We start from the raw sequence: 144,179 nt of genomic DNA, 5'->3' as shown, positions 1-144,179 counted from the left end.
TGGCAAGGCGCAAATATAAAACACAAGTGTTTCTGTGCAACCCCCATGGACCGCGCTGCGCTGCTGCCAGCACATTAACTTATTCCTTTTTGAAACCGTCTGACGTATGAGGAGCGAGCCAAGTCTGGAGCTGGCGTCCGACCAGCACATTGTTTACCAGCATCCTATTTAATTACACACAGTATATGAAATCATGCTAAAAATACCCAGAGTGCAGCAGGCTTAAAGGAAGCGAGCGGAGGAGTGGGCAGAGCTCTTCTTTAACCGGGTGAAAGGCCAAGTGTTTGATGAGGCGATGGCGAGGGTAGAATTACCTGCTCGCTCCTGTATCATCATCCTGCCCTAAATACACGCCACTGTCTTCCTCTGGGACGACTGTGTCATTAAGGTAAAACTGCAGCTGCTATTTACGACCACAGAGCAACACAAGCGGCTTTGTTCTGCTGTCAGACACAAAGACGTACGACTCAGAGGAGGGAACGACATCTAATCTTAACTGTCATGATCGTCCTGTAGTGAAGACACCGGCCTGGAGCCTCGCCACTCCTCCACCTCCACAACACCTCCCTCATTGGCTCTGTCAAAGCACCACAGTTTATCTTCAACATCGCTCTGGGTTAATGGGGTCTCTCTACAAACTGTGTCAAGATAATTTACACTATTTAAGAAGGTACATTTTGATCCACCCACTAACGATGTAAAACCCCGTCTGGATAAACACACAAATCCCTTCACATAAAACTCAAGGCAGTAACTTTAAAGGCTTCAGTAAGGGTGGGCGAGACAGTCCTGAAATATCATCAGGATATTTTAGGGTATTTTTGCAAAAACGATATGACAAATAAATAAAATATATTTCACTTTTAATTTAGGAACAAAATCAGTGATGTATTTTTACAGTTTGCTTCAAATATTCAGTAAAAAGAAAAAATGATGATGTAATTTCTTTAGTTTGTGAACAACAACAGTAACTCAGAGTGAGATTCAGATTCTGTCACAATATTAATAATTCAACTAAATCACATTTAAACAAATGTCCCCTGAGATCTATATAAATATAAATCATCTCTGATCATCAGGCTGTAACCTCTGACAGGCTGTTAGGAGACAGAATCACTGTGCTGCTGCCAGAGGAGCCGCTGAATGAGTTCCCTCTGAGCGCTACGAGAAGTAAAACATTCAGGACGCCCAGGCCTAAAGTGTTCATACCAAACACAATGCAGATTTTTGCGATGCCTTACTTGCGCAAGTTTGAACTCTAGAATATTTTGTGTTGACTCATGTCGTACTCGTGCTGAATCGATGAATGAACTTCCGCTGGTACGTCCTGGGCGTTACACTTCCCTGGAAGATCTCAATGCTGATTGATTATCGCATCTTTCTCAAATAAGAGTATGACGCAAAATCACGCTACTCACATCATTCGTGCCACTTAATTCCCGTGTTTGGCGTCACATCTAATCACATGTGTACTTTGACATCACATGTAATTCACGGTGTGAACACAACATAACAACGCCACACTTTATTCCACACTACTGAAGCTCCTCCTCTTTTTGGAACCACCGCAGAGTCCATCATCATTTCGCTTTCAGACATGCTTGTTGTTGCCATATGGCGTCAATATGTCAACAAGTTGAAATATCATCAGTATCACCATATTAATTTTTCATATCATGTTAAAAATGATACCAGTATTATGAACATTGTTCAATGTTGTTAAATGTCGATACGCCCCGCAGGTTGAGCCTGTTACAATTCAAAGACAACAGCTGCAGCACGACGTCAAATACAAACCAAGAGATTAAACGCATTTCTTTTTGAGCCTCATTAAAATCACTGTGAAACATTTTTCACTGTATTGTCATCTTATATGTACAAAACAAATCAGTTTAAATCAACCAGCAAACGTACTGAATACGCCAGTTTAAGTTGTTAAGATTCCTCTTACATGGATGGATGAATGAATGAATGAATGAAGGAATGAATATTCAGCAGGACACTTAGAGCATGTGAGTGATCGAACCAGAGTCCCAACTCAACGTCTTTTCACTGAATGTTTGTGTTCACGAGTGGAGCTAATGCAATTAATCCGCACCCAATACCTTTAACGTTCTGACTGAAGTAACTCAGCATGAAGTCGCATCAGAACAGACTTTGATCCTGTTTGTTTCCAGATCCAGAAAAAAATGACTATACGCACTTTTCTGCTCTCAGCCAATCACAGCAAGCATTCTTTGATTTGATGTGACGTGTAACACAAACAAAACCGAGTGTTTCCAGGAATGATGGCTATAAAACGAAATGCTTTGTTGGTGCCAGTATCACAGATTCCTCAAATGACCCTGAGCTCTGTAAGTCACCACCTCAGAGTGCCAACTCTCCCTCAAACACTGACGCTTGTTCTGTTCACATCTCGTCACGTCTGCATAAACCCTGACAAATATTTAGATCACTGACAAATACGTCTGAGTGAGAACCTTTAACTGATGAGTCCAGCAGCGTTACATCCTGCATGTCTGAAGAAGAGAAGAGAGTCTACAGAAAGTGAATAAATTCCTCAGGTTATCTGACCCATCCCTGCAGTTTGTTTGACAGTGATGAAAGGTCCTAATGAGGACAATGTGACCGTAATCCTCTGGCTCACAGTAACGTGCACATCAACTCCCTGTTTCTAATGAAGTGTTATACAGTCATTTAGCTCACAGCAGAGCCACACTCTCATTTCAAAGCCTCTGATTCACTCAGCAGGAACACCGCGGTGTCTGATGGCCAGCAACGCTCGCCAGATTTACTTTTCTGATCCACTATCAGCGCAGCGCTGGGCGAGGGCTGCGTCCTTTCAGCATGCGATGCCTCCGTGACAGTGGATGACTCACCGCAGCAGAATGTGATGGAGCAGGAAACATCGCTCGCAATTACACTGTTAACTTCACGGGGATAACTATAGTAAACATGCTATTTTCGAAACACGTTTATGGGCCACTGGAGGGACATCCATCTGCTGAACTGGAGGAGACAACGTGGAATAAATAATGTCTCTACATTCACTCTGCCTGTTGTTGCCTTAGTACAAAAATACTGAGGATAAACAGCTGGAGACACCAACACGTCCTCGCCCTCATCCGCCGAGTGGACATGTGTGTGTACATGTGTGTACAGTACATGTGCATACATGTGTGTACAGCACATGTATGATCAATATGGTCGAGGAATGTATTCGTATCATGACCACATGGGAACAGCAGCTGTAAACAGGCTGTTAGAAGGTTAGATTAACATTAATGGTAAAAACGTTTCCAGTTAAAATCTCCACACCAGTAGGAATAAAGCGGAGTGATTAAACACCACCTACTGTTAATGTGCATCCGAACATGTGAAGCTGCTCAGTGGGCACCATCAGGTCACTGGTAGTACTGGGCAGCTGACAGGTGAGACCCTATTAAACTGGGAGGATGTGAAGCATGTTGTCGCTGGAGAACAGGAAACACACTTGACTTCTCGTGAATCAGATGCCAGATGATTTTCATGTAATTAGGAATTTGAAGCCGATGTGTCACGTCAGCATCTTTTAGCCCGTCACAGTTTGTTAGCGTGACTCACACAGAGGTGTTTTGAAACCCAGTTGAAGCCCTACGCCCACACTGAGCACGGACGGCAGCAGGAGACTTCTATAAATATTTAAAGGAGTAAGAGGTAAGATATTTACTGGCCAACACAAGAAAATGAACAATATATCTGTGGACCCTTGACAGTGTTGTTGATCAATATCGATGACTCCTCTGCCAGGTGCTGAGATTTCTGGCTCCCAAAGTCCATTTTCCATCCTGCACCCCACCCACTGGAATTTCAGGACGCTCCAAATCGATCCCTGACGTATTTGCACTTTCACCACAACAATGAAAGACAAGTGAGAAACCAATATCAGCCGACACGACAGCTATAAACCCAAATATGTGTCAGCCACAGGTCAAACAGCACATTTGGCCCATTCATATTTAATATGTATGACCCTCCTCTTGTTCTGCTCAAGTCATTGTCGAGGTCACTTCTCTCTCTTATGAACGTGACTGTGTTATCAGGCTGTCCGATACCCTGATCCAACCTGACAGGAAACACCACGACATCATCAGTCAGAGGGGTCACTACCTGTGACAGAGGACATTACACAGAACATATAACTTCACTGTCTGCGCTCTTTCAGCAGGGACTTTAAAGGAACAGTTCACCCCAAAATCAAAAATACATGTTCCTCCTGTTTATCGGTCCAGATAGTTTCAGTGTGAGCTGCTGAGTGTTGGAGATATCAGCTGCAGAGGCGTCTGTCTTCTCTCTGATATAATGGAACTAGATCCATTTAAAAAATCAGCATCACTGTCTCTTTACAGAAATCACAACCCTGTGACTCAAGATAATCCAAAGACTTGGCTGTGAGCAGTTTCATGTAGGAACTACTTTCTTTCTACCAAAGAACACCCACCAAGCGTATCACTGTGCAGCAGGGCTGCACAATTGAATATTAATCACAATCACAATTTTGGCTCTGATACTGCCGTCTGTATCACAACTGTGACAGTGACGTATAAAAGGCTCAGCTCATAGAAAACTCTGCTGGACATTTAAAACAAGCACTTCCTAAACTAACATCCAGACTCCACTGCTGAAGAGATGTCATGCCACAGAGTGTGCATTCTGCAGCAGCAGCCTGTGAAAAACAAAAATTATCCGTTCATCTAACATCATCATCATCATCATCATCTGCTCTTCAGACACAGGAGAGAACCAATCATATACAGAGAGTGTCTGTGACGTGTGTCTGTGCCACAAAGCAACACAACTAACCTGTTAAACCAGCTGGACAAACACCACAATCCACAATCTGCAGAACGATGAACACATGAAGCCAAGAAGAATAAAGTCACAAACATTACAGTGCTGTCACCATTAATCCCCGTCCTTATCCAGCATCAACTCAGACATTCACAATAACTACACTGCAGCGAATCACATCACTGTGACCGCTGTAAACAATATGTGCAGTGGAAACAAACAGCTGGAGTGAATCCTGGCGAAGAAGAATCTTTTTTGAGTCAAGTTATTTTGGTGCAGATTGTTTATTAGCAGGACTGAAGGTGAAAGTGAGGGCGCTGCTCTGTTCATTCAATTCTATGGAAAAGGTTTTGGTACTATTCTATGACAGATAAACTGAATAAGGAGACATATTCAGGTCTTTTTTTTTTTTTTTTAAAGAGCATTTTTGCCTTTAATGGTCAGGATGGGTGAGTTTTGGGGGGTGACATGCAGCAAAGGGCCACAGGCTGGACTCGAACCCAGGCCGCTGCGGCAACAGCCTTGTACATGGGGCGTCTTCTCTACCCACTACAACACCGATGGCCCCCATCTTCAGGTCTTTTCACGCTGAGAAGTTTTTTCAGTTTGTCATCTGAAAAAGCTTTTACACACAGAAACTTTGCACACAGAGTCTGATCAGTTTTATTGTTCTATTTGATGCGAAAATTTGCAGGACGAGACAAAATGAAAAAGACACATTTCCTCCTTTGTGTCCCTTCACTGGAGTTACCTCTCTGACTGACATCACTTCCTCCCTGTCCTTCATGTGGCATCACAGCTGCATGAAGGGCGGAGCTGTGTGTGGTCACCATCCTCCTCCTCCTCTGAATATTACTATCTGACCTGTTGACACTGTCTCTGTTTTACCTGCTGCCACACATTTTTCACTGATTCTCGGTCAAACGTCTCTAAAGGCGTTGAAGGAGGTGAAAAATGCACTAAAACCTGTTCTTAAAATTTTAATGACTGACAAAGGTTTTGGATTCAGTGTGCAAACATGACAAACGTGACACAACAATCTTGGACAAAAGGAACAGACTCAGGGCCAAATTCACAAAAGGATTGCGTGGCTTTTGTGGCCGCTAAACCGGTAAAAATGGAGCAAACAGATACCGTCTAATTCACAAAGCACACGCAGAGGGTGAAATGCTCCACTAACTGCGCGACCAAGCAGACTGTGTCTTGGTGCTCCGGTGTTATTTGCACGTATTTAAATGAGGTACTATGCATATATTTGGTGCAAAAATTGCCCCTTTCTATGCAAATGAGCCTCATTGATAAACAACGTCTAATTCACTAACACCAGCGCTAATAGCCACACGCAGTTTGAGTGAAGTAAATAACGTCTTTAGAAAGCTAGTGCAAACTGGGCGCTCCTCTGTGGAAGCCTCTCGCCAAGACTTTCCAGTGATCGTGGCAGCAGTAATCGTCTGTTAAATCAGTCTGTAAATAATATTTTGACATTATTATTATAATCATTATTACTTTAATGGCATCCAAAGATACTGATGCGTTGAACAGGTGACAGTCTGCGGTCATTCTCAAAACACACTTCTGTCACGCACTTCAAAAGCAACTTTCAATAATTTATTTTACGAAACGGGGGAAACAAACGTGAACAAAAACGGTTCCATAATTCATATTAAATTCAAAAGATAACAAAAAACAGCTACAAGTGAGAGGGAATAGTGGTAAAGTGGTCAAACTTGGTCAAATCCACAGCCTCAACCCATCCGACACTGTTAGACTGACTCACCAGCAGACATCACTACATGAGGGGATACAGTATTCAGTACTTTGCCAAACAAAGTCTGCCATTGTTCTGCCACGGTGTTCTTGGCGCAAAGCCAGCATTTATACTTTGCCGTGTGTGGCTTATTGCAATCGGGGGAAATCAGGGGCAAACTGCACTCAGCTGCCAAACTTTGTGGGCGTGTTTGCGCTGGTATATCATTAGCGCAATATCCTTTGTGAATAGGACATAAAGACGGAGCAAACTGCGGGTGCAAGTGAAGTGCAATTCAAGGTGCTCTCAGCGGCCGCAGTTCATTCTTTGTGAATTCGGCCCTCAGTGTGCAAAGGCCTTCAAAGATTAGCACATTAGCAGGGATGTAGCACAACATGGAGGTGAAAGCAGCGCTCTGTAATAAAAACATTTTGTCTCTAAACTCATTGATTAATCCTGTAAAATAATCCTGATCTCAATATTGATCAAAATAATCATGATTATCATTTTGGCTATAGTCGTTCAGCCACACTGCACAGAAGGAAGCAAGCATCTACTGATGGACGAGAGCCTCGTGCTGGTGACAGCATGAGATATAAACATTAACAGCGTCCTCCTCAGCTGAGCTGTAATGTTAGCTCAGTGGTGCTGGGTGAGCTAGCGGTAGATGTACGCTCTCTTCTGGGTGTGGATACTGTTGGCAGGGGTAGTTTGTTGTAGTTATTCACACTGTGACACAGATCTGACTGAAAATCAGCCAAGTTTTCCTTCGAGTTTGTTCCTGAATAATCTCTTAAAAATACCTGGAAACATTCAATGCTCAGAGACTCGTTAAAAACAACGATAACAGTAAAACTTTGACTTTAAGAAGAAATGTTTCACTGATTTGTAAAATGTCTGAAGGGACCTGAACATCTGGAGCATGATACAGTGAAATGGTATGACAGTGTGGGTACAGTAGAGACCACTGAATCATGACCATCGATCATCGGTGTAAGTCATGAAAGACGCCACTCTGAGGAAACACTGACAGCTCTTTAAAGACAGACATGTTGTTATAAACTGGTCAGAGTATCAGATCAGCTCACATCTGTGGCTCCACACTCTCTTCAGATTTCTGGCTTTACAAAGTTACTATCTGGTTTGTTTTGGAACAAAAATGTCGCCCCCACCCCCGCTGATGTTCTGACACGCTACTCACATTTTTAACTGCCTGATAATGGAAAACCGAGCTACGATGGAGCTGCTACTAAATCATTTTAGCCTTGACTGATGTTACTGCTCAAACATCCAACACTGTCAGCTCTCACGCAGAATCACAACGTGCACACTGTGTGTCATCTAGAGAAGATTCACCCACGATGAGAGGCTGCCAGAGGAACACCAGATGGTACCACAGGATGAAGACACTCGGCAGGAAGAGGCCAAAGGCAGAGACGCCGAGAGGTGACGGATCAGAAACTGTTAACACAACTGTTCAAAATTCAAACATCTTCACTAGGACAGTTCAGAAATAGAAGTAACAACCTACATTGGTGAAGACATAAAGTGTGGAGCATACACAATGACAGATATTGTAGACGACACTAAAGTCCAGTTCAGACCAAAGATTGGAGACGAGTTGAAACAAACACCTACTGTCAACGCTACGTTCTATAAAGTTATAAAAAACCTGCCGGTTCACAGGAAGTGACCACGATGAGACGGTGTATCATCTCTAGTCAACAACTCTCTGTACTTCTGATCTGTAACGTTGACAGGAAGTGACCACCATGAGACGGTGTATCATCTCTAGTCAACAGCTCTCTGTACTTCTGATCTGTAACGTTGACAGGAAGTGACCACCATGAGACGGTGTATCATCTCTAGTCAACAGCTCTCTGTACTTCTGATCTGTAACATTGACAGGAAGTGACCACCATGAGACGGCGTATCATCTCTGGTCAAAAGCTCTCTGTACTTCTGATCTGTAACATTGACAGGAAGTGACCACCATGAGACGGTATATCATCTCTAGTCAACAGCTCTCTGTACTTCTGATCTGTAACATTGACAGGAAGTGACCACCATGAGACGGCGTATCATCTCTGGTCAACAACTCTCTGTACTTCGGATCTGTAACGTTGACAGGAAGTGACCACGATGAGATGGTGTATCATCTCTAGTCAACAACTCTCTGTACTTCTGATCTGTAACGTTGACAGGAAGTGACCACGATGAGATGGTGTATCATCTCTAGTCAACAACTCCAGCGAACATGCTGTCTGTGGTCATTTTGACCAGCCTGATTTCCTGGTTCTTTTGCAGCCATCAGCTGGCGCAGCAGAAGACCCGACTGGAGCAGCTGAGTCTGGAGCGGTAGGAGTGGAATCTCTGTGGGATCGCAGCTTGCAGCTTGTGACACTGAGAGAGGGAGGCCTGATGCTGGGATAATGTCTTGGTCTTGAAGCTGTGACAGCAGGAGTTCTGACTCATCTGATGGAGAACTGCAGCACTGACCAAGGCGAGTGCTCCTGTGCCGACCACTCGAGGGATTAACCGCGATCCCTGGCAGCATATTGGTGTTGGGATCAAAGTCCTCCGGGGACTCTGGGTTTAAGGTGAGTCAGAGGATACAACACAAGATAAGAAAAGCATGAGCCATCTGCAACAGCTCTGCCTAAAATGTCGGTTGACAGCGGCAGAGGAGGGAGCAGATTTAAAATTTGCAGTAGCGTCCTGATTGGCTGATGGACATCGTGGTGAAGTTTGATTGGATAACTAGAGGAGTAAACACCCACAGTCAGCTGACTGGAGGAAGCAGTTGGAGGGACAAAATCTGTCACTTCTGGGAAGTTTCAAAAAGCCCTAACAGCCGATGAAGGTAGAGGCAGAGGGTCACACTATACACATTTAATAAATAATAATATGAACACAAGGAAACATGGGTATTTCCTGTCATTGGGGGGGCGGGGTCATGAATGGAACAATCCAGAGTTTGATGTCTGTGCCAAAGTGAAGTCTTTCCCTGAACTGGTTTCCCATCCTCACATCTATCACTGAGTTTATCCTCTGACTGAAGCTTCTGCCCTGCCTCGACCCGACTACTCTCTAAGGGCAGCGTGGACGCTGCTGGAGGACTTTACGTGCTGGTATTCCCACGGCAAATTTCTCCGGACTCTCAGCTCCCACAAGGTGTAAATCTGAGCGTCTAAGTCCTCAGCTGAGCCCTCAGCGGGCAGGAAGAGCCATGTTTAGAGGAGATGTTAAGCACATGTGAGGATCAGCTGTCGGGACTGTAAATCTTTGCGATTCAATTCAGAATCGATTCTCCATCAAAAACTAGAGAGGAGGCAGCACATGTCAGCTCGTACTCCAGTACACTTCATTAGTGTTCGTACAAAGATATTTTTCCTTCTGCATGAGACTGACGTCTTTACATCCTCTGAATTTTCTGTCCTTAAAGAAAAGTGTCTGAGAGCAGAGAAACTTCAGATTGATAATGATGATTCAACACTTGATTTGTGCCAATGGGCCACCGTATCCATTATAAACAATTGACAATACGAGTCATTGCTGACATCTGTAGATTTTAACATTATTTATTTGTTCAATGGATGACAGGGGAACATGTATTTATGAATTGTAGCTGTTGTGTTAAACCAAAATATGTGTTTTACATTTACAACTAAAAGAGAACAAGAAACATTTTAAACTTTGCTTCCTCCAGTGAACTGTCTTTATGATGAACATCCTCCAGCAGCAGCTGTCACTCAGCCACAATGACTCACTGATGTTACTGACTGCTCTGAGAGGGAGGAGACAAACTAGAAAAAGTCATTAAAAAGTCTATGTAATGTTAATCAACACACACCACTCTGCTTCCTCATTAATTTTAGTCTGAATTAAAGCTGGGGGAGGCATTTTAACTTTGGTGTCAATGGGCAAACATCCCATAATAAACTCTGATCACTGTAAATGAAGTGGACTGCTAACAGGAGCTAACAGGAGCTAACAGGGGCTAACAGGAGCTAACAGGAGCTAACAGGAGCCGACGCCTCACAGCTTCAGCTTCAGGTTCATGTTTATGTAGCTAACGTTAGCTATAGCCTCCAATCACAGCGTGTCCTTGGCCTCAGTCCCTGCCCCTACAGACCACCTCACGAGGAGGAGGGCTGTCAGCAGCTGCAGAGACTGGCCCCTGGTCAGTCGACCCCAGCTCAGAGGAACTGGACAGCCCCAACTCCCCAGCGAAGAAAACTTTCTGTTGCTGCTGTTACACAGGTTAGACCACCCACTGTGACACCCACCGCTGAAGGGCCAAATCTGAGCAGCTACAGCTGCCGACTGAAAGTCCATCTCCAGAGCTGCTGCCTGCTCTCCTCCTGCAGAGGAAGTCTACAGCAGCTGGAGCAAGGCGAAGGGAGCGCAAGGTGGCTGCAGGTAATTCTGGTCTCATTTGTCGTCAGGTAATCAGAGACAGAGCCGGGTGAGGAGGGGCTGAGTCCATGTGCTGCTCACAACTCTACAATGACAGAAGATTGAATATATCAGCATTGAGTTACTGTATGACACGTGTGCATCAGGCCCCCAGGAAGTGAGCCGAGTCCATCACGTGATGCTCTGCAGAAGAAAAGACAGGGTTTGGATTTACACTCTTATGGGAAGCAAACATTGGCATCCTGGGTGACAGTCATTGGTTGTGACCCATCCATCCCTGCAGCTCACCCTAGTGAGATTTTAGCCACCTTAACTTTAGTTGTTGTCCTGCTGTGTTTCCCCCTGATACTGCTGCACGCTGTTAAACAATGACAGCGACTGGCTATCGCATCATGCCAACGTGAGAGGACAGCTTTTTGGTCGGTGTGTGAACCGTAAGTCACTGACCAGAGACCAGGTTGAAAGAGGAGCATCTGTATTTTTTAAGGAATTGAAAATCAACCCTCTGGATTTCTAAATGCCCCAACATACTGTAAAACCTGGATACGACCCAAACCGTCTTGTCGCTCCTCCTCATCCTCACTCTGTGAGATGTTGATGTTTTATTTTCATATTAGAGGCTGAAATTTAATCCTATTAAGGCTGCAGTCATCTGCAGGCCTGTCATACATGTGTAAATAATAATAAACTATATTTGTATCTCACCCTTCACACACTGAACACAGCTCGGACAACTTTACATCAGTGTGTGTGTGTGTGTGTGTGTGTGTGTGTGTGTGTGTGAATCTATAAATAAACAGCTACAGTTCAGGCCGCTCTGTTGTTCCTGTCCAGTCATGAATTCGTGGAACGTTGTCGTCCCCTTGGGTAAATTGATGTTTTCCACCTGTGAGTGGTAAATATCTGATCCTGGATTTTTCCACACAAAACAACACCAACTGTGATTTTCCGTTGTTTGGAGAGGAAGTTAAAGGAATGTTTGGGCCTCACATTCAGACAAGTGCATATCGCTCAGTGGATTTCCAGGGAGGATTCTCTTTCAGAGCGCCGTTACATACCAGAGCAGCAGAGTTCAGTCCTGACTCGATCTCTGTACTATTAAAACCCTGAATCAAGCCTGCAGCTATAAATAGACCCTGAATATCTAATAATATCACATGATGGGAAGCTGCCAACGTTGAGCTCACATCGTGCTCCACTGACCCCCGACTGTGGAAATCAACCTCATCCGTCCTCCAACCAAACACCACACTGTCTTCATTTCATGTAACGTTAAAGCTTTTCTTCTTACAGCAACATTTCAGGATGGAAAACATATATCGGCCTATAAATATGGACACACAGACGCACTAATCAAAGATCACAGTGACCACCTGCGGCTGGACGGACGGACACATTCATGAGTTCATTGTGTTTTGTAATTATGAAATTCTGCAGTACAAGGGCTCTAATTTAAGAACGGGAAGGTTCGTGTTAAAACACAGATCACTGAATCATCTTTTTGGCCCGGGCAGTGTGCTGTGTCGTTGCCATGACGCCACTGTGTTTATCTATTCAAAGCATCCAGATGCATTACTCACAGGTTTCTATAGAGACATCAAACCTCTCTGTGCCACTGTGTTCTGTAGAGTCCAATCAAAACACACCTGACGTTGGCACAATGCTTATAGAAACGCAGCCTGAGGACATGATGAGGATGATGATGATTGCAGGGGCTGGTTGTGGATGTCATGTGGGCTGGGATTGCATCAGCTCTGTGCAGGTCAACACAAGTTGGAGGCAAAAGATTTATTACTAACTGGGAAGGACTTCCAGTACTTTGAATCTGTCAGCTGTCACTTCAGTTCATCGAAGGATGATTATCTAACTGTACGAAGGTCGTACTTCATCTCAGGGCGCCGTCACAGCTGATCTGTTGCTGCCGCTCAACATAGTGCCAACAGTGAGCCATTAATCTCACATCGACGCTGTAACGGCTCAATTCTGTGGTTAAACCTGTTAATAACTGTTGGGTAACGTTAGCCGTGTGATGCTAACAGTTAGCTCCGTCACTGTGTGACTCTGTCCCAGCCTCAGAGCTGTGGTCCTGCAGCAGCCTCATGATAAACACAGACAGAGACTCAGCGCAGCTCTACAATGAAATCAGATCTGATCCGCCTTAAACAGTCACATTCGCAGTAAAGTTGCGGTGATTGGAATGAATTTTAAGGTCACACAGACTTCACAGGGATTGGCTGAAGTTGCGTTAACTGTTGTGATCGAAACGTCGCAGCATCCTGGAGGGACAGTTTAACAAACGAAACAAGAGCTGTGAACACTGAGCCGTACAGACCGACAGGAAGCTCAGTGACTGGACAGTTGTGGTGGTTGTCGTCCTGCATCAGTGAGTGATGCAGCACTTAAATGTTTCTCAGGTGTATATTTATGTTCTCTGGTGTCACAAGCTTTATCGATCTTATCAGACTGCTGACATGTTATGAATGAAGACAATCAGAGGAGCGACATCACAGCAGGTGTTTCTGTCAGATCGCTCCATTTCCTGAACTGAGCCGTGTATTTCAAATGACACACCCTGGTTACACCGCAGACGCTTTCATCAACAGTTTATACAGAATCAAGATTTTAATCAGTTATTAAAACTCATTATAATCACAGATAGATGAAATGTGTCGTCGCAGGGTTTTGGGTGTGACATCAGACATTTCCTCCAATACTTCACCAGATGTTCTGGGCTGATCTCAGGTTGATTATTAGTCGTATAGCTCTGGGTATTCAGCAACCACTACCACCATTTTCTCCTCCTTTGTTTACCAACTGTAAACTTGTTGTCATGACCACCACAGAAGGCCCACCTCTCAAATCATCCCACTGGACAAAGGGTAAAAAGCAGAGATGATGTGGGCCGTTTTTCTGATCTGAGTTTTATCAACTCGAAGAGTTCAGAGCGCTCCGGCAAAAAAGGCATACGTGTAGAGCTGGACATGCCTCAGTACCTCTACCACCTCGTCTGAGTCGACGTAAACTGAGTCTTGAGATGAACTTTGAGGCCAACTGATGAATAGATTTTTAAAATAAAATATATTTTATAAATCATGGCCGGTGAGTTTTCAGGGTTGATACTGAAACTCTACATCAGATCTAATCTTCATTGAAAACATTTCTGAACTACAGACTGTTTTGTTCTTTTGATTGCCTCTCAATTTCTCATATCTGTGAAAAACAAGGACGACCTAATTAATGCTGTTAATCTTTTACACATGCAGAACACACTGTTCTTGTTTATAATGCTTGGACACAACTACCGGTGCCCTTAAGTAGCACTCAGGATGATTGAAGTGGTCATCTGGAAGTGCACGAGTTCAGTAAAAAGCACATGTTCCGTCCTTAAAGTTTCACAGTGCATGAGGTTACCACAACAACACAGTGCTAATTTAAATGTACTTAACCTTTTGTAACGATTGAAAATCACAGATGGCTGAGTCACACTGAACCTCAGCCGTCCAAAAACACATCTCCTTTAGAATAAATTCAGCGATTAACAACAAGCACACCCAACTTAACTGCCTTACAGCATGCAGGGCCAGTGAACGCACCCTCAGGACCCCCAACACGACCATTATTCAAGACAAATATTTAAAGAAGAGACAAAAGAAGAAGAAGACAGAGCACAACATGAGTCTTTAAGAGAGGAAAACATTTTAGGTCAACTTACAAAAGACAGAAATGTACAAAACCAAAGACTGAAAACTTTACTAGTTGATTTAAATCAGAATTATGATTCATACAAAGTGATAACCATCAGTCAGGCCGTTTTAGGGACTGCTGACTCAATTCTAATCTCTGCATGTTTGTGGTTTGCCTGTCTACATGTGGGGTGGACGGGGTTGACATGAACTGTCCCACAGTCCCTCCCACTGGGTCTGGCATTCAGGTACAGCTCCCTCCCTCCTTCTATAAAGCCTCTCATGTTAGCAGTGTAAACGTCAGACTTCCACTCATGGTAAACTCTTTACAACACTCACAGTACACAACGCATGTGCATCACAACTTCTCCACATTAACTACAGCCTGAGGTAAGTGACTTTTTCTGCATTTATAAATAAAGATTTGTTTTTAGGAGACCATCCAGAAGTCTTCAGGTATTTCAGGAGGATAACTGATATCATGTGAAATTTGTGATTTGAGTTTAAAGGACTCAGAGCTGAGAAAAGATTTTGATTTTTGTATTCAGTGATTTTGGGAGTACTAACAGCTGGATGTGTCTTTAATAACCTGGCTCATATTGATCTGTAATTAACAAACTGTTCTCAGTGTTGTCTTAAACTGATCCATCACCAGCTGAGAGTTAACCTCCTGCTGTTTCATTTTCTGTATCTGACCCTCTGGCAGCTCGCAGTCAGAATGAGATTAGCCGTGCACACCGTCATCTGCTGCTGCGTTTTCACCACCGTCCTGCCACTGGTGAAAGGTGCCACAGGGGAGCTCAACACCAGCCTGAAAAAAAGGTGAGCTGCCTGATCAACGAGCACGGCAAGAACATTGTGTTCATTCACCAGAGAAAGCCTCGTCTTTCTGCCCTCTAACATTTAAATCAGGAGCTGGTCCTTCATGACACCACAGATGTTTTAATCAAGTTAGTAAACGACAACAAGTGAATAAAATATAATGGTAAAGGTTTCAGTTTGGTTACAGCTCCACAGATACTGGACCTTTTGAAGCGGACACTGAGATGAGTCAGAACACATGTTTAATGTGGATATTTATGTGACAGAATGGACATTAAAATATGTTGTGAAAGGTTTTTTACAACTGCAAAATAAACTGTTCTCCAGTGGACAAACTGTGTGACAGAGACAGTGTCTCTGATGATCTCAACATGTCCTCTTCACCACATGTCTTGTCCCTCATTAGACAGATATTCTGATAATGATAATCTGTGATCTGATTTTTCATTTTGGCAGATTTGTCGGTCCATGTTTGCCTCTTGAGCTCTACTAACATCTTATATTTCAGATGTGTGATGAAGCTGTGTTGCACTGATATTATTAGGGATGCACGATAATATCTGCACGTCATTGTATTCACACACACACATATATAAATATATATATACATACACACACACACACACACACACATATATATATATATATATATATTTTTTTTTTTTTTTTTTTTTTTTTAAAGAGAGATGAGTGGTTGCTCTGTATAAATAAATATACATTAAAACTTTGTGTCAGGTGCTCATGGAGAACAGGAAACCACAAGATACAAAGGAAGGCGATCCGGGCGCGTCAAATATATAGACAACTAGAAGAAAGCATTAAAAAGCCTTTATAGTAGCAGGTAAATCATTAAAAGAGCCGACATGTTTGGACCACTGCAGATCTTTCAAGTCGAGTTTTTACACCCGTTTTACACATTTCTTAAACCAACACAAAGTTAAAAACCCTGAGAAAACAAAAGGCTGTGAATTATTATTTTCCTCAGGGCTTTCACATTTTAAAGGAAACTTTCTTCGTAAATCACACAATGAAACAAACAGTACTACACACTGCAAACACTACTACATGATCCTAAATCCAGGTGTTACATATGCAGGCCTATATAATGAAAAAGCATATAAAAATAAAGATAAACCAGGTTCAAGCAAACAGAAAAACCAGGTGTATTCAGTCAGAGGATTTGGGGAATAGAGTTGTATAATTTTCCATGATTTATGGATATATCGATATCAGTATCTGTTATCGGCCATGTGAGTTGTTATATGTCGGTGTATCAGATATTGGCAAAAGATCCAGTATGGTGCATCCCTAGATATGATCACTTTATATATCTGTCTGTGTACATCAGTGTCACCTTCGTCTGTCACCTCCTCCTCTGTTCTCTGCGGCAGGTTCAGAGTTTGGCTGCACAGTCGTATGAAGCGAGAGCTGTGCTTAGACAGCTCAGAGATCGCTGACGAGCAGCACCTCCACCTCCACGCTGGACAACAACAGGACGAGAATGTGAAAACTGACCCATCTCTGTCCAGGTGAGCTGCACTGTGAGGGTACTCTACCTTTATCTGACAGGTGACGGTGTGGAGACGGAGAGGAAACGTGGGGAGGGAAACGAGCCGAGATCAAACCAAAGGCATCGTGATAATATCATTAGGCTCCAAAGACCCCCAAGGCTCTGCAATTATTAACGTCCTTCTCCAGACTTTATTTAAAAGTACAACCTTTTCCACCAAAACTAGCACTAACCAGGAGTATATGGGTTTTGTAAACACAGGAAAACTGGATAAAAATAGATGACAGACCAGTTTGTCTTTCTGTTCTTTGTTCTGGTGCGTTACATTAGACGTCACAGACAGGCTGAAAACAGGTCAGTAAACAGCAGAGAGCAGCACGGAGGCCAGTGAAGATGTTACCATGGTTATTTTGATGTCTGAGTGCTGCTTGGTCAGGGACAAAGCTCAATACACTATCATGATATTTTTGTGTGCTAATATCGTATCATCACACAGCACCAAGTATTGATCTTTTTATTATATAAATTATTAATATGACAAATACTAACTTTAGGTAGCCGACTAGAATAATACAATCAGTTGCTTTTTCAGTTTGGTGCAAAACAAAATGTCTGAAGTGATGAACAGACAGATAAAACAGATGTTGACAAAGTTTTTCTTCAGGGACATAATTTACAGCTGTAAAAAGGTAAAAAATCACAATATATTTTATCCCAGTAAAATTGTATTGTGACGTAAGTATTGTGGTAATATCTTATGGACCCAGTGGTGATTCCCACCTCCACTGTGAGGGCAGAGACAGACAGTATTTTGTGGTGGTGCGTCACTGCATCCCGCTGGTAAAGGGGCTGAAATTAGGGCATTCACCTGGGTGTTGTATTTCCATCACTGCTGATCAGAGCCAATCAAAGCTGATAAATACCTGTGACTGCTGTGCGTGTCATCGACACATGGCGATGCACAGCAGCAGTCAAAAGATGGCAGACTGCACTGATATCACAGAGATATTCTGAGTGGAGGACTTTAAGTGTTTTAGATGCTGTCTGATATTACAGGAGTCAGAAATCCAAATGAAATGTCCATCATGTGAGAAAAGACAGACACAGTAACTGAGACCTGTGGACGATCCGTCCTGTATTGCTCTGATAAACTGACATGAATTCAGATAAACCCTGATTTCTAGTTTGATTTAAACTGTCAACATGCTGAAAACTGTCTGAAAACAGAACCTGAATATTTCCTGTCCTATCCCAGCTCTGAGCTGAACATCAGACGGAGGAGGTCGACATCAGCCAAATCATCCGGCTGCTTCCTCGTCACATGTGCATACCACGACCTGCTCCACCGACTGCACCAGATCACCAACAAGGACAGAGAGCCCAATGCTCCAGAGAAGAAGATGGGCTCGTCAGGCTACGGTCGCCGCCGTCGCTCACTCCTGGATGTCACTCAGCTCGCCCTCCAGACAGGAAGACAAAGACGGAGCACTGAAGCCGGTCAGCGAGCCCGCAGACACAAAAGCACACGCACAGTGGCCTAAAGACAGGCATAGGGAGGCAAAGCCTTGTTGGGGTTATTTGCTCTCAGCAGATCAATTTAAGTTTCCTCAGAGGTTTGATTCCACAGATTTAAGCTTCATCAGAGGAAGATCTGCTCAGGTCACTCTGGACCAAAACCACATCCCACTAATAGATTTGTGTGCATGCTTTAGGTGCAGCTTCAGATTGTGATTTATGGATGAATTCAAGTCAAACCTGCGCGACTTGACAAGAATGTCCGTCTCTTCTTCAGCTTCCAAAGAGATCTCTGCAGCTGAGACAACATGCCTGAAGATCTTCTCTGAATTACCCACGAGCTGAAGAGGAAGTGAGGCCGTGGCCCGGAGGAGTTTTCTGACTTTACTGGAGCCCAGACTGCCAGAAACCCACTTGCAGGAACCCTTTACTAGAGAAGAACTGGACGTGTTGGACTGTGTGTGAAGTGCAATTTAAACTAAATGTACTATGATATTAAAATATATAATTATCAGCTTGTATATAAGGACTTATAAAGCTACCTTATATTTAACCCTCTGAGACCCACCGGGCCGGCACTCCTGTCTTTCTATAGAGGGCTGAGTGAAACTAGAGGACCTAATGAATCCAGTGGTACCAACCATGCTCTGCTATCTTCTCACAGAGGGGGCTAAATAATGCTCCAAATTAGACTAAATTTTGGCGAGGGACAAACGACATGGGTCCTGTAGGTCACCATGAGTCTCCCTGTTACAGACATGAACGTTTTATGCTCTGCAGCGTGGAGCACAAACTGTGCACTTCTTATCGTGCAGTATAAATGTGCTATTTGTGCCTTTTATATTTGAATATTTCTGCACGCTGAGGTCCATAAACAGTCTCAGAATTACATGAATTGGGTCTGTCTGTAAAGCTGAGACTCTGGTGGATTTAATGAGCATAGTTTTATTCATGTGTGATGGTGTTAGTCCCCACAGCAGCTATTTCATTCATCTCATTTCTTTAAACTGAACCTCACTGTTTAAAATGACCTAAAGTGACCTCTGGGATAATCACAGCCTCATGAAACTTCACAGACACAAACTAGAAACCTCGAGCATTCAGATGTTTGGCTTTCATAGTCAGTCATCCATACTGACAATAAGAGGGGGTTTCTGACAGAAGTGTTCGCCATCCAATTGCTGACAAAAGCCAATTCTTACAGAAAACTCCAAATGTCAAAAGTTTTTGAATCCAAATCACAACACTGATTTTTCTGTGTTGTTTGTTACAGTCTTGGTATCTTAATGTGGGATTCTGGGGGGATTTTTGACCATTTTTGTCAATTCTCGAGAGATAAAACATGCTTACATTTAGCACCCAAACTGTGGAACAAATTGCTGCATCAACTTATGAGACATAAACGAGAGAATGTTCGTCATATATTTCCATCACAATGATCTGAGCCCTTCTACACTCTACACCTTTAAAATCTGAACAGGCGTCAAACAGAAACACAACGTTTATTACAGATTTATGACAGCTACCACTTCTGTGATAACTCCCCTAAAGATCCCCGTCCCCCCTGAAAAGGACAAAGCTGGGTCTGTGTGGGTCTCAGAGGGTTCAACATACATGTAACTATATTTTTTATACCGCCAAAACTCATATTAAACATGTCACTTTTTATATTTGTTAACTTCAGTGAAGTCTGTATCTTAACTGTGTAAATAATTGTGTACTCGTCATGATATCACTGAGTTATATTTTTGTACCATTACTGTGATGATTCTACGTTATTGGAACTTAATCAAGATGTTTTCAAGATGTTAGTTTGATGGTGAAAGTCTTAAAAACAGTGTCATCATGTAGTTTGTGGACTCTGGATGCCACAGAGAGACGGAGAGCCTGAAGGAGAACAGACCGACGAGCCGACTGAAGTGCTGTGCTGCCATCTAGCTTCACCGTCTGATACAACTCAGCACTGACTGTGTGTCTGCTTCATGTTTCATCTTTAAAAACTTTTAGTTTGACATGTATCTGCTTCTTTATTTGAATGTAATAAATCCTAATTTAGTCCTGATTCAGCTGCAGTGAGCTGACGTGGTGTTAGGTAACGTGATTGATGCCTTGTTGTGGTGAAACTGTAATAGTTTTCATCTGGCTGCGACGTCCTCGTCTCTGAAATAAATGAACTAATGCAACAATGAAAAGAATCATCTTTGATGTTATTTGGTGGCCTGGTATCAAATATTCTGCCTGTGCACATGTGTGCTGTGGTTTTATGATGGCATGTGTAGTAAAACATGATTACATTTAAGAAGTCCACGCTGGGGTACATTCCTTTCTAAAAATAATATTTATCAGCTGCACTCTCTCACAGAAACACACGCACTCAGACTAAATTTATCTCGGGTCAACGTGTTCCTAAAATTGTGTAATCAAAGCATTTCAGAGAAATTAATTAGCTTTCAGTGAAGAATTTAAGTGTTGATGAAGAAAGAGGAACAGAGTGCTCCTCTTCAGATCAGGAACACTCAAATGAGAACTATTAATCACAGAGGAATGTGACCTCCTCTAACGGCGTGCAACAGCGTGGTCACACTGTCCTCAAATTACAAACTATTTCACCATAAATCTGCTCATTTTCATCCAAACATCCCTCTGTGGAGTCAGCAGATTATTATACATAATTAACAGTTAAAGGTCCCGTGTGTTGAGTTTAGAGGGATATATCTGTAATATTTATAACTGTGTTTTCTTTAGTGTTTAATCACCTGAAAATTAGATCTGTTGTGTTTATGTAACTTTATACTGAGCTGTTTATATGGTCACAGGGAGCCGGGCCTTCTCTGGACGTCATTAATCCTGCACACTGGGACCCTCATTTATGAAACGAGCAAACAAGAGAGAACTGGGTGTGCGGATGTTTCCATACAAAGCTCAGCATTTATAAACATGAACATGAGCGGAGGCCACGATCAAATCTCATGTTCAGTCTCATCTCGTGTGTCTAACTTCAGGTGCAGCCGTAAATCTGACTGAGCTGTGGAATTATTATCTGAACATGTTCGGACTTAGATGTTTGTGTGTATAATCATCATGTGTGGGTGTCCTGACTCTGTGGGACTGACTCCAGGTGACTCAAGGATGAACACTGCTGATTTCCTGTTATCTTATTTTTAGGCCTCACACTGATGAGCACAGTCATTTATTATTAACTCCTTACCCTCCATTGACGAGATTTCCAGCAATTTGTGTTTTCACAGTTATAAGATAGGGGGCGCTGTTACACATCTTGTGAAACAGAACAGCACTGCTGTGTCCAAACACAAAGATGAAGATCTGCTGGAAACTGGAGGAAGATGATGTTTACAGAAATGTAGCAGCTTATAAACGGCACAAAAATGCCGGCGCCGATGGAAAAGTTTACCGATACGCAAGCCGTGGAGAAGTTGATGGACTCAGACTCTGTCACTTCCACTTTTGACCTACATTCTGAATCTGACTGGATGAAAAAGCAAACGGGTTTGGTGGGACGAAACAGGATCTCCATGACAGTGACAGTGACATGCAGATGAGACGACCACAGAGGAGACGGAGACAACAGAACACTGAACGATCACTCAACGATCAACGTGTTCAGCTGCTGCACCTCACAGAGAATATTATTATTATTTCTACAATTCAGACTGATGTAAAGGAACGAGAAAAAACTAAACATGTGAATGTGAAATTGATTTTTACTCTTGAAAATGACTGACAAAATTAAATTTTTCTTATCTTTTTGTCTGAAATGATTTTTTTTTTAATGAAAATACACAAATTCAAGTGTTGATAAAAAAAGAAATGTAATAAGAGAAGAACAAAATAAAAAACAGAAGGTTTCTTCTTCAGTTTGATGTTTAAACTTTTTACATATTCATAGAAGAAATTATTCTGTGGGTCTATAAAGATCAGTGAATATGATCAGAAATGCTGACGGTGGCTGGAAACTGACTGGAAAAAATAATACTCTGGCGGTGAAAGTGTTTAAACATTATTAAACCTTGCAGTAGATTTTATCAATGCCCAATCATTCCTAGTTGAGAACATTTAATAAATCTCAGGCTAAAATCTTGGTGAAATATCCATTCACCTTTTGCTCAGCCGTTGCTTCATTAACAGCTCGGTTGGGACATAAACTAAACAAGTTTCACTTGTACGCTTTAATCAAAAGCCGACACTTCGTCTCATCTTGACTCCATCTGTGAGTGTCTAAAATATCCAGAAGCTTTGTTGCTCGTACAGTTACACGTGTGTTCGCTGTGGTCACAATGTGTCCCTGACCTCCTGTGCAGGTGCATTTACATGATCATCCAAAATGCATTTTAACACGAGGTGTAAAGGTGGTAAGGTATCATCTTACTTCAGATATATCAGTAAAAGTGTATCTCTCAGCAGATAAACAACAAGAAACTGCAGAACAGAAACACCAGACGAGGTCTGAGGTGGTTTAGAAACTGTCTACATTATAATGTCTGTTCACCAGAGAGAACATTCAATCACACAAGTTACATTGACTCAAAAAAAAAAAAAAAAACCCACCTCACAACGCAAATAAACAATCCTGACATGGATCCCTTAGAGTTATTGAGACAATACGAGCCTCCAACCAGACATAGTGTTGTGGTCCAGTAGTGCCAAGACTGTGCTCCTCCTTGAGCTGACTGTCCCTCGTGGGGAGGAAATGGAGTTATACCTCAGAGAGGAAGAGGCTGAGATACTCACTGCAGTGCGTGATGACCCTACTGTCCCTGTACCCGGCTGACGACCCTACTGTCCCTGCACCCAGCTGACGACCCTGCTTTCCCTGTACCCGGCTGACGACCCTACTGTCCCTGTACCCGGCTGACGACCCTGCTTTCCCTGTACCCGGCTGACGACCCTACTGTCCCTGTACCCGGCTGATGACCCTACTGTCCCTGTACCCAGCTGACAACCCTGCCATACCTGTACCCGGCTGACGACCCTACTGTCCCTGTACCTGGCTGACGACCCTACTGTCCCTGTACCCGGCTGACGACCTTGCAGGAGACGTGACAGGCTGTAATCTCACAGCAGGCTGCAGCAACACCTGCCTGTATGATCAATGTAAAATCAACCATATCTTTCCCTGACGACCCCTCAGGTGTAATGTCATCATGTTCAAACAAAAATTCTCTCTGTGCCTTTATTGCAAAGTCAGTAGACAGGAACAGGAAACACTGTGGCTCCACACTGATGTTACTGTTTTTGTCCTGATTAAAATATGATGTAAAATACTGTAATTATTATTTAAGAGATACTGTAATGAAGAAGAAGTGAACACACACACACACACACACACACAATAAATTTTGATCCATGAGAGGAACATGACTGATGGAAGATTTTCCTTCAGTGTCCAGGTGGTGGTGTTGTAAACTTTACTCCACCACTCTGAAACCATCCACACTGAGCAAAGACACTGGAGCTCGTCCACAGACTGATGTGAACCACTGATGTTTTTAAACATTCATGACACTGACTGAAACTTTACTAAAACATATTTCTGGAAATCTATTCTAAGGATCTTTTTTCTCCCCATTGATCTATTTTCTCTCCTGTGCCTCTCTACATGAGACACACCAGTATAACCAGTATCATCTGTACTGTGACTGGAGGAGAAGTTAAATGAGACAGAGGTGAAACATTCCTTCTCAACACTAGTTTTTTTATTTGATAGGGACAATGCAGTTCAATATATTTCCAGTACAGAGACTGATGTGTGTCACACAGAGTTTATAGTTACTGCTAATTTTCAATCTTGTCCGTAGTTGGACTTTTACATGTAGACCTACAGTGTTATTAAAAATGTACAGTTTTAAACATCATAAAACTACAATACACTATAAACATGGAAGGCACAATAAAATACGTCTACAACAATACATCACTACACTTAAACGACCACCTCTCAGAGGTCTGAGGGCAATTAATCACCAGTTGTTGATCACCAGCGATGTAAGTGGGGATTAGAGCTGGGACGTTTGGCTTATTAATAATATTTCGCCCCCTGCTGCCAGGGAAACCAATGCCCCCACCTCACCTACACGTAACTCAACTACAGAGTAGCCGGGCCTCAAAGTCCATGACCAAACATGGACATGTGGCGAGGTCGCAGTGAGGATGTGTTGGAGGGTGACAAGTCTTCTGCAGGTAAAAACAGCCTGCTGTTAATGCATACAGGTTTCTAAAATGCCCCCCAAAAATCTAGATAGGTGACATGTCACCTGCCATATGACATGTAAAATGGTATTTGAATATATGGGATATAAGTGACACATTGCTCTCTTCTACGAGGCATCACTGGGTGTTTTGGGTCTTTCATTATCAGACGCTCTGACCCAGGTGACCCCCTCAGGGTGAGTCAGACCCTGACCCATGTCACCACAGCACAAACGGTCAAGACAAATTGCCCTGAATTTAACTTCCTTCTGTTTTTAGGTGTAGAGAAAACTCTGACCATTAAAAACACTCTCAGCATTAAACTGAAATAAAAGCATGTCTGTACCTGTAATGTGACACAGGTCCTTTGTGCACATACATCCTGAACACACACACAGAGGTGTGGTCAATAAATAGTTACCTTGCTCTTGATAAAGTGGTAGAGTGGCTGCAAAGACGCGCTTCCTCTTCCTCTACTACAGCAAGCAACACTGATGCAAATCACTTCCTGAAACTTATTTTTAGCCCTGGGACTTGATGTGTTTAAACTATGCAGCCGTTACACTTCTTCAGACTGGCAGTGAAAGGGTTAACCAGCTCTGCGTGTGCATGCTACAAGAGGCTGCTGTGACCAGACTTGTCTTCTGTCCCGTGAAGCCTGATAAGAGTCCCCACAGCTCCACAGTCCCCAGACGTGCCAACAATGGACACAGCCCTGCAAAAAGTAAGTTCACCGCTCGCCGTCACAGCCATGATTCTTCACACCTGAGTCTTTACTCTTCTCTCGTCTTTAAATCTTTAATCTGAGGTCACTTCCATCACCCCTGCATTCTTCTGCAGCCCTTCCCTTCTCTGTATGCTGGTATCTGCTGACAGAAATACCTCAGCTGTACTTTGTCTTATTAACACACACCTAACCTGACTATCACACATTCACATGTTAAAATCATTTTAAAGACGTGACCTGAACTTGTCTGAGCTGATGATTGTTACAGAGGATCCAGAAAACAGCACTATTGGTTAATGCGACTCCTAGGGCTGAGCAATATGCCCCTATCATCATATCAGGATATTACACGGTATTACTGGGATAACAATATTCTTAACGATATGACAAATAAGATAAAAAAATATATATATTATTAATTAATGAAGATAGAATTGACCTATGGCTAAGTCACGCCCCCCTCCACTCACTCGAATAAACTATCAACATTCAGTGACCGGCGCTATGGCAGGTGTCACAGTACACGGCATTTCACAGGAGGCAATTGATGTTTTTTGGGGACATAACGATCACATGTCATTGAGAAGTAACCAAAAGGGCCTAAACTACGCATTGGAGGGATATATTCATCATTTTATTGTTGAGAAGGTCGATGAAAAGCTTAAATTACAAGCCAAAATTTACAGGTCACAGTGTACGCTTGTGAACCGCATCTCGTTGCCGTCGCCATCAAAGACAACAAGTTAAAGTGCCACTGAAGTTAAGGTTTTTGGCTCAGAATATGAGAAAAGGATAACGGCCTTTTTACCATCTTTACCAAGAGTGTCTCTCCGTTAGTTTGGTGCTACAGTATTTACACTGAATCATTCAGCATAACGTTTGCCAACCTTTGTTATCTCTGCCATTACAGATAAGTTAATGAAGTTAAGCTCCAGAAGTTAACGTTAGCTTAACTAGAGCCCTTTGGACAACAGCTAACAATGATGTACGATCACCAAAGTACAAAACTAGAACAAAATAGGCTAATGAACTCCCAGCAAACAAGGTGACATGATGAACAACGCAGCTAGGAGCTAACGTTAGGCTAACTTTAGCTAACGTTAGCTAGAGATGTTAAAGATAACTTTATATTTCTTTCCAGCAAAGTGACAATATGTTGCCTCAAACAAAATACCCTACTTACCTTAGAACAGATGTAGACATCATTGTTAATCTTATTCACGTTGAGTTGATGTTGTGGTCTAACGTTACCGCACAACTTTATCCAAAGGAGACACTTTTCTTGGTTGAGATGTGGTTTAAAGTGTAAAAAATACACCTGGTCGCCCAGCCTCTCAGGATACCTTGTGTCAGAGTTGCATGTACCCCATGCACACCGTTTGAACATTTTTAAACTTCAAATCTCAGAAAAAGCTCATAAAAACAAACAAAACAGACTTTCTGTAATGCATTTCAATGGACGTCCAGGCAGAGAATGTCCGAGTGTATGGGAATGGCTATACGCACTGTGATTGGCTCATCGCGTTTGAGGGCGGGACTTAGCCATAGGTCAATTGAAACAAAATCAGTGATGTAGTTTTACAGTTTGCTTCAAATCTAGAGTAAAAACTAAAGAAAAATGATGTAATTTCTTTAGTTCAGAGTCAGATTCTGTTACAATAATCAATACTTCAACTAAATCAAATCTAACACTAATTACACATTTAAACAAATGTCCCCTGCGATCTCTGTATATAAATCATCTCTGATCATCAGGCTGTAACCTGTGACAGGCTGTTTGGAGACACAATCACTGTGCTGCTGCCAGAGGAGCCGCTGAATGAGTTCCCTCTGAGCAGACACCACACTTTATTACACACTACTGAAGCTCCTCCTCTTTTTGGAACCACCGCAGGGTCCATCATCATTTCGCTTTCAGACATGCTTGTTGTTGCCATGGGTATCGTGGTATGAATTTTTGGTATCATACCAAAAATTACACCGGTATTGTCGTGAACACCTCTACATCTAAGTGATGATGTCAAATAGCCATAAAGACTGTCTAAGCAGCGTGAATAAAACGGTCGTTGATGAGAAATACAGGAGGCGTCACAGGAGGCCTCAGAGCCCCCCTGAGAGAAAGAGGCCTGATAACAGCCCTGTTGAATCACAAACACAAAACGAGCAAAACACAGAAGCAGCAGAAGAACCTCACGAAAAGAAAGAACCCCAACAAGCCCATTCCTCCACTGGCGGTCCAGAAGATGAAGAGAAGGAGAAAGAACCAGAGCTGATTATCCCATTATACCCATAAGTGACCTTTCACCATCACAGGCAGAGTCAGGACCCAGTGGAGAAGAGGAACCACCACAGGAGATCAGCAGTAAGAGGAGATGGAGGTTAGATCGGAAAAGAGATTTAAAATGCTTTGTGTATACACTTGGTAAAATGAAGAAATGATATAATATGATGTGTGATGTGTATCATAGTTCATCTGTTCATCAGTATCTACGAGTAGAAATCTGTGTGATTTATATGATTGTTTTGTGATAATGAAATTAACATATTTAATCAAGTTAAGTCTGATAACTATTGAACTTTTAATGATTGTATACAGAAAGGTTAAAGAGTGAATTTATGTAACACGACCTAATGACACTGTGTAATGGATAAATAGGGAAATGAATGGATGTCAAGTAAATTACAGACGGCTGGAGAAAATGGGAAGTACCTGAATCAAAATAGATGGTTAGCAACGCTCAGCAAAAACATCGGTTCATGACCAGGGCTGCTGGGGGTATGAACTATTGGGTGAACTTTTAGGAAAAGACACCAAGGTTCAGTCACTGAGCACTTGTTTATCATAGCAAAGGTGATCACGCCATCTGTGACTCTCCTCGTGCTAGCCTTGTGCCATTCTCGGAACCCAATGGCTGTTTTCGGCGTCTGACTTCCGGCAGATGGCGATACAGTCTCTGGGGGCAGACCCCCGATTTTTTTGGCATTCTGGTTGGGCTGAGGAGGCGAATTTCTGTTTCCGACTTCCGTTTATATTTAAGTAAATGCTGAACCATTGTGATGGAGTCAGAGTTTGCAGTGACGCCAATTATGTTCCGCCTTGTTAGTTCACCGCACGGACCGTTTAACCTGGCAACAACTGCAGCCGGCTCAAACGTGATTGGTCAATATCACGTGGACTACAAACAGCCTACAACCGGAAACCAGGGCTCTTCAGCTCTTCTTCCGGAGGCAAGATCTCCGGGGTTTGCCTACAGACTCTACATTCACTGAATGTAGAGTCTGTATATAGAGACTAGCCTCATGCTAACTGATGATCTAATGTAGGATATCCATTTAGGAGCAGTAAAGGAGGAGATCTGGCGAAGGATGTCCATGTAGGGACGGAGAACAAGGTATAAAAACTCAAGGTTTTAGAGAAGTGGAGATTCCTAATCAATTGCTGGGGGACACTTTGTCACTCTGACCTAAGTTTCTCACTCTGAAAAATTTCAACTGAGCAGAAAAACTGCACACTGCCATTCACATCATGTTACACTTCAACGGAGGAGTAATGCCAACATGTCTTCCTTGTCGTAAGGCCCAGACACACCAAACTGACTTCACAGAATTAGCTTGACGAAGGACCCCTGCTGCATCACCATGTCTCTGAACATCTGTAGGTGGCTGCTTGCACTGAGCCTCCCAGACCGCCGTGCTTTGGTACCAATACACAAACACTGACAGCAGTATTTACTGTCCCTTCACCAAGAGGAGAACCATCCATCAACACATCTACTCTCTGACTGAAACACTCACTTTGTTTTATCACTATTACAGACGACAGTTTTTACTGAACAGCTGTTTGTTTTCATCCTTTTGTTGAAATAAAAACTTTTGGTCTTTTTGAGTTTGACGGACACAAATTTTATTTTCAAAGAACAACACATAATGACAGACTCTCTGTTTCAAATAGGAAAAATTCATCAGTGTTTAACTTGTACAAGAATATTATATTTATGTTTCCTGGCATTTTGTATTCATCTTTCATTACATTCCTTTCCCATGCACGGCTCTTATTTCACACCCAGTCAATCAGTTATGGTACAGTCTCCCCTGAAATAACCTCTCCTGACATGCCAGTTTTTCTTTTTTTAACGTGGGCAGCTCGTGGTCATCTTTCTGAAAAGCGTGGGCTGGGTCAGAAACTCTTTGTGTCGTGACCTGAAAATCTCTCTGAGGTAACAAGAGCGACTCAGACAAACCTGTCCTGACACGGCACTCCTCACATGTTTGAACCTTTCACAGGTTCACAGGACTCTTTAAGGGTCATCTGAAACTTCCCCTGACTGACTTGGTGTAAAAATGTCCTCAGAGTGTTTGTACGATCGTTTAAAACTGTTCACTGTGATACAGAGACAATAAAACACTGAAAGAGGAAGACTGATATCTGAGTCTAATGCACCTCTGTTTGTTTAAGCTCATTCTGCTGAACAAACAGCAGACAGTGGCTGAGACAGTGACTGTAGAGCTGAGAGGATTAAAACCATCAACCTGAGAAGGTACAAACACTGTCCAATACATTTCAACCACAGACACTGAGACTTCAGATTTACTTTAAATTACTTAAAATTTAAACTTAAGTTTTTTGTTTGACATTCTGTTAACATGTTTCCACAATTGGTTGGTGAATACACCAGTGGCTCAGCTCTGTGGTCTCAGTGTCCAGGAGCATCTCTCAGTTATGGTGCACCACAAATGGCTGTGTGGAGCTCTAGGTCATGTTGAGCTCTGCAACAGTGTGGACGGAGAAAAGCTGGACAGGACCCTTCAGCCATCTGACAATGCACCTCAACACAACATGCACTAGTTTTCTTATTCACTGAACCTTTATTTAACCAGAAAAACCTCTTGAGATAACAAATCTCTTGTTCAACAGTGTCGACAGAGAACAAAAATAAAAAATACACAGCTCTAAAACAAGCAATATAAAACACCTAATGAGATTAGAAATAGCTTATTATTATATAAATGCAATCTGTGAACCATAAAAACATAAAACAGGGGCAACTCCACATGGTAACAAAGAGCAGCTAAAATCCACCCTGAAATTAACATATAGATGATCGTGTGCAAAAGTCCTTCAGCAGAGCTTTGAAATAAGAGAAACTTTAAGACCTCCTGCAGAAGAGCTCAGGATCTAGTCTCGCCACCAGACAATCCTTCTGATAGTCTGGGGACACTCCTTTCTAAAGTGTGTTTAACACACCGGAGAAAACGGCCGGCAACAAAGCAACGCCTCTTGCATTTTTTAAAAGGACACGCCCTCCCGGAAATGTGCGCTCCCCCTTTTCTCGTCCGCAAGGAAACAAACACACAGAGAGCTTGAAAATGGATGCTGAGAGATTTAACTATGTTTTATCAAACATGTGCTCAGTCCACAAGATTGTGGAAATGAAGCACTTACAGCGACTTTGTTTAAAACTTTTAACGCAGTCGGACTATGTTTACGAGCACAAGAGTTCAGTGAGCCACCCAAGGACCGCCCTGTGGATTTACTATTGGTTCTGCAACGTAGGGAGTTTTTTTTAAACTCTGAAATTGTATCTGCCCATCTAAACACAAAATCAGGGAGAAAGACATCAGTCTTTAGTTAAGCAAAGCATCTAAAGACTGACTTGTGAGACAGAAGTGCTCATGAGCCAAACTCTGTACAAACCCTCCTAAAACTTGTTCTGTGAACACAGAGCAGAGACATTTTTTTGCTTCACGTACACACAGAAACATGCTGGACGTGAGCCAAGTATAACTCTGTAAACAACACAATGCCAACAACAAAGTCTATGAAATATTCAAGACAGCCACCCCAACCTGTGCAGGCAGGATACAGAGACAAGATCAGGGCTCACGGCTGGTGATAAATCTCAATGCACCGCGATACACAGAGTTCAGAGCATGAAACACAGAGTCTTCAGCCATGCTGGCAGCCAGGGATGAGTGTCAGTAAAAAACACCAATACCAGTCTCCTTAAACTGATCCTCATACCAACAGAGTCCTTCACTCTATACACAATGTCTCTGACGGGGATGGTATGTAGTAAAGTCATACTATACATGATTTCATGCAGCCAGTAACGGATCTTTAACAGTAAATGTTGCCTTCAAGGTATCGAGCACTGACACCCAGCCCTCGTCTGAATTATATCATCTGTGCTGTACAATATCCCTGTAATCCATCCAACACAAAATATTTCACTAAAAACCAAAAATGTCATCATGCTGGAAAAGTCTAATCAGTGTGTTGGTGCTTCATGATGCTAACATTAGACTTGCACCGATTTATCGGCAGTGCTCGGAATCTGGCCGGTTTTCACGTGATCGGCCATGACCTGCGACCGGCCGGTTGGTCTAAAATATGCCTATTTAAAACGTGGGTCAAATTCCCACCGTGCCGCATGATTGACATCGCGTAATATATGCAGCGCACACACACGCACAAGTGCAGCTCACGGCTTGAGCGATGTGAGGAAGGAGACCTCAGGGACACACTGGTGTGGGTAGAACAACTACGGACATGTAAAGCCCTGTGTGAATTTTATGGGGGTTTTTTCCTGCTAAAATGTTCTAATAAAGGAAAGACAGAACATACTGCAATATCTTGCGTGCTGTAAAGTGGTTTGAAAAAAATGAAATCGTAATCGGCCATCCAAAGACTCTGCAAATCGGAAATAGCTTCGCATGGCTTCTGTTCTATGATGACGATATCTACTTGCTGTAGTGAACACTGTCTTTCTGGCGTCCTGCAACTTTGTTTTTTGAGTTTTGTCCTTTAATTGGTTTAAATCATCTTGCCAAAGGACGTCAGTTGAAAATTAGTCAGCTGGCTAACAACTGGCACATTTACAGAAACGTTGATTAATGTGTGTCGGCCTTATGAATAACATAAAGTAAAGTCGGAGGATCACACAGTCAGGAGGAGTCATCCTCCAGAGGCCACAACATTTCAGGGTGAATCATGCAACAGTTGTTGACCAAAATTTCATTCTGCAACATGACTGCAATGTGTTGATGTGCATCAGGAGTCTGTAACATTCACACTGACCGACATTTGAATTCAGATTAAACTTTGTTACCACTGCTAATTAAATGAACACAGTTTAGATCTCTTATTACTTACTTAAATAAATTCCTCTGTGTGTTAATAAAGCTAATTATGTTTAACCAAAACTCTACAGTATCTCTTAAAATGCAGACTCATCCTCAGTGTGCAAAACTTGCACAACAACTAAACAAGGAAGCAGATAAAGACCTCTGTGTCACTTATCTGAGAGAACAACAGCGAGCCACACAACTGAACACATTATACATATCATAACTTACAGCACAACAACAACATCCGGACAGTATGCAGGCTGCCATTTAACATTTGGACATTTATCAGACTTTATATTGTCAGCAGTGCGTTCTGTTATCAGGCTGTGCAGGTATTCCCCCAGAATGCAACAGGCCTCAGAGTGCCTCTGAAATAAGAGTCCAGCTGTAAACGAGAGCAGAGCGGCCTGCAGCTACGAGTCCGCCACACTACGTCAAGTCATATCTTCATGTTTACATTTCTCGTCTGTATCATACTGTGGTCTGAAACGAGTCATTACGAGGCCGACATGTACACAGGGTGCACAGATCCATAGCTGTCAAGTCTCTCGTTTTGGCCGGGAAACTACCTTATTTTACCCCTTTTTCCCACCGTCCTCCCGTATTAGTATTTTCCCGTAAATCTCCCGTATTATAATATAATAAAAAAAAAACATTCCTCTGCCTCTCCAAACTGAACTCTGTCACTAGCCTTGGAAGAACTGCCACCTGCAGTAACCTGGGTGGCAGTTGTCGCGAGGTTAGTGTTGACAGCGGGTCTGGCTGACAAGTGGTCATTTTCATTTCCTGTACACCCAGGGACAGGTTTTGCTATGGGCAATGTGGGTGACCGCCCAGGGCGCAATCTATCCAAAAAAAAAAACAAACAAACAAAAAAAACCTCGCCAGTTTTCTAGACTACCGCTCATTTCCACGTCAAGTTAGTGGAGTGGGCACTGGGGCGCCCCTATTATCACGTTTCAGCCAGCAGCAGAAAGGAAAGGCAAATCCTGGCAGTTGTGGGTTGAACGGGGGTCACAGACAGGAATACGGTGGAGGCTCAAAGTGCTCTGCGGCACAAGATAACGGCTTACCGGTGACAGAGAAGTCCGACTCCAGGTCCAGTAATTTCCTCTTTTGTTGGTGTCATGACTAGGGCTGCCACTAACGATTATTTTCATTGTCGACTAATCTGTCGATTATTTCTTCGATTAGTCGACCAGTCATTTCATCGAAAAGTGTGTTAAAATGTTGAAAAATGTCGGTCTGTCTCGCCCAAACCCCAAAATTACGTCATCTAATGTCTTGTTTCTTACTCACGCCAAAGGGTTTTAGTTCACCGTCATGGGAGAGTGTGTAAAGCTGCCAATATTTGAATGTAAGAAGCTGCAGTCAGAGTATTTTGGGGTACTTTTATAGAACTTTTCTATGAAAAATGACTCAAACCAATTAGTCAACTACTAAAATAGTCACCGATTATTTTAATAGTCGATTAGTCGACTAATCGTGGCAGCCCTAGTCATGACTGCCCAGTAGTACCTCGGACAACCGAGCCGTGGCAGCACACAGGTATGTGATGTGTCAGAGGAGAAACGAGCCGTTCACATTTCTCCCTTTGTGAAAGGTAACGGCCCACAAACCTCACTGCACTTTAGGGACTGTTCTTTACTTATGAAGGGACTGTCAGGGGAGGAGGGTGGCTGGTTGATTTTTATTTTATTTTTTTATTTTATTTTGATCCCCCCTATGTTAATCACTTATTGATGCTGTTTTTGAAGTATGAATAAGTCAATAAGTAATTTATTCCTTTGAAATATCATTGATGTATTATAGAAAAGTGATTTATCTTTTTATAAATGACAAAAGGCACATCTGCCTCATTTTGCCGTGGTATCCTGATACTACTCAGAACCATGATACTTTCACTGGTATGCACAGATCTGAGATAAAGGTGAAGCCCACAGGCCAAACCTCTGAAGCCTCTGGGCCCTCTGAGCCCTCACACCACCTCACCTGCTGCTGCTGCTGCTGCTGCTGCAACGCTGACAGGTTTACATGTGTTTGAATATCTAAATATACACAGGCACTACATACTGTGTGTGTCACTGCAGAGCCTTCAGACATGCTGAAGTGTAACTGTGTTGTGGGCTCAGTGTTTGGTTGTGTGTGTGGTTGTGTGTTTGGTTGTGTGTACTTTGGCTCTCTGACAGAAAAGAAAACAGGAAATTCCAAACCAACAGAGCTTCTAACGTGAAACTTCCTCATCGACTGCCGGCCTTCTTCTCTTACTCTCACAAGAGTTTTAGACCTGATCAGAAAACTGATTAGTCAGAAAATAATCACAGCAGTGGGCCAAATGTAAAAAGTGTTAAATGCAACGTCTATATTTCAGATGCAGGCCACAACAGAAACAGAAAAATAACTGTTCTACTGTGACACTTCTATACTTCTATATCGTTGGGGTGTAGACAAAACATCTGAAGATGTCATCCTGGGTTTTAGGAAAAACTTACTGACATTATTTTACAATTTTCTGACATTTTGAGACAAAACAACTCTTCCATTAATTAATCAATCAACAATAAAAATAATAATAATAGATAATTGATATTTTGATGCACATCGATTGGCCGTTACTCCTGATTTTGACTCACTGAGAACGATGTGTGTGTGTGTGTGTGTGTATGTGTGTGTGACCTGAGCTGTACATTTAATCTCCTTTAACTCCACTGACCTCTCTCAGCAGGTCGGTCATCACAAACTCATGTTGCTGTGTGAAGCCTCAGATTTATGCCACCTTAACAATGAACACATCTCACTTCACACCTGCACAAAATAAATCTGTTATTCTCACAACACTCGGCTGCGTCCTCCTCCTCCTCCTCCTCCTCCTCCTCCTCCCTTTAGTGTGTTTCTCAGACCTGACCTACATCAGGTGCAGAGGATTCAACACCTCTCTGAAACTGATCTCAGGTCTGAGAGACGTTTCGTTCCACTGAGGGTTTGAACTTCCTGTGAAGCCAAAATGTGACCCTGGGGTTTCTTTTATTAGCACTCATGGCCATCGGCACACTGTCAACACTTCAACGGAGCAGCTGTTGAATGTTAAAAAATATTTGTCTTGATAATGAGGTTCTCAGATTTTAATCTTGTGGCAAAATACACTAACAAACAAAAGCTAGTAAAGTAGTTGATCCTGAGGTGGTGCAGGACTTCTGACCCTCTGCTGTAAATGACAACAGAAATAAACGAGTGCTGATTCACATCTCTGCAATTCAAATTAATTGCCAGTTGTCCACCTGGAAGTGACTGTATATCAACACAATGAACCACCTTGGTGCTTCTTCTTTACCACGTTACTTTGAGCTGGTAGATGTCAGGTCTACAGAGGATTCAGCTCTCACTTGTTCTTCCACCATTAAACTGAGGATTAATCCACGGTCCACTAAAGCTCTGTTTCTCTCATCACAGATCAAAATGAAGAGACGGGACACGCCTCTTTGTAAGCAGCAGTCTGTGCCCTGCTTTGGGAGCGGTGAGTCACTAAACACACCAGTGGAGTAGAAACATTAGACACACACACGTTCACACAGAATAGCAAACTAACTGTGGTCTCAGAAAGTCAAACACCTCCTAATCCCACTTATTAAAAAAGGATTAAACTGAACAACCCTGCTGATCCTTCTGGTTCCACTGACTTAACTGAGCAGGAAACATCTCAAGTGTCACCAGACAGCAACATGTATAGAGCTACGACAAGTTTGAGTTTTTAATCAGTATATTAAAAACAAGATGATTTTTCAGTGTGAATCAAAGTTATATGTCTGAAGTCTTTGAAGAGTCTAATTTCAGTTAGGGAAAAACTGAAGTGGGTTTAAAATCCAGTTTGGATTGACGATGAGATGAAACTGTTTTAGAAAAGTGTCAGCGGTGTGAACTGACCGGTCTGAGCTCGACTCAAGCTGGCTGATGATGTCACCGGACACTCAGCTGGTCAGTCCATAACTGACCTCTCTGCTCTTCAAATGCTTGGTCAGACGATGACACTGTCACGTGAGAAAAGATAAAGACTTTTTCTAATGTACTTTACCAGAGTTTTAACTTCACCTTTGAGCCACAGTTCTCACCCCCCTCACTGCCCCGTCTCACAGACAACCAGCGCTCACATGTTAGCAGCCAGTTGTGACATACCAGCTTGGATTAGCAGCCCTGTTGCCATGACGCTCTCAACACCCTAAAATAGAGATAGAGAGGGACACTCAAGACCGCAACAACCAGCAGCTGCATTATACATACAAGCACCGAGTTCATAAACAGCAGAGCGAAGCCTGGCCGAGGCAGTCACAAAGAAAAGCCAGAGGAGAAGCATCGTAGATCTCAGACAGACACAGACACCAGAGCTGAGAGCTGACAGAGTCACTGTACAGTGTTCTCTGAGACACAACTACGAGTGGCAGACATATGACAGACAGTGGAGACAAAGATAAGAGATAGAAGAAGCAGACACATGACAGCTGAGACACTTGACTCAACAGGCAAACACTGAAGCAGAGCCAAACATGGCCAAACTCACAGCAGAAGGTAAGAGACAGAATCTGGAGCTGTGCACTAACACTGAGTGTGATGACAATGACCAGGTATCAACAGGTTCATTCAATGTGTGCGCTCTGAGATCTGATGGACGACTTTCTGAATACGAGCACAACAGTTTTAAGACAAAAGTCACGACTGAAACAAAGTTCATACACTATAAACATGAGTGTTTTGAATTACTGAAGGATTTTACTGATGTAGACATTTTACGGACATTTAAGGCTTCATGACAGGTTGATTAAAACCTCTCTAACTCCGCTTGGACGCCCGCGTCCACGCTTCCTCCCTCCTCTGTTAAATGGTATCTCCCAGGCACACTACGTCATCAAACCATGTGATGTTTGGTATTACCGGATTCAGGAAGCTCTCGACTTTTCAAAAATGACATTGTTTTTCTTTTATTCCTTATGGATTTTGCACCAGAGCAGCCTAAACACACAAAGTCCAAAATCGTGATGAGCGGTGACAAGTCATGTCATGCCGTTTTTCGAGGGGAAAAGTTAAAGGATTACTCGCGATCTTAAGCGGAGCTGCGAGTGGAGACTTAGCTGTTTTATAAAAGCTAACAGTCTCACTCCTACCACTATTTTTGGCTGAGATATACCGCCTAGAAAGTGGGATCATAACTTTCACGTTTCATATGGCTTTATTTGGTGATATTTTATGGTGTCTCTGTGTCATAAACAACATCAGCTATCATAATCATGCCTGATTTCAATAAGGTACAATGTTTGAAGCTGGCTGAGTGTTGTTTGATCACTGATAGTTCTGTTTTGAAGCTGAGTGACCGACTTGTCATTTTGAGCTCCGCCTGGATCTTTGCATGGAAAAAACACTGTAGAATGGTCATACTTTGAGCAGTCTTCTTCAAATTTGAAGCAAATGTTCACTGATAGTGTGCCTACAGCCCCACAGTGTCATTTACCTGCTCAAATGAAGCCACAGACAGTTATTCATCCTGAAAATAATTTTTTATTTTATTTTAGGCAAAATCTTCAATTTTATACTGACTTCAGAGGCCCATTATTCTGTCTTTGTATCACCAAGAGTGTTTCTTTCACAAGAAACTCCAGAGAGTTTACTTTCTGGCAAGACCTCATGCATGCATGTAGTCAGAGCGGTTCAGACACTACAGTCATTTTAATTTGGGTATGTCATTTTAGGCGTTTTCACTACAAAATGGGGGTGGAGTGCAAGAGGTTAAAACAAAACACATTTTTTAAGTGTCAAATGTGAAGATGTCAACAGTTAACCATTCATCACTTCACAGTTGAGAATATTTTTGAGCGGTTGCACGTGTTGGTGTTAAATTGTTTTTGCTGCTCTTCAGTTTCCTGCACTGGCTTACCCTGACATTCTTACCCTAACCCTAACCAAGCCCACTCCTCTTGCCTAAACTTAACCAATCCAGCCAACAAAGGCAAAGAATACTAGCCAATCATAGGGAGAACAAAGCGGATAACTTCATCACTATCACAAGATTCACAAATCGGAGGGAGGAGGGCGGCCACCATGTCATCACAGCAATGCCGTCTCGCTACAGAGATGGTTTTACCAGCAGTAATCTCTGAATGAGCGGTGCTGCTCGCAACAGACAACAACAGTCAAAAACAGTCAAAAACAGTCCCTTAGTTATTGGTCAGTGGCTGTCAGATTACTCCACAGGAAATGTCAGTTGCTGTTCAAAAACACTATCGCTACCAAAAGTGACGCCTGATTCACTTCTTTGTGAAAAAACCTTTGTCTGTTTGGCGTTTCGTCTCACTACAATTGTGTCTTTTTTCTGTGCTGTGTGCGTGATTTTTGTCGCTTCCTCTTAAATGCGTGCTGCTTCGGGCTGGCACCTGGTCACTTCCTTTTTATAAAGTCCCGACCTCACCTGCGTGCTGGGTGTAGGAACGTCCCAAACACAGCAAATGAGATGAAACTAAGACACAGCGTCAGAGAGCAGAGTCTCTGCAGATAAATCCACCACACACACACACACTGACAGAGGGTCAGAGTGATGACTGCAGGGATTAGTGCTGTATGAGTCTGTACATTGTTCCTGCATGTACACCTTTAAAAAGACCCTCCCGTCATACCTAGTCTGCTTTTTGTGGGTCAGGTTTCTGTGTCGGTGGATATAGGTCAAGGTCATACTAGAGGCTGCTCAGCTGTTCCAGCGGGGAGAGCGTACATATGCTGAGAGGCTTGTCAGCAATGCCGGCCTCAAAAATGTGCCGGCCAAGGAACAGACTGAAAAAATTGTGCCAATGTGTGGGCAGACGTTAATGGTGTCATCTGGAAACCTGCCAAGGTGGTTGAGAGTTTTCAGACAGATGGAGTTCCATCTAACCCACTTTGGATGCAGCGGACCAGTATGCAATCTGATCCAACAGTACTGCAAATCCTGTCCTGCGCTTGTTGATCTGGATTCCTCCACGTGGGGGGACTGATCCTGGAGCTGGCTCAGTGACTACACTTGCTGCAGCTTTAATATTAATAGTAACAGTGATGAAATGGTGATCAGAACAGCCAAATATCTTCACTACAGATGGGTTGTTGGACAGCAACAGTAGTTCTTCACACCGAGGGGATTAAGCAAGCTGGAAAATTTATTTAAAAAACAACTCTGCTGTCTGGATGAAAATATGAATTCACAGGGTCTCAGGTTTAAAAATAGAACAGAGTCTCTGCCGTCGGTATGTACGAGAATCAGGTCAATACAAATAAACATTTCTGTTTCCCACCCAGAAGGTCAAGAGAACCAAACTGTGGGAATGCTGATAAGTGCAGTTGAGCAGCAGAGGGTCAGACGCTCTTTACCATTTACAGTCAAATCCGAACTACGACAGTCGTCATCTAAAGAGTCTTTGGGAATGTTTACGTAGAGTTGGTCTGATTTACAGTTTCTGCAACAACGTTGACTCAGAAATTAAGATGTAAAGAAGGTTCCCACACATTTTCATAGACTAAACTTCAAAACCTTTCCAGGACTTTTCAAGGACCTCTAATAACTTTTTTTTTTTGCCCTACTTGCTGGTGTTTTTCAAACTCATCAGACTCAAACTCTACTCAGACATATCTTCAGCTCAGAGGCAAACATGGAGGGAGAGACAGAACGCAGGGAAAAAAACAACCGGTCTCACTCCGAAGTTGTCGAAAACTGGCGCTTGGTCAGTGACTTCCTGCGTCACACACCAATGAAAAAAGCCGTCCTTTCTAGGGCTGTAGTCAACCAAAGAAAATTTTGGTCGACTAAAGTCGCACATAATCTTCAACTAATCGATTAGTCGTGGGGGAAAAAAAAAAAATTGCACGATATTTTTACTTCTGCGGTGGTGTGTCTGTGTCACTCTGCAGTTACACCTCCAAAACACTAGTCGGCGGTGGAGGACTGTGTTAAGTGCTGTAAAGTTTAATTCAAATCAAACTTTATTTATATAGTTGATTCAAAACACACATTAAACATGGCTTAATAGAGACAATTTCAAACACAAGTACACAAATTGGCTTCACTATAAATCGCAGAATTTACAGACAAACACTTATCCTTATCTGGACACATTTCCCCCACCAATACAACATGCTAACGTTATTAGAACAAGTCTATGGTGTTTTACATTGTATAAATTAGCCTAGCGTCTAGCAATCTTTTCCTCTTCTCATATAAAGCCAGAGACAACAGCAACATGTAACAAAGGTAACGGTACATAATTTGGCTCCATTACAACTCACAACATTCCCAAACAAAACAACTGTCTTATACTAAACACGTTTTCCAAGCAAATACAACATGCTAACGTTATTAGCGCCAGCCTATGGCATTTTACACTGTAAAAATTAGCCTAGCGACGAGCGGAGATTTCCTCTGCTCATATGAAGCCAGGATAAATCCCGAAGTATAAATCCCTGAAGGATAAATCACACACACAACTTAAAATGCTATTTTAGTGGAGGCTTTACTGTCTTCACAATTTATTGTTTCTTATCTGTGAAATACAAGTAAATACAAGCTTCGTTTCCACTGAGGGAAATGGTTTCAGCTTACAGAAACAGACAGGAGGTCTGCCTCACCGCAATGCTGAGTGTGAGGGTGGGCGAGTTCAACTTTCTGTCAACAACCCATTTTCACAGGTAACTTAGCCTGTTCCCCCGCCACAGGAAATAATGGATTAATCCTGGAAAGCTGTTGATGTAGCACTTTTCTCCTTATAAAAGTAACATGGCGACTATTCGACTAATGAGAATTTGGTTGGACGAGAGCATAGCAACCAAATAATGGACTAGTCGACCAGGAGACTACAGCCCTAGTCCTTTCATATTGGCATGACACCCAGCCAGTCACTGTTATTGTTTAATGGTGCCTGATGGCATCTGTCAGAGCTTTTATTTTGAAAGAGACTGTATGCAAACTGTACATTTCCTGTGAAAACAGAAGTGTATTTTGAAAACAGACAATGCATGTAACAGGCTGAAGTTGACACGGCATCCCAGAACGTCAACAACCAACACACCCAGGGTACCCAATTTTTTTCGTCCTGCGAGAACTCCATGTGCATCGCGTTCACGTTTTAAGTTAAGCTACGTCTTGAGTTTGAGGATGTCTCAGTGTCAAATGCATCAATATGCATTAATAATCCCCCTGAACTGAAGCTGACCAATGCGGTGCTGAGTGAGAGTCACACCTCCACCTTCTCTGATCCTGTTCTGCAGGATAATGATGTCATGCTGTTGGATTGAACCTGAATTACTTTAAAAGTGAGAACCACTAAAATAAACTGTCACACCAGACAAACTAACCACAGACTGAGGATGCAGCATGTTTTCATGTTTACAGCGGTGTAATCCTAGAGCCGGGGACCCTTCAGCCCTGAGGGGTCGAGAGGTCACACTGTGTAAACAACTGTGTTTACTGTAACCTGCCCGACACGTTGGCAGAACATGGAGCCACTCAAGACATGTTGACTGCTGAATTATGATGAGGCATCCCAAAAGCTCATCCCTTAACCCCCCCCACCAACCCCCCCGACCTCACACTCATATTTCACAGATCTCATGTTTATCCTGCTGGTATTTATATTTACTGCCACCACTAACACAATCTTATCTCTCCTTTACGTGCTGCCGTATTTCATCACATTAATGAGATGAAATATTACATGTTAGCAGGTTGGCCTTTCCTCTCAGATACCTCTTTAACCACAACCTTTCCTGCCAAGAGAGAAACAGAGCTGACTAAAACTCTCTCTCGTTCTCCACTCCCTCAGATTTACCCCGGCTGTTCCCGAGGATTTCTATGAGTGAGGTGGATGAGAAGGTGCGACTGCTAGCAGAGAAGGTGTTCGCCTCGGCCCTGAAAGAGGAAGACAACAAGGATGCTCTGGCACTGTTCACCGTGCCCGAGGACTGTCCCATTGGCCTGCATGAGGACAGAGAGAGGGAGCTGCAGAAGGAGCTGGCTGAGGAGCAGTCTCAGGAGTCTGCTAAGAAGTAGGAAATGTTTGATCGAACATGTGTCTCCTTCTGTCTTCACATCTTACATCTCTGAGCAGGAAACAACAGAACATACTCCCAGTGTTCTGCAGTGGCTCTGAGGGACACCTTTAGTTTGTCAGGAGACTAACGTCTTCTCTTGTGTGTCTCCAGGAAGAAGAGTTTCATGTTGAAGCGTTCGCATTCGGTGTCTCTGCAGATACCTGGCGGTAATGAGTGGGCCTTGCCTTCCCCGCTGCTCGCCCCGTCCACACCAGAACCTTGTCTGCCAGGGGACTTCCCAGACTTCCAGAGAGTAACCATCAGTGGAGATTACTGTGCCGGGGTAAACAGGAGGAACACTCCAGCACATAGATGCACGACTACACACAATATGAACACACAACTGAAGCTTCACACAGCAGCTTCTCCCTGCGCTCAAACATGAGCATCATCATTAACAGAAGTGGCTGCACACAAAACATCAAACAGACAAGAGAGAAGGAGACCTAAAGTCTATGGCTACAGGAGGGACTTGGTGACACCATGTCCTGACTGGATGCAAGCATCAGACTATAGCGCCACATTGTGTGACATCAGACACTCTCTGTCCACACTGAATCTATGAAATATTAAGTCCATCACATCATGTTAACAAACCACACACCATCAGCTGTGGTCTCAGAGTGATCACTGAAAAGATTAGTGAACACGAACTTCCTTTATATCCATATTCACAACAACAATATCACAGGAAACTTACAGATATCATTGTTGTAGCTCCCAGTTCTTACCAGAAACATTCATCTTCCTGTCAGTCTCCCTCCAGCCTGTGACAGCCTGTCAGGAGGTATCCTGCTGGTAATTCCTCATTAAACCTCATCAATCAGCTGTTCCTCGTCCACTGAAGCACTTCCAACGCAAGTGACAGAATAAAAACAGACAATGGGCGTCCGACAAAAGTTCAGCTCAAAATGGTGCACCACATCGTGCTGCACCGCGTCACTCAAACCGTCAAACTGGTTAACTCGCAGATGCTTCCTCGCATCCAGTTAGGACTTAGGACTCTAGCCACGCTGGCACAGAGGCACAAAAATATTTGGCCTGAGAGAAGAGGCCATGTTTCACCCAAATGTAAAGGGTTTGTTCTCTGTACAACAGAAAAACGATTTCACTGTCAGAGTGAAAGACTTCACACCCCAGAAAAGGACAGAAATAAATGTCAACTCAATATTGCTGAGACTGCTTATTATTTTGTGGTTGTTGAAACACTCGAGATCTGAGGACCTCCAGTATCACTGCCCTTTAAACTGATGTACAGCAACACCAGAGACAGCACACATTTATCTGTGAACCACAGTTTAATTCTAAAAAAGGGCAATTAAGGACAGATCGGTGGAAAAATATATATGTATATAAAACTTAACTTTTCTTTTTCAGATCACAGTTGAGGATTATGAGCAGGCAGCCCAAAGCCTCCTCGGGGCGCTCTTCATCAGAGAGAAATACTCCAGACTGGCCTACCATCACTTCCCCAGGACCACTGCCCAATTCCTCTGCAACGCCAGAAATGAGGAGTGGCGGGAAGAAGATGAGGTCATGCCAGGTAGGGCCATTGAGACAACTTCCTCTTTAGAAAAGCTTTACAGGTTAAAATTCCTCCTTCTTTCCAGTCTTTATTCTTTCATTCCCAGTAGAGTCGTGCCATGGGACGAGCTGTCCCAGTCACTGTTCCCACAGACAGTGTTACCTGACCAACAGTCTGAGCACTTCTACGGCTCAGACAGAGACTGAACTCTTCTGTTTGGATCATTTATCAAAGCTTTATTGATAAAAACGTCAAAAGATACAAGACTGTAAAAACTTTTAGTAAGACATTGACTACATCTCCCAAGGTGCATTTCAGGTGCTGATTACAGAGCATGTGTCATATGCTTCATATACATCTCATTCCACTGTGATTATCCCTTATTTGCCGTGTGATTTATTTCCGCCTGTCGTCTGCAGACACCTGGCCTTTCCCTCATGAAGGGGAGGACCCGTACTCCATGGAGGGCATCCCTGAGGACCTGAACTACGAGCTGCAGATGAAGGACGGCATCATTCATGTTTACGACGACGCAGAGGCCCTGAAACAACAGCGGCCTCACAACCTCCCTTACCCCGACATTGAGACCTTCGCCATCGACCTGAACCACGTTCTCGCAATGATCGCTGACGGCCCAACGTGAGTACACGTCAACATGACCACTGCTCACAACAACAGCTCAAATGAAAGATTTGAACTGATTTATCACAGAACAGTGTGAACAGTCTTTTCTTCCTGGAGCAGAAGGTTAGTCAGGACTCTATCAAACGACATGTTAACATGATCTTATGTTGTGTTGCCTTGCAGGAAAACCTACTGTCACAGACGGCTCAACTTCTTGGCCTCTAAATTCTACCTCCATGAAATGCTGAATGAAATGGCCGAGCTCAAAGAGCTGAAATGTGTTCCTCACAGAGACTTCTACAACGTCAGAAAGGTTGGTTTGTATTCTTCCATCAGGTTCAATATACAAATCACACTCGTTTGTTTTCTGAGACATATATTAAACAACACAGGAATGTTCACCAGATGACTTGAATATCTTAATTTGGAAGCACTGGATCATTCTAGAGTTATTGGTGTGATTTTGTAGAGGAGAGCATCTACACAGAAAATAAATAATTAATTTAAAAAAGAAGAGGCAACAGATAGGAGTCGTTTTTTTTAGCTTGGCGCCACCTAGCATCAGTGGTGTTGTGCCGCACTGTCGCAATGACCAAATTGAGTGTGGGGATCAGAGATAATCAATAAAATGTAGGCTGTAAAGCCACCAGTATACCTCTATGTATATGCAGAATGAGAAGGTGTGTGGACACTCTACTAAATAAATGAGTAAAGAGACCGAGCAACAATTATCAGATTTATCTGAAGAAAAAACAAATAGTAATGCAAATAATTATACCAGAATGCATACCAATATGTACAGGGGGGAGGGGGGGGGGTGGTAACACTCACTACCCGGTCCCTGGTTGTGGCGATTTGCGATGCTGGCCAGCTAGGAATGAACTAGCAGCCAGTACAGTACAGTCCTCTCTGGACTAGCTAACATTTAGCCGTGTTACTTACTGATCCATTAGAAAGAAAGCTAGCTGGACATGGGCTTTGAAGCCTCTTTGGTGATGGAGCTCCCTCCATCTCTTGAACACCTGACTGAGGTTTACTCTTGTTTTTCCTCTTCTTTTATCACTCTCCTTTTTGCTCTTCTTTGCCTCCTCAGACAGAGGAGCTCCTTTTCTTTTGCTAGGCCATTTTTCACTTGTCTCCAAACTTTGTCCGTCTGCCATTGTGCTTGTGACTCAACTATCTCATGCCCAACTCCTCATGAGGACCAGCTCCAGTCCCTGATTGGCCGACCGACCAGTTTCGCAATACATGACGTGTTTCCTGCTGTAAAGCAGATTTTTTTCCGCAAAATTTCGCCCCTGGTGGCAGAAGCTTATTACAAAGATTGCCAAGCCACTAAGTAACCTATGTAAACGCTGATAGTCTGATTTTACTGTGGCCACTACCCTGTGCAACCCACATTATTTTCATAATGATATATTTAGGAAAAGATGCTGTCTGTTGCCTCTTTAAATGAATGTTAACATAACCTTTCCAGCCTCGCGGCTTCGTATCGTATTTAGGGGACCTCTGGTTTCTTTGTGCTAACACAATTAGCTTTAGCCTGACACGTAAATGGTCCCTAGCTTTTACAGTCCATCAACTCAGCAGTGAAAACGGTCAGAAGACAGTGTGATAACAGTGCATCATACAGATGCTTTATTCCTTCTGTGCAGTGAACAAACAGTCATTACACTGGAACCTGAATGTACCCGGACACTTTCTGCTGACTGCAGCCCTACCGACAGGGACTCTGTATTATAATGATGTAAAACAGCTCATCTGGCGGACGCTGCTTCAGCCTGAGCTTTTCCTCTGAAGGGTCGTCTCACTACAGCAGGAGTTATTTCTAACTTTAGTTCCTTCAATCTAAATAAACTTGACTTTATGGACTTCCTGTAACTCATCCAGTGAAGTCATGCACGTCCTCACTGTCTGCTTTGTGTCAACCTCAGGTGGACACACACATACACGCTGCTGCTTGCATGAACCAGAAGCATCTGCTGAAGTTTATAAAGACCACCTACCAGACGGAGGCAGATCGCGTGGTCCTGGAGAAGGGTGGCCAGAAGCTCACACTCAAAGAGGTCTTCAACAAACTCAACATGGACCCCTACGACCTCACTGTGGACTCTCTGGACGTGCACGCTGTAAGAACAAAGTCATGTCTGTCAGAGGTCTTAAAAAAATAAAAAGATTCCAGTGACATGTCGGCCATGTTGTCACACATCAGGTTTACCTTGTATTAACATGATGTCCTAGAGGCATATAGATCAGGTAATTACATAACTCTGATGTGCCTGCCAAGAATTAAGTTTTTAAATAACCACAGCACATTTCACTAACCTGTGCTCACTGACACGAGGATGTAATTATGGCTTTTCATGCATTTCATATGGTGTTATGCAATCGTTTTTATGTTCCATGCAAAGTCCTCTAAGTGTCTAATATGAAAATAATCAATACAGTCACTTTGTTGGACGCAGAATGAGATCATCTGTACGTAAGATTCACCCTCTCTCACGAATGACTCTCACAGGGAAGACAAACATTTCACCGCTTTGACAAGTTCAACTCCAAATACAACCCTGTGGGCGCCAGCGAGCTGCGAGAGATCTACTTGAAAACAGACAACGACATCAAAGGAGAATACTTTGCACGTCTCATCAAGGTACAGTGTAATTAAAGCACCAATGTCCTGAGAGGCTGTGCATGGTCATGTTTCCAGGTGTCTGGTTGAACTAGATTCCTGCTCAGGTTGAAGTTGGGTGAAGCTGCACTGAAATTACAATAAGTAAACAAACTCCAGGAAACAAATGAGACCAATAAAGGGGGCAGAGCTGTCAAACTTATTAAAACACATTTCAACATGCCATCTGATGCTGTGAGGAGTGAGGAAGCAGCAAGTGTGACAGGCAGAGCTGAAGATGAGGGGTGAGGCAGAGTAATGTTAGCAAATAAAACCTGCTGTATCTGCTCAGTTATAAAGTGTGAAGTGACAACACAGGTATGATATTAAAGTGATAGTTCAGGTTTTTGGACATGAAGTTGTGTGAAATGCTGACCATCTGTAGCTCTGATGTGACGGTGTCACTACTGTCAACGAGCCTCCTGCTCTGAGAAATGGCCCGTAGCTTACCGGAGAAAAAGTAGTTCTGAAGATGTACGGGGGACACGTAACCAAAAGGTTTTAAGCTACAAAAAAGTATGCATGTGTTTTGTTAGACTATTTCAATAATTTTAAAACATCCCCGCATTACGTCAGACCTTGCTATCAATTGGGACTATTTTCTGGCCAGTATCACTCTGCCGTGCAGTTGCCTACGGGTTACATCTGTAACAGGAAACCGATGGAATTGGGAGCCGGCGATGTTTTTATTACCACAGCTGGGGAAATCACAAGTTCGCACCATTTTGGTATCCCTCTGTTTACCTACAGCAGCTGACGAGGGTGTGTCGTGAGCCTGAGCCGGTGTTCGCGCTGTAGTAGTAGGTATATATATGTATATATGGCTAGCACATCTTCTTCCTCACTAATAATAGCCTACTGGTTCTCTGTTGGAAACAGCCGATGAAGTTTTCGTTAGCCGTTGCTATCCTGCACACCTGCATGCCGTGGTGATGAAATGTCTAATTGATTTCTGTTCGCGTGCTGTCTTGTGGGCCTGCACGGCAGAGTGATACTGGCCAGAAAATAGTCCCAATTGATAGCAAGGTCTGACATAATGCGGGGATGTTTTAAAATTATTGAAATAGTCTAACAAAACACATGCATACTTTTTTGTAGCTTAAAACCTTTTGGTTACGTGCCCCCCTTTTATCTTCAGAGCTACTTTTTCTCCGGAAAGCTACGGGCCATTTCTCAGAGCAGGAGGCTCGTTGACAGTAGTGACACCGTCACATCAGAGCTACAGATGGTCAGCGTTTCACAACTTCATGTCCAAAAACCTGAACTATCGCTTTAAACTAAAGAACATAAGGCATCCATTAATACCAAACACGTTTCACTATCTTGTTGGAAAGGGGGCCAAATAACGCTCCAAACTTGCACTAAATTTTGGCGAGGGATAAGGGATTCATATTATCACTCTTATTTAAATATTTCTGCACACTGAGGACCCTGAACTGTCTCTGTATTACATAAACTGGGTTTGACAGACATATACTCTTCACACTGCCCACAGTTTGGCCAATATATGATTAAAGTAGACTCAAAATTGAATCAATAAATGAATAAAATATATTAGGCCTGTTTGCTCACTTGTCATTTAATGATGATGATGATTTAATACCCTGCAGTAATTTCCCTCCCCAGTGACTGGCCTGATTATTTATCCTGATTGTAGTGCTTTGTAAATGAGCCGTATTGTTCAGCTATTATCAGGTAGTTTGTTGCTTTTTAAATGAAAGACAACAGTTTTAAAATAAATTAATACTTACAGTTAACAGTTCATTGTTAAATGCAGAACACAGCGCAGCATTTTTTCAGCTGATACGCTTTGGTTGCTACGATACAGAACATCCATGAAAGAAAATGTCGGCACAAGTTAGAGGACACGCTGTGGATAACGGGGGGGCTGAAGCACGTACAGCAAGACGACAGACCCAACACAGTGCTGTGATACTGAAGTTAATATAAACAGTCCTAAATGAGGGTCAGTGAGGTGTCAGTGAGGTACAGTCTTCAAAAAGACGTCCAGTAGGCTTCTTCTAACTAAAAACATTTGATATCTCACAGAAGGCAAAACACAAATAAATAGGCTAATAAAATAAATGATAATTCTGTTCATTAGTTTCAGATTTAGTGTCCCCAGGCTCACTGTCATGATTAACTGGGAATATTCATGTTTTTCTTGTCAAACTTTCTGCAGTGAAAAACGTCTATTAAACAAAATATGTGAAAGCACCAGAGTTGCATCATTAATCCTGTTTATCGTCTATTTGATTGACAGAAATGTAGGAAACTATTCTGCTAAATGGATAATTGTTTTAGATTTTTTTTAAGCCAAACATTTGTTGTAAATGTTTCTTATATGTGATGCTAACCTTTGTCATATTTGAAAATGAAAATACAGCTTTGGATTTTTGGACTGCTGGTCAAATAAAATAAACCATTTAAAGACATTACCTCGGCCTCTGGGACATTACACCAACCAAGTTTCACTAGTCTGACATTTTATTGATAAAATGATTGGTCAAGAAAAGAATAGGCAAAATAACAGTCAATTAAAGCTCTATAAAGTACCTCTCTGGGTTGATCAAGTTTAATTCAACTGTTTTATTTTTCATAGGACCAGAACACAAAAAAACTAATCAAGATATTTAAAAAATCGAAAGTGAACAGACTGCACTGAACAATCTCCGACAGCAGCTGTGTGGGGTCTCTCATTTTATTTAGCTTTTAGCATTTTATCTAAAGTAGAGTTTCTCTCTCTCTGCTCCAAATATTTGTTTCTCTGTGTAAATGTAATTTATCTTCGTGTATTTCGTGCAGACACACTTGTTTCATCTTTCATCGTTGGCTTGGGTGTAGCTGTAGATGTCTTGCTCCCACTGCTGGTGGATTAATGAAGTGTTACTGGAGGACATGAAGTTTAAGTTTTGAAGTTTAAGTCCACTTGCTGTGTTACACGGATGTGACAGAATTATCTTGTTATCTGTGCAGTGAGCATTTACAAATGTTTACTTCTGCATTATCGAGAAACTTCACCGACTTCCTGTGGTTTGGCGTCTGTTTCAGGAAGTTGCCAAAGAGCTGGAGGAGAGTAAGTACCAGCATGCTGAGCCCCGTCTGTCCATTTACGGCCGCTCTGCCAGCGAGTGGGAGAGCTTAGCAAACTGGTTCATCCAGCATAAGGTCCATTCACCCAACATGAGATGGATGATCCAAGTCCCCAGGATCTAGTAAGTATTGAGTGAGACAGCAGGCGCGTCTCTTTCAATAAAACAAACACGCCTCATTTAATAACACAAATGATCTGAGTTTATTATAATATGCTAAACGACAGTGTTGATACTAAACCAATGATTCATCTTAACTCTTTTTAATAAAGAGTGATAGACTTCAAGTAGTTTGTTTGGGACCAACATTTTCTAATTAAAACCTAAATATCTGCATTTTTCTGAGTCATAGATTAAACAGATAAACTGCCAAAACTTTGGCTTCAAACTTGTAAACTCAGATAAGTCAGGAGTGATGACATCATTCAACAGGCTGCCCTGAACAAGCAAACAGATGATGAAATGTTTGTGTTGTTTCTATGGAAATCTGTTTGTTGATTTGATTCTCTTTGTCTTTCAGTGACATTTTTAGGTCAAAGAAATTAGTACCACACTACGCCAAGATGTTGGAGAACATTTTCCTCCCCCTCTTTAAGGCTACAGTCAACCCACAGAAGCACAAAGCCACACATGTGTTCCTGAAATACGTGAGTACTTTTATCAGAGGGTGGGTTCTGTACCATGCAGGAACTTCTTAAAGTCAAACAGCAGCCGGCCATGTCTGTGCGATATTCAGTGACACTTGTTGTGGAAGTGACTGAGGAGAGGAAGACGAGGTGAAGCTACATGTTTTCTGCACTGATGAAGAAGATGCATGGTTGTGTGATATTTGTTGTCCTGCAGGTGACCGGATTTGACAGCGTGGATGACGAGTCCAAACACAGCGACCACATGTTCTCCTACAAAAGCCCAAAGCCTGAGGCGTGGACCACAGACAACAACCCTCCCTACACCTACTACCTGTTCTACATGTATGCCAACATCATGGTGCTCAACAACCTTCGCAAGTAAGTCCTGCATGTAGATTTTAGGACACCAGACCAGTCCTATTAAATTAAAGATGATTTCAGAGGCCAGAATCACCAGTGGGTGGTGGGGGACCTGGACAGGCTGCACGTCCATCACAGGCCTGACAAACATGTTTAATGATAACTGTGGGAAAGTTTCTGGGGTGAGCTGCATGTCAGAAATTTAAAATAACTGCTATGCATTGCTTTAAAGTTTTGAATCAGTGAAAAAAGAGGTTCAACAGTAAAAATATGAAGCCATGAAGGCAAGGTCAGCGTCAGGGTGTCACTGCCACCCGCCCATAAATAACAACAACAACAGAAGTTGCTGCACACAAAACAATCCCAGGTGCACATGAAGGACAGAACTCAGTGGAGCTCAGGAAATGCTCCATCTTTACTGCTGGTAGTTAATGACATCATTATTTGTCTCTCCTCAGGGAGAGAGGTCTGAACACCTTCCAGTTTCGTCCCCACTGTGGCGAGGCCGGCTCCATCACACACCTGGTCACTGCCTTCCTCACAGCTGACAACATCTCTCATGGACTCAACCTCAAGAAGGTGAAGTCCTGCAGTCTGAATACGAGGGTTTGATACTCAACGACTTCTGAATGCTAAAAGCAAATTACTAAATGTCTACATTTGAATTGAAAAAAGAAGGATATTGTATTGTGAAAATTAATATTTGAGCAGCACTACAGCTGTTTGCCTGGCGAGTTCTCAAGTGGTCCTGGGCTGCCACACTGAATGCAAATTATTTATTCAATCCAGTACAAATATTACGTAAGGAGTAACCTTTATAAAAAAAATTAGGCTGTTGAATAACTTATCAATTACAAATCTTATATTGGATCTAACGTAAACTTGATCCAATAGTGCATGCTCAGTCCTCACTCTGATACCTGACACGGCCCACAGGGAGATGAACAGAGAAAGGTCTGCGGTCTACGTGAAGTTTTACAGTATAGGTCGCTGTTTTTTGTTTATTTTGTGGTGTGTAGACGTATAATTGTTGTCGGCAGAGGTCCATCAGGTGACATGAAACATGCTTTGCTAGCGATGGGCCAGGGGCGCCAGGTTTTGGCAGCACACAGAGCAACAACACAGAGCTGGATAAAACTACCTTCCTTCCCAATACGCAGAAACAGACACTCGATTGGTTCAAACCCATTTGTTTTGGTAGGAGAACAACTGATCATCATGTTTTGTCCAGTTGAACATCCCTAACTGAATAAAGGCTGAATCATCATGTTATTAAATCACTGAGCTGAACCCTGTAAGACTTTTATATCTGTGGGAAATCTGCATATGATTCCTTTGTCCTCAAATAGTACATTTTCTGCAGTAACTCCATCAGCATTACTCACATTACTTTGGTGTCTACACCCCCTCCTCCTCCACCCCCTCCTCCTCCTCCTCCTCCCCAGAGTCCGGTGTTGCAGTACCTGTACTACCTGGCCCAGGTCCCCATCGCCATGTCCCCCCTGAGCAACAACAGCCTGTTCCTGCAGTACTCCAAGAACCCGCTCAGAGAGTTCCTCCAGAAAGGCCTGCGAGTGTCTCTGTCCACTGACGACCCCATGCAGTTCCACTACACCAAGGTCAGAACCACCAGAACCACCAGAAGCAGAATCATCATATCACCATTTATTCTCCTTTAATATCTCAATCACTATAATCACTGACAACAGCAGATATGTAAGAGTCCACAGACATCTGGGCAACGAAACATGTCATCAGTATTATACACAACATGTGGTGCAGGACAGGACCTCACTTAGTGAAACATGATCCAGCACACAGTAGTTGACTCTTCATCAGTTAATCCATTAATCTGCTAATTATTCTTTCAGTTTATCGTTTTATTTTTGTCCATGAAATGTCGAAGAGTGAATAAATGGATGGACTAATACTTCAGCTCCAACAGCAGGGCACATAGAAATACATGACTCTCATATAAGTCAGTCAAAGATGTCTGCTTTCAAAGTGAAACATATTTTACACCAGTTCATAAAATGTACATTAAACCTAAAATCAAATGTTCCTTTAACCCTTCAGGAGGCCTTGATGGAGGAGTATGCCATCGCAGCCCAGCTGTGGAAGCTGAGCACCTGTGATCTGTGTGAGATCGCCAGAAACAGTGTGTTACAGAGCGGACTCTCTCATCAGGTACAGTCTCACCTTCTGCTTTTATCTCACTGTGAACAGGTGAAGAAAGGCACTGTTACACATCACATCACATTCAGGCTGGTTTGACAAGAGTAAAAAGAGACTTAGCCCCAAAGAAAGGTTTAAAACGATGCTTTCACAACACCAACTTAGTTTCAGAATGCCACCAAGCGCTCCCATCAATACTGCAACGTGATTGGCTGATATTATTACTGGTTAAGCCATAGGGCTCAAAAGGGCACATAACTTCACAATGCATTGTGTGTAACCAGCGCCATTTTTACGGGCAAATTGTTTTGTTTACATTGCGTTGCGCCGGGAGAGAGACATGAAGCGAGAGATTTAAATGGACCAGACAAAGGAAAAGTGTGTCAGACGGTACCAAGACAAGCTGGAGCCTGTTCCAAAATCCAGAAAATAGGTGGAGTGGATCCGTTTGAGCACGGAGACTGGACTGGACTGAAGCTGAGCTTGTCCTCTATCTCATCAACGGTATAAGTTACTATACTGGCGACGGATTTAGGAATGCCAAATCTTTAAGGGCTCATGGGCAAGTAAACTTTGGGTGGGTGCAGGACCTCCGAATTTTACGCCTTAAAGAGAAGACTGTCGTCATTTCAGAGGTATGTAAACTTTACAAGCCTCACTGTGTCCCACCTCCATGTGGTGCTGCCTGTTTGCTCGCTCAGGTTTTGACTAACATATCTTGGTGTCTGCTGGTCCAATTTATTTCAAACAAAAAATACTTTGAAGCCTGAAATCCACTCTGTATTTATGTGGAAAATATGTATGGGCTTCTCTGTTATTTATTTCAGAATTAGGGCATTTTCACACCATAAATCTCTAACTCTCCATCGTCATACATGGGTGGGCACAACATGGAGTTTATCTTTATTTTTAACTTTCACTTCTTAAAGTTTCTTCTTCTTCGATTGTGGCAGTTAATGACACAGCAAGTCTGCACCATTGTCAAACGATTGTTACTTTTAAAATGCTAAAACAACAACAACAGAACACAAGCGTAGCGTCGCCAAACGTAAACAACTTTCCAATTGCCTGCAAAGCCCACAAAGCATCGCGGTTTTTCTACCTCCGCAATGTCACCCTTTTGAGCCTGCGACAATAGGGGGAAGGGGTGTGGGGGAGGTCCTGGTGATGGAGATGGGTCCAAACACTGGAGGTGGGGTCTGTGGCTGGAGGTCTGCAGCCAGACCCTTCTCTGGTCTCCTCAACTGTGTGAGTGAGTTAAAGCTGATACCAACAGGCTGACAGACATTTGACAGCTGATAATAAACCTGTCAGTGCTCTCTGCTGGACGAACTGTTTACTGATGACACTGTTTATAAATGGCCCCAAATATCTTTTGGCACACGAGAGTTTCCTCTCTTGCCACTGCAGATATATTAAAGCCGGTAACGACCCATTTGAATTTTTCAAACTACACTGAGTACATGTTATTAGCCCCACCTGTATTATAATGATAAGCACTTCCTCTTTTGTACAATCGCAGCCTCAGGTATCTCACGGTCCATAAAAGTCTCGTCACATCACTGTCATAAATCCAACTGTTTATGGAACGGTCCAACGAAACCTTGTCCTGCAGCTCATATTGCTACTGACTCCTCAAACAGATTAAACTCATACCGTCAGGCTGTAAACTGACCAGCCTGTCCACACAGAGAAAGGTCAACGATCCAACCACATGATCAGAACTCCATGCTGAGGTCACTCTGCTCCTCTGGACAAAAAAAACAACCTGCCAAATACTGACAAGATTTCCACATTTATAAAATATCTGCTCTCCATCTTTCACCCTTCAGGAGAAGAAACACTTCATTGGCTCCAACTATCTACAGGACGGACCGGAGGGCAACGATATCCGGCGAACAAACGTGGCACAGATCCGCATGGCCTACCGCTACGAGACGCTGTGCAATGAGCTCAGTTTTCTGGTGGACGCCGTGAAGACGGATGTTGGCACTAACCCACCTGAGTGATTTGCCACAGCAGCACACACTGTGCCTGAATACATCCTCAGGGATAAACAGGTTACATGGCACATACTGTTGTTTTTTTTAACGTATTCTTATAAACCATTGCGACAGATTTTTTTTTAAAAAGGATTTCTGAGTATTTTATGTTGACCTTCTTGATTTTTAGACCTTATCTGATGATGCTGTTTCTATGAACTCTGGTGATCACTGTGTGCCTCATGTTAATGTCAAAGAAGTTTATTTTCCTCTGACGGGTGGAAAGTGCACTTGCATATTTGGATATATAGAAGAGCATGAGCCACAAAACCATATTTAAAATGGACACATAGATGTTTTTTGTTTGTTTGTTTATTTTTTGTTTTTTACTGAAAAGGGGTTCTTAGATTTGCAAAGCTGTCACTGCTTGGTGGACGTTTTCTGTCACGTGTATTTATGCATGTTACACAGGCCTTTATCAGAATTATAGGTCTGAGATGAAACTTAGAAAAAAAAGAAAATAATCCTTTTTGATGACTGATTCAACTGCATGATTTTGTCAGAAGTAAGAAGGAAGTGTCGATGAGTACTCAAGTGCTGTGAGAGACAAAACTGTTGTACTACCAACTGTGAAAAGACTAACTGATTATAATTATTTTTTATGTTTGTCATTTTTCATATGTAAATAAAGGCTGCAGAACAGTCGATGATGATTTTGGAAAGTTTTTTTTTTTTTAAACTTGAGTATTTTTCATTTAAAATTTGTTGAAAGTCAAGTGAGCAGAACTTCTCAAAACCTAAAAACATGCCCTCATCATTGGAGACACCTGCTTTAATGTTAGTGAGTTATCTGCTGTCAGACCTTATTTTTTGTTCATGAATGCATCACATAATAAATACACTTTATGGCCACCTGTAATTATGGATTTCTAGAAGAACAAAATGGAGGTTAAATATAGACTACTGCATTTGGACCAGAGAGAGAAACAACTCATCAGCTGGTGGTGCTGAGACATTTCTTAATTCTTCTTTGCAATCTTAATTCAACATGGTGTATCATAGGAATCTTTCTTAACATAGGCTTTAACGCATTCAGGCTCAGAAAACAGATAACCTACATGTGAATGGCTTTGTTTTTAAAAAAAATCAAATGATGAATTGAGCTGGTGTTTATATTACATGTCGTGTGTGTCCTTTTTCTTTTTTGCTATGGACCCTCTCGTGAGTCCAAAATCATTTTTAATAATAAAATAATAATTACACAGGTTGTAACAGGAGGTAAATTATATGTTGGTGTATGTAAAGAGAAGGCTTTGCTATTAGCTCATAGTCGATGTTAGGGTGTCACTAGTTAGGCTACGTGTAACTAGATTACTAAATATAATCAATGTTGTAATGTAATGTGATGTAATGTTACTGAAAAAAGAATACATACTTATTTAGTTACTACTCAAAACGTTGGGGATTACAAAGGAGTTACATCTGAGTATTCTTTTCAGTAAAAAGTATAACGTTCATTTTGTTGTTTTCCATCTTCTCACCATGGTGTAATGTTACAGACATTTGTCAGCTTTGTTGCCCAAACATTTGTAAAAAAACAAAAAACAAAAAAAAAAAAACAAAGTGTTGGGAAGGGTTACTGATCAAGTGTAATAAGTTACATTACTTTGATGAAGTAATTAAAACAGTTACATTACTTTTACATTTTTAACAGGGTAAATAGTAATCTATAACTTCTATCATTATAGCATCTATACATTTTTTGAAATTTAATTCTTCTAAAACAACAAACATATTATAAATAACATTACCTTCAGTCCATATAACCAACTCTGATAGTCACTGACTGTAACGTTAGCTTCAGTTTCATTATGGTCCAAAGTTACTGGAGTTTAATGTCCAAACGTTTAATTAGCCAACATGCTGAGCTAATGTGACGCACATGCTAACGTAGCTAATGCTAATGTAATGTAAATGGTAGGGAGTTAATGCTAACGTTATCATAGGAAACCTGTAAGATACTGTAAAACAATGCATTTGTCATTGTGAACAAGCTACAGATCAATTAGCAAAGAGAACATCCGTCCCGCCGCCATGACATCATCACGCCTTGTCCTCAGGTGTTTTACCTGACTGGCGGTCTTTAGCAGTTAGCTTAGCTTTAGCTTTGATCCAGCCATTACAGCTCGGCGTCATACTGCGACACAGGATAAAATAAATCATACAAACTCACCGGAGATGATGTGAAGTCCTCTGCGGTACACCCAGAGCTGTTAGGCGGTCTCTTGTCACATCCATAGCTCGGTGTAAAGTCCTGAGCGGCCGGTGCTTTCTTTTTAGTCTGTCGGACAGGAGAATCAAAGATGGCGGATAGCTTCTCCCTCCCTCCGCCGCCATGTTCCCCCGCGGTCAGCTGCTACTGTTGGCCATAAATGTTTTGACAACAGCCTAACATTTAAATGTTTAATGTTTCTCTTTTAAAACACCTAACTGAGTTTAAAACTAAAATCTCCAGCGGGCTCTCTGACTCAGTTACACCCGGTGTTGGTGGCAGGAGGTCGGTCAGCTCACCTCCAGGCCCTCCTGTTAGTGAAGGTTCACTGAGGGACCATCATTAAGATCAGACACCGAAGTTTGGAGGCGTCTGATTCTAATGTAAATATTTATTCCAACTCATTTTAGCATTTTATTCAGATGAACATTTAGTTGTTTTTTTAATTGTTTGTTTTCTTGCAGGATATCTTTATGCTGAATTACCCACATTCAGAGTCAGAGATCAGCACCAGCAAAATACTGGTAAAATATGCAAGTAGCAGCTGGATTAGCTTCACTAACCGCCCAAAAAATATATATATATATATATTTTTTTTTTTTAAAAATTGTAGTCTACTGAGTGGATGGTAGGTTTTGGAATCCAGCAACTAGTGACTGGTGAAAAAAAAAAGTCAATTTCCAACCCTGTACACAAGGGTAGAAATTATATTATTATATTTATTTATAAAAAATAAATAAGTAAATAAAATGCAATAAATATTTTTCATAGAAAATTAAGGTATTTTTACAGCAGCCTCAATATAATGTGATGCAGTGATTCCAAATTTTAAAAAAAAAATCACTTTACTGGATTTTAGTGCTTCTTCTCTTTAATAAAAATATTATTTTGTATGTATTGTTTTTCCATTGTTTAAGCACTTAAGTTCCCTCGTCTCAAAGTCAGTTGGTTTTTGAATGTGCTTTTGGTTCGATGTCTTAAGTAAGGTCTGTGCTTCACACAAGCTGAGGAGACTTTCAAGTTTTGTTCTATGACATAAAATATATCAGTAAATACACAACTCGTACATTTTGAAGCGTCTTTATGTCTCATTGGTGAATGCTAACAAGTGGCTTATTGAAAGGACAGAATATTGTTGTGGTGATGTTTAGTCATGTGACCGTGGTGTCTTTGTTCACAGCCTAACTTTTGCTTTTTACCTCTAGTGAATGCATTTAGGCTTCAAAAAGTGGTGTCAACATGTAGCCTAAAGATTGTTGTACACTAGACACATGGGCACATCCTGATTTTTGATTGTTCCCTGACATAGTGTAAAATGCAGTAACACAGTGTCTCACATGATCCTTTGTGTGTTTTTAATGGAGATGGATTAAAAGCTTTTAATGATCAGTAACACAACTTGTTTCTAAATTAATTAAAGCGATAACAGATCATTAAGAATGTTCCCTAAATTAACTGAAGAGATTAAAGATCCATTCATCTTTTAATCCAACATAACACAAAATAATAAAGTGCAAAAAGTGAGTATCTCTTTATTAAGGAGAATACAGTACGAATCCATTCAGCTTTAATACACCTTCCATTCAGCAAATTTACACAGCGACTTTGTGAATCAGAAGCTTTACAGTAATCTATTGAACATATTCTCATTCTTTAATATTACAACTTTGTTTTATACATTTTTAACTGGACCAGGCAGTAATGAAGAAGAAAGAAAAGTCTCTTAATGCTGCTCATTTCTTTGCAGTGCTGCTGTTTAAGTTTTACAGTTTATGATAATAATTTTCACCACAGAGATGAAATCATCTGTAGGTTAAATGCTCGAACACCAAAAAAGCTACGGCGAGGTTTCAAAGTGCGATTTGTCAGCATCACAACCAGAAATGACTTTTGATCAAATTAAAATTCACGTTTATGGTCTGTTAAATAAACAGAAATCAAATGTCTATGACTGCTCTGTAAAATGAATAATCATATATCATGTAAATCATTGTGTTTCATATCGTCTCATATTTGGAGGAAAATGTAAAATTATCTAAATGTGATCTGATGCAAAACTGATGAACTCGCTGAATGTCACAACAAAACACTAAGTTATAGTTCCATATCTTTACATCTTTAATTAATGTATTAGATTTCAGTAAATAGAGATTTATCACTCTAATGAAAACTAAGGTGAATATTTTCACATTTTTTTAAATACTTCAGTGTGAATCCGGACCTCATTAATCACAACCATCGTTTCTCTTAAAGTGCTGCCTGTGATTTATGTGACCTGGAAACTCAGCAAGAAATACTTATTTAAAATAAAACTGTGTGGTTTTAAATTCTTCGTTACTTTAATTATACAAAAGTAGATTTGTAACTGAAAAGCTGCCTAACTCAATCAGCTGTGTTTAACTGTCGGCATGACGACAGAGCAGAGCAAAGACGCGACTGGTCGTTCTGGGAGTGTAAACTACACTAATTACACTTATACAGCAATCAGATTAAAATAACCATAACAAAATTATGGTAAATTAAAAAATATATATGTACAAAGTAAAACAAGATGAGAAAAACAGAGACGACTAATAGTGGTTATTTCCAACAATAGAGACACAACAGCAAGCCGAGTCATTTAAAATTATATAAAACTATTTAGTTCTGTTCACTCACAGACCATCACCAGTCACTGTGTCGCGTCTGACCTGGATCAGAATTTCAGTTCATCACAGGGTCACATGACACGGCTCAGACGGCGTGTCGTGTGGGATATAAACATGCAGGGTTACATTGCACAGACGACAGAACAGCATTACAGGTGGGAACAAGTTCAGTTTTACGCAACGCTGTGTCTTAGATTTGCACTTTAAGTTCAACATTTTGGGAAAACGCATTTGTTTCCAGGCGTAGACAAGAAGATCGACTCCACTCTCACTTCTGTCTGGTAAATATGAGTCCAGTCAGTTAGCTTAGCACAAAGACTGGAAACCGGAGGAAACTGTTAGCCCAGCTCTGTCAAAGCAAGACAATAATTTACACTTTACATCTGCCTCTATAACCACTCCAAAGACAAAGTACACAAACAAACATATAATGTGTGAGTTTTGTCATGATTGGATGAAGCCAAGTCAGCTCCCCCCATCTCCAGCCTTTATGCTAAGCTCAGCTAACTGCAGCTTCATATTTACTGTACAAACAAGAAAGTGAATCAGGGTAGTTTCCCCAAAACATTGAACTGTTCATTTAAATTCTTTAAAACTTTGAATATGTGAGTCAAACTTATTAAACCCTCTCTGAATACGAGGGCTGACCTTGGTTCAGCTCCTCTGTCTCAGCTTCTGTCCCATTTATATCAACATGACAGGATCAGGATCAGAGTCCTGCGTCAGGTCGGGGACCTGCCAGGAAGTGTCCCGCAAAGACAGGTGATGTGCAGGTGGTATTTTGGCGTTGTTTTATTTCCAGGTTCAGTTGCGGATAAAAAAAAACAAAAAAACATAGCTGTTGGATTACAGGTGTTGGACGATAAATATATTAAAATTAAATAATGTCATGTAATGTTTAATGTTTTATTCGTCTGACTGCTGAATCTGTGTGTCGGCTCGTCTGCTGCACCACCTGGAAAATGAGGCTCAGTTCAATCAGGTGTGTTACTAACTGTGTAGATGTGCTGCTCAATATTATCAGAATAAGCAAAAAATATTCTTTAAACTGTATTTATTTGATTACCTTCATATTAAAGAATATTATCTTGAGTTTCACATGTATAAAGGATCCCAGACCGATGTCTTAAATATGCTGCCTGACCAAACAGTGCATGGTTATTATAAGATTTGTGTTTTTTGGGTCGGGCCGCAGCTCTTGTGTTGACGGGTCACGTTGTGTTAAGGACCTTATGGGTCATATCAACAGGTCGCAGATGCAGTATTGCACGTCGTGGTGCCAGTTCAGGAGCAGGTCTTAAAAATCAGACCTGTGCAGAACTCTGATCTGGATCCCTGTCATAAAGTGCCTGATTAATCCCAACACACACAGGTGTCTGACTTCAAGTTAAATTAACCCCTAATATTACTGTAAAACCTTTCAGTGTACTTTCTGTTACTCTGTGTGTTAAATTAATATTTTATTATTTATTTTATTATATTACAGATGCTGAATTTTCTCTTCAGACACACAGATCCCATGAAGCTTCACATCTACAGTTACTGGGGTTACACAGAGCATCCTGGGAGTTTTTTTGGGACTTAAAAGAGACAAGGTTTCATTTTCTGAACCTGTGGCTGAGAACACAACGAGCAGGAAACTGCTGGTTTCTTCTGCATCGTTAGCTTTTTAGGAAAAATCTCCTCCTCAGTGAAAGTGACATTTTGTGTTGCAGTGTGTAGAGTCTACTTGGTGCGGGTCGATTTCTCTCCTCGTCTAATTGGCTCAGCGTGCCGTCTGTGTTAAGGCCTGTGTGGGTGGCCCGCCTCATCAGCCAAGTTGAGGATGTAGCCAGCTATGTCGTCCTCTGTGGGGAAATCAGACATTACCCACGACTCGTTGGCAGCGGTCACTTGCAGGCGACATATCGGACAGTTCCGGCTCTGCCCGCTCCTGCAGGAACACCAGAGAGTGTAATCATTACTGTTAGTGTGTGTGTGTTCATAACATGGGTGGCTGAAACGTCTCCGTGAAAACTTTGAATGATTTACAAAGCGCAAGAAGAATTATTTTAACTGGTTCGATCTTTAATCCATCACCTCACCATTTATCAATGCACTTCTGACAGAAGCTGTGAGCACAGGGCAGAATGAGGTCGGCCTTCCCGTCCATGCAGATGCAGCACTCCTCTTCATCGGTCAGCTGCTTCACTCTGCACAGGCACACCAACAGAAAGACATCAAACTGTCCTCTAAGGAGGAATGTGTCACTGCCCCCGCAATGTCATTTTGGTGTGACAGGCCTGATGCTGGATGAGTCTCAATGGCTTTCAATCAAAGAAAAATCTCCCTCAGTGTTATGAAATGCATGAGAATGTAAAAAAGATGCCGTCAGCCTCCACAGCTCCTCCTATAGATGGGAATCTATCCAGAGGGATAAAGTGTCACTCTGCTGCAAGATAACCTATAAAATCCATCATTTCAGCAGCATGTGGGGCATTTAACAACCTTTTCCTGTTGTCCAGCAGCACCAACACCCGCCGTGCTGTGAGTCAGAAAAACTTTACATTTTACACAAACCAACATTCAGTGACTTTTTGGCCTCCAGGAAGCTGAAGCTGAAAACACAACGCTGACTAATTATCCCCTGACACCTGCAGCACAGAGCGGACTGTCACTACAGAGAGCAGTTAGCATTAGCATAGTCAAAGTTCTGACAGTAAACATGGTGTAATGTGCAGTTTATGGATGTAAACCAACCCTGGAGCTTCCTCACACTGTCTGCCCAAAACCCCATCACAGCAGATACTGTGTGTTTCACAGACACTAACACTGTGTCATCCACCGCCAGTTAGCCTACAAGCTAACAAACAATATTAATGAAAGATGCTAACAACACTTAGCATAATGATACGGCTGCTAGTTGTTGATTCTGATGCCTGCAAAACAGCAGTGTACGATTTCAGATCAATCAGTACATAGTGTACTACACTGAAGTGTACTAACAGAGGGATGTGATATGAGACACACTGTGTGTGTGACTGAGGCTGAATCTCTCCAATGTTTCCTCTAACACTAACATTAGCCATATTGATGCGCACTGCTCTTACAACAATCACCCCCAGGGTGAGCAGGAAGGAGTTCATCTGCTTCCTGCCTCCTTTCAGAGTTTAACTATTATGTTTAAAAACCATGTTATCCAATAAAAATACTGATCAGTCTCGCTCTGTCTGAGGTCATCATGTGACGGTTAAACAGGATGCTCCTACAGAGACCTACATTAACAGTGTGAACACAAACAGCAGGAGAGCTGTAAAGAACATTTAGTACCAAATAAATCTAACACATAAAGCACTCAGCCTTCTGGATGTAAATTAAAATGTTAATTTCTGTTGAAGACTCTTGTTTAATGTGAAACAGATTCATACAGAGACCTGTTTATGTGCACCCACCTGCCCATCCACATGCTGGCCTGGCAGGAGTCTGTGGAGGGGAGCTGAGCAGAAGGGCCTTCGGTGGCGCCCTCTGCAGACAGCACCTCCGCAGCCTGGCTGGTGATGTCACGGTACAGCTGGATGAACTGATACAGGTTCATGATGCGTGATGCCTCCACCATACCATTCTCCTTATTGATCTGAGAGCAGGGAGACAGAATCACGAGTCACACATGACACAGTGGTGTGTATGAACACATGCAGTCACAGTCTGTCACCGCTGTGATGTCGCTGGGTTTAATTAGTGATACTGGTGGTGAGTTCATTCAAGCTGCTGAATCTTAAATTTTCAGATTTCAATGTGTAAAAATTATGTCGATGAGAGCGTCTGAAACACGTGATCGTCCTGAGACAGTAAAACATGATTCAGATCATCAGTTAATTAGCTGAGATTTGGTTTGTGTGATACAGTTTACAGGTTATACTTTAATGCAGCTGGCCTGTCAGTGCTGCACAAACTCAGTGTGTTCTCACAAAAATCAAATTGCACAATCAACCATGATGAGTACCTGCAGAATACTGAGGGAAATATGTAATATTTCTTCCTGCAATAACTTCATACTCCCTCCTCTTCTCCAGGAGGAGAAATCCTGACCCAGAAGCTCCATGTACGGAGAGAAAGTATTAGATCTTTGGAAACATGAGACCCTGAAGGCTCTGGTTTTATTCTTCAGCAGCCATGTGCACTCACATTTTCACAGGTTTATTGCTGCATTCCCCCGAACACATCATCTCTGTTATAGATTCCTCATTTATTACTGTGATTTAAAGATTTTACTGATCACTTTAAGGCTCTTCATGGTCTCTCTCCCAGCTGTATCTCAGACTTCTAAGTAACGTACACACCAGGACGTTCTTTGAGGTCCTCAGGCAGCAGAAGTCGTCTTTTAAGTCTGTTCTTTAATTCAGTTTTTCCTGAATTTTACCTGAGTTTTCAGTTCATTTAAAATATCTTTTATTTTCTAAGTTTTTATCTTTATTTATCAGTTCTTTAAAAGGTGCTGTTTTCATGGCTGGTCTGTTTTAATTGCTGTCATGGGAAGAACTTTGTAACTCTGTTTTGTGCTCCCAAAGAATTACAGTATTTAACTGTAATCTTACAGTTAAACTCCATATATTACTGTGATTTAGCAGAGTTCTTCTGTAGACTTACTGTATTTACCTGCATGAATACAGTCAAATATCACAGTTGTAGCCTTTAAGGTGCTAAAATTTTAATTTATTGTGAAATATTACAGGTACATATTGTAACTTTCTGGAAATCACTTGCAGTTTATGATTAGTATATAAAAATATGAGGGAGTGGGACCAGGAAAGTTTATTTCATCTTCTAACCCTGTCTGTCCATGAACAATGTTATTTATATTATTTAAATGTTGCTGAGGATCCTGTTTTCTTTTGTTTTTATTGCTCATACGTTTTATTTTGTGTTTGTATTATTTTAACATGTTCAATAATCTGACTAGAGACACACATAAACTCAGAAACATCCCTAACCTCAGTTTATCCAGAACATGATCTCAGTGTACGGCTTCAGTTTCTCTACCTGTGTCTGCTCATCTCTCTGACACAGAATCAAAGGTGTGGACAGACGCTGTCGTTGGCGTGTGATGTGAATGAGGAGCGCTCTGTGAGCTCACCTTAGTACAGAGGACCCTGACAGCCACCTTCCACAAGGCCGTGGCATCAGATCCTGGCTGCACCTCAAACAGCAGGTGCTTCTGCTGCCCGGTTGCCAATTTGGCCGTCCTGACAGAGATCCAGAAAGAGAGGACACATTCAACTCAATAAACCGCTCTGCATCGTTTTTACTGCTGTTATGAACACAAAGTAATGTCCAACTCAAACACAGCTACATTCAGCTGGGAGGTTTTCTTCTAAATTCAAAGTGTGTTTCTGTCCAAAGCTGCTGTTTGTGCAGGGTTAACTGTGTGCACACTGTTCCATCACTCACCACACTCGTCTGTGAACTCAGCTTTCTACAGTCAATACAGATCCATCCAAACACAGATCTGTTCAGATCCACACTGCATGTTCCTACACTCAGTGATATACTGCTGCGTAACCACTTACATTATGTTGCATGAATATTATTCAGTTTATCCAAATGACTTCTTCATTCTGAGTGAGAACAACATGATTTAAACGTGTGATCCTGCCTCTCAGTTTCTGTCTCTGAGAGCTGCTGAGCTCAAATTAAATTGGCAGAAGCCGGCCGGTGTCCGGGGAATAAAGATGGGCCAAATCCAAATCCTTCAAAACACTGCAGCGTGCTGTGCAGTGAGTTTAGCTCTCAGTCAGAGAAGTCAAAGTAAAATCAATTAAACATCCAAGCATTCAGGTGGAGATAACTTCAGTCAACTTTCCTCACAGCTGTTTGCTTCCACAGCCAATGGACAACAGCTGCGTTTTTACACTGAACTACTTCCTGTTTGTCCAGAACAAACTGTGACTTACACGTCGTTGAGTTCGGCCACTCTCGCCAGAAACTCCTCGTAGGTCAGGTAGCCGCTGTCACGCACCAGTCCGACGTGTTTGACCAGCTTCTCAGGCAGACGGGTCATCACCGCCTGGCCTGAGAGCTGCTGGCCCATCGTGGCTGCAGCAGCACTTAGAAAACAGCACTGACAGGAAGCTGCACCTCATTCAGCTCTGCAGAGCCTGCTGGGACACAAACAGTTCACACACACAGGTTTCATTAATGTGTGACAGTGTGTGTGTGTCTCTAACCAGGACCCTCTGACCTTTACTCAGATGTTACTCTACATCGGTCACTGAAATCATCTGACACCAGGAACGTCATATCTCAGACTCTTCAACCTGTTATGATTATTACATCATCAATTTTCAGGTCAGCAAACATGATCAAATCCATATATACATATACATATGTACATTAGTGCCTGTTGTGTTTACATGTGTGTTTGTTTACATAAGAATGTCAACAACATTTTGGACGGCATGACGTCACAATAAACTGCAGGATTTTCCGACCATTATAAAACTCAGGCGCAGCACCTAAGGGTTGTTTTCAGTTCAACTACACGTCTGCTCTTTATAATCTTATTATTTATAATAATAAATAATAAACCTAATTTCTCATGTGTTACATTTGCTTTAATTAAATTTTAAGGCCGTGACAGATGGTTACTAATCCTCTGACCGAGGAGGCTGATGATCAGTGAGCATGAGATACAAAATTATATTAAAATAAATGAAGAGTCAATATTTACTAATGGTGTTTGAGATTTGAATTTTTACCATGTCGTCACATTATTGCCAAGTTCGCCTACTTTAATTCATATTTTATTACCATGGTGAACTGGAAAACAAATTTAATGAACCAAAACTAATTTTTTATTTCACCATTTTCTGAAATTATCCCTCGAGTGCTCCACAAACTCAGCATTCAAATTAAACTGCAGAATGACTCAACCACAACGAGTACAGGAGGAACACTGAGGGAAATATGTCACATTTCTGCCTGCAATAAACTTCATACGCCCTCCTCATCTCCACGAGGAAAAACACAAAGAAAGGTTTTAGATAGAGCTGCTGATCTTAACATGATGGAAGGCTCTGATCTTCAGCAGCCACGTGCCCACAAACTTTCCGAGGAAAAACCTGCCAGGTTCACAGCTGTGTTTCTCCACGTGATCCATTTCTTTTATCAAGTCCTTGTTTACCACAAGTTTTGAGACTGAGCTACAACCTCTCAGAGAGTCCATGCAGAGTAACAATTAAACTACAGGAAATAAACATGCGGTCACTAGAACTGGGTAAGATGAACAAATTTAAAACCCAAGCTAAAAGAAGAAAACACTGAACTGAAAAAACTGAATCTCTTGGTTTGTAAACTGTAAATAAGGTGACCTCACATCACACAGACCAGTCACAGTTTGTTGCCTTATAACTTTATAACACAACACATGACCAACAGATACACAGACATGTGACTGCTGGACATTAACATGCTGCTGTAACAGTTCCTGTTCTCATGAAAAGGTTTTTCTTTGACAGTTTGGATCCTGTCTGCAGAGATTTGCTCTCATTCAGACACATCAGTAGTTGGAGGGTTGAGATCAGTTGTCTGTGCAGGACAGTCAAACTCTTCTACAACAAACTGGTCAAACTATTTCAATTCAGTTCAGTTCAACAGAATTGAATTTATCCTGAAGAAAATTCTTGTGCCAGAGAGAACTTCAATTACAGTAACATAAATACCAGTAACAAGAATTAACGTTCACTAACCAGTAACAACAACCAGTGGGTTCCCGGGTCATGGTCACACACTGGGCCCAATTTTAGAAGTATTTAGAGTATTAAATATCAATCAAAATATTCAAAATATACAAGATAAGAAGTGTTGTAAAGAAGCAAAAGCAAAAGCAAAACCAGTGCCTAATAGAGTCACAACAGAAGTAAGACAAGTGCAAGAATTACTAAAAATGAACTATGTATTTATTCAGAAGCACACGATCGTGTAAAGAACTTTTTTTTTTTTTTCAATTTTACTTAGTAAAGGGTTTTTAAAAAAAATCATATTTAATGTGGGCAAAATGAACAGAAACTGACATGTTTCAGCTAAAAATCCTTCATCAGTGTGAGACAACCAGCAGGAACTGCAAATAACCAGCTGAGGTTCAAACAACAATCAGGACAGAGAATATATAACTGAATGATAGGATCCATCTGTGAGTGAACGACCCACTCAGCACTGACCTCTCCCAGGTACGAGGAGAAACAACAGGAACAAGCTGAAGAACTGAGTAGATGATGATGCCCTGCACGAACACACAATGAAACCCTGGTACAGACCCATCAGGCCATCAGACTGATCTTTACCAGGCAGCTTCCCAGATCAGGTCGAGCCTTTCCCACATCAGCAGCCAGACAGATACGGGCAAAGTGGAGGGGCTACATGAGGCACAGAGAGGTGGCTACCAAAAACTGAGGTACTATAGAATCCAGATAGATAAACAGATACACAAAACAACACCTGAAACACAACCTCATACAAAGTAATGTCAGAATATATCTACACATAATGTTCAGAGTCCAGAAGAGCTCAGTGTGAACAGAGGCTGCAAATGCACTGTTTTTAGAAAACTCTCTCAGACAGACAACAGGAGACACACCGTGTATATTAGGACAAACGTTAGGAGCTGTATGACTGTGACTGTGCACCTCTGTGTACTGGTCAAGAAAGATTTGTCCTCATCCAAATTGAGGGTCGGATGACAGACAGGTGCTGTGTGCTGCACAGACCATTAAGGGAGCAGCAGTAGCTCAGTTTACAAGTACCTGGTTTGGGAACCGTAAGGGTCTTCAGCTCTTCGTCCCCATGCAACAGACCAAGTATGGAGTGTGAACTGGTGCCTGGAGAGGTGCCACTTCACCTCAGGTGCCCCTGAGCAGGGCACTTAACCCTCAACTGCTCGAGGCGCCTGTCCACGGGCAGCCCCCCTTACGTTTGTGCATGTGTATTTCAGGCCTGTGTGTGTGTGTGTGTCCACATGTTAATGAGCATACAGCTTCAGCAGGTTCAGCCTGACAGTTTTAATGCTGACTAACAGTGTATAATACAGAAGTGACGGTTTCAGTGACCTCGGGCTGACCTGAGACTCAGAGCTACCGGAAGTGAAAGAGAACCGCCCGTTAATTTACAGCCGTTAACTTAACAAACAAACACGTCCGGTAAGTCACGTGGAGACTTCCTGTAGCCGCTGACTGACAGCTGACAACATGACTGTACATTATTAAACACAGTCTGAAGCTGTCAGATATAAAATCTCTGCAATAAACAAACTGCGATTAAAGGTTTCATCTCCAACGGAAAGTCAGACAAACAAACAGTTTCAGCTACATTAGCATCTCATATTAAAGTCTGACCGATCAGTGAGCTAACGGACAGACTGTTTAATATTTAACCGTCACTGTAGAGAATATCAGAATTATTCTTCTGTTCAAATCACCTGTCAAACTTTATAACCATCCGCTGAACCTCGGTCCAAACACGACATGCTAACATTAGCTTCTCACAGCAGGTTGCTAACGAGCTTTAGCATCACTTTGCTCCGTAAATACTGATTTAATAAAGTCAGAGCCTCTGTAGGTGAAGCTGAGGAATATTAATATGACGCTGTGTCCTGATGTGAAATGAAACAGAAGCTTATTTTCTCACCAAACACTGAACTGCATCAGAGGGACGAGTCCAAACTTCACCGCTGGCTGTTTGTGTTGACACAACACAGGCGCAGTTTGATGACGTAACAGCGCGTTGTACCTTTCACTTTTGGTGGGATAAACACGTAAAGAAATAAATACTGTGTTTACAAACAAATATTAAAAAAAAACTGGATCAGCAAATAAATAAATAAATAAAAGGTAAAAACTGGTTTTACAGAAAATTAAAAAACATACGGTGTTTACAAAAATAAATACTGGGTCAAGGGTTTTCTTCATAATTTCTTTTTATTTAAAACATTTCTTAGTTGTTGTTTTTTTGTACAGTGTACAAGATAATTATAATTATGCTGACTGAAACTTTTCTGTTCAGATTAACTAATTTAAATGGTATGAAACTCGTAACTATGCACCTTCCTCTTGGAAGCTAAAATGTTGTCTCAGGACCTGAACATGCACAAGACTAATCTTTTTTTTTTTTTTTTCCTGAGGCTTTCTGTATGTTTGATATTCTGATATGTAATCGCATGTTTAAGGTCCCTGATTGTTCAGGGCTACATTCATTTTCCTCACAAAATGAATCACATATACTTATTCAGCATAAATAAATGGGCTGGATGTAAACAATGCATCAATAAGCTTAAAATAACTTTTTTATTGCATGTACCAATGTTTTCCAGTTAATCCAGTAAACTTTGTAGACACAGATTTATTGTCATGACGACAGTGTATGATTGATGTGACTTATATGACCACATTAATAATGAACGCTGAATGATTGTCTTTATCAAAATGTCTCCATAATCTGAAGCCATTTTTGCCAGGTTAGGTTAAATTGTATTTCTATATCCAAACCAATCAAAACTGAGTTCATCAGAACAATAGTTAAAAACTGTGATCAGTCCAGAACCAGAGACTTTGTTCTCAGGTCTCTGTTGAAAATTAGATCTCGATCTCAGTGGGACTCAGGGAACAATCAATCTATCATCAATTAAAATAAAGAAACAACAATATATTTCGTTTGTTTGTTTGATTCAGTCCACAGTCTGATCTCTGCTGTCAGACTATATGGTGTCAAATATTTTCACACATTATAGGAATAAGAGCACAAATGAATGCTTTATAAAAAATAATGGCTGTTTCACTGCGTGTCACGACTCTCTCTGATCACAGAGCAAATACTAAACCATCAGTATTTATTGTTTACCTGCAGGTGGAGGATGAAGAGAGGTTGATTCAGACTGTGTCGTAGAGAATACAAAGAGCAGAGGAATAAAATGAGGTAAATGCATTTGAATTGGACGACAGCAGCAGAGCAGATGACCCAGGGAGGGACAGGTATAAAGAGGATGATAAAAGATTCAAGAGGAAGAAACTTCAGCTACGTCTCAGTGAACTGTCCCTGTGACACAGTCAGAGAATCTGAATCAGTTTATTACCAGGCAGGTTTTCACTTACAGCAGATGTGCTTTGGTGTTTTGGTGCACAGACAAGAAACAGAAATAAAAAGTAAAGTAAAAGTCAGTAAGTGAAAAGTAAAAAGTCAAATATTAAAAAAGCAGTTTAAAATATGTTCAGTGTCACTGTTTCAAATAAAAGAGGCAGGAATGTGCAGAAACATATTGAAGAGGACGTGCAGAAGTTCACAGTAAGATGAATAAAGAGAATATACAGTAGATCTTTGAGATTCAGGAGATAAAACAAGAGGTTGTCTACCAGTCGATAGGTTGATGGTTCGATCCCAGACCACTTCAGTCTACCTGTCAGAGTGTTTGTGAGTGATTATCTGATGAGCAGGTGGCACCTTGTAGCCTCGGACACCTGTGTGTGAATGAGATGAATGGTGTCTGTGCTGTGAAGCTCTTTGAGTGGTCGTTAAGACTTGAGCTCTTTATAAATGCTCAATATATCTGATACTTTAATAATTTAGTCCAATGTGTGTTAATGTTGGTTGAGACTCTTGTTGATGAGTCTGACTGCAGAGGCCTGAGGTTTTGGTCCTGACAGCCCATAGCTTCCTGTCAGAGGAGAGTGTGACAGAGAGTTTGTGTCGGGGTGGGTGGGGTCAGCCACAGTCTTTCCTGCCGACCAAAGAGTCCTGGAGGGACGAAAGATTACAGCCAATCAGCTTCTCTGCAGAGCGAATGATTCGCTGCAGTCTGTTCTTGTCTTTGGCAGCAGCGTGCACTGTAAACCCCCCAATCCATCTATGACCCAACACTCTAATGTAAAGTCCACGCAGACGCCCTGCATTGTCAACATGACATAAAAATTTCATGTTCACTTGACACAAAAACTCATCACTGTGAGCCCGACATCATTTTTTATGTTAAATCAACAACTCTTGAGTTAATTTGACTAAAATGTATAAAGCTGATCTCTCCTAATAAACAACACTGTCATTGTGCATGTAACACATTGTGGCGTGTTGGGGCTAAATGGGCGGAGCTTCCCAGCATGCCCTGAGACAATGTGTTTAAGAAAACTGTATAAATGTGCTGTAAATCACTGAGGTTATACAGTGATGAATGTTTCTGTATTTCACAGTGGATGTGATGGGTCACAGTTAATGTTGTAAGTAAGTAACCTCTGCTCACCATAATATATTGTTGTTCAACAAAATAAAGGACTTGTAAAAATGTTTACTCAATGTTTTTATGTTCATATGAAAGAATTAAACGCTCTGTTGAACTGATATAAACTTCCTGTCAGACGAGGCTCATATGAACTCAAAACTTTGATGTTACTGTGTTGTACTAAACTAAAAGTTTTGAGTGAAGCTGTTTCCAAAAGGTTTAAGTTGAATATGTGAATCAGGATTTACAGTGAACAGGTGGTGACGCAGGAACTGAGGATGAAGGAGCTGATGTTCAGCCGCCGCCTGAGATCCTCTGTGACGATGGAGCTACAGGAAGCAGGAGGACTCCACAGAGCCTCACAGGGTGATGGGGGCGGAGTTCCTCTGGAAATCCACCGTCATCTCCTCTGTCTTCAGAAGGAGACTCATACAGAGAAGCTTCATAAATGACACCTGTAACCCTGACACCTGAAGAGAAGACAGACACACTCTGCCCACAGTCACTTTCCTCTGTTCACACTCCTGTTGTTTGTCTGAAGAAGAATCGCTCCTCTGTCGCTCCTCAACTTTACTTCTGTTTCTGATTAAAGAGGTTTTTGGGGGGCTGATGTTTCCTTCTGCTCACTGAGGGCCTCAGTCAGAGGCTGTTGTATGTTGTGCAGACTGTAACACACGATGAGGCTAATGCGTGTTTCTTGTGTAAATACAAAACTGACCTGACTCTAGAGAAGTGACCCACAAAGAGCAGGACGCCTTCTCAGGTAAATGTCACTGTTTTCTTCTTCTAGTTTAGAGAGACACGGAGACAGAGTTCAGACTGAGGAAACAGAAGTGTCATTAACTTCATATTAATTTCATTTAAATTAATTTAATTTGAGTAATGCATCTACATGCAATCTAAAATGTACTAACCTGTTTGAATGTTATAATAAATCTTATTTCTACAAATAAAAATATAAATCACTGAGTTGGATATTAACCAGGGTGAGTCAGTAAAACACTGACGCCAACGATTTATAATGAGGTTTAGTTTTTACACTTTCAAACTGAGACATTTTATTATATTTCAACAGGTGACTGTTATAGAGCTCTCAGAGGCTCTTTGTGTCGGTCTGTTAATTTACCAGCAGATGGCAGCAGACGACACCAAATAACCCGCAGGTGTATCAGGAGCCTTTAATTCCTATAAAACACTGATGGTCAGAGCTCAGACTGACTCAAATTAAACACTGCAGACGTGGCCTAATGAATAAAGAGATAGTTTTCTGTGATTTGATTTTAAAAGTGATGACAAATAACATGAAGCTGTTAATGATGTCATCAGGATCAGCTGTTTGGTGACGTGTTGGCCTGCAAACTCCAGATTCTATTGTGCAGCTGTTTCCAACACAGGTTAAATGACCAACAGCCTTTATAATCAATTATTGTCTGATTGTTGAGTCATAGGAGACAAAACTCTCCTTAAACAGTGAATATTTTTTTTACTTGATTGAAGAAATTCATGATTTTTTTAAAGCCTGTTCTCAGTTTTAGATGGGAGATGTAATTACGACTTCTCATATCATCATCAGGTCCTCGGGCTCGTTCTGATGGTTCCTCCTCAGCTGCTCACAGGACCTGACAGAATCACACAGGAGGACACGCTAATGAACCATTAAAACTTTTCCTCCTCAGGTTTCCTCTCGTGTGATGTTGAATTCTAGATGTAGGGAACAGCACTGAAGCCGCCCCTCGTTCATTCTCAGACTCAGAGACGCTGCACAGAAAGCAGCTATTGATCAATAAGTCTGGATGCATCACTTCCTGTACGTCCCGACGGTTTTGTTTCACTTCATTATTCTGTTTTGAAAAAGTGTGATTGGAGACGTCTGTAATCAAGTTATAAAAATGTGAGAAAACAGCACGTTTAGAAGAGTTTAGATTCTGTGAAGGCCTTTAAGGTAAAGACAAAACAAGAAAGCAGCCATGTGTGAACAGTTTTATACACAGACTTAGGAAAAGGAACAAACGTATAAAGGCTCCGTACTGTACAGATTTATGGTTTTAATCCGTCACACTGAAACTTACAGCAAGTCTCTAAACAACCCAAGAAAATATGGATTGCTTTGAATCCCAGAAACAAGTGTTTCCTAGAATTTGTCCAAAATGAACTTCAGAAATCCAAAACAGTACGTACAGATGATTATTTAAAAATGTTACTTTATAAACTGACTCACAGGCTGTGTGGTCCATAAACTGATCGTCCTTATGATGAGCCATTCTTTCTGACTGGCAGTGACGACAACTCGCACGCACTCGATGTCGAAGCCGATCTTGTGGTCCACGTTGTTGACCTCGATGCTCCCGCCTTTAAACTCTCCTAATGTGATGTAGGACGTGCACTGGCGTCCCTGTTTAGTGTCCACAGACTTTTGTCCGACCTCCAGCGCTCCGTGGTGAAGGATGTCGTTCTGTCTGTCCTCTGTTCCCGTCACAATCTTAATCCTGCTGATTTTAGTTGATTTGTTAAAGATGATGACGAAGAAGTCGCCGGTGCACGGAGGCTTCCCCCAGAAATATTCATCAACGGTGCTGTAAGCCTTGGTGGCGTCATAGTTCTCAAAGACGTTGATGTTTGTGTAAAGGCTGGCAGGAGGGTTGTCAGGAATGTCTATGGAGTCTTCCTCAAAGTCGTCGTCCTTTAGCTTGTTTTCCGCTCCTTTGTAGGAGGAGTAGTAGCCCATGTGCTGGAACAGCGAGGGCTTGAAGCGGATCACGTCCTTCTGGGCCAGCAGACCCCTGAAGTGGATGAGGAGCCAGTCGCAGGGCATTTCCTGGTAGAACATGAGGAGGAAATGAGCCAGTCGTGGCAGGTCTCTGGAGTGGTACAGCTTCCCGATGTAGCCCAGCTTGGAGAACTCCAGCATCACCCAGTAGGAACCTTCTCTGGAGGTGATCACCTTCTTCAGCGCCGTCAGGAAGTTCCTGGAGCAGCGCACATCGTCCTCCAACATCATGTAGAAGTGGGAGAGGTTGGTGCAGAAGTTGAGGAGGAAAGCGTAGTCCACGTTCTGCTTGGAGCGGAAACGGACCCGGTCCTCCGGGTCGTTGTAGTTCCTTTTCAAGCCATCCAGAGATGGATAGTACTCCTCTGGAGCCTGGATCACCAGGAGGCGTCCAGCTATGATGTGGTGGGCAAACTTCCTGGTGATTTCCTGCACCAGGTTCTCACACCAGACCAGGTCAAAGTCTGCCAGGTGGACCACGACCACGATCTCTTTGAGCTCTTCGTAACTGGACTGATCAAAGATGGATTTGATCGTCTCCAGAAGGTAGTTCCCCTTTTTCCTCTTGACAGACGACAGACCGATGGTGAGATACTCTGTGGACAGAAATCACTTCAGTCACGTCACTGTGGAACAGACCAACATCAGAGGACTATCACCTGTGTACAGGTACCTACTTTTACGTGGCAGAGGAATTCCTGCGAGGTAGCGATATGTCACATTAATAGTCCCAGAGAAGTTGGACAGATCTCTGAATGTGTGGACGTATCTCTCAGAGTTCACAGGATGCATCAGTGTCTCTCCCAGCTGCCTTTTCTCTGCCTCCTGAAAAACAAGCAAGAACACACTCAGTGAAAACCGGAAGTGGAAGAAGGATTCAGATTAAGTTAAGTACGAACACCATGTTTGACCAAACAGTCGATTTGATTGATTTTGACAGACTTTCTGTTTGTAAAAATTTAGCAGTACTGAGTGATGACATCATCATTACCCAGAGTCCAAAGTGGCACCTTTAAAATGTTTGTTTCGTCCAACTAACGGCACAAACATCTAAACTTTAAACTAGAATCCAGTCAGTTTATTGTTGGGTCCATGTGGGGAGGCTGTGGTTCAGAGGTAGAGCGGGCCGTCCACCAATTGGAAGATCAGTGGTCCGATCCCTGGCTCCTCCAGTCTGCCTCTTCACGTTTTTCTCCTCACTGACTTGGTCAATCCATGTGAAATTTGGCACAGAGGTAGAGGGTCATGGGAGGATGCCAATGAAGCAATATTACATCAATTGGCCAAAGGGGGGCGCTATAGCAACTGATTGAAATTGCAAACTTTGAATGGGCATATCTCATGTCCCGTATGTCGTAGAGACATGAAACTTTGCACAGAGATGCCTCTCCTCATGAGGAACACATTTGCCTCAAGAACCCATAACTTCTGGTTATATAGATTTTCTGTCATTTTGATTTTTTTGAAAATCACTTAAAATCGATCTCTTCCTAGGAAGTTTGAGTGATCTGCATGAAACTGGGTGAACATAATCTAGGGACCAATATCTAAAGTTCCCTCTTGGCAAAAGTTGGAAAACTTACTAAAACTGAGCTTCTATAAGGCAATGAATATTGCGGAGGGTGTGGCTCATCACATAAAGGTGTATAACATCTCAAGGGTTTCACCCATCACCACGCAACTTTGTAGGCATATGACCACACATAATCTGAGGGGACCCCTCCATTATTGACCCCATCAAACAAAATGGGGGCGCTAGAGAGCTAATTTCTTATCTAGGCCTAACCGCCATATCGATTTTTACTAAACATGGTAGATATGTAGAACAGGGTGCCTCAAGGTGACTGGAGAAATTTAACTCTAATTGGCAACTGGGTGGCGCTATAACAACAGAAAAATGCTTAAAAATGGCTAAAATGTGACCGATCGCTGTGGCTCCCCCTGTGGACCAATGTTTTTGTTTTTTTCTAATTTTTGGTATGACTGTCATGGTATGGTATGCTGCTGCAATGGGAACTGCCCATTGGTCCGACAGCCCATTGTTCCGACCACATTAAACCCATTGTTCCGAAGTCCGTTCCGAAATCATCATGATGCCCTGTGGTTAAGGTCTGGTTAGGTTTAGGCACAAAAACCACTTGGTTAGGGTCAGGAAAAGATCATGGTGTGGGTTAAAATGAAAAAGAAAGTGACAAACACATAAGCTGTGAGTCTGCTTCGCCTCAAGCCTTTCCCAGCTGACCCAGAGCCAGTCGCGGCGCACCATCAAGGTAGAAATAAGCCGTTCAGCACCGCGGACAGGCGGACTAATGGGATGTCGGACCAATGACATGGACCCGCTGCAACAAGGGCTAGCCGCACCTTTCCCATGTGAACTACCAGTGCGCCCCACTTTTAAGTCAATACAACATATAAACACTTTAACTATCCGCCTTTCAACGTGCTACCTCAACTACTAATGTACAGTTTTAGCCCACTAACTTTCCCACTTTTGGCAATGGTACTACTGAACATTCAATAAAGCAATCATACTATCAAATTCACAAACACTCTGTCTGAATACATTGCTCTTCTTAATGGGTTCAGTTGACTATTTAATCTGCAATTTCCTATGACCTGTATCCCAAACACACACTATGTGAAACTGTACGTGGGCAACTGTGCACTCAATGGGTATGGACTAGTAAATATTAATATGGAAATGAGGCTTTATTTGTCAAATTTATATCCTGCAGTAAAAAGTACAACATTTCCCTCTGAACTGTGACGGAGTGAAAGTATAAAGTGACACGACGAGAAAATATTGATGTAAAGTTCCTCAGACTTGTTTTCAAGTTCAGTACCTGAGTAAATGTACTCAGTTATTTTTCACCAGTAATAAAATCAAAGTTCCAGTAACTGGACAGATGTTCACAGGTATCGATCTCACCAGCACGTATCCATCATCCATGTACAGGTTGAAGAAGAGGAGGAAGATGATGAGGAAGCCAAGGAAGGGCAACATGGATCGTTTCCTGAAACACCTCATCTTGTCCACAGACTTCCACATGAGCCGTAAGATCACTGCAGCAGATCAGAGATAAAACACAGAAATATGGTCATTAAAATAAAGACATGTGACAGACTGTACACACACAGACAGCTACACACAGACAGTTACACACAGGCAGCTACACACTGGATCTGTATTTAAACTTTAATCCTTGTTTCTGTTCTGACATTAACACTGAGGATCAGTCAGATGCTGCTGTGAATCTAATGACACTTACTCAACTTACTGATAAATAAGTCGCTCAACTGAATTTTTATAACATTAATTATTTAAGTCATTTAATCAGCAACAAATGAATTGACGAAAACAAACAAAGAAAACAAACAAACAAACAAACCACCCTGTGGTTGTATGATCTATACAATCAGCACAGTTTCAATTCAGTATCTGACCAAATGTCTCCCCTTCTGTTCCTGAGATATGACGTTTAAACATGATGATGTCACAGTCAAGCTGACCTTTCACCTTCGACCAAAAATTCTAATCAGTTTATTCTTCAGTCCAAGTGGACGTTTGTGCCAAATTTGAAGCAATTCCCTTGTGGCATTCTTGAGATATTGCGTTCACAAAGATGGAACAGATGGATGGACAGACAACCTGAAAACATAATGCCTCCAGCCGCAGCTGTCTCTGGCACTGAGGAATTTAAAAAGAAGAATTATAAAATCATAAAAGCAGCGATAATTAATTTTTTTCTTCAAGCTGGAGATGCAGAACAAACTGAAAACACAACATTGACCTTATAAATTTGCTAATGTATTAGCAGCCATGTTGTTGCATTAAGAAGATATAGAGTCGTGTTTCTGTCCACCTGATGAACACAAGTCCAACATTCACTCTTCTTTTAGCTCCGGTTTGGTCTCCACCACCTCCTGAGGGGAATATCTGTCTCTACAGCTGCTAAATGCTCCACTGTGTTCAGTGTTTGTCTCTGACTTTGTTCGTCTGACATCTGGTGATGGTTTATTTATTTAATTATTTGCTGGTTGTTCGGAGCAGGAAGAGAAAACAAAACCAAAACAACGAGCTAAAAGCAGCTAAAGCGCACAGCGCTGAGAGGAGCTGCAGCGTCAGATGATACCTCACTGTTCCTCTCACATCAGAGTCATGTGATCTGTTGTTTATTGATTAGTGTTGCTTTAATTAAAAGAATCATTAGTCGCAGGCCTGCAGAATCAATCACAGCTGTGGATGGATATTCATCTTTAATTGGGCTGTGATGAGGTGCTCAGCGTGACAGATGCCACCATCAGCGCCGACACACTGATACAGACGGCTGATTTCAGGGTTCATCATTGGATTAAGCAGAGTGATTGCTAATAACGGATCATTTCGGTCGTTAATCTGAGCGCTCACGAGGGGGAACGTCACTCATCTGTTCAGTTTGTGCTCCATGTTTCAAAACTTAATAAACAGCAGTGACGTCTCCCGATAGAAAACAAACGCCTGCAGCCGTGTTCACTGTGATATTTACTCCGAGTGTTGACAGGCTTTTAAGTAAAAAAAGAATCACCCTGCTCACTATCTGTCCTATTTGGCACCTCATCTAAAAAACTACACATCCCACGACACCCTCCCTAATTCTGATGTTGCGTAACACACAAACGAAGCCTTCGATGTGAGAAACCGTGAGCTCCCCGGTGACAGGGACAATTACGGCACAGGCCTGAGCGCCTGCCGCCAGGCCCAATAACTCAATAAACAACTTATTATTCATTGTGTTGTTAGTTGCTTGAGTTCCATTTTACGAAGAGAGGAGAAAAAAATCCTCCACCATCTGCCGGAGGAGAGAGCCATTTTGTGTTTCTGCCACCAAAAAGCTCCACCTGAGAGATGCAGCGGCAGGAGTAAGTGGAAACACAATGACAGCTGCGAGTCAATATTATGAAAGTCTCAAACACACACACACACACACACACACACACACACACACACACAGCATTATTTGAGATAGCAGCCTGCGAAATCAGATTTTGAGACGACCAAAGAATATCTAACAAGGAGGAATAATGGCCACATGCTTTGTCCGCCGCAGAAAATGCTGCTAAGAAATTAGATTTTTGTTTGCTTTCTCAGAGCGAATCTAAACAACAAACAAGCCTCCCATAGGTCACGTACATTTATATGGAAATGAGGCTACCTCTATGAATAAATAAGCACCATTTGTTGGGACTGTTTGCTTTAGTTTAAAGTGCTTCTCTGCCAAGTTATTTTATTGTTCTGTTGTTTTTTATTCCTCTGCAAATTATGTGTGTGTGTGTGTGTGTGTGTGCGAGCCGTGAGCGAGCCGTGAGCTCATTTCTACGACTGAAGTCATTTTAGATTAGAGCCAGAAAAATAATAACAGGCAGGGAGGAATACCAATGAGCCTCAGCTTTAAAGATTGTTATACGTCCCACGGGAGGTTTTGTCTTTACGAGTGAGGAGCAGAGAACCAGACGAGCTCCGTCCTGTCCGCTAATCTTTTGTTTCATAAATGAAAAAGGGGGAATTACAGCAGTACATTAATACACTTCTGGTTTACAGGGTCAATATCACAGAAGGAAACTGAAGCTGAGTTGGATGATTGAAACATTTCGAAGCTCTCCGTCTCCTCAGCTTCGACTCTGTGATGTGGACACGTTGTGTTTATGGTTCAGGCCTCAACTGTCCTCAGACGTCGGAGCACTGCAGCACATTTGATTAAATTAGGGACTACTGCTCTCTTAAATTGCACATTAAGGCTGCCAGCAGTCACACGCTCTGTTTATTCCGCAGCATAAAGGCTTTTATTTTATCCTCCCATGTGACATAAATGTGATGTTTTTCTGATCAGTCTAAAGAGCAGAAAGCTGCACAGCCATGTTTCTTTCAACCCAGAGTGGAATTAACACACCGTCCCTCCAGCCCTCAACATGAATATACCACAGTTTGTTTTCTAATGTTTGACTTTACCAAATTTTAAAGATCCAGTCTGTAGGCTTTATGGGATATACGGCAGAAAAAATGGTAATAACCTTTATTTATTCAGCACCTTTCATGCATGAACAGCATCACAAAGGTCTTTATAACAAGAGCATTTAAAAAACGTTTAAAACAAGGATCAACTGATTCAATTAAAGTGGTGATTTAAGATCCTATTAATCCAAATCTCATACAATATTTCTTCTTGTGTCACCTGGGAGCCTATAACTCCCAGCGGACACAGACTCCTCAACAGACAGTCAGTGCGTTTCCATGACGACAGAGAAAATTGATTTATTTAAAATCCCTGTAAACATGTCAGTGTGAGTGAAATGGTCCTCAAGTGAATTTCTCACAGTGGGACTAACACACTCAGATAATGTGACTCCTGCATGTATACAGTCAATCAGACCCAAACTGGCCGAGGCGCTCTGAGCATGCTCCACAGTTCCCGCCCCGGGCTTTGACCCAGAAGTCCAATAGCATTAAATGTGTAAGAGAAGAAGAAGCCAGTAACAACATGGAGAAATCTACATCCAGAGCCGTGACTTTTTGGACGGACCAAATGTACAGAGCTGTAAAGTTGTCCACCATGGTACCAGTTAGCTGCTAGCTAACCATAGCTAACTTGTTTGTCCATTGTTTGGTCTGTGACGTAATAGGTCAACAGGAAAAAGGTCCAATACTAACAAGCTGAAAGGGGGCATATCTCCACCTATCGTAGAGGAGTCATACATACTTGGGTCAATAAATGGATTCCCCTCCCGTGCTTGTATACTGGGACAAGGACAGTGGGCCAGTTAGATGTCCTCGTCCAGCTGGACCTGTAGCTCCACTTCACTGTGACTGGGAACGAACAGACTAAGTCCAGCTGAGGCTGACGGGAATGTCATTAGTTTTACAGGTATTTGGACAGCTTAAAATTTTGACCTGATTATGGCGCTAGATTAGAGGTCAGATGATCACCAAAGTTGATCACCTCTGCCCTTCCATGTGCATACGAGGAAAGCCCAAGGCAGGGAGCATGAATGACAAACAGAAACAACATTATTAAGTCAGACACAACATGAAAAGGAGGAGCTGGGATGGAGGCAGGTTGCAAAGCGGCTGGCGGAGGAAGCAGCAACAGTAGGCAGGCCAGAGCAGTTTAAATAAGGCGAGAGAAGGAGATTTGCTGATTGGTTGCATAGAAAATAATCATGTGATCTATCAGCTGATCCACCAGCTGATGTGGCTGGGATGTGAGTTGAGCTGGACATCGTGTCCTCCCTGAACTAATGCTATTAATTTTAAACAAAACAGAGTTAAAGTAGATCACTGCCGTCAACAACATGCAAATTACATACACAGCAAGAACACGCCTGTAAGCTCCACCTGTTTAACACCTCTCTCTGTGTGAATTAAACACGTATCTCTGCTGCTGTAACTCCAGTTTAACTTCCTGATGCTTGAAATCACTGAGTATATCCACAGAGCCTCTACATAGACCTTTGCTGCCATGCACACACTCGTATCTTTCAAACTCCACGGCCTCAGTTTGTACAGCAGTCCTTCTGTTATTAACTCGTAGTATCCAGCGATAACCTCAACAACATCATCGCAGTTATTTTTGGGAGACTTTAGAAAACTGCTCCAGAGCCACAACACACATTATACAACAGTTTTCAAAGCTGAGAAGCTCTACTGTCGATGAGTTACCTGATCTTCATGTAGAATCAGTGAAGTGCTCCTTTAAAGACTTCGACATCAGAAATAATTCAGGGTCTTCTGCAGGATGATTCGATATAAATGTTTTCAGCTCTTTATGGTTTAAACCTCCCGTCAGAGAAAGTTGTTACGGAGCAACAAAGACGGATGAAATGTGATCAGAACAACCTCAGGTGTTTCAGAAAATGTCTTTGTGTTGCTGTGATTCTGCACATTTATAGATTTTTTCAACATCCCCACCAGGTCGTATCGGAAACAGATCCTGAAATGAAGATTAACAGCCAGAAAAAAAGAGTCTGATCTGAGCAGTAATTTGGGAAATTGACGGCCTGCAGGCTGAACCAGAGTTGGAGGAGACGAGTTCACTGCTGCAGGGCTTCAGAGTCAATAACCAGAACCAGCTGTGAGAGTCTGATTGTGGAGGACGAACGAGTGACGCTTTAAATTCAACCACTTGCATCAAGGTGCCCTTCAGCAAGGCACTTCATCCCAGTCTGCGTCAGCAGCAGCAGTGAGGCCTGCACCAGTCAGAGGCTGTGGTTGCACTGGGAGTGTGTAACTGTGTGAAACACTGTGTGCTCTCTCAGCAAAACTCTCCTCTGAATAAATGAAGGAATACAAGAGATGGATGGGAAACTTGTTGCTGCAGCGCCATGAGACTGCAGTGATGCATCGATACGACAGCTGCTTCATGTTATTGACTCAATACACAAGTTGATGCATTTACGTCAGGCTGACCAGGTGGAGACTGTTCCTATGTTTCCTCTGCTGTGAGCTCAGTAAACACGTCCATCAGAAACAGAATTCAGACACATCACGTGCCTGAAGTCCTGAAAAAAATCAGCATGGTACTACGGTATTTTGCATGGTGATATCGTATCGATACACAGACGCCATTTATCAGTCATTTAAAATATACATTATCATACATCACCATAAAGATGGACCAAATTTTAGTGGCTGCCAGTATGAACAGTTTTGTACTTTGCTTTTTTGTGTCATTTATTCGTCACACTTTTTCTTTGATATTAATCTCCATAAACAGATCTCTGTGTACGTACGCAGAATTAATGGAACGAGACTTTGGTATCAAAAGCGTTCTGGTTTCTCCTTGTAGTCTGAGACCAATCATGTTTGAGCTGCAGGTGGAGTGTGTGCACAGAGGTGAACGCACCAGCTGAAACACAATCTCAGGACCTATCTGCTTCCATCTGAAGACGGGGGCGCTTTATATCAACTTTTTAAAGAAATGACCTTTATTAATACGCAGATATCTGTTTCTAGAGATGAGCTGACGGTTCAGATGGTTGTTCCAGCATTAGCTGTATGTTTGAGTGCATGTGTGTGGTTTCATATTATTCAACCTGCAATTTCACAGGAAGTCAAATTGTAACACAAGCTATAATCTGAGATGCATTTTGGGACGATATCAACATTTACTTCAAATAACTGGTTGAGTCTGTGGACGTGTTTGTACGTTTAATCTGTCTGAGCGACAGAATTCAGAAAAAAATAAGATGACAAAACAGTGTTGACAAAAGAATGTTTGAATTCATGATTTTTCTTCAATTCAACAATTCAGTAAAGAAAGAACGGGACAGACTCTGTTGTCCTAAAAGGGAAATTTGCCTGAAACATCACACACAGCGTCTGCAGGTCAAGACTGAAGCCAAACAACAGATCCATTCGTCCATCAACGGCACATCTGCCTCAGAAACAACACACACACAGAGTACAATATATAACAGTGATCCACAACAAGAAGCAGACCTATATGACATATACAGCGTTATAAGATCTTATAATCTAATGTTTGCATTTTTGTAAGAATTTATCACTTTAAAGATAAAGCTGTATTTTTCTTATCGTCAACACATCTCATAAAAACTAATGACGTTTGTTCCTTTAAAACTTTCAGACTTCCTCAATCTGTGTCTCTGAGTCCCAAACCTGTTTGCTTCTACTCAAGACAAAAACATTATTCATCAGCTCATAAATATACAGTTAGATCTGTTATTAAAGGCTCAGTGATTTCCTACAACAGCTGGTCGCTGTAGTTTTGATCAAACTGATACTCAAAATACGACTGACTGGTGCATTTGTTGGGACTATTTTCAGCTGCATATAAATACAGTGGTTCCCAACTGGTGGGTCACAGTCCAAAAGTGGGTCGCAGGTTCATTCTGAATGGACTGCAGGTGACTTGCAAACTTGTTGTTGGTTAAAAACACACTTTATTTTGAATTACTGTGAATTTCTGGCACAAAGCTTTTATTTTGAAGTGCTGTTTCCTGCTGTAGAGCAACTGACTAACAACAGCTGCTTAACAGAGACAGCTAACCAGCTCGACAAAGTAGCCAAATACATGTATGATGCGGAATATATTATATATATTAAAGTCTGTGGACCTTGAAGTGATGCCTGAGGAGAAGTGTGGACCCGGTGGTCGGACCAGTTGGGAACCACTGTATTAAAACACGTGGAGCTGCAGTGAGGATCTGCAGCAGCAGCACTGTCTGTGGGAACATCAGTGTTTCACTTTATTAATGTGATTCAGTTTGTGAGACTTTGATTCCTCGTATTTCTGAACACTTCACACATTTCTACATTTTCAGCTGCTGATTTATCTTTTTATTTCTAAGTGAAGCTCATTTCTCTGCGTGTGTGTGTGTGTGTCTGACCTCGTATAACAAAAGCAGTGAGTTATTTCCCTTCACATTTCTTGAAAGTTGGGCGCCCACTGCGACCTGAGCAGTAATAATGATAATGCGTCTGCAGTGAGATGTTTTGGAGCCGAGACGTGCTCGGGAATCTGTGCCAAAGGCTGTTAATGGTTTTTTAAAATCCCCTCTAGTTTATGAACTTCACAGAGCCGTGTGGAACTCTGTGAATATAATTTAATATACAATGCGCGTCTTCAACACTATATCCAGCTATTATTCTCCATCTCCATCCTGCCTCAGCCAGCCTTGGGCACAGAGCTAATGTGGGTCAAAGCACTGACTGCTGAGGAGAGCCCATCCTCATTACAGTTGCCACCGCTGGGACTGAAGAAGCCTTTCATGTTCGTCTTTGACCTGAAAGGTAAATACACTCCAGATATAATTTACATGTACTGTAGGCCTGCTGCACACAACGCCACGCTTCACAGGCACAGAGTCGTGTCTGCTCAAAGACTCCTTTAATCACTGTGCAGCTGCAGTCTGCAGACGCTCTGACATCACTGACTGCAGAGATGAGATCATTCTGGTTAATGATCATCTGAAGAGGATTCTGGGACTGGGAGTTTAAGTTTGAGTTTTAAAGGAAAATGTTACACTCAAATAATCATTTGTACGTCAGTTACTCTCCTCACGTTATGTTGAGTTCATGAAGGAAACTTTGCTTCCACAGTGAACATTTTGTTAATGAAAGCTACGACAACATTTTTGTCAACAACCTTTTTCCCACGACAAAAACCCGACAATGGCGAACTAAAGGTAGATCCTGATAATTAAACTAAGATGAAATTACGTTTTATTTTTGTTGACGAGACGAGATAAAATGTTGGTGGTGGACTGTCGGACACTGACAGCTTGTAATTCTCTTCAGATGCCTGATGAGCGACAGGCTGGTAAACTCCAGTAAATAGTCTGCACCAGGATGTTTGGGTTGGTGCGAGTTGTGAGCTGTAATTCAGCAGCAACTAGTGAGCAGTGTGTGTCTGACTGTGGATGGTGGAGCTGCTGAATGGATTTGTGGAGTTTGTTAGCTGCAGCGGTGGCTGTTAGCAGCTAGCTCCGCTCGCAGCCAGTGGCCGCCGGACTTCACAGCTTCACCCTGCAGGACTCCACTCAGTCCAGACTGGAGAAGGTTTCTGGGTTGATGGTGTTTGACAGGCAGGTAGGAGGCTCAGTTATTTGTGAGTGTAGCTGTGCTGTAAGTAAACAGTCTGAACTCAGATCAGTTTTCTCTGACAGAGATGAAAGTTTAGTTTGAATCACCAACTCTGTGAGAGGACACCAGTTTAAACCTCCAGACTAACATGTTGCACATGAAGAAAGAAGTTTCTGCTTCTTAACAGTCAGATGGATAAGTCAGAGTTTACATTGAACCTGGGGACAAATCCTAGTTGTCTCACATCAGGCACGTTTGATCCATTTTAATATGAAACAGACAGTTTTCACATCAAAAAAAAAAAAAACTCGTCTGTCCACACACAAACACAGCTCCTGACTGTATCTAAGCTTCCTGTAATAACTAATATTAAAACATACAGCTGTAACAGTCACAGTGAATCCATATGCTACACTGAATTATAATGAAGGGAAATGCTTTGAAAACAAACCAAATAAATGAATGTGTGATAAACTGGTGCTGAGTGTCTCTAATGAGATTCTGTTTTAATAATCTGTGTGTCGAACAACAAACTGTTCATCTGACTGTTGACATCCAGGAGAGGACGGACACACACCGACCTGAGTTTGTTTGTGTTTGGTTTGGAGTGTGTGCAAGTGTGTTGGAGTGTGTGCAGGAGTGTGTGTAGGAGTGTGTGCAGGTGTGTGTTGGAGTGTGTGTTGGAGTGGCAGGAGAACTATTGATGAAGTGCGCATGATGAGATCATGTTGATGATGTTTGCTTCAATGTTTTCACTGATTTTATTTGAATTAACTTTTAAAAATTAATTCTAATTTAGCTGAACGTAACGTAATAAACACTTTTAACCTTGAGTCTTTATTTATGGAGTCTGTTTGCACTCTTCAATTAATGTCTCAATAAATGAGAAGAGGACAAAATGAGAGTTACAGCACACTGTCTGAATGATATGTATTAACGATATGAATCAAAAAATAGTTAAATTACTTTTTGATTTGACAGGAGAACTTGTTTTAGAGATTTTATTAAAGCTCTCAGAGATATGTGTAGAACAGCAGTCAGACAAAATATCTGAAATTAAAATTTAAATTAAAACAGCAAAGAGTAAAGTCATGAAACAAAACGTTAATACAGTCAGATTATCTGTCAGTTTCAAACCTGAAAAATTCTTAAAGGGAAATTTCTGTTTATTTCAACCTGTCTCCTATCATCCTAAATTTGTTTCAAGTGACTAGTGACATAAAAATAATAGTTAGCATGTTAGTTGTTAGCCTAGATACAGCCGGGGCGCATAGTAGCGTCAGACCTGTTAAAACGTAAGTGAACGGGCAACCTTCAAGTGCAAAGTTAGTCCACTAAACAAGCTTTTTTTCCACAAAGACCGCCTCATATCGTTAGGATAAATGTCAGAGAACATATAGAAAACGACATGTAAACGTGTTGTCTTACCTTACCGGTGTGCTGCCATGTTTGTTTACCATCTAGCTCTGCTTTCCAAAGCGCGGCCGAAATATCACGAGAACAATCAGAATCAGAATCAGAATCAGAAATACTTTATTGATCCCCGAGGGGAAATTATTTATGTTACAGGTGCTCCTTGCAAGAGAGGAAAGATACGTGAAAATATAAGAAATTTAAACAATAGTATTAACAAATATATAGTTAAATAAACAGGAATTATTAACAAACATAAATGTAAATAAATATATATATATATACATATATATATTGTAAACTGAACAAGATTATTTACACAGAAACACAAACAGAATATAAACAGTCAGGGTGAATGGGGTTATTGCACAAGTTAAATTAAATTATTGCAGTGTGTGAAAAAGCCTCAGGGCCACTCAGAGGGAGGAGTTGTACAGTTTGATGGCCACAGGCAGGAATGATTTCCTGTGGCGCTCAGTGGTACATCTTGGTGGTATGAGTCTCCCACTGAAAGTACTCTTGTGCCTGACCAGCACATGGTGGAGTGGGTGTGAGACATTGTCCAAGATAGTTCGTAGCTTAGACAGCATGCGATCTCATACCGTGCCTAACATGCTAACTATTATTTTTATGTCACTAGTCACTTGAAACAAATTTAGGACAATAGGAGACAGGTTGAAATAAACTGAAATTTCCCTTTAAAATTCTGAAGCTGCATGAACTGAATTTTTCCGCCACATGGGGGCAGCGCACACGTTCTGACTTTATAGTTTTTGTGAAGAAAGTGTGTTTACAACAACAACAGCTGCTCATTTGCACACCCAGCAGACACGGAGCGACACTGTCATACATCTAAAGTTGTGTTTCTGCAACTTGATGAATTAAAGTCTAATATTTCCTCTCTTTGAGCTCTGTTTTTACTCTCCACCAACATCTGAGGAGAATATCTGCTCTTCAGCTCTACAGCGCTCCACTATAGTCTGTCTTCTGTTTGCTGGTCAGGCTGCGTACAGATGGTTTATCAGAGGCTGCTGTCGTTGAAATGGCGATGCACGCTGTAAAAACTTGCTTAGAGCTGGACTGAGCTGCAGAGTCAGTGTGGAGGCCTTCAGGTGAAATCTTATGTATTGTTTTACCTTTGGCAGGCAACATCATGTTCCTCTGTTGCTGAATCAGACGGCAGCTTTTCAGGTTTTTAATCAGAAATAATTTGATGTAAAAACCTTTCACGTTAAAACAGCCACATCTCAGCTGAGGTGAGACTCCTTGTGCTTTAATAAGGTTTGCTGTGAGTTTGATTGCGGTGCTGAAATGCAATCTCCCAGCCAGAATTAAAGTTGATGCACGGATCCAGACTCAGAGGAAAATGTTAATAGAGTTCAGAGGGAGCAGGCGGTGGAATCATCATCTAGTAAACAGCATTTCTTCCAGAAGAAAGCAAATCTTGTTGCTTGGAGCCGGGAGTTTTACCAACTGCATCTCTGCCTGGTTCAATGTGTTTACTTATTCATCAAGGTGGAGGGGGCCGGCGAGCGCTCAGACTCCAGGCTCCAGCAGTTACCCTCTTCCTGCTGTTGGACAAGAGGGGCAGACCCCATTAAAAATGCATGGGAACAGGCCCGGCTGCCAGAGCTGTGCCAAATATTCATGCACCCACGCTGCATGTTTGGTTGTCAGCGTGCAGAGCTGACGCAACGCTCTGAGCAGAGACAGGATTCAAGTCCATACAGCCTTTCTTCTCTGTTACACAGCTTCTTCAAAAGGAAGTGGGTTTGCATATTTTAACCAATTTACTACAAATCATGAACATTTGTTTTCATTAATTTAAACAGGTGTGTGCAGGTAGCTCCAAAGACACAAAGGAAAAAGATCCTGAACATTTTTCCAAAGGAACGTGAGGAGTAAAGACGAGCTTCATGAAACATGGAAGATCAAAGTATAAAAATAATCCCTGCAGTTTTATAGAAGGAACAAATAACGCTGAAACCTCCCACTCAGCTAGACCCATTCACAGGTCATCCATTACACCTGTTCACCTGATGACTTAATGTGCGCTCACCTTTTTATCTGATAACTTAAGGTCCAGATGTTCAGGAGGTTTTTACCAGGAGCTGAATCATCCACAGAGGTCTCCTCCTCTCAGCAACAAACAGACGAGAACGTGTAGTTATGTTTAGGCACAAAAAATTAAACGCTATCTCGCTTAAAAGCTCGCAGTGTTGGTGGAAAAATTACGTCTGGATAGGTTGCCAATGTCTCGCTTCAAAACACCTGCTTTCTATGGCACAATCACAGCTGGAAACACAGCATCATTTATAAAACAGTGCATAGGATCCATACTAAAAATGTACAATTCAGTATTTGTAAATTTGTTAACACTGCATATGCACAAATCAAGGCCTGAAAGAGGCGTACGTCACTTCACACGTAAAAGTTGTGATCTATAAAAACAGACGTGATGGGAGAAACTTTGACCCATGCTTATGAACATTTTGGAGACAGGGAATTAGCAACACTCCGACCAACACAAAACCTGACAACACAAAAACCTGAATGTCTCTATCTAGTCTATCAGTGTGTGGTTTGCCCGTTCTGGGCTACTGTAGAAACATGGCGGTGCAACATGGTGATCTCTGTAGACAAGGACCTGCTCCCTGTGTAGATATGATCAGCTCATTCTGAGGTAACGAGAACACAACCATTCTGACTTTGGCTGCATCAAAGTGGTGGACTGACTGACACTGTCATCCCTGGAGTCATACAGTTAGTGTGTCGTTATCAGGCTGTAAAGACACCATGTGGTGTTTTAAAAAAGGCACCAGCTCTCCAAAATAATATTCCAAGTAATATAATACGAATGCCTTCGGGTAGATCTCATAAAAAGAGAGGAGGAACTTAAATCCAGGTAAAATGAGACCCAGCAGCAGGTCGTCTGCTATCAGTCATCTGATATTATCATTTCTTCTTTCTCCTAAATGTGAAAGCTGTATTCTGACAGTTTGAGGCATCTGTTGGTTCCCATTAATATAAAAATCAGTTGGCACATTCTTCAAACTCAAAACATCATCAGCCTTAAAGAATATTTCACTGCAGGACAGATGGTTTTTAATGAATCTGTTGTGTCTCCGCAGGACGAGGACACAGAAACTGGTGCAACATGAGGAGAAGAAACAGGGGAAGCAGACTGTGACATTCGTTTTTGTTTAAGAGAGAGAAAACCTACAACTACCAGAATGCACTGCTCCGCACTGGACCATTAAACGCTCCAGCTGGTGAGTTTTGCTGTTTTGACACAGGAAACAATATGGCCACCGGCTGGTAACAAACCATCTAATATTACAGTTAAAGAGTTAAAATATGTTTGTGAAGACATTTAAATCTTCCTGCAGACTGTGACATCTGATCACTCTGAGTTTAGTGCAGCTACACTACATGGATCTGATAAGCTCTGGAATGACATCAGGTTTGATGTCTGCAGACTGTACGATGACAGCGCCAACTGAATCACAGGCTACGACGTACGATGCAACAGCTTCATATACTGAGTGATGCTGCAGGGTTATTACTGCTCCAACTGTGAAGATTATAGAGGGGAACATTAATATCATTATTATTATCATTATTAATGCAATTAATAAAATGTCCATGAAATATTGTCAAATAGTCCAATTTGTTTTTTTATTTTTAATGTAAAAAAAAAAAAATAATTAAAATGTCTGAAAATTTTGGAATAAAGTCTCTGAAAGATTTTTGATAAAATGTCCGAAAAAAATGTTATCAAAATGTCTGGAAAAAAGTGAATAAAATGTAAAAAAAAAATTAAATGGCAAAAAAACCCCAAGTGCAATGGTAAAAAAAAATACTATTAAAATATCTGGAAAACTTATATTTGCATGTCTGAAGAATATTATTGAAATGTTCCAAAAATCTGTAATAAAATTTACTAAAAAATAATATTAAAATGTTATTAACTGTCTGGAAAAATTAAATAGAATGGCCAAAAAAATGTTGATAAAATATCCGAGAGGCGCTTCTATACTCTGCGTGTCCATGGTGGCGGCCACACGAAAACGAAGAGACAGCGGAAATTTGAGATGGCGCGTTTCACTTTTTGAGCTCAGAGATGAGCAGGACGATCTGGGTGCTGGTTACCATCATTCATTCGCACACACGGCTCTGATACAGAGCTGCTGAAAATCTGCAAAGTATCAGATTAAATAAGTCACGTTCTGTCATGAGGAAATACAGCGCAGACCGTTTTGCAAATCACTCATCACCTGATCACTCAGCAACAATGGGACAAAATTAAAGACAGACTGATGTTGGCTGTGACTTCACAGCTGTTGGTAGAGTTGTGTTATTTACTGGAAATGAATAGAAGTCAATGGTTTCCAGGAAGATAAAGAAAAACACAAAGAAACAAGAAACCTCTTCAGTGTTCAATCAATCACAGAGAACAGATGACTGATAGTGAGGGAGCTTTCAGCTATATACCAACAGTTTGATCCTTTAAAGAAGTTTTTCATCTCTCATTAACAGTGTTAACTCACAGTGACACAGAGCAGGCGTTGACTAACGAGACAAAGGAAATAGTTAATTGAAGTTTTCTCTGAGACAACAGTGATTTCTTTTGTAGCCGAGGGAAGACAAGGAATCACAGCGCGGGGCGACGCCAGACTTCTAACGTCTGATATGAGTGAAAAACAGTCGATCAAAACAAAACATGACGACTGACATGAAGCAGCGTTCAGCTGCAGATCTGATCTGTAGACGCGGAGAATGACTGAAACTGCAACACGTTCTTATTGACAAGTGTCAGGTTGTTGTTTTTTCCTGTGGTAAAGAAGCTCTGCAGGTTCAAGGTTGATCCTGTGAGATGCAGCAGAACAAAATGTACAAACAGCTTGTTTATTTCCCCTCCAGGTTTATGAGTGCTCACAGTCATAATCTGTTCCATCAGTGATTCATACCACTGATTCAATGAAGCTGTTTTTTTACATTTGCTCCTCTAAACACTAAAATGTGTCTGCTGGTGCAGGTAATGGGTCGGAAAGAGTGGGAACACTATTTATTTTGTTTTTGGAGGATTTATTCTCTCTGAGGTTTCTGTTCTCGTCTTTACATGTAGCTTCACTAATTCTGACTAACATGTTGTTTTCAGGCTAAAAATGAACCTGGTTATTTACAAGATTATTATTTTAGTGAAAAGTCGTGTTTGTGAGGAACTGATCAGACAGCTGGATCAGATTTGGATTATACTGTACGAGTCATGTGAGAGTTTGTAAACAGATGTCTGCTCAAAAAACTGAAGGGAACAGTAAACAGTCACAGTCTAACAGGAAGTCAATTAAACTCAGTCAGTCCAGTGATTGTGAATCAGTTTCAGCTGCTTTGATGCAAATCAAAGTGACAACAGGAACAATGGAGAGACAAACAAGAAATGATTTTACATGTGGTGTCCACAGACAGTTGCTCTCTCCTTATCCTTCCTGACTGATTCTTCTCTAGTTTGGTCTTCTGCTAGTGTCCTTGTCACTACTGGCAGCATGAGGTGGGACCTGCAGCCCAGTCAGGTTGATACCAGATACCAGGAGACCGGCCGTTACACGAGGAGAGCTAGACAGGGCCGTAGAAAGGCATCAACCCAGCAGCAGGACCAGTATCTGCTCCTTTGTGTGAGGAGGAACAGGAGGAGCACTGCCACAGCCCTACAAAATGACCTCCAGCAGGCTACTGGTGTGCATGTTTCTGACCACACTGTCAGAAACAGACTCCATGAGGGTGGCATGAGGGCCCCATGTCCTCTAGTGGGACCTGTGCTCACAGCCCTGCACCGTGCAGCTCCATCATTCACCAGAGAACACCAGGACTGGCAGGTCCACCACTGGTGCCCCGTTCTCTTCACAGATGAGAGCAGGTTCACACTGAGCACATGTGACAGGTGTGAAAGAGTCTGGAGACACTGTAGTGAACGTTATGCTGCCTGTGACCCGTTGTTACTTCATCATGTTCTTAACTAATTATCTGATGTGTGATTTAAGAGTTCCCTTGACTTTTTTGCACAGTGTGGTTTTTCTGTTGGTAAATGCGGACCGACCCCGTTTACTTCAGTTCATCAGAAACGTTTGCCTTTTCTTGGAGTCTTGGTTCACTGCACAGGCCTGAGAGAGAAACATAACCTCAACATGACAGGAAGTGAGTAACATGTTTGGTGGATGAAGTGAAGCTCTCAGTCTGTGAGGTGTTTGTTGGTGATTTCATTCAGCTCCTTGCCAGTAACATTATTGATCAAATCATCATAAAGATGAAATATTCATGGCTGGTCTGCAGAGTCTTTACACCAGAGATGTGAAGTTAGTGGAAGCAGAGGTTGTCAGCATTTGTTTGCACTGCCACAGGCTATAACTCATTATTTTTACATAATCATATTCAAAGAAATCATTTGATGCAACTTTGACTTGTTTTATAAATCACTAACAAACTGAAACAACATCCAAAAATCTGCTTCAAAACTTTGGAGACGAGTCGAGTCTCGACAGGAAGACAGAAAGTTTTAAAACAAATCAATTGCTCTCGTGAACAACACAACGCTGATCGCTATTAAAAACGCTCTGTGATATATTTACTCTGATCATTTATCAGCCAGAACAACACTGCTGACAATTTATTAAATCTAAATGAGGCAGAGAAGAAACTCTGCCCTGGTTTCAGTCAGAGCAGAAATCTGTCTGTCACAGTATGAGACAATAGAGTTTGGGTTTTAACACGTTTTCAGATCCTTTACTAAGAAAGTCCTGATACCATCCATCCATCATCCATCCATCCATCCATCCATCCATCCATCCATCCATCCATCATCCATCCATCATCCACCCATCCATCCATCATCCACCCATCCATCCATCATCCATCCATCATCCACCATCCATCCATCCATCCATCCATCCATCATCCATCCATCCATCCATCATCCACCCATCCATCCATCATCCACCCATCCATCCATCATCCATCCATCATCCACCATCCATCCATCCATCCATCCATCCATCCATCCATCATCCATCCATCATCCATCCATCCATCATCCATCATCCATCCATCATCCATCCATCCATCCATCCATCCATCCATCCATCCATCATCCATCCATCCATCATCCATCCATCCATCATCCATCCATCCATCCATCCATCCATCATCCATCCATCCATCCACCCATCCATCATCCATCATCCATCCATCATCCATCCATCATCCATCCATCCATCATCCATCCATCATCCACCATCCATCCATCCATCCATCCATCCATCCATCCATCATCTATCCATCCATCCATCATCTGCCCATCCACCATCCATCATCCATCCATCCATCCATCCATCCATCCATCATCCACCCATCCATCATCCATCCATCCATCCATCCATCATCCATCCATCCATCCATCATCCATCCATCCACCCATCCATCCATCCATCCATCATCCACCCATCATCCTTCCATCATCCATCATCCATCCATCCATCCATCCATCATCCATCCATCCATCCATCCATCCATCATCCATCCATCATCCATCCATCCATCCATCCATCCATCCATCCATCCACCCATCCATCCATCCATCCATCATCCATCCATCCATCCATCCATCCATCCATCATCCATCGCCCATCCATCCATCCATCCATCCATCCATCATCCATCCATCCATCCATACATCCAGCTCCTCCTGGAGGACCCCGAGGTGTTCCCAGACTAGGTGAGATCTATAATCTCTCCAGTGTGTTCTGGGTCTGCCCTGAGTCCTCCTACCAGCTGGACCAGGAGGATCCTGATCAGATGTTGAACCACCTCAACGGACCCCTTTCAATACAAAGGAGCAGCAGCTCTGTCCGGGGGGAGTCCTAATACCAGACTGTGAAAATACTTCACTGCAGGTAAAAGTTCTGCATTAAAACCTGACTGCAGTAAATAAACATGATCAACATCATGACCTTAAAGAATCAAAAGTAAAAGTTCTTATCGCAGTAAAGCTTCAGTGTGTTACTGTACCAGAAGTCAAGAACAGCCGTGGTCGCAGTTGTTTTTTTGATGCTGCTATTTTGAGATCAGGAGTAAATGATTTCATTTTCTCGAGATAACAAAGTTTGTTTTCTTGTGATAATAATGTGATAATTTATGTAAATGCTCAAAGAAACCAAAGGCTGATTTCTCAACATGACAAATCATTAATCACAACAACACATCTTTTGTTTTTATTTAGCCCTGTGATTTGTATGGATATAGTACTGTCTTTTATTTATGATGGTGTTATTGAATTAAAAAAATATCTAGGAGTTTTGTTTATGAATTAGTGACAGAGCCTGAGAGCTGACTGAAAGAAGACGAGAAATGTTTTATTTTCAGTCTGTTATTTTATAATAAAAAGTAAAATGGAACATTTTCTTGCCTATCTGTCTGTCTGGCTGACAGTTCTTCTGAGAAATACATACATACATTTTCCGTGACCACTGTTCCTGTTGGGGGTGGAGCCTATGCCAGCTTCCATTGGGTGAGAGGCAGGGTTCACCCTGGACAGGTCACAAGACTATCACAGGGCTGACACATAGAGACAGACAACCATTCACACTCACATTCACACCTACGGACAATTTAGAGTCACCAGTTAACCTGCATGAGTTTGGACTGTGGGAGGAGCACACTCCACACAGAGGAGCTCCCCCACCCTGGGGTTTGAACCAGGAACACTCTGGCTTTCAGGCAACAATGCTAAGCTAATGCTGCACCACTGCACCACCGTGCCGCCCAGCTTCAATGTAGTGAAACTCCTAAACTGCACAGACCATCAAACACCGACAGCGACCTGCTCCAAACATCATCTTCACCTCCCGGTGCAGAAAACACAAAACATCCTAAAAGACTGATTCCATCCAGCTCATCTGTTTCCCTCCAAAAAAAACTGCAGGTCCATCAACGCACCACAAGATTCCCCAAAGCCACGTCACACTGAACTCTGAACTGAAGCCAACTCACTAAAACACAGCACGGGTCTTTTTTCTTAAATGCAATAAATTACTTTACGTGTAATAATGTGCATGGGCACTTTTTTTAATCCCATTTTAATTCAACGCGTTGGTAATGAGTGTTTGAAGTGTATGTACAACTGTGTAGAATGTGAGAGGAATGGAGGCATTTCTATGTTTCTTTCTTTCTTTCTTTCTTTCTTTTTGTCACTCTATTTTTGTCACACACAAAGTGAAACAGTTGAGTTGTTGAATCTGAACTTGGTGTTACAAACACTCTGTAAGGATCTGAACGATGCAGGAAGTTTGACGTTCACAGAATTGGACTTCATGTGTCACTCTGTGTGTTGGAGGGAAACAGCCTGTCTGATTATTATGGGCTGTTCAGGACGGGTGGTCAGCAGCGATGACTAACTCACTCAGCCTTTCTTTCTCCAGGTTGATGTGGCGTCAGTCTGACTGAACGCTGGGGAACTGACAGATTTGGGATGAGAGGTGGTGCACAGGAGGAGGTGTTATGTTTGGTAAAGGGGGTCATTTAGAGCAACATGGTCACCTTGGTAACCGTAACAGCCTTTGATAACTAATAATGTTTTCTCCCCGTATTGATGGGAGCAGCTCGAGCTGACCGGCGACCAGAGTTAGGTGTTTTCCTCACAGGCAGGTGAGAACAGAGACAGAAACAGAGCTGTTCCTCTCGGCTGTTTCTCACACAGGTTTCAGCTCCATTAAGTTTTAGTGGTGCTGGCTTCTCTTGGCGAGCGCTGATAGACACTAAAAGGTTGTTTATATGTTGGAGACACGCGCATGTGAGTGGAAGAAGCACTTAGAGCCTTTACTTAAAGGAAGGAAGTCCTGGATCTGTTTTCCAATGTCAGAAATAAAAGCACTCACACTGGCAGGTGTTAGATCACTGACATGAACATCAGCAAAGAAATACTGAAAATATCCCAAACTGCAATGAATGAGGAAATAAAATCTACAATATTGGAGGCATGAGGGTGAAACATGTATGTACAGTTGTGGAGATTTCAATTCTTCCAGAACGCAACAAAGATAAAAAGGAAATGATTAAGGACAGAAGGGAGTAAATAAAATAAGAAGGAAACAAGTCAGGACAGAAAAGAGGGAAGAACAGAACCAATTTATAACAAATATTTTTAGGGATTTTCTGTTCATCTCAAGGCACTATCAGCAGGGGCAAAAATCCCATTTCATAGTTGGGGGGGGGACAATAAACAGTAAAATTTCAGAGAATAATTCCAGGGGGGGACAAGGAAAAAAAGTTGTAGCCTGTCTTTTATACAGCATCTTTTACCGCAATTTGACGCTTTAGTCTTCTCTCTGTCTCTCCAACAGGCAGAGTGAATGTCTATACTCATGAGAAATGGCTTAACAACTAAACATTTCCTGCAATTAAACTGGTAAAGTGGTTTATAAACAGTGTGCTGTGAGATCTGCCGCTGCGCACCTCACAACCGTGCGTAATAGTCGCACGTAATGACCGCTCCTCGTCTGCACGTCTTTGATGTTTGTCTCATTGACAGGAGGAGAGCCTACAGACAAGTACCCATACGAGCCGCTTCGCCACAACCGTGCGTAATAGTGGCGCGTAATGACCGCTCCTCGTCAGTTAGACTGCATGTCATTCATGTTTGTCTCACTGACAGGTGGAGAGCCCACAGACAGGTACCCATTGCTCCGCCACTGACTGCTCTTGTCCTGTCCTCTCTGACTATCACTAAACTCTGAGCTTAATCATTAGCTTTTAGCTTAGCAGCACTTGTAATTGAGTAGGCTTTTGAACAATGCAGGAGAAATGTTGCAGACAGTTTATATTATCAGCCTGGGCCTGGGGCTTGTTGTAACAGTAAATGGGATGTGTTGTAACTTGTGTAAGTTAAACTGTGTCTGTGTGAGTGAACATCTTGCGATGCGCAATGTGGACAGCGGTTCCAGCCACACGCTGCTGCTGCTGCCAAGCGGCCCCGCCCGTTGGAAAGAGTGTGGGATATACCACTACTAGGAATGGGAGGGGGGGACTAAATCTTTTAAGATTTAAATAGCACATTATTGCGCGATTATAATGAGCACCGCTTACATTGTGCTTTTAATAAATACTACTGCATTGTTCAAAAATTATTAATTGTGTCTCAAATGATTCTAAGGGGGGGTACAGCTTTACTGAAGGGGGAGTCATGTCCCCCCTGTCCCCCCACGGGATTTCCGCCCCTGACTATCAGTTACAGCTATCAGATAAAGATCGAGGAGTAAATGTTAAAATTCTTCTGAAATGCTAAAGTGAAGCACTGATCCTTTAAACTGCACTGAAGAAGTAAAACTGTACAGTGAGTCTGAGCAGGTAAATCCTGAATAAGATTCACGTCTCCTACGATTGGCCCCGACTCTTTTAGCTGTTGTATGTAAGAGTCTTTGTGTCGGGCTCAGGGGCCGCAGGGTTTATCAGTTTGGATCCAGCGCTGCGCGAAGAGTCCTACATCTGAGAAAACAAGGAGGACGACGCCTTGAGAAGCACGAGGTCAAACTTCAGATTCAAAGGAGACTTTCAGTCTTACAATGTTTTTGATTCCACAGGTAGTTTTTCAACTCCTCTGATTGTTTCACTTGTCCAAGTAGGGATGCACGATATTGGATTTTTTGCAGATATCTGATATGTAACAACTCATTTGACCAATAACCGATACCGATATCAATATATCCACTTTTTCCAACCTAATTTCAGTGATCAAGTCTCTTCTGTAGATGAATTAACATCATATCATACATACAGACTCTTATGGTGACGGCCCACCAGCAGATGGAGACATGAAACATTGTTCAGTGTCTGTATGTTATGTACGTATGTAATATTCAGTCATCGTGCTAATAAGAAAAAGCACGTTGGCTGATTCTGACAGTTCCTTTTAAAGCCGTTATCGGCCGATACAGATGACGTGTTGATTTTATCGTACATCTTCACGGTACAATAACCATCTCAGAAAACATTGCAGCTTTACGGTATCACAGTATTACAGAATATATTCTATTGTCAATCAGACAGAACTTTAAAGTCATGAAAACAGAAGAGTTACTGTTGGTTTGAACAACATGTTATTCGTACATTACTCTAGTTTTCAATATTGTAGATGAACAAACGTACACGGTATGATGACGTCAACTTTTATATCACAGCACACCTTGAAACCAATATATCGCTGCATCCCTACTGAATATACCTGTATTCACCCTCTGCGCTCTCGGCTTCTCTGCAGCCGGAGGAAAAACTGTAACGGCACTGTAGTGGCACTTCTTATCTTTATAGACAGCTTCACTGGAATTGCAATGCATGGCAACCATGACGCTGCTGGGTGCCTTTAAACAATGGCAACCGGCCGCGTATCAAGCCAACGTAAAACAACGCCACTATTCAACAACTTCAGAGTGAGACAGGGTTTGCGATATCAACACCTAATGGTGGTCGTGTGGCGTTATTCAAAGTAGCAACTCACAGAGCAAGAGGAGAGGCAGAAGATCAGAAACAATTCAACAAATCAAAGTTCCAAAAAATACTTTCACATGGTTTTTGAAGTTTGGGTTGAAAATGCTGACTATAAAGGAAATTGAATTTTTAATGAGAAATCCAGGAGGCCAGGAGAGGTAGAGTAGAGATATGTGGACACATGAGAGTGGCGTGTTGAGACCATGACGGACAGTGAATGAGCACTACAGTATTCTGGGTTAGTTTGTGTGTGTTACCCTGGGTGATCTGGATCAATGCAGCAGACTGAGCTCGTCTAGTTTCCAGTAAGTCCTGCATCCTTCAGTCTGATAGATACAGTCTGTTATGAGCTGGTACATTCATGAGGCTCAGCAGATATTAACTCTCACCTCAGCAGCACCTACCTGTGCTGTCACACTGTATCTGAGATTTACACCAACAACCTTCTATATTCACGACCTAATTCTGTGAACACAAATCCCTGCATTTTCCTCCCTCTGCCAAAGGACTGACACGCTGCTGATCTACCTGGGTGGAAATGTGTTTGTGAGGCCAGTTATGGAAGCACTCTGACTCATTAATCATTCATCGGGCAGAGGAGCGTCTGCTGAGAGCTGCTTCTTGGCATTTAGACGGCAGGGAGACTACAGTAAACACATTTTCTGAGTGCTGCTCTGTGGTCCACATATAATCAATTCTCCTCTTATTGCCTTTCACTTGCTGTGGGGCAACAGGGCGAAGGGATATGATATCACCTAGGAGTTGCCAATAATAAAATTCTATCAGCGAGAAAGCACCAGGGGGGTTAGTGGGAAGTGTCAGCCCGGCCTGAACCACATTTTCAATAACAAACAGCCTCCTGTGAGAAGTCAACAATGCCCCAAGGTGAGACGCGTGCTATTTGTCACTCTGGACACATGACAATGTGCCTTGGATAAATGCAAAATATGCGCTCTGCGCCCGCAGGGAGGGGGGGGGGGCTGAGATTTCACATCTGAAATGAAACTGGCTGAGAGGGAAATACACAAGTCATTAAGTATTCTCAAAGCCCATCACTTCCTGTGAGCTTTGCAGGAGCAGGGGAGTGGAGGGAATCCACAGCCAGCACAGAGCAGTGAGAAAGGGTGCAATCTCAGTGCCGTGAGTTTGGAAGGTGCCTGTGTGGGAAACTGAGCGCTTTAACTGTAGAGATGAGATGGAGTATGGGGGGAGAGAGAGGGGGATGTTGGTCTCCATGGCGACAAGTGTGTAATGGAAACATCAGTGGCAGCGTGGCATTGAGACGCCCAGAATCTCTGAGACTCTGTAACGATACTGCTCGCTGTAAAATCATCCCACAGTTCAGCTCTGCAGAGAGGAGGAGGAGGAGGAGGAGGAGGAGGAAGGAGAGGTGTCACAAAGCTCTGAAGCTCACTCAGTTGCTAAAATTCTCCCAATGCTTTTTTTTTTTTTTTTTCCCATGAGACGATGATCCAGAGATGTGATAATTACGGACGCAGAGTGGATTCACACCACAGCTGACGACGTGTCCCAATTCAGACTCTATCTCCACTTCTGAGGGTGTCAGAGGAAGATTTGAGACGGCATGTGAACAGCATGACGACACAGATGACAGTTACATGTTCGGATGAAGACCATTTTACAAGTCTGGTCAAAACAAAATCTTCTATTGATGTATGCGTTTAATATGCAGAGAAATTAAATCTCTACAGGAAGAAACAGTCCTGTGTGTATACAATCTGTCCCACCGTCAGCTGACATCTGAAGGTGGGACCGATCGTACACACAGGGCCTAATTTAATGATATGTCCGTGGGTTCAGATTTTTTGAAGCAGGTTGTACGGAGTCGTTACCCACAGTCAGTGTGTTACAGTCAGCAGATGTCAGTCGGCAGCCCTCAGTTTGGAGAAGCAGGCTGGAGTCTGACACGGCAGCTCAGCAGTGTCCTGCTGTGGATGGGGGCAGCACCAAAACATATTTTAGATATGTAAAAAAAAAAAAAAATCAATATCAGTAAAGTGTACATGATATTGTGAGTATTTGTGCTTAACCTTTCTGTCAGAGAGCCTGCTCTGACAGGGAAGACATTAACGGCTTCAGTTGCCCATCTATGCTCTTGTCACGGGCCTAAATACAGACAGTGCTCTGGGGCCAGGAGGTGGGGGGCCATAGAGACAGTGGGCCCTCCAACAGTGTGTCGGGAGGAGAACGGGCCCTTATGGATGATTGTGAACTTGGAAATCTGCCCATGGTTTAATCACAGCTGCAGGTCGGGTCGCAGGACTTTTATTAACGGATGCAGCTTTGACTTCGACATAATGACGGGTAACAGGTCAGTTCTGTGCAGGACTCTGTTGTCTTCTGTCTTACAGAGTCGACTGTTTCCTTCCAGCACTCCAGCAAAAGGATAAACTGACTGCAGCTGTGACGACTCTCCTGACTCTGACTCTCCTGATTCTGACTCTCCTGACTCTGAATCTCCTGACTCTGACTCTCCTGATTCTCCTGACTCTGACTCCCTGACTCTCCTGACTCTGACTCTCCTGACCCTGACTCTGACTCTCCTGATTCTCCTGACTCTGACTCTCCTGACTGTGACTCTCCTGATTCTGACTCTGACTCTCCTGACTCTGACTCCCTGACTCTCCTGAGTCTGACCCTCCTGACTCTGACTCTCCTGACTCTGACTCTCCTGATTCTGACTCTCCTGACTCTGACTCTCCTGATTCTCCTGACTCTGACTCCCTGACTCTGACTCTCCTGACCCTGACTCCCTGACTCTGACTCTCCTGATTCTCCTGACTGTGACTCTCCTGATTCTGACTCTGACTCTCCTGACTCTGACTCCCTGATTCTGACTCACCTGACTCTGACTCCCTGACTCTGACTCTCTGATTCTCCTGACTCTGACTCTCCTGATTCTGACTCTGACTCCCTGACTGACTCTCCTGACTCTCTGACTCTCCTGACTCTGACTCTCCTGACTCTCTGACTCTCCTGACTCTGACTCTCCTGATTCTGACTCTGACTCTCCTGACTCTGACTCTGCTGACTCTGACTCTCCTGACTCTGACTCCCTGACTCTCCTGACTCTGACTCTCCTGACTCTGACCCTCCTGACTCTGACTCTCCTGACTCTGACTCTCCTGATTCTCCTGACTCTGACTCTCCTGATTCTGACTCTGACTCTCCTGACTGACTCTCCTGACTCTCTGACTCTCCTGACTCTGACTCTCCTGATTCTGACTCTGACTCTCCTGACTCTGACTCTGCTGACTCTGACTCTCCTGACTCTGACTCCCTGACTCTCCTAACTCTGACTCTCCTGACTCTGACTCTGACCCTCCTGACTCTTAACTCTGACTCTCTTGACTCTGACTCTGACTCTGACTCTGACACATCTGGTCCTCAGTGTTCATAAAGCACTGTTCAGTATTTTGGAGTGTAATAAAATGTAAAGCTGTGAATGAATGTTTCAGACTCTCATGGTGCTTTAAACTCACATATCGTGCTCTTCAGAGAGCATGTTTGTCTCACTCGCTCATTATTCATCCATCTTCCACTTGACATGCAGTCATAATTTTGGTTATCACCAACTTGGGTGTAAATTTGGCAGCAGTGGAAGCGTGGAGGCTTTTCTTACCCTCTGAACGCATCCTGACATCGCTGTCGGCTCATATTGATATCAGATATTTATTACATCCAAGCAGAGACGTGAACAGTGATCCAAAAAATCAGATAGGAGTCAGGAAATTTGGAGCCAAGCCCGAAAGCTTGTGTTGTGAATGTAGCCCGAGAGAGCAGAGCAACAAAATCCTCATTACTCAGGTGCCTGCCAAGAGAGCAGCAGAGAAGCTGCTACTATAAGATGAACATAATAGGATGCTAATAAATCCTCTGGAGATCACCGCCAGTTCAAAATGATGTTTCCCAGAATGCTCATCAATCAGGCTGACTCGCTCTTGGAAGGCGTTCTGTTTCAGCTCAGCGTCTCTTCGTCTCGTGTACAACCCACACTCCTGTTTTTCCTCTAATATCTCAGTTTGATGTAAATAACCGTCAGCTGATGACAATCTTTTACCGCTTCACTGTTACTCAAACTGGCAGCGCTTCTCTCCTCCGACTCATCGCTGTCTGTTTGCTCCTGTCGTGTCCTGTTTTGTTTTGTTGTGCCTCAGAGGTTCAGGTTTGTGTGTTCGCTGCTATTCAGCTCTAATTCAGTTTGATGCAGTTTGGAGCCAGAACAGCTCCATGGTTCTGCATCACACTTTCAGTCTGATCGATCAGTCCATCACTTTCAGACTGAAATCAGCTGTTACAGGTATCGACATGAAACTTTGTACAGACATTCATTTTCCCTATAGGATGAACCCTAAGGATGTCGGTGATCCGCTGCAGCCCGACCTCACCCAAAAAGACGTCTGTGCAACTTTTTACAACTCCTATTTATGTTTATTGCAAAGACTGAAATCTTATCGGACATAGCCACTGTGACATCACCGACTGGTTTGTGGACTCGTGTTTTGAAGCCTCAAGTTCAGCATCTTGGTGTTTTGGAACCAAAAGTGACCATATTTGGGCGAGGGGGTGGAGCTGTGGAGGAACAAGGGGCGGAGCTCACTGAAAAGCCAAGGACACTATCAGCAGACAGCCTGTCTCTCAAAGAGGCCCCGCCCCCTTAATGATGTGTAACTTAATAAGACTTAATAAAATGTAAACAGGTGAGTTATATATGTCAACTCTTTATGTTAAGCCGACAGACACGTGCCAACACACACGTGGTTAGGTTTAGCCAACACACACGTGGTTAGGTTTAGCCAACACACACACGTGGTTACGTTTAGCCAACACACATGTGGTTACATTTAGGTGACACACACACACGTGGTTGGGTTTAGGAAAAAAGAACAGGGTTTGGCTATACAATCTTACAGGAAGTCAACACCGCTCTCTCAAGTGAAAGTCGGTGGTTTTCAGCCATGGAGGCTGATGCTTAGTAATACAACATGATTCTAACAAGATGGCGTACCCATCCTAAAGCTGTCGTGACATCGACTTCACATTCTCTTTTGTGTATGAAAGTTAATTCTTCACTGCAGATAATCTGAAGTTACTTTTCACTTACTGGCTTTGTCTGGAGCTTTCAAACACATCTTGCTGTCCTCCTCAGCAGACGGGGTTTTCTCAGTCAGTCAGATGAAGCCCTGAAAAAAGAGGACCTTGAGTCAACGTTTCCTGAGGTCAAGAGTTTAATGCTCAGTCTAACAGATCCGTGACACAAGGAAGTTTTACATTTGTGAAAATGTCACATGGAGCTGTTTCACTTTACTTTATATTTACAATAGTATCACACTCTGCCCTTTGTCACATGTCTGCAATTAATTGATCATAATCTTTGAGGTGGTGTTTAATTATCTAATAGTCTGCACCGACCTGTTCAGAGGAACATTTAATATGTACACTGTATTTCATTATCTGTGAGTTAATAGATAATATTTATTTCATTATCTGTGAGTTAATAGATTATATTTATTCCATTATCTGTGAGTTAATAGATTGTATTTATTTCATTATCTGTGAGTTAATAGATTGTATTTATTACATTATCTGTGAGTTAATAGATAATATTTATTTCACTATCTGTGAGTTAATAGATTATATTTATTCCATTATCTGTGAGTTAATAGATTGTATTTATTTCATTATCTGTGAGTTAATAGATTGTATTTATTACATTATCTGTGAGTTAATAGATTATATTTATTACATTATCTGTGAGTTAATAGATAATATTTATTTCATTATCTTTGAGTTAATAGATTATATTTATTCCATTATCTGTGAGTTAATAGATTATATTTATTTCATTATCTGTGAGTTAATAGATAATATTTATTTCATTATCTTTGAGTTAATAGATTATATTTATTCCAGTATCTGTGAGTTAATAGATAATATTTATTCCATTATCTGTGAGTTAATAGATAATATTTACTTCATTATCTGTGAGTTAATAGATAATATTTATTTCATTATCTGCGAATTAATAGATTGTATTTATTTCATTATCTGTGAGTTAATAGATTATATTTATTCCATTATCTGTGAGTTAATAGATAATATTTATTCCGTTATCTGTGAGTTAATAGATTATATTTACTTCATTATCTGAGTTAATAGATAATATTTATTCCATTATCTGTGATTATATTTATTTAAATATCTGCGAGTTAATAGATAATCTTTATTTCATTATCTGTGAGTTAATAGATTGTATTTATTTCATTATCTGTGAGTTAATAGATAATATTCATTCCATTACCTGTGAGTTAATAGATAATATTTATTCCATTGCCTGTGAGTTAATAGATAATATTTATTTCATTATCTGTGAGTTAATAGATTATATTCATTTCATTATCTGTGAGTTAATAGATTATATTTATTTCATTATCTGTGAGTTAATAGATAATATTAATCCATTATCTGTGAGTTAATGGATAATGTTTATTTCATTATCTCTGAGTTAATATATAATATATAATATTTATTTCATTATCTCTGAGTTAATAGATAATATTAACCCATTATCTGTGATTTAATAGCTAAAAATTTATTTCATTATCTCTGAGTTGATAGATTATATTTATTTCATTATCTCTGAGTTGAAAGATTACCAGCTGTTGTGAGACTTCCTGCTCCAGAAAACAAAGTGTAAGTGATGTCATTAAATAATTTCATCTTCAAACTGCGTTTATTTTCTGGCTGAGATTTTGTTTTTCTTCTTGTTTCCAGAGGATCAGCTGAGGACAGAGCTCAGTCTCACAGTTTGGATGTGGATATGCTAGAAGAAAACAGTTGATTTTGTTTGTTGAGTTTTCTCTTGGCTGACAGCAGCAGCAGCAGCAGATCTCTCTGTGACTGTTTCTCTGCAGTGAGAAGCTGTACTGATGAGGAGAGAATGTGGAGGGACCTTCACACCAACCTCAGCTTCCTCAATTAAGATTTTTAAGACATCTGAAGTCATTCTCATTTATAATCTGAGAGGCGCATGGCTGCCTGGAAGAATAATTAGAGGCTGACTCTGCCAGAGGTTTCCTCCGACTCATGGCATCACAATTCACCGCAGGAAGTGTAAACAGCCGTCCCTCTGTTCACCAGATCAATTCTAATTTTGTTTCCTCCAGTCAATATGCTGCTCATATCCCTTTTTTCCTTCAGCCACCGTATTTATCCGACCTTTTCATGTATGTAGAAGTTTAAATCAAATCTTACTTTCTGACTGAGACCATAATGCAGGATGTACATTGTTTCATACAAGCTGGTTTTACACTTTGATTATGGGTTGGGATCTGATGCCTTTCTTGTTCAAAGACACAGTGGTGATGCTTCTCATCTTTTATGAGACGTTAACACACTATGATTTGTCTGTCTTCAGGAACACACGTCAACAAAGACTGATGACGACTGAACAGAGAAACCTGAAGTCTCACACTACACTCTCACAGCCCACTCACTTAGTTTCAATTAGTGCATCTAGAAAAACACGTGGTTACATTTAGCCGACACACACACGTAGTTACGTTTAGCCGACACACACGTGGTTACGTTTAGCCAACACACACGTAGTTACTTTTAGCCGACACACATACATAGTTACATTTAGCCAACACACACACGTAGTTACTTTTAGCCAACACACACACGTAGTTACTTTTAGCCAACACACACACGTAGTTACTTTTAGCCGACACACACACATAGTTACGTTTAGCCAACACACACACGTGGTTACATTTAGCCCACACACACACACACACACACACGGTTACGTTTAGCCGACACACACATACACGTAGTTACATTTAGCCGACACACACACGTGGTTAGGTTTAGTAAAAAAGAACAGGGTTTGGCTTTACAATCTTACAGGAAGTGAACACCAGCCTCCTGGGTGAAAGTCGGTGGCTGTTGGATGCATCCATCACCCCTCCCACCTGCCCTGCTCAGAATTTTTGCCCCCTTAACTTTCATTGTTGTTCCACCACGTTTCCCCCTGATGCTGCCAGGCACTGATCAACAATAACGGCGACCAGCTGTGTACCATGCCGATGTGAAAGGACGTTCTTTTTCATAGGTGTCTGACACTGGATGTCACTGACTAAGCACTGGTATTCAATGACATCAGAGTGAAACCAGGTTGGTCCTGCCAGCTGTCCCATTTATACAGACATCATTGTTACTATCTCTTGTAGAGGATTAAAGGCGAGACAACTGTCCACCATTCTGTGATCGTATTTTTTATACAGAACACTGAGTTGAAATAACAGTGTGATATTCCCACCTTAAACAGGCGGTGTCTTCACAGGCGTAAATATTTAAAAGCAGTCAGAGACCAACGTCCAGGAATTAATTTTCAGAAGAGTCTTGATATGAAAGAGAAGAGAGAAGTCAGAATCAGTCCATCACAGACCTGAGAATCATCAGATGGGATTCAAAATGGAGCCGTCCAAAACGAGTGAGAACACCAACACTGGCAGCAACACTACGCTCCAATGATTCATGTTTTTATTCCTGTGATACCTGTAATTATACTGAGGAATCAGATTACTGTTGGAGTATAACAGGATATTATCATAGTATATTCTGCGGTAATGTCCGATCGTATTACATATTGAACACATTTCACAAACACAATTCAGGAATATAAACTGTTCTGTTTGGTGTCTATGATATGAAGTATATTTATATTCACATATTTCCAACTATCATCTGTTTCTGCTGCTAAAATACTGCTGAGATGGTCACACGAAAATATTTTCTATGTTCTGTTCTCCGGGGACGTCGGCTTAGAGACAGCTGGATCCCCACCAACAGATACAAGAATTTTTAAGAACAATTCCCATCTTAAAATCTTTAAACTCTCCTGAGAGTTTCATTTTTCCCACATTCATGTTGTTCCAAGAGCGAGGCAGAGACCGTGAGCTGGGAGAAAATAACGCTCAGATGCTTTTCTGTCTCATGTTGCTGCCATCTGCGATGATCAAAAAGGTTTCTGTCAGGAAACTATGAAACGGGTCCTCCAAAGGTGGAGACGTGTGGCGGGCCCGCCGCCTTTAGAGGAGACGGCCTCGGTTTATTAAGACTGGAGGAGCTGCGCTCAGAACGCAGCTGCCTGCTGGGACACTTTAAACACAGCACGCTGAACGTCAGCTCACACACAGTAACTCAAAGAGATGCTGAACAAAGATCACAAAGAAACCAAACCTGAGCCATTACCACACAAACAGCCCCTGTCAATTTAATACTAATAATAATAATGCATTTTATTTATGGGCACCTTCTAAAGCACTAAAGGACACCTCACAAGACACAGTTAAAAAAACCAAGCAGCCATGAATCCATAGAGTCAAACAATTAAGTCGTATACAGTAATAAGTCATTCATTCTATCACTTTCCATAACCGCTTATCCTGTTAGGGGTTGTGGGGGGTGGAGCCTATCCCAGCTGACATTAGGTTCACCCTGGACAGGTCACCAGACTATCACAGGGCTGACACATAGAGACAGACAACCATTCACACTCACATTCACACCTACGGACAATTTAGAGTCACCAATTAACCTGCATGTCTTTGGACTGTGGGAGGAAGCTGGAGCACCTGGGGGAAACCCACACTGACACGGGGAGAACATGTTGGAGCACCTGGAGGAAACCCACGCTGACACAGGGAGAACATGTCAGAGCACCTGGAGGAAACCCACGCTGAGACAAGGAGAACATGTTGGAGCACCTGGAGGAAACCCACGCTGAGACAGGGAGAACATGTTGGAGCACCTGGAGGAAACTCACGCTGACACAGGGAGAACATGTTGGAGCACCTGGAGGAAACCCACGCTGACACAGGGAGAACATGTCAGAGCACCTGGAGGAAACCCACGCTGACACAGGGAGAACATGTCAGAGCACCTGGAGGAAACCCTTGCTGACACGGGGAGAACATGTCGGAGCACCTGGAGGAAACCCACGCTTTCCAAAATTTCGCAAATTAGCACGTGATTTTGACTGCCCTAAAGTAACCGTTCCACCTTAAAAGTTGCCAGCAGTTGGCCCAGTGAATGAAGTTAATATTCATATGATTGAGTGATTCTGGGTGTCATCCTGGACAGCACGTTGTCCTTTGAGGCCCAGATCTATAGTGTTATCCGTCTGCATTCTTTCATCTACACAATATTAATCGTCTTTACTTGTCTCTGATGTCTCACAGCACCACTATCCCCGTTCACTCTGGTTATAGTCCCCATGTTTGGTCCCCCCTCTGTTGGGGTACCTAGCACACAGATCTGGTACTAAAAGGTGGAGCTAGAAACCCTGCAGGTGACTCTGGTTTTATGTAACCTCTGTTCCTACATCAGTAAACTAGAACTATAAAATGAAAGAGAAAAAATATCTGTTTTATATTATACACTAACAGAAAAAAATACTGCTGCGACACGTCTGTTTAAAACTGAACTGTTTTGTTGAGTTCAGTTATGCAACAGAGTGGTTGGACATCTCAGCATATTTAGTCCACTTTCAGAGGCTGCTGGGAAGAAATTCACCACATAGACAGAGTGTGTTTGGTCTGGATCACAAAGTGGATGTGAAATAATGCAGATTGTTGCGCCCACTCACAACAGTTTGCCCAAATGGAATTACGGTGTCAGGTAAAGTCAGCGACAGGAAATTGTCTCTTAAATCTGTTTGAAACTGCAGAGTGAAAAACAAATTATCTCCAAAAAGTGAGCACTCAATCCTGGGAAAGCTTCACCTGTGACCTGTCTCCTCCCTCTGCTCTCTGCTATAAAACAAACTGGCTGCTGGGAAGCTAAACATGACTGATGCTGTGTGCGGCTCACTGACAGCTACAGCTGTGAACAAATTCACTGACTGAATCCTCAGAAGGACGCAGCTCTGGAAAGCAGTTTTCTTGGTGGAAACCTGAAGGCCAAATGAAACGGCTTCAAAGACAGCAAAACTAAAGTTTGCATTCAGGCGCTCCTCTCAGAAGTGTAACATCAAACGTTTCCAAATCTATCAGCCAGAAGTGGCCCTGCAGCTGTCTGATGATACCTGGAGAGTCTGTGATGGTTCAGTCTAACACATGACGGACAGCTGTTTAACGTCGGCATCTGAAGGGAAGTAGTGTTTAATGGTTAAAGGACTAAGTTTATGTAGCGCTGTCCAACCTCACCAGACACTCACACACACATTCAGAGATCGATACACCGCCATGCACAGCACTGGCCTTCCCATGCAGACAGGAGGAGCCCGGGATCAAACCACCAACCTTGTGAATAAAGGTCGACCTTCTTGACCTCATGAGCCCCAAATGCTCCGAGTCATTGTTTCAACAAGCGTCACAACACGACATGTTTCTGTCTGTTGTTGGCTGGAGTATCCTGAGATGGCAGACCGCTGTTGGGTTACCTCCAAACCGTAACCACGTTGATGACTGTAACCATGACAACAAAGCTCCCTTAACCATGACAAAAACAACACTAATTTTAATCCAAACCATGATGTTTCTCTGAACCTAACCAAGTCGTTTTTTGTGTGTAGACCCGACCAAACATCATAAAACTGAGTGAGTCGAGAAGAGCTGCAAGATTAAATCATTTTACCTCCATTTGAGTTAGCGGACCGCTAAACAGGAAGTTAGCTGCTCAGCCGGTGGAGGATCTGGGTAATTTCATAACTTAGAAATTAAGCTTTTTTGTCCTCAATTGCCACTGAGCAACTTTCATAGGAATGAACAAGGCCACGCCTCCAACGCTGTCTCCACTTCTCTTCATACATCCATGTTGTGAAGGAGTCTCACTGCACTACAGCTGATGATGCTCCACAGATGAGGCCCGATCACACAGAAAGTATTTTACAGGTTACAAAATTCAAGGCACACTGCACTTATTTCTAAATTGAGTCCCACTAGTGAAACAAAAAAGCTTGCCGTGCCCTTGTTTTGTTGCCAGGCAACCACCCCACCACCTCCTGATGCTGGGTTCACACTGACATGACATTTCTGTCTGTTCCTACAGTCACTATGTCAGATCAGGTGATTGTAGAGTCATAAAATCGTGCTGTGACTTTGCCGACAGACATGACAGACTACACGATGGTTCACACCAATCATCCCTGGTCATCTTTCACAACATGTGTGATGTCGTCGGATTATTCTCGTCCTATTTTATATTATTATTTGGTGTGAATGTGAAACCCTATGTTTTTCTACACACAAATTCTTTATTATTATTATTATTATTATTCTGCCGCATTTTTCGTCAAACTACTTCAATATACTAACAACATTTTAAAACTATTCCAATGCCCAAATATTCAGCTCCATTCAGAATTGCTTGTTTGTATTTTTCTCATTCATAACATTCATATTTTCTGAGATACACAACGTTTTTCTGGAATTTTTTCCCAATTCAAACAGATGGCGAAATCATCAAACTTGACACAACTCAACATCCTCTTTCGTACTTTCACGTAGAAACAGCATTCCAGCTGTAAAGTGTTCCTCATCTTCTCTACGTTCTTACTTATATTCATCATTCATATCCCGTTCATACTTTTTTAAATATTCAGACTTGTTGGGAGCATCGAAAACTTTTATTGTAGTGATGATGTAAAAACTGTCATCAGATGGGCGGAGCTACATTTGAATTACTGCATGAAAACTATGACAGTCACTGAATGCTCCCCTGGAAGTTTTTGCAAATGTTTCACAATAAAAGCCTTTTTAGAAAATGAAAGGATTCTCTCAGCTGAAGTTATACGGGGCTTTTAATTTGAAACAGATAAAGGAAGTGTTGAGTTTCAAATGACGACACAATGCATTAACTTTATCAAGGTAAACGGGAGCGGGAAAAAAAGTAAAAATATAAAAATACAGAGGGAATAATAAATAACAGCTCTGGTTGAGGGTGAGAGGCTGTCAGCAGATAAACAGAGATCTGTGTGGGTACATGAGACCCGAAAAAAGAGGCTGGATCATGGGGAGTACCACCATTTGGTCCAGGAGCTTCTCCTCCATGATGGACGTTTCAAGTACTGCACTTATCTGCTTCCACGCCTGCTGTTTTCTATTGAGATGGTGCTAACTGTGGTGTGTAAAGTCGTATAGCTCTGGGTATCCAGCAACCACTACCACCAGTTTCTCCTCCATTGTTTACCAACTGTAAACTTGTTGTCATGACCACCACAGAAGCCCCGCCTCTCAAATCATCCCATTGGACAGTGGAAAAACAGCAGAGATGACATGGGGCGTTTTTCCGCTTTGAGTTGATGTTTTTCAACAGAAGTTCAGAATGCTCCAGCAAAAACCCCAGGGGCCTACAGCACAGAAACCCAAGGCGCCTAGCAACACAACAACAGCGAGCAAAAAACTTCATTCTTATAAAAACTGTTACAAAAAGTTTAATTCTCATTAAAAACAAAAATATGCCTCCAGCTGCTGAAACGCTCTCTGTGTGATCGGGGCCTTATGATGCTGCAGCTTCACTGCAGTTTGATGATAAGTGAGGAGCAGACGCTGAAATCACAGCCGTGATGATACTGCTCAGTATTCCAGTGGAAAACAAAAGGATGATGACACTGTACCATAACCATAGTAGGACCAGCGCTGCCGCTGCAGCACAGAACGACTGCAGGGTAGAAATGGAAAAGAATCCAAAGTGAATGTGAGAGCTTGGCGGCGGGCGGCGGGAGTCTGTGATGAAATCCTCTGTGGGATTTGCAAAACAAGGTAAAAACGAGAGCTGAATGTCAAACGCTTATCTGATCCAATCAGTGACGGGCTTCAGTTTGTGTCAAAGAAGAGGAGCATATCCCAGCTAATTAGTGCAATAATCCCTGATATGAATCGGCGTGGTACGCGCAGCGTGGAGCATGTGTTGGGAATTTAACTGGTGTGCTCTTCACAGTTCAGCAGGTTGCTGATATAAATGGAGGATTGATAAGCTCCCATCTGATTGTCCTTCTGCCTCCAAACTGATGACGCACTTAGCGATCACCCAAGTGTTACGTGTCTGATTTGGTTCCTGCTCATTATAGACTGACATCACTGCTTTAGATGAACTGTTGATTTATGGGGATTTTCTTTCTCTGGCAGCTGCGTATGTCTTTCATTAAGATCACAATGATGATGATGACCGTCATTATTACTAGTGTTATTATAGCTGTAGTAAATAGTTTCCACAGGTATTAGATACTCCACTTAAATGCTTTTTATGACCTTTTCAAGATAATTCAACCAAACATAAGACGAGGCAAATCATCTTTTCCTTATTCAAGCATCACAGGTAGAAATGTCAGTGGTGTATATGTGTTCCCGTCCAGATGCAGGCGTGATGTTGGAATATGTTTCAGTGTGAGTTAGGTTCAGCTACATTGTGCCAGCAGATAAGTGGATGTATAAAGTAAAAAGAGAGTGAGAGGTTCAGTGGTGCACTGTAGACAGATGACCCAGATTGTTGAACTGACATAAAAACTTTATGTTCACTTGACACAAAAACTCATCACTGTGAGCTCGGCATCATTTTTTATGTTAAATTAAAACAGTTTTTGAGTTTTGAGTTAATTTGACTCAAATGAATTAAGCAGATTTCACCTCATTAGTTTAAGGCTGATAAACAACACTATCATTGTGCACTTTACATATTGTGGCGTGCTGGCGTGTCACAGTTAATATTGTGGTAAAAGTGAGTTCAGTCGTATTCACAGTTAGTAACCTCTGAGTAGTGTCTGACAGGAAGCTGTGCTGAGGTAAAACAAAAAGCACTTCCTGGTTCAGAGTTCATCTCTTTGTCTGAGAAACACCAGCTGCCTCAATATATTTTTATAGTTCAATGAAAAAAAATAAATTGTTGTAAAATGTAAACTCAGTGTTTTTATCTTCATGTGACAGAATTAAACGCTCAAACGACCACAACAACAAAAAAATGTTGTAGTAAACAGACATAAAGTTTCCGTCAGACACGGGTCATGTGACACATTTATGGGTCCACCTCTATAGCAAGTTTCATAACTCCTCCAGGAATTTCATGACCCTGAAAATCAGTTGTTTTAATATCTGGCATCTGCTGCCTTTCCAGCTGCAACTGTGCCATGAAAAACTGGTATTTTATTACAAAATATGATGTTTTCTAAACTATAACCAAGACGTGACCTAAACATGAGCACACAGTAACCATGGCATTGTTGAAACATAAAGTTCAACATATCTGCTACATAATAATGCACAAATGTTCTGTATCTGTGGTTTGCAGAAACATTTAATGCCAACATTCATTCTGATGTTTGGGTCAATATCAGGAGCTCAGTCAGTTTTTTTCCTCCTTGTTCCACCACTGCAGATTATTGGACGATCAGCTCCTCCATCAGAATCAAACAGCTTTTCCCTTTCTGACCAATATCCCATCAGTGTGTGGCATTAAAGCCTCGACATCCTGTTTCTAACAGCATCACGTTCAGGAAGCAGGACGCTCTGAAACACGGCGCAACTCTGACTTTAAACGTCACTAATTCAGACGTGTTTGAAAAGTTTGATCTGCTGAATGTCTGATTTTCTCCTCAGTCAGCTGGGCGGCGAGTTTCTCTCATGTTGGTACTCGTCCTCTTTCAGCTGCACATGACTTTGTCATAATTACTTTAGCCAACAGAGGTGAGAGCGGATATTTGAATCATTAGACACGGACACTCACCTCTTCTCATATCTCATATTATCATATATCATCGTTTGCTATCGTCCCTAAAAGTTTAACCTTCAGTGTTGGAGCAGGATCACAGCACGGAAATGAACCCACTCAGCACCCATCCAAACATCAGGGATATCAATTATGACACTAGAATAACTGCAGATTACAGTTTCCTTTGGAAAATATCCCAAAATTATAAGTAGATTTCTTTTTGGGAGCAGATTAGTGCCGTCAAGTGCAAAACCCAAAGAGCTTTTTCTGTCTGTTAAGCAGCTTAACGTTATGACATCTCCGTTAAGGGATAAAGTTGCTGTTTTGTAGAAATTATGTTCCTCCTGATTTATAAATCTGCACAGAACACAGATTTTAAAGCGCTCTGCTGCAGCTCCTCGCTGCCTTTAAACACTCAAATGTGTTTTACGCCTTGGATGATGAATGCTGTTTTACAGGAAGCTGGAGGCACACTCCAAAATGTAAAGCTCCTTCTACCCATAAAAAAAGGCTGCAAACCAGTTTCGATCAGTTTTTTATTGACTTTACTATTCTGGGCTACATCTGTGGCAGCGGCAGACAATTCTGCAGAAAGAAAAACACTCAATAAGAGAAGACAGCGAGCAGTTTGTGATCTTTTCTTCCTGATAGAGGACATAAAGACATGACTGATTGCACAGTGAGGTTCCTGTTTTGAGAGCAGGATTTACTGTGGGCTCTGAAGGCCGTATGATTGTCCCCGTCCGACTGTTTTGATCAGAGTGACAAGCTGCAGCACAGTGATTTTAGTTTTACACCTTAACAAGGTTTAGGTGACCTCTAAATACAAAACTGAGAGACAGAAACACTGACCGACATGTTTCTGTTCCTCTCTGCAGATTCAAACGGCCTTGACATTCTTTTCTATCCATCTGTTGTGTTGACATTAAAATGAAAGATCGGCTGAGATCAGATCAGGAGCAGAGAGGGCGACACAAACTCAAGGTGGCCAACGTAAAAACACAAAAACCTGAATGTCTCTATCTAGAGTCAGTGTTCGGTTTGGCCATTCTGGACTACTGTAGAAACATCGTGATCTCCGTAGATGAGGACCTGCTCCCTGTGTGGATATTGTAGCGTCCCATAACAATGAGGCTACAAGGCATGAACTCGTATTGCTGTCTTTTCATTCCTTAACTTTAACAGGCTAATGTGGGACGTAGCCAACATCTCAACAACAACCACGGTGTTCTCTCTCTGCATTAGCGGCTGCTTCAACAACTCCTGCTCTGTGGCGTACACACACACACACACACACACACACACACACACACACAAACTAGCATGAATAACAACCCTCCGTCTTTCATACACATATAAACAAGCTGTAAAAGTATTTTGTTATAAGTTAAATCTTATTTTTTCTATACAGCAAACTACAAGTGATAAAATACTCAGAAGTGACTGAATTGATATTTTAAATAGATTTTAATAAAGAAACTGTTGATTTCTGACCAGAAGTCATTTTGTCTGTTAAAGTTTCACCAGAGAATGAATCAGGATTTTATTAAGGCCACATATTATAGTTTCTCCTCCAAATGATAATCAAAGTTTTATCTTTCGAGCACTTTTCTCTTCAGAACGTCGCTCTTGTCTTTCCCTTTGACACAAATTGTTAAAATGTCCTTGAGCTAAAATCCCGATAACAATTCTGCGAACTCTGACGAGGCTTATTGGAGCCGAGATGCAGCAGAAGAAAAAGATGATGATAAAAGAATAAAAAGTGTCTCAGTGGACTCAAACATCCAGAGAGTATGACTCAAAATGAGTCAAATGTAAGAATGGACTCGCTTATTAAAAAGTGTGTAAGACTGCAGCAGAGACTCGCCGTGCTGCAGACCTGCGAGGTTACATGATGAAAGCTTTAATGCGATTCATGCCTTCAGATGTGTATTTACAGACGTACGGGTGTTTCCGTCGGGAACAGGCCGGTCAGCGATGTCTTGCTCTGCTCATGGAGCTACACAGCACCAGCAGTTTTTGGCATGAAGGAGAGAAATAGAGAGGATTATGTGCTCCGCCTGCCAACACAGTCTTTTGATCAGAGGCCAGGTAATATCAGACAATCTCCATTAATCCTACCATCTCTATCTCCTCTTAGTTCCCCTTCTCTTCCAGGCCTCCGCTCGTACCAGGTTGTTATCAGTCTGAGGGATAATTAAGCCTTGTGGGACTGCTGTAGGCTTTCCTCCTCTAAGTTGTCAAAAGTTAGAAGGAGGCAGATCAAACGCTTCTGAAAGGCAGAGAAAATAAAAAGCTAATCTACCAGAGACAACAGACGTTTGTTGGAGATGTTTCTCTTTGACTCTCATCTCTGCACTTCAACATAAAAATTCGCTCAGACTGCAGGCACAATTTGAATCACCGCCTTCTGCACAATTTTACATCCAACAGGACGACGCAGCAGTTTGATGTTAAAATATGTTTAAAAATTTAGTTATTAGTTGATTAATGTGTTATTCAGTCACAGACTGTTAATCAAGAACAATTTTGCTAATTGATTCATAACTGAGTTCATTTAACGAGCAAAAATGTTTCTCAAATGTGAAGATTTGCTTTTCTCAGCTTTATATCTGTAAATTTAACAGTTTGAGGTTTGAGGGACTAAACAGTTCAGAAGTCATTTCAGTAATAGAAACATACTGTAGTCAGCAGGACGTCTTAACTCAGTATCTCTAAGTTATAGCCTCATACCTCCAGGTCATGGCTTGCTTGATGCTAAAATTGGAAAACATCTCATCAGTTTGGTTTCTGCTTCAACCAGGAGCGGATGAAGACGGTAAAGTAGCTGATATCAGACTGCTCTCAAACACTGTTCGTACATTTTCCAACAAAAACAAAAGCAAAATACAAACATATGACCTGCGATCATGTGACCAATGCGCTGTCATGAGTAAAGAAGAAAGCGGTCGTGAGCGGTCCAGTTAGGAGGCAGCTGAGGTGGTGGATGTTCACAAAACATAGGACTTTCCCCAGGAGACACTTGTTGTCATTTTAGGGTACGTCATCGCCAGGTTTCTTTTCCTAAATCAAACCTCAGTAACTTTACATTATGGACGTAATGTCATTTGTATGGCGCTTATTCGTAGGATGTCATACAAACTGTTTTGTGACGATACGTTGCTAAGATGCAGTTGCTAACATCATGTGTTAGTCATGAAACAGGGCTAGCCACAGCCGCTAGCATTAGAGAATGAATTAGACTGAATTATGTTCTCTTTGATGATCAGGTTAAACAAATGCCATGAAAATAAAAAACATGTTAGTGTATCCAAACTCTTTGAAACGTCTCCTTCCTGTTGTGGCTCTGAGCTCAGAGACCACTGGTTCCCTCTGAATACCTGCATCTTTAAAAACAGCTCACAAACATGTAGTTTCATATTTATAAAAAGGCTCACAGTAGGTTTTAGTGAACGTTACTCAAATATAGTGTTTTTGTTGGGGACTATTTTCAGCAGCACATTTAGTGCTCCAGTGAGTTTTTGGGAACGGTGCAGGACGGTGAGAGTGAGATTGATTTAAAATAACCTACAGTGAGTGTTCATGGGAATAAAGGAAGATGTCACTCAGTGCAACAATGTCTCTATGATGTGTTTTTAATCAGAGCAGCGGAGCTCTGTGACACAGAGGAGTGATATATATCAGCCTCTGGATTCACAGGAATACTTATCTTTATATGAATGCAGATCAAGTGTCTTTCCTCCTTCAGGGGAGGTCAGAGGTCGAAATCAGACCCTGAAGTAATCTGCTTAAAGGCACGTCAGCACCGCAGACGCCTGACATCACAATCTTTACTCTCACATCACACACACATGTCATCGTCAGTGACGACAGCAGATGTTTTTCTCTGTGATTAGTTTCTGCTCAGAAACAAGTTTGGAAGGAGAACACATGCCGTGCTGATCCAGGACCAGCTGTTCAGATGAATCTTTAATGCACATGTACGTCAGGGTCTCTCCACAGAGGAGCAGTGACCGAACCATGGGAAACTTTTTAATTGTACAAGTTGCTGGAATAATTTTTTTTTTAAAAAAGCGAGTTCTTGTGAATAATTAATGTTTTGAGCTCAGCATCTTATTTTCCAAGAAACTCTGAGATGTTGTGTTTAAACTGCTCACAGTTTCTGTAACTCTCCTTCTGGAAGTGATAAATGATCAAAGTGTTTTTATTTAAAAGCATTTTTTCTCCTTCGACCTCAGTTTGATCAGAATCAGACGTAAAGCAGAAGAAAGTCCAGCAGAGGTTCAATCAATCAGTCGAATCAATAACTGAATCTCTGCTGCTCTAAAATCAACGTTTCGACACAAAGTGTGTTTGCATATTTTTGTAGGACATTTTGTGCTGCTGATGTTCTGGAGTCACGTTTGTGCCAAACATTAACACTTGCCATCACGATTAATCAACAACAAGGAGAGAAAAGGCCTCACAGTCTCAGCACTTTAACAATAGTCCTGGAAAACCAACCTTGAAGGTCTCGACCTCTCCTTACCTGCCTGCTGATGTGCTCAGGTTGTTCTCAGGGTTTCTTCTGTTCGCTCCGGGGCCTGGCATCGATCCTTAATCATGAAATGAGTCGGCCTGAAAACAAGAAGAGCACAAAGAGAAAAACAATATAGTGTGACGCGTTTTTTGTTTTATAACTCAATAGCCTGCCGTGCATTTTCACCCACACATCCTCTAATGAACTGTGTATCCACTTGAGACAGAGGACGATGTGTTCACTCAGACTTCGTCTCACAAACACAGCGCTCTGCCGTTTGCAAAAACACTACATCTGTGTTGAGAGGAAAAAACAGCCTCATTATCGACCATCTCCTAAAACCTGTTTTCTTGTTCCGTCCAAATCTCAGCTTCCTTCTACCACTGAAACACACACACACACACACACACACACACACACACACACACAGTCGTATATTTGCACTCAAGTTTGAACAAAATGTTCCAGTATACTGTAGCTTAAAAATTATTGAATAAATACATTTTAATATACAGAGAAACTGCACCTCCACAGAAACACCAGGTCCATACGAACACCAGAAGGTTTTGTCTTTAAATTTTAATCATTTATATTTTGTTCTGACTCTAATTAATAATCTTTATTGCACACTAGAGACAAATACTGCTCATATTGTACCAGCATTTCATTAATAAAAAATTTAGAATCTTGATTTGATTCAGTTTTGCGCTGTCAGTCACTGTCCTTTAAGGGGACAGTTCATCCCAAAATCAAAGATACATATTTCCCCTCTCACCTGTAGAGTTGATCAGATCAGAGAGGAGCAGCTGCTGCAAGTGCAAGCAAACTTTTAACCCAGCTGAGTGAACGATTAGGTTTCAATGTCAATGTGCCCGATGTTCTGCTGCTTCATCTCTGCTCTGAGGGCGCTCTGCGATGAGACGTAAACATTAATGGCGTCCTCCCCGGCTGAGCTGTAACGTTAGCTAGCTCAGTGGTGCTACGTGAGCTAGCAGAAAATACTCGCTTCCGTCTGTGCAGTGATGTGGAGGGCAGGCGTAGTTTGGTAAAAAGAAAATAGTTCCAACATGAAACTGCTCACAAGGTTTGTGGATTATGTTTAGTAACCAGGTCATGATTTATGGAAAGAGACGTTGACGTTGAGGTTTTCAGATGTATTTTTTGTGGCGCTTTAAGCACCAAAAACTGAGTGTAATCTGGTTCCATTATATTAGAGAGAAGGCAGACATCTCTACAGCTGATATCTCCAACTGCTCACGCCAAAACTATCTGGACTGATAAACAGCTCTACAGGTGAGAGGAAAAATATGTATTTCTGATTTTGGGGTGAACTGTCCCTTTAATAAAGTATGCATACAACATCTGAGAGGAAAAACTTTAAATAACATTTTGGGATTATGTTTAAGAAATCTCTCCTTTATCAACCTGCATCAGAACAAACAGCTGCACCATCCAGTCAGTTCCCCAAACACCACCAAATATAACTGTTACATGATTTTCTTAAATATGAGTGACATGTGTAACTCAATCACGACGACTACAGTGTGTCTGATTCTTCTGTTTTGAACAAAGTCAGAGAAATCCTTAAATTAAAGGACAAAATAAGAAGTCACTCAGGAGGTGTCGACACAGAGCAACCTGCAGCTAAACTCGTTTGTCAAATACGACATCTGTTAACGGCACCGACGCCACGCTGGGCTTTCAACTTGGATTAGAAGTAACGAACATGTTCTGCTGTGTGTGCTGTTCGCTCTCAGCTCAAGATGCTAAATTGCAGGAGTGAGAGGGAGTCTGGTTCTTGCGAGGCTGCAGCCTTGATTTAAAAAAAAAAAAGCTGTGGTGCGAGCAGATGGCCGTGTAGACTTTGCTTGCTTGTTTAAAAGTAGGCAGTCCACCCACCTTCCAAATTTTTCACACTTTATCACGTCGAGGGGAAAGCTGAAAGGGAGACAGACTCCTGAAGACCAAAAACTGAGAAAACACACTCGTCATTGTTCCAGTGTGGACGGAGATCTCAGAGTTCTGAGGTGGTTTCTGTTGTTGTTGTTTTTTTAAAATGGATCTGACCTCTGAGCGTCGCTTCAGACGTGTTGTTTGTGTTTGTCACTGATGAGAAACATCACTTTTTTTGCGAGATGGAAATTTGTTGATACTGAAATGACTCAGAGCGGCAGCTTATAACTCAAACAACATAATTTGTCTGGAGGTTTCCTAACAAATTTGATCAGCGCTCGATGTGCAACTCTGTCTCCTTGAAAATAACAATATATACGCTCCTAATTTGTTTTTGCAAAAGGAACATAATTGTTGCCTGAGATTCGTTTACTGGCAGCGTTTGTGCAACTATTTCAGAGAACAGAAGCCGCGGGGAGCCGGCCGAGGTGGATGCAAATCAGCACTCACCTACCACAGAGGTTCAGCGTTCGGCGACAGAAACTGTCTTGTCTAGTTTGTCTCTTATATAAAATATTTCTCTGAGCTGAGTTCACTGAGGAGATGAAGCCTCTCAGGTCGTCTCCTGACTCAAGTGTTCAGATTCAGGCTTTAACAGTAGTTCCTGTCATAATACAGCACATGTGGACAATGACATACTGTGGTTACACTTTACTCACATCATCATCCTTTAACATGACCTGACAGCAGTATTGTCAGTCACCCCTTTTACACTGCCTCTTCAAGGCCAGAGTTGTCTCGCCTCTGAGCTGAGAGCGGAGGTAGTAACAGCACCAAAACATCTGTGTAGAGACCCAGACACACCAACCTCACTTCAGAGAACCAGCAGCAACGAAGGCCCACTGCTGCATCACCTGACATCATTACGTCTGGACCAAAACCTTACATGAACACACCACAGAGACTCCAGCTGATGGCCAACCATCAACACTAGTGTCTCACATATGATGTATTTGGTGCACTCTTGAGTTGATTCAGTATCAGTGGTCAAATGCAGTGAAGTAAAGTGTTAAGAGAACATTTTCAATACTGTATTCATGAGTACATTCAGTTGCCAGTTTATTAGGTACACCTAACTAAAACGAATGCATTCTCAAGGCCCAGACACCAAAACTAGCGGCAATGAAAACTGACTTTCATCACTTTGTCTCGGCGAAAAAGTTGCACATGAACACACCACAAAGACTCCAGCCAACAGCCAATCAACACGTCCGTTCTGCTCCTGCTGAGAGGAAATAAGTCTCCACAGCAGCAGACGGTTTGGACGTCTGTACTCATCATTGAAAAAGGGAAACAGGAAGAGCGTCTTGATGCTAGTTAGCCAGTTAGCACATTAACAACACAATCAGAGCATAGTTACCGTGCGCCAGTGAACAGTAACACAAACCATCAGGAAACGTTTCTGCTGAAGAGAAAACTTTAAGGAACAAGTTGGTTTTGGTCTCACTCCCTCTGGACTTTAGCTCCTCTGCAGGAGCCATGTTGTGTTTATTTATTTATTCTGTACCTCCAAAATACAGGGGGCAGTATTTCCTTTGTTTACTGACTCTACCCGGATGTTGGCGGGGGGTCAGGTAGGTTACTTGAGGTTACTCAGTGTCACACAGGTGTGGCTGATTAGAGGGGAGAAGCAAACAGTTTTCGACTGTGCCTGTGCTTGTGCGTTTTTCTGTTTATAATTTATGTGGACAAGTATTAAGTATGTGGCTTCCGCAAGAAATTAAATGAACATTATTATTTCAAACGCAAAGGAAGTTTTCGTTGGTTTATTGCCTTGCCCGAGTACACGTCAAAACAAAATTAATCAGCATCCAGTAGTGGCTACAGGACCAGTCACTACATCCTCCTTTACTCACGCTTCTCTGCTCCTCACCTGAGCTCAGCTGACAGTCAGAGGGAGGTCATTCACCACTGGGCTCTGACATCTCTGACGCTGATTCAACGTGCTGAATCAGCTGAATACACCGCACCGACAAGGGCGACAGATGCTCACCGACGGCCCAAACCCGACTGATGGCTGACCGTCAGATTGGTGCGTTGGGGCCTTGAGAGGGACAGCCAACAGGACGGAATCATGGACGGGATGTGTGTGACGTTTTGACAATGTGTTGTGTGTGCAACCCACCTCAGGGAGATCGAAAGAGTAGCAGTTAGCAGTTAGCGGCTAACTCAAAGAAAAAGAACAGCAGCCGTTAGCAGTTAGCAGCTAACTCAAAGAAGAAAAAACAGCAGCTGTTAGCAGTTAGCGGCTAACTCAAAGAAGAAGAACAGCAGCTGTTAGCAGTTGGTGGCTAACTCAAAGAAGAAGAACAGCAGCTGTTAGCAGTTTGCGGCTAACTCAACAATGAGGTCCAGAAGCTCCTTACCCTCCACGCAGAGGATGAGATCAGCCACCATATAACAGGGACGCTAAATGATTGTTATTGACATGTGATGTCATTGTTATTGTTTATAAAGAGCTGCTGACATGTATGTTATATGTCACACTAGCGGCTGACACTGTTGTGTTACATGTCACGCTTCTTTTAATTTTGTGATGTCATCATGCCTTCCTGACATCACACTGTTTGGTTCAGGGTCAAAAAATACAAATCAACATAAAGAAGCATCTTGGCTGCGGCCCCATGGCGCCATCTCTGTGTAAAAGGTGCTAGTGTTAGGTTACTCCTCCAAAATGAACAACAGATAACACAAAATGGACAACAATCTAAACTGGACAGAAGATAAGGATGATGTTTATCTGCAATAATACAGAAAACACAGCCACATAATCCAAAGTATAGTTAACCCAGCTGTAACAGATGATGTGCCGATAAGTAACAGACAAAATCAATGAACGGTTAGCTTGCTAGCTGTTAGCTAGCTTAGCAGGAGAGTTTACATCAGTTGACGGATCAAGAGGCCGCAAAACCATTATTAATGGATGTTTGTGTAAAAAGTCTCTTCTGAAAAAAATAAATAAAATGAATGCCCCTAAAAGACGCTATGATAACCGTCAGTATCAGAGTATTGAAACCGGTAGATCACTACAATCTTATTTTCTATGAGCGAACAGATACAAACACCGAGGCCGGAGATAAACCTGCTTTTTTTTTTTTTTTTTTTTTTTTTTAAGATTATTTTTTGGGGCTTTTTGCCTTTAATGGACAGGACAGATTGAAATGGGGTGAGAGAGAGAGAGAGTGGGGGTTGACACGCAGCAAAGGGTTGCAAGCCGGAGTTGAACCTGCGACCGCTGCAGCGAGGCATTACCTCTGTACATGGGGCACCGGCACTATCCACTACGCTACCAATGCCCCGATAAATCTGCTTTTTAACCATGTGTTCGTGTCGACAACAGAATTACTCACATACCTGCCGATGTACTATGTGTGTTACTGGAGGATTCCACCAGAGGGCGCAACAGATTTGCGTGATGTAAACGATAAACACAGCACAGCTCGAGGAGGTTCCTGTGTTTTTACTTCTGAGATCAGTGTGGATTACACAGAAACAGTGACATCACAGATGGTGGGTATAAAACACATCTCGACAGTGGTGAGTTTCCTTCTCTGGTTCTGCCAAAACTGCCCCGACTGTTCATGTGTGTGTTACATCTTGAGGACATGTTGGGTTAATTCCTGAGGACGTGCACAACCAACACTCCAAACGGATGCAGGTGATGTGAGACAGCCATCACGTGCCCGCGAACGTGTAGTTAAAAGACAGTATATATGTCAGAGCTGAAATCAACCATCTTTATTCAACTCACTTTTTTGGTGCAGGCAATTTAGTGATATCTCTTCAGCTGTCGGCGTCTGAGACTGAGACAAGACCGTGGAAAAATGCAGTCAAGAGACGAGACCATCAGAAACTATTCTGGAGACCAAGATCAATCTTCAAAGCAACGACACAGATTCTGTGGTGAAACAAGTTGTTGTTCCGCTCTGACTGAAGAAACACTAAATTATAAAAAGACTCTGACAAAGAAACTTTATTAAACGTGGATCGGTTGCGTCACGGACGACACCTGATCTCATCTGCATTTAGTGAGGTTAGTATTAGTGCCAGTATCAATCCATCATATCAGATGCACAGATCTTTCTAGGATGTCGAGATTTAAAAGACTCAGGGACAGATCTATAGACACAAAGTGAATCTTGAGACTCCTTCACAGTTTAGATTTTGCACCACAGGAGTTTCTCTGTCCTCAGATCTGATTGGAGTCTTTTGGCTTCTTTTACATTTTACATTTCATCTGTGGAGGAAACACTGAACACTGAGAGGTGGATTTTAGACCTCATGCTCACAATCAGATTTTTGTCCCTGCCTGCTCTGAAATCTTTATTTCTTTAATTTAGTTTTGTGCTGGCTCGATAGTTGTGACATTAACAAAATGAGTGTGATTGCTGAGCCTACCTGCTGCGGCACAACTTGTTAAATGTGTTCAGCAGCTCTCTTGTTTCCCCCTCACATTGTTTCTGCCTGTTTATTGATCCCTGAGTGTGAGCGATTTCACCCCGCCACCGTTCCGAAACTAATATGATGTCTGGAATTCAAAGGAAGGCGATTAAAGGTTTTCTGAGTTCACAGAAAGCCAGAAAACCTTCAGCAAAGGGAATCTGAAAACATGTCAGGGACGCTGAGTCTGAGGTCAGTCCAGGTAAAAGCCTTCCGTTATTGATTCTCCGGATGCAGGTGAGCAGAAGCAGACGAATCAATGAGGAGGATTTGTGTAGAGCTGAAGATGGATATGAGGGAGACGACCCTAATATCTGGCACACTCAATCACAGCCTGTGTTGAGGGCCAACAAAGACAAAAATATCCTCTGGAGTTGTCCTTTACGGAGGGAGAGTGATGGAGGTGCTCGCTGACAGTAAATCCAGCCCACAATAAATGTAATTTCTAATTTTAAAGGGTCCATTAATTCTTGTCCAGCACCTCTGCCAGCAGTAGTTGTGATGGGGGTCATGAGGAGAGCCAGCATTAATAACAGCTGCCATATTACAACTGGAAGTGTCTGGCGACTGCGTCCCGTTTGACAGTGTCCTCTTGGAGATAACATACGATGCCATTAGGTGCCATTATAGGTCAACGCCCGCACAAACACACCCAGGCTGATGGAGAGCAACAGTAAATCACTGTAATCCAGCCGTGAGATGAAGGCAGGTTATTCCCACACCGCTGAAGGGACGGGGATTTGTGTCACAGGCTGAGCTGCAGTTTACCAGCTTGAGTCATGATGGAAGCTGTGATAGAGCTCTGCTGTCACTCAGGAGGGCTGAGCCACAAATCTCCCATCACCTGCCCGCTACACCTTCCACACTCAGTCAGTGAGGACGTGAGAAGCCCAGGGACACATCCAGCTCCTCTGCACACATTTCACCTCAACGCCGTTACGAAATCAAAAAACAAAAACGCAGTGTAAAATCTGACAAGCAGCCGTGGCTTATTTGTGCAGGATTATCTCTGTTTTTTTTTTCCTCCTGTGCTCTGGTACAGATCGGGATCATCATCAACTGATGCTGCTCTCCTCCTGGTCCCTCAAGCAGAGATTTGACTCATCTCCCGTCTCATCCTCTTCCAGCCCTCAGCCCCTCTGAGCCCGGCTGTCAATACTGAGACACTAAATGCTGCTCAGACTGTCAGAGAGAAGCTGCAGCACGCCTTTCACACTTCACACAGTCACACTGTACAGCCTGCAAAAGCACCAACTACCCAGATCTGGAGGATGGAGTGAATGAAAGGGGAGCACAGGGGAGGAGAGGAGAAATGAAACAAGACCCAAAGTCTGCAGAAGTTGTTTGCTCGTCCTCACCGGAGACAGAAGCAGATAAAACAGTGAAACTCAGACCCAGAGAGATGCAGAGAGATGCAGAGAGATGCAGAGAGACGATCTTACCTGCCCACGACGCAGACACACACACAGATCTGTGGCTCTGCTGCTCCGCTCCACGACGCTCCACTCACCTACATCACTTCATGACTCACGCAGAGGGAAGAGAAGCGGCTCTCAGGGAAAGTGGAGTAAACAGTCGTCGCAGAAGGCAGGCAGGGCGCTCGCTGGCTCTCACTGCAGCTCTGCTATCTCTCATCCTCTTCCTCCTCCTCTGCCTCGGCTCTCTTTGATCTCTCCCTCTCTATCCAGCGGTGCCCCCCCCTCTCTCCATCTCTGCCACCCCCTCACTCTCCACCACAAGGTGTCACAAACACAGAGTGTGTCTGCACCCGCCGCCTCTTATTGGCTACTCTCCTTCTCTCTCTAACCCCCCACTCTCACCATCCTCACCCTCACCACCACCTCTCTGTTTGGATTGTCTGCCTTAAAGAGCCAACACATCACATCACAGCTGCACAGCTCCGAGAGCGGACACACACACATATTAACACACTAACACAGGGACAGGCATGTTCATGGACGGACAGTCCACATGTCAAACTCCTCAACTAAACAAAATCAGTGATGCAATTTTACAGTTTGCTTCAAATCTTCAGTAAAACCAAGAAAAATGATGAAGTGAACAACAACAGTAACTCAGAGTGAGATTCAGATTCTGTCACAATATTAATAGTTCAACTAAATCAAATCTAACACTAATTACACATTTAAACAAATGTCCCCTGAGATATATATATATATATATAAATCATCTCTGATCATCAGGCTGTAACCTGTGACAGGCTGTTAGGAGACAGAATCACTGTGCTGCTGCCAGAGGAGCCGCTGAATGAGTTCCCTCTGAGCGGACGTATCATATTAAAAATGATACTGGTATTATCATGAATGAGATGAAATGACACACCTCTTTTTTATATGTATAAGAATATTTGTATGTATGAGGGCTGTTAAATTATCCATTTTTCAAAAAAGTCCTGTGCACACCAAAACAGTCTTAGACAGGTGCGTAGGTGGGGCAAACAATGAATGTCTGCACTTTAAAAAAAAGGTAAATTTATTAGACTACAACGTTTTGGTTGTAGTCTAATAAATGTAACTTTTTTTTTTGCAAGTGCAAAAACAGTGTTCAAATGATCCATTTTTAAAATCCTGATTAAAATAAGTCTAAAAACATATCTGTTCCCTTCAGACTTTAACGCTCTGACTTTTCTAACACAGGTCTGAAACTCTCTGACTTGATTTTATGATTTATGTTTTTACAGTTCTGTGATTTCATGATTTATGACTTTTTATGAGTTATTTCATTTTATATTTTTTATGATTTTAAGTGAGTTTTATGTTTAAAGCCGAACAAACAGGCTCAAGAACAGTTTCTTTCCCTTAACTCCAACAACAACACACACACACACCACAACAGAGAATTACCACCGTCTGCTTAGCACTAACTTTCAACATTTAAATACAAATTATGATATTTTTAAGAGCAATACACCTGTTCTTTAAGTGCAAATCCATCCTTCTTAAGTACTTATTTTAGTTTCACATTTATTTAGAACACACCAAAGCACTGAAGCTGCTCTCACTAAAATGATCAGCAACTTCAGACCAGACTCAAAATAAGGTCTCAGTTCTCGTCCTCTCAGACCTGAGTGCACCATTTGATACGATTGACCACGGCATCATAATCAATCATGCTGGTCGATCTTTGTGACTGTGTGTTAAACTGGTTCAAAACATTTAAGGGAGGAAGTTTTACATCAGTCTTGGAGGTCATGTGTCTGAGAAACATGACCTCTGTTTTGGGGAGCTGTCTTGGTCCTCACTGTACCTGCTGCCGCTTGGTGACATCATCAGAGAACACAAGGTCTGCTTCCATAGTTACGCAGATGACACCCAACTCTACATCTCTGCTGAACCAATTGATGCTGCAGCCATGAACTCCATCACTACCTGTCTTTTGGTGATAAATAAATGGATCAGCAATAATTTCTTAAAGTTAAATGAAGACAAAATTCAATTCCTAATGAAACAAAAAGAGAAATGCTTCTTAATAATCTGAGGAATTTAACTCCCTGGATTAAATCTGTGGTTTCAAGCCTTGGTGATTAAGATCTAACCTTTAAGTCCCACATTAACAAGATGATGACAACATCATGTTTCCACCTCAGAAACAAAAACATAGTCAAGGTACGACCATTTCTAAAAGATGCAGAGAAATCGATTCATGTCTTCATTTCAAGAGAGATTCAGCTGATTGAAAACTGCAGCTCGGCTATGAACCAAGAGGAGCGAGCACATCAGGCCAGTCTGAGCTGCTCTGCACTGACTTCCTGTTACATTTACAATTTATTCTAAGCTCCCCCTCCTTGTATACAAGGCCCTACATGGGCTGGGAGCAATCTACATCACTAACTCCCTTGTTAACTATTTTCCTCCAAGAACACTGCGATCATCTGCTGCTGGTTTATTAGAAGAAGATCGAGGATGCAGCCACTGTCAGTGACGCCCCAAAATAAAACAAAATCAAGAGGGAGGTAACAGATTCACTGTTTTATCATGGTCACACAGAAACATGAGCACAGGGATAAAATCACAATCACCTGCATCGAGAGATCAACTGTACCCACCAGAGCATGTGAGCGGAGCAGGGAGCGGAAGGATTTTGTGTTGAGCAAGGAGCGGCTATTTTTTTAAAAAGATGGAGTGGAGTCTTATCTCCAATTTCGCTCCGGTCGCTCATGCCCCACCCAGAATGCATCTTTGCACCTGCGCACACCCACACTATTTTCTTTCAAAACTATGGAGTTTACTGTGTACTTCAGAAAAGAAACTGAGAAGAGAAGCAGCGGTACCGTGTAGAACAGTCCCTAACTGCGGGGAGAGGGATTCCCCGGAGAATCTACCAAGCTCATGTTTTATTTGTGAATAGAAGATTACAGATTAGGGTAGTACAACGCAGTTTTTTTGAGTGGAGTGGTGAGCGAGTGGTTAAAATTTATGATGGAGTGGAGCGGAGTGGAGTGAAGAATGCGCAGAACCAAGCGGAGCGGACGAGCGGCACAAAATACAGGTCTGCGAGCGAGGAGCGGAAATTTTCACCCGCTCCGCTCTGCTCACATGCTCTGGTACCCATGTTAGTGTTTCCCCACCACCGTGTCTGACCACGCTGATGTCATCATTCTTCCTGAAGTTCAGTTTTCCTGATCCACACCAAAACATGAGGCTGCTGTTTTCAGATTTATCCACTCTGAAGACCATTCTCCAATTTCCATTTTAGTTTTTGAGCATAAAAATGTAGCTAAATGTGCTTCGAACAAAAAGCTTGTCAGATCTGATGTCAGCTTTGGGGGGGCTGCTTCGGAAACTTTGTAACCTTGCACGTGCTGTTTTTATTGCGCCCTCAAATTCATTGTTTTCAATGTGGACGCCACGGCTGTATCAGAAATAAAAAATAAATATATGCTTTAAAAGCAGAGCAGCAGACTGTGCTCACTGAGAGGATCTGAGGGTTGTAAATGTTGAGTGCATGTAACCTTTAATGATCAGCTCAAACTGGGTCTGTGCCGAAAGAGGGCCAGGAGTCAAGTTGCCAATTTGCAATTATAATTAGCCTCCCAGCCCCTTAAAATGTAGATTACATATATTCTCCATGCCGCCATGTCCTCATGCGATATTCGTTCTAATTCGACGTGCTCGAGTTGGAGGCATGAAGTGCTCTCCATGTTGTCGTGTTTGCGTATCTGTAAACGTGCCGCAGCTGTTTGAACATGTAAGTGGTTCTAAATCATTCAGATCACACCTTGTAACGCCGCACGCCGACACAGAGTCCCTGCTGTTACAGTCCTCCTGTAAGTGTTCGCCTAATTCAAGAGCAGCCGCTTTGATATGAGCAGGAAATGAAAGAGGAACATCTGTCCTGCTCTTATTGGGAGCTGAGTATCTGTTGTAATCAGGACTCGTCTCTTTGTCCCTCCTGTTAGTTTTTATGTGACGCTCTGTCTGCTGCGACGTTTATTGGCCTCGAGAAGACACAATTAAAGTTGGTTGAGATTTGGTTCACAGATTTTACTGCTGGAGATCTAGAGTTTGATCTGGAATTTGTAGCATGACATGGTCTTTATATTTTAGTCATGAGGTGTGTTTATGCAGAGCGGGGAAGGTTTCAGTGTGCAGGAGACATGAACTATTAATATATGAAAATAAAACATGGAGGACAGAGATCAAACACACACAGTTATTCTCAGAGGAAGCTGGTTGTTTGTAGATGTTGTAATAAAACTATTATTGAACAATATTTTTTGGACTTCCAGCAGCTGTCTGATATTTAAAGATTAATATTTTTTCATTGTCTTAAAGCACAGTTAATATAACTGTTGAATCAGTTCTGTGGGAACTGAACAAAGATGGTGGTGATGTTTCAGGTTTTAAAGGTCTGGTGTGTCAGATTCAGGAGGATTCAGTGTCGTCTATCAGTGAAGATTACAGATTACATATTACAGATTACAACCATCTGAAACTTCTCCTGGTTAGAATTCCTTAAGTGTTGATTGTTGAGCTGAATTATCCACAGAGGTCTCTTCCTCTCAGAAACACAAAAATCAGAGGTCTCATTTATAAAGAAAAATGCATAGGATCCACACTAAAAATGTTTGTACGGACAAAACCTAAAAATGATGTGCGCCAAAGAAAATTTGACAATTTCCACAATCAAGCTTTCACCTCAACATCTGTGTTGCCAATTTCCGTCTCTAAAATGTTGGTAAGCATGGGTCAAGGTATTCTCTATAGATCACAACCTTTGCGTGTGAAGTGGCGTCCGCCTCTTTCAGACCTCGTTTCTCCTGAAAATTAGGAAACTTCATTATTCATTCATTATTCATTCATTCATTTATTTTTCTATTTGTGGAATGTTAGATAGAAGACCAGAAAATTAAATACTGGAGAATCTGACAGTTTTTAAATTTGGATTTGTTTGTCGGGCTGCATGAGAAGATGGACTCTATGTGCCAGACTCCTGTCCTCTGTCTGATTAACCGGCCAGCGTATCTCACCTGCCTTCAACATGGTTAGATTTAAACTTTTAAATCTGTTTTATCGAATAAGATCAAAAGTTTTCATCTTACTTCAGACTTTTTTTTTTTCAGCAGTAAAATGTATGTAGTGGACTGAAAAAACAACAGATTATATTATTCTGGTGGGCGACCTAAAGTTTAATTTGTGTTTGTAATAATAATAATTGATACAATAAAAATACTGATACCTGGCGCTGTGTGACGATTTAATATAACCACACAAAAATATTGCAGTACTATGTTGTATCCATTTTTTCCCCACCCCCAGAGGTCACCAAACATTTAGAGATTTTACCACTCACGATTCATAAAATCCTTTTTCTCATGTCCTATTATTTTTAAGGCTTTTGAAATGTTGTTTTAAGACATTAAACAACAATCAAGGCAATATTTTTAGATTAATAATTTTAATACCTTTTAAGACTTTTTAAGAAACAGCAGGAAACCTGATTAAACGATTACAGTCCACCATGGCTGCGCACAGATCAAACTGCTGTAGGTGAGTCTCATCAGTTTGTGGTGCAGTGAGTTAACTCAGGTTAACTCACTGAAAAACTGTGATTCCCGCACACACTTCGATACGATACGATACGATACGATACGATACGATACGATATACAGTACAGGCCAAAAGTTTGGACACACCTTCTCATTCAATGCGTTTTCTTTATTTTCATGACTATTTACATTGTAGATTCTCACTGAAGGCATCAAAACTATGAATGAACACATGTGGAGTTATGTACTTAACAAAAAAAGGTGAAATAACTGAAAACATGTTTTATATTCTAGTTTCTTCAAAATAGCCACCCTTTGCTCTGATTACTGCTTTGCACACTCTTGGCATTCTCTCCATGAGCTTCAAGAGGTAGTCACCTGAAATGGTTTTCCAACAGTCTTGAAGGAGTTCCCAGAGGTGTTTAGCACTTGTTAGCCCCTTTGCCTTCACTCTGCGGTCCAGCTCACCCCAAACCATCTGGATTGGGTTCAGGTCCGGTGACTGTGGAGGCCAGGTCATCTGCCGCAGCACTCCATCACTCTCCTTCTTGGTCAAATAGCCCTTACACAGCCTGGAGGTGTGTTTGGGGTCATTGTCCTGTTGAAAAATAAATGATCGTCCAACTAAACGCAAACCGGATGGGATGGCATGTCGCTGCAGGATGCTGTGGTAGCCATGCTGGTTCAGTGTGCCTTCAATTTTGAATAAATCCCCAACAGTGTCACCAGCAAAACACCCCCACACCATCACACCTCCTCCTCCATGCTTCACAGTGGGAACCAGGCATGTGGAATCCATCCGTTCACCTTTTCTGCGTCTCACAAAGACACGGCGGTTGGAACCAAAGATCTCAAATTTGGACTCATCAGACCAAAGCACAGATTTCCACTGGTCTAATGTCCATTCCTTGTGTTTCTTGGCCCAAACAAATCTCTTCTGCTTGTTGCCTCTCCTTAGCAGTGGTTTCCTAGCAGCTATTTGACCATGAAGGCCTGATTCGCGCAGTCTCCTCTTAACAGTTGTTCTAGAGATGGGTCTGCTGCTAGAACTCTGTGTGGCATTCATCTGGTCTCTGATCTGAGCTGCTGTTAACTTGCGATTTCTGAGGCTGGTGACTCGGATGAACTTATCCTCAGAAGCAGAGGTGACTCTTGGTCTTCCTTTCCTGGGTCGGTCCTCATGTGTGCCAGTTTCGTTGTAGCGCTTGATGGTTTTTGCGACTCCACTTGGGGACACATTTAAAGTTTTTGCAATTTTCCGGACTGACTGACCTTCATTTCTTAAAGTAATGATGGCCACTGGTTTTTCTTTAGTTAGCTGATTGGTTCTTGCCATAATATGAATTTTAACAGTTGTCCAATAGGGCTGTCGGCTGTGTATTAACCTGACTTCTGCACAACACAACTGATGGTCCCAACCCCATTGATAAAGCAAGAAATTCCACTAATTAACCCTGATAAGGCACACCTGTGAAGTGGAAACCATTTCAGGTGACTACCTCTTGAAGCTCATGGAGAGAATGCCAAGAGTGTGCAAAGCAGTAATCAGAGCAAAGGGTGGCTATTTTGAAGAAACTAGAATATAAAACATGTTTTCAGTTATTTCACCTTTTTTTGTTAAGTACATAACTCCACATGTGTTCATTCATAGTTTTGATGCCTTCAGTGAGAATCTACAATGTAAATAGTCATGAAAATAAAGAAAACGCATTGAATGACAAGGTGTGTCCAAACTTTTGGCCTGTACTGTACTTTATTGTCCCTGTAGGGATATTTGGACTCAGGAGCTGCACAAGTATCTCTGCTTCACAATAACAGTCCTGAAGAAATGAAAAACATACACCATAAAAACATAACATACTACACATGACAGTGTTCCTCATCAGCCAGTCATGTGTTGCACAATACACCAGCACACAACAGAGCACCAGAAGCAAAACACAAAACACAACCCCTAAAGCATCAAGCGACATTATTCAAAACCTTTAAGACCGCTCTCAAGACTGTTCTTAAGAATGTTTTTTGAGACTGAAACATCAACCCCTTTTAAAAATCAGTGCAGAAGTGTGTGCAGGTATCTTGATGGGTTTTTCTTCTAAATCCTCATATTCATCAGAGACACAGACTCATGATGACGACTCTGTGTTTATGCTCATACACAGCAGATAACTCAAGAGCCATATCGTGTGATTTTTGCCCAAAAGGAATACGGAATAGATATGGAAAATTGAACTGATAAGCTTTACACGTCCCAATCCATCACATCCTCACTGTGACCTCGTCACATGTCCACGTTTGGTCATGGACTGATGCTTTTTTCCTTCAACAACAAACAACAATCTGTTCTTATTTCCTAAACGTGGTTGGGTTAAGTTGGGTTTTGTTGGACCCCCCCCCCCCCCCCCCCTTCAGAGTGAGACCAGGCTCCCCCATCGAGAGTGAGTGTTTGGTTTGTCCATTCTGGGCTACTGTAGAAACATGGCGGTGCAACATGGTGATCTCCGTAGACGAGGACCTGCTCCCTATGTAGATATAAACAGCTCATTCTGAGGTAACGAGAACACAACCATCCTGATTTTTAGCTTATTAAAGAAAACACACTGATTAGATTAGATTCACATTAAATCCTACAGACTGGAGCTTTAACTGTCGTGTTTGTCTAATGTTTTTCCACCAACATGTGTTTTCAGACTTCTCTCCGACCTCGTCAGCAGCCACTTGTTCCTGTTAACTCCCATTACTCAGAGATGTTTCTAGAGACACTAAAAATTACCTTGACATAGATTTTTCATGACTCACATTTAGTTTCATTGTTTTCTTGCTGCTGGCTTAAACCTATTTGTAAACTGTCCTTGGTGATGCATTCAAGGACACGCTGCCAGCTCACATTTGAGTCACCTGCAGCCGCACACTGCATTCATCAGACTGTTGGAAACCTTGAATAGAAATAATACCAAATCATTAATGCTGTGAAAAGCAGAGTGTAAATTCAGTCGTTTCTTATATTAAAAATATGAACTCAGATCTGAGACATCAGAAACATCCAGCTCTGCAGCCACCACACATTTACTGAGCAGCTCTAAATCTGATCCAATGTTCAGTGAGACGGTTTATGTGTGTAAAACACATTTAGGTCACTGCCAGTTGATCATCATGCTGCTGTGAAACGCGCTGAAACCTGACAGTGATAAAATCAGTGAGCACAGGTACAGTATGGAGAGACGTCAGCAGGAATGTACAGTGAATTTAATTTGTCGTTAATGTTTAAAAACACTTTATGGTCCTTTAACAGCTGATTAAACTCTGGTTTCTACCTGTGATCTGATGTCAGTCATAAACTTTAAAGTGATGCAGCTGTTTATGATGTTTTTGTTTTTATTACGTCTTAAATAAACGACGGATGTCACACAGGATCATACACAAACCTTAAAGCTCTGCTGTGGCTTTTACATAAAAATATTAAAGTGTGATAACTTGAATGACTCCGACTGAAACTTTAGTATTCTGCACCTGACTCCAGGTGGTCGTCTTTGGGTTTGTATGGACGTATTTAGAAGTTCTTTATGAACAATGTGGTTATTCTAACTTTAAAACTGTGTCCTATGACTTTGTGCTGTGATTTTACCATTTTACTGACTTTCAAATCATTTCTACTAACATTTTACTAAGATTAATATTACTGACCGTAGCCTGTGTGTGTTTAATCACAGGTGCCGGTCAGGTGTGACTTAGACATAATAGGCCCGTTTCCACTGAAGAAGTTCCTGGTACTATTTGGGGGGCAGGAACTACTACAGGAATGTCCTCTTGCTCGGCCCTCTCAACCACCGTGTCTCCACTGAGAGAGCGGAGTAGGAGGAAGGTTCCTGTAAAGTTACCAGGCTCTGGATGTGATGTAATCGTTGCGTGACCATTTTGACCTGGTCGACGTAGCGGCGTAGGGACGCTGTTAGATGTTAGCCGATAGCGGTGTCTGTAATAACTCACTAAACTCACAAAGTGGCCCGTGAAAAAAATATTTTTTCCAGCGGATGTCTTAGTTACAACATTATTGAGCTAACTGGAGTAGTTTCATGTCGTATCCGACAACGGGAGGCTTTTAACAGATGACGTCCTGATGTTAGCTTTGCTGCTGTTAGCTGTCCCTGTCAGCTGCAGCCATTGATGCTTTCTAGACATCGTGATTTCCCAAAACTGAATAAATACCACACAAAGCAACACAAAACTGCTTTGCTAGCTCAATCATGTTGTAACTAAGATATCCGCTGGAAAAAATATGTTTTTCATGGACCGGTTATTGAGTTTGTTTACATGGCGATGGAAGCTATGAACCTCGTCTGCTGAGTTTTAAAAATGCCGGCTATTTTTTTGCTTTCTGTTGATGTCACATCCCGCCTTGAGTATATCCAATCAGCACCAAGTAACCCCAAGCCCCAGCCAGGAGTCTTTCGGGGCCGTTCTGAGTACCTACTCCGAGGCAGGGACTTGTTTAGCCCCTGTAAAAGTTCTGGAACTCTGTCCTTCGGGGGTGGTTCCTGCGGTGGAGACACGCACCACAGCCCCGGGCCCATAAATTTACCCCGAAGTTCCTGCGGTGGAAACGGGCCTATTGACTGGTAACGGGTCGGTTCTGAGCACGTCAAGAGCTCAGGGCTGTACGACTGTATGAGAAGGCCATGTTTGTTGTTTTGTGGTGAAGACTGCAATAAAGCCGTTGTTATGAACAGCACCTGAACGCCTCGCCCTTCTTCCTCCTGCAGAATGGTCCTGACCGCTAGAAGCTAGTTACCAGCTAATAATGTGCGAATAAGCTAGACTTAATGTGAATACGCCAGCGTGTTGTCAGCTACGGTTCGGAGCTGACAACACTGTGCAGGACTCTGGCCTGGCTGACACAGTCAGTGCTGCATCAATGTACACATGTGTCTATGATGCAGAGAAGATGAGATACAGAAGATCGCTGACCAATCAGAGCAGACTGGGCTTTTTGAGAGGGCGGGGCTTAAAGAGACAAAAAATGCAGCGTCTCAGACAGAAGGTAAACACAGGTGACAGGACGAGGAAAATAAAGTGTTTCCTGACCATTAAATCTTGTAAACATGTTCTAGTAGAAACATTAAATATGAGTATGAACCTGAAAAAGAGCCGAGGTACATTTAGCTGTTTGTCTTCTGATGCTTCAATGGTGGCTGTTATCATATCATTACATCAGTGTTTTGCAGCTTCCTGTGCCTCTGCACGTTCACTATCATGAGCAGAATCAAAGTGTTCCTGTAGATCTCATCTGAGCGTCTTACTGTCGTATGTTTGTGTTTCTTTACTGTCAGTTCATTGGTAGAAAACATGCGGCACATTCATGTTGATTAATTTGCGTTTTGCAGCTTTGCACTGCAGCATGTTGGATTTTCGGGTGAATAAAGGAGTAAATAATTATTTAGGCAGCACTGCGTGGTACCAAGAACTAACATGTCTGCAGTGAGCGTTAACACAGTGATTATATTAGCAGCCTGAAGCCACTGTCAATGTTGAGTCCAGTCAAACAGAAAACAGGCTCACAGCAGACGCATCGACGCCTCAATATTCTCCACACGCCTGATTAAAGACATTATTTACTGTATTGTGTCTTGGGAACTTAGCTGTTGATTCTAATTGCAACAATCTTCTCTTGGGAACGACCTCATTAAGGGCAAAAGTTCCCCGTCAGCTTCTCCAAGCAGCAAATAACCTGGAACCATTAGCAGCCGTGATGATGAGTGACAGTCAGCTGACGACTGATACAACAAGGGAATGCAATTATACATGAGGGAGGCCGCTGTGTACTTTAGATATTCATGTGTGCTTTGGAGACAAGCTAAGCTAATTCATGAATAGATGAATAAATCAATTAAAAATTGATGAGGCGATGCAAAGTCCTGCTCAAAGACATCCACGGGTGACTGGTCTCTTGGCGTTGCGCTGCGTGACCTTCTTCTCTCTGAAATATGAATATGGATTTCCTGCCTGAGAAATCAGCGCTGAATGTGTCAGAACAAGTCTTAATTAACTGTTTTAAAAGTTCAAGTTGCTCTGAGAGCATCTCGAGGTCGATGGATGACACTTCAGACCATCGCAGATACAGGAGACGGAGGGAGACAGAGATCGAATTTCTTTCAGCACTTTGACACAGTCTCATCTTATCACGCTGATAACCGATGCAAATGACTGTTTCCTCCATCTGGAACGCATTAAAAAGAAGATCTGATCGTATTTAGCTGCCAAACAGAGTTACAACTATGACTCTAACTGTGTGGACGGGAGTGAGTAACAGCCTCAGTCACAAACAACAAGAGACAAAGTTCAGTCTGATGTTTTTGTCTGATTCATGTCGTCCATGAGTTTTGAAAAGTTTTTTTTCTAAAACACTTTCTTCACAGTTTCTGTTCTTCACATATAAAAAAAACAGCCAGTGACGGAGAGTAACTGAGAGCATTTATTCAAGTTGGAGTTTTGCTTTACTCAAGTATTTCTATTTTATGCTACTCTTACTTTTTACTCTACTACATTTATCTGACAGCTGAGTTACTTTTCAGGTGAAGATACAATATAGTCGTTGAATACCGGCACTTGGTCAGTGATTTCTGGCGATCGACACTGATGATAAAAGCCATCCTTTCATGTCGGCATGATACACAGCTAGTTGCTGATATTGTTTAACAGCGCCCAGCAGCATCAGGGGAGACACAGTGCGACAACAACGAAAGTTAAAGGATAACTATCTACAGAGATAACACTGGCGATCTGAACCAGTCAGTGGCGAAAAAGAGCACTTTTAATGCGCAAACTTATACAGGACGCATTTGCCCCCATATCTACCTCGCAGCTGCCGGCTCCCTCAATACTGAACCAATTTTAGAACGAGTTGTACCTATGAATCATACGCACACATACACATGGGGAAATAGGGCCCAGGTTGAAAAATACCGAAGTTATCCTTTAAGGCGGCAGAAGTCTGAGTAGGGTGGGAGGGGTGCTGCATGGGTCCAACAACCGCCGACTGTCAAGCAGGAGGACGATGTTCACTTCCTGTGCGATTGTAAAGGCAAACATACATTTTGCAATTCCTGTCCCCCTCTGCACCACAAAATATATTATTTTACTTTATCCATCCATCTTCATCCTCTAATCTGGGGCCAGGTCTCGGGGGCAGCAGACTGAGAAAAGCACCCCAGATGTCCCTCTAACCAGCAACACTCTCCAGCTCCTCCTGGAGGACCCTGAGGTGTTCCCAGACCAGATGAGATCTATAATCCCTCCAGTGTGTTCTGGGTCTGCCCCGGGGCCTCCTACCAGATGTTGAACCACCTCAACATAAAGGAGCAGTGGCTCTACTCTGAGCTCCCTCCAGATGTCTGACTCCTCCCCCTATCTCTAAGGCTGAGCCCAGACACCCTACAGAGGAGACTCATTTCAGACGCATGTATCTGTGATCTCATTCTTTCAGTCTCTACCCAGAGCTCATGACCAGCTTCCACCACCTTAACGTGGTGGAGGGGTTTGTGTGTCCCTGTGATCCTGGCAGTTGTGTTGTCCGAAGCCAACAGCCCCTGGTCGGGTCTACCAAGGTGAAGAGGTCCCAGGGGAGGGGCCAGACTAAAAGCAGTTCAAGAGGACCAAGATAAAACAGCACATTCGGACTTCGAGTACTGGTATGGGGACACCGGGGCTACACTCTGGAGCCAGACCAGGAAGGTGGGTGGGCTTGACTTGGGCCATTGGGCCTGGTCGGGCTCAGCCCAAATAATTAACATGGAGTCGCTGCCCTGCAGGTCCCCCACCCACAGGGACAGGAGCCAGGGTCAGACGCATTGTGTGCCGGGCGGCAGGCAGGGGCGGGGACCTGGGCGTGCTGATCCCTGGTGTCACACGGGCTCTGGGGACGCTTAACTTAAAAAAATAACTGTACTTTAAACTGCAAGTCTGCAGTGAGCCTTCTGCTACAGTAAATTTACACATTATTATAAATGAATATATCAGTTACATGTGTTTGCAGAACGAGGAGTTTCTCTGTTAATATTTGAAGTACATTTAGCAGATACTCGGTCTGAACGCAGGACTTTAGTTGTGATGAAGAATTTGTACCTTTTGGTGTTGGTTAAGTAAAGGATCTAAATTCTTCTCCCTCCTCTGGAAATAACATTAATTCCTGATGCAATGAATGATTAATTCGAGACCTTGAGGTATGCAATGAGAGCGATGATTGTGCGAGGTGAAAAAAAAAGAAAAGTCAATACTTTCCCTCATCTCCTCCATACATCATGAGATTTCCAATCACAGAGGGAACGTGGTGGATCATAGCAGTAGTTGAGATTTTGCCTTCATCTCCGGCGGCCGGCAGCACTTTACATCAGCACCGTGGCCCGACCCGAGCTCAATCCATTAGCCTGTCAGAAACTTTGAATTGGAATTGATTCCCTTTTGCCGTAATTATTCATCTGTCTCGATTATTTATTGTTGTGACGATGAAGTCTGCGCTTTTGTGTTTGGTTTGATTTTTGGGTGCAAAATTAGAATTCAGACAAAGGTGTGACTGACCCCGAAACAACGGCTCTGTCTGGAGCAACAGCTGGAGGAAGAGTCAGCCGGTTGAAACACATTTACATCAGGGATTTAGTCTGTATTGTTTGCATGTCCTCAGATTGATCCACAGTGAGTTGGGCGTTATTACACTTAGAGTCATTTGTCGTTGTTGCGGCTGCTCCAGCAAACAAAGAGAGCTCCAATAAAATGACAAGGATGTGACAACTGAGTTTTAAAAGTCGACATGTTTTTGAGGCATTATTTCCTGGAGGAGACTTCTGCTTCCTTTATGTAGGTGACAGGTGATTGACAGGGAATATAATGCAACGCTGATTATGAAAACACTCACCAAAGTCCAACTCAACCAAAACAGCAGTTATGTGTTTGTTAGGATGGATGATGTCACCTGGGAGCGATGTGAGTGGCAGCAAACGCAGAACAATGAGATTTAATATCTCATGTTAACGCTGTGAAACTGTGGAGTGATCTGACAGAAGAGAACAAAAGCAAACAAGGACACAATGTCAGGGAGGTGAAGCAGTTCAACAGCACCGCAGAGGAGGAGGAGGAGGAGGAGGAGGAGGAGGAGGAGGAGGAGGAGTGAATGATCCTGCATGAATGATGTCTGCAGACAATGCCGCAGCAGGTACCCTAACCTATCTGCCTCCCAACAAACTCACTGAGAGTCTCTGACGGACTGAATGCATGAACGGACGGATGGATAAAAAATTAACTGAGAGAAATATGTTCTAAAGATTACAAATAACTGTTTTAAAGGCTCGGCTCCAGTG

At 42.2% G+C, this 144,179-nt stretch overlaps 4 protein-coding genes across 9 annotated transcripts; 2 read left to right on the top strand and 2 right to left on the bottom strand.

The window, feature by feature from the left end:
- Nucleotides 1–14,863: 14,863 nt before the first annotated feature.
- Nucleotides 14,864–20,588, top strand: admb (adrenomedullin b). The gene is made up of 5 exons (XM_033634133.2): nt 14,864–15,069; nt 15,386–15,501; nt 16,893–17,030; nt 18,267–18,508; nt 18,804–20,588. Exons 2-5 carry the CDS (start codon nt 15,398–15,400, stop codon nt 18,869–18,871), a joined length of 552 nt encoding a protein of 183 aa, XP_033490024.1. The 5' UTR covers nt 14,864–15,069; nt 15,386–15,397; the 3' UTR covers nt 18,872–20,588.
- A 4,703-nt stretch (nt 20,589–25,291) lies between these two features.
- On the top strand, nt 25,292–56,440 carry ampd3b (adenosine monophosphate deaminase 3b). Of its 2 annotated transcripts, XM_033634130.2 has the most exons (16): nt 25,292–25,457; nt 36,039–36,102; nt 42,413–42,635; nt 42,792–42,963; nt 44,058–44,223; nt 44,625–44,844; nt 45,013–45,142; nt 46,764–46,958; nt 47,348–47,479; nt 50,549–50,712; nt 51,110–51,236; nt 51,433–51,596; nt 52,037–52,157; nt 53,024–53,197; nt 53,655–53,765; nt 55,586–55,877. In XM_033634130.2, exons 1-16 carry the CDS (start codon nt 25,437–25,439, stop codon nt 55,760–55,762), a joined length of 2,361 nt encoding a protein of 786 aa, XP_033490021.2. In that variant the 5' UTR covers nt 25,292–25,436; the 3' UTR covers nt 55,763–55,877. The 2 variants fall into 2 exon arrangements, with proteins under 2 accessions (XP_033490021.2, XP_033490022.2); XM_033634131.2 differs by lacking the exons at nt 25,292–25,457; nt 36,039–36,102 and adding an exon at nt 36,907–37,148 and having other exon boundaries at nt 55,586–56,440.
- Nucleotides 56,441–59,527: 3,087 nt separating this feature from the next.
- rnf141 (ring finger protein 141) lies at nt 59,528–70,382 on the bottom strand. Of its 2 annotated transcripts, none has more exons than XM_033635618.2 (6): nt 70,313–70,382; nt 66,586–66,792; nt 65,769–65,877; nt 64,087–64,268; nt 62,740–62,847; nt 59,528–62,588 (listed from the first exon to the last, which is right to left on the bottom strand). In XM_033635618.2, exons 2-6 carry the CDS (start codon nt 66,720–66,722, stop codon nt 62,438–62,440), a joined length of 687 nt encoding a protein of 228 aa, XP_033491509.2. In that variant the 5' UTR covers nt 66,723–66,792; nt 70,313–70,382; the 3' UTR covers nt 59,528–62,437. The 2 variants fall into 2 exon arrangements, with proteins under 2 accessions (XP_033491509.2, XP_033491508.2); XM_033635617.2 differs by having other exon boundaries at nt 66,586–66,789; nt 70,313–70,381.
- A 4,425-nt stretch (nt 70,383–74,807) lies between these two features.
- Nucleotides 74,808–129,549, bottom strand: LOC117262063 (alpha-1,3-mannosyl-glycoprotein 4-beta-N-acetylglucosaminyltransferase C-like). Of its 4 annotated transcripts, none has more exons than XM_033634705.2 (6): nt 129,266–129,549; nt 121,440–121,528; nt 106,305–106,383; nt 78,587–78,720; nt 76,335–76,482; nt 74,808–76,253 (listed from the first exon to the last, which is right to left on the bottom strand). In XM_033634705.2, exons 3-6 carry the CDS (start codon nt 106,330–106,332, stop codon nt 75,088–75,090), a joined length of 1,476 nt encoding a protein of 491 aa, XP_033490596.2. In that variant the 5' UTR covers nt 106,333–106,383; nt 121,440–121,528; nt 129,266–129,549; the 3' UTR covers nt 74,808–75,087. The 4 variants fall into 4 exon arrangements, with proteins under 4 accessions (XP_033490596.2, XP_033490597.2, XP_033490598.2 ...); XM_033634706.2 differs by lacking the exon at nt 129,266–129,549 and adding an exon at nt 127,782–128,855; XM_033634707.2 differs by lacking the exon at nt 106,305–106,383 and having other exon boundaries at nt 129,266–129,548.
- Between the last annotated feature and the right edge of the window lie 14,630 nt (nt 129,550–144,179).

Source organism: Epinephelus lanceolatus, chromosome 5 (genome assembly GCF_041903045.1).
Source record: "Epinephelus lanceolatus isolate andai-2023 chromosome 5, ASM4190304v1, whole genome shotgun sequence".
Classification (NCBI taxonomy): domain Eukaryota; kingdom Metazoa; phylum Chordata; class Actinopteri; order Perciformes; family Serranidae; genus Epinephelus; species Epinephelus lanceolatus.
The sequence above is the reverse complement of the archived record's forward strand: the minus strand, read 5'-3'. Positions and strand labels throughout refer to the sequence as shown.

Coding starts and splice junctions, on each gene's coding strand:
- admb (XM_033634133.2), top strand. CDS start 15,398: ATGAGATTAGCCGTGCACACCGTCATCTGCTGCTGCGTTTTCACCACC. Junction 15,502..16,892: donor AACACCAGCCTGAAAAAAAG/GTGAGCTGCCTG, acceptor TCTCTGCGGCAG/GTTCAGAGTTTGGCTGCACA. Junction 17,031..18,266: donor ACTGACCCATCTCTGTCCAG/GTGAGCTGCACT, acceptor GTCCTATCCCAG/CTCTGAGCTGAACATCAGAC.
- ampd3b (XM_033634130.2), top strand. CDS start 25,437: ATGGACACAGCCCTGCAAAAA. Junction 45,143..46,763: donor ACTTCTACAACGTCAGAAAG/GTTGGTTTGTAT, acceptor TGTCAACCTCAG/GTGGACACACACATACACGC. Junction 51,597..52,036: donor GTGCTCAACAACCTTCGCAA/GTAAGTCCTGCA, acceptor GTCTCTCCTCAG/GGAGAGAGGTCTGAACACCT.
- rnf141 (XM_033635618.2), bottom strand. CDS start 66,722: ATGGGCCAGCAGCTCTCAGGCCAGGCGGTGATGACCCGTCTGCCTGAG. Junction 65,878..66,585: donor GTGGCCGAACTCAACGACGT/GTAAGTCACAGT, acceptor GATCTCTGTCAG/GACGGCCAAATTGGCAACCG. Junction 64,269..65,768: donor TCAGGGTCCTCTGTACTAAG/GTGAGCTCACAG, acceptor CCCTGCTCTCAG/ATCAATAAGGAGAATGGTAT.
- LOC117262063 (XM_033634705.2), bottom strand. CDS start 106,332: ATGTGTTTGAAAGCTCCAGACAAAGCCA. Junction 78,721..106,304: donor GAAAGCTCCAGACAAAGCCA/GTAAGTGAAAAG, acceptor GATCTGCTGCAG/TGATCTTACGGCTCATGTGG. Junction 76,483..78,586: donor TGGATGATGGATACGTGCTG/GTGAGATCGATA, acceptor CTTGTTTTTCAG/GAGGCAGAGAAAAGGCAGCT.